General features: G+C 34.2%; 1 protein-coding gene across 4 annotated transcripts; it reads right to left on the reverse strand.

Annotated features, from left to right (window-relative positions):
• Window positions 1-431: 431 nt before the first annotated feature.
• Window positions 432-63599, reverse strand: TFPI (tissue factor pathway inhibitor). Of its 4 annotated transcripts, none has more exons than XM_047770459.1 (9): window positions 63332-63599; window positions 54597-54740; window positions 34352-34474; window positions 28930-29127; window positions 22841-22885; window positions 18641-18817; window positions 17899-17994; window positions 1427-1606; window positions 544-658 (listed from the first exon to the last, which is right to left on the reverse strand). In XM_047770459.1, exons 3-9 carry the CDS (start codon window positions 34458-34460, stop codon window positions 552-554), a joined length of 912 nt encoding a protein of 303 aa, XP_047626415.1. In that variant the 5' UTR covers window positions 34461-34474; window positions 54597-54740; window positions 63332-63599; the 3' UTR covers window positions 544-551. The 4 variants fall into 4 exon arrangements, with proteins under 4 accessions (XP_047626416.1, XP_047626415.1, XP_047626418.1 ...); XM_047770462.1 differs by lacking the exon at window positions 54597-54740 and adding an exon at window positions 5073-5097 and having other exon boundaries at window positions 598-658; XM_047770460.1 differs by lacking the exon at window positions 54597-54740 and having other exon boundaries at window positions 432-658.
• Window positions 63600-144179: the final 80580 nt, after the last annotated feature.

Genomic DNA, 144179 nt, shown 5'->3' on the forward strand with positions numbered 1-144179 from the left:
ATATGTCTAAGTAGGAAAACACATGATAGAATCTAGTTATTACCAGTTCTTTCCAAAAGCACAACTGAGTAATCTTTATCAGAAGACAGTGCTTGTAACCATTTTAAATGTGAAATCCCCAATCCACTTGATCTTTAATAGCTGTATTTCTTAATTTGGATATATGCTATTAAGAATATCATTGTATACAATATCAAAACAAATAAGTAACAATATATTCTCAAATAGATAAATCACCAAATGGTAAAAACAGACTGATTTGATATTGCCAGTAGTAATGATAATTTGTGATTAAATGGCAGATAGTTAGAAAGGGATCCAGAGAATAAGTAAATTAATAGTAGACAATTAATAAATTATAGCCCTAGCATAAGTAATTTGACTAGATTAGAAAAGGAACTCTGATTTAAATGTATTAAGAGCAGGTAATATATGCATAGATAATCCATGAAAATGTTTATTAAAAGATTTCAGGAGAGAAAACTATAGGAATCATAATGAAAAGTTTTATTCAAAATATTTAGTAGAAATAATGTTGAACTGTAATAAATTTATATCTTTTTAACAAAAATTTCTTCATATACTATTTTCACTGGCTGCTTCTTTCTTTTTCTTTTGGTTTTAATTAATCCGTCTTTTGATATTCTTTGGACAAAACCTACAAAAGGAAGATAAATTTATGCATGATAAGGTAAACAATAAAACATTTAATCTGAAATGTATTCAGCTTTTAATATTTAAACCCCCAAAAATATGTAATTGGTTTAAAACCCTTTAGTTTGTCTATGTCATTGTATAGAACCATCTCTTTCTAAGGAAGTCACTTTGCACACATGAGTTAGCAAAAATGGGTAAATGTTATTGATTTTTATTATTCCTCTTCAGTTAAAAATTAATGCTCATTTTATTAAAGAGGATATATGGCTATATATAGTTAGTAGAATTTTAGATGATTTTTATTTACATATTAATACTCTATAAATAGGCATCATTTTTATATTCGGAAGAAAATAAATACATTAAAGTTTTATGCATTAGAATGCTTAAAGATATTTTTGTGTAATCCTTTAAAATGAAAACAGTATATGGGATTGGCAGTGTCTTGGAAATGCTGGGATGCAGGTTTGATCCTCTGCCCAGCACAGTGGGTTAAGGATCTGACGTTGCCACAGCCTGGGAACTCCATATGCCATAGAGTGGCCAAAAAAGAAAAAAATTAAAAATTAAAAAAAGGAATTGCAGTTAACATACCTGGGAATATTATCAAAATATAGTTGGAAGGGGAATATTTATTTTAGTTAATTCATAATACTGTTTCTTATAAATAGAACTAATTTCATATCTTCATAGATTAAAATTCATTCTTAATTTCAATACAATTGTTACCTTAAACACCACTGATTAATAGGAATCATGTCCTCTATACCTTTTTTACAAGTCTTAAGACATGCTTTTTTAGAAGTAAAATTATTTTCATTCCCTCCACATCCACTGTACTTAAAGGGGCGGCATTTCCCAATGACTGAATTGTAGTAGAATCTGCGTTCATTGGCTTGACATAATCCTCTGTCTGCAGGGGTCAGACACCAGGAGGGGCCGTAAAATTCTAAGAATATCAAGAAAACATGGTAAGCCATATATGATAGTTCATCTGAAACTTAAAATATTGTTTATAGTTTAGTCTTGTGGCATGTTTATATACAACAAAAATCTGAATAAATTAAAGTATTACTTAGTGAAATTCATGTATTTCAAATCCAGGAAAATGCCTAACCAGTCTCCAAGTGTCCAATATACTGAGACTTTCTCCAATAAATATAAATGTACATACATTTGTTAAAGTATTGTGATTACTCCCTATATAACAAAACTAGTTGTACATAATATAAGCAATTGCTATTTAATAATTTAATTCATGAAAGTGTATTAACCGTATCCACTTAAAAAAATCATTAATGTTTACATGTCATTTGTTCATGAGTATTCAACTTTGGGGAAAAGTCCTGATTAGCAAAATCCTTATTCATTGCATGATACAAACTGAAGCAGAGGAAGCGTTCTGTCCCTGACTTAAGTTCTGAATGCTATAAAAACATATCACACTTTAAAGTGCAGGCAATCTGGGTACAGTAAATTTTAACCTTAAGCTTTGAAAACGGAGCCCAGAAGAGATGATTCGGCTTAGTGCTAAAGTTTTCTTATAAATTGAACCATCAGTTCTAGATGAGCTAGATATTTTTGCAAAGGAAGGAATGTTACTAAAACCAGTAATATCATTTACAGGTTTTAACCAGACAGACAGACTGTTAAATGCAACACACCACTTTCAAAAAGAGAGGGGAAAAAGTGCAGCTAGAATAATGAAAGGATCATTCATTTCCTTAAGGCAAAGTAGAAAAATGGTTTCAGCCTAATGGTAGTTTTTAGCCCCTTCTGGAATTCCTATTAGTGAGGGGAAGCCGGTACTTTAGTAGCAGAGCTAAACTGCTTGATATAAGTAAACCAATATGTTAGGAAAGTTGGTGGATGGTCAGGAATCAGTAAAAGAGAACTTTGATGGCTTTGCCAAATAGTGAGTTGTAGTACAGCAAATGCGAAAAAGATTTGCTAAGTATACAATATTGGCATAAAATAGCATTTTGAGGAATCCAGTAGCAATGAAGGAAAATGGATTGGGCAAAAAGCAAGAAGTGGTTTCATAGCAAGTGAAGCCCAGGTGAATAGACTACAAAAGAAATAAACAATTTGAGAAAAAAAGAAAAATTTTAAATTGATAAACACAATTTTATATCCTCTTGCCTTCTATATATTTAAAAATTAGAGTGTCTTGATATAATGTCTCATGTAGTAGAGGAAGTCTAGAAAATGTAAGAGAAGGAGTGGGAATGCTATGGGAAGAATTTATGATAAAACATTTTAGAAAGATGATATTCTGTGTCAAAATTCAAGAACTAAAATCACATTAAAATTTTTTGTATTAGTCTTTGACTGGGTCTACAGACACTGTGATTTTAAAAGAAACTCCTATGATCTATACTAAAACATCATTCAAAAATCATGTAGTCTAACTTATGTTTTACATCACCCCATTAGGGTTATGATGTATGATTATTGCCATCATAAATCAAAACTGAAATGTATTTGGTGAGAATGTGTGCTTAATTTTCTATCAAATGTTGATGTTTCCTATTGCCAGCAATGGTTTATGTGAGAGGAATTTTCCAACAATCTAGGAGAGATATATTATAATTGAGTCCTCCTATTGTATAAGATTTTCTAGTATATATGTTATGGATTCTCATCAATCCATAGCCAAGAATATGATATGGTTATCAATTGCCATCAGTTTAGTTCTAATTCCATAAGCTTCCAAAGTCATCACTTATGTTCAGAAACAAATGAGAGATCCCATAAGCAAGTAGCCTGATTTGAGAAACAGAGAAAACAGAGGAAATTGCTATTCTTTTAAAAATTATTCTCAGAAAGCAACCACGTATGCTTTATAGCAGATGTGTAAGTAGATGTTATGATTTGTGCATCAGTTTCACTTTAGCATTTTGTACACAAGATGAATTAGCTCACAGTAAGTTGAAGATAATATGGATGTACTTGTTAGTTGCACACTTCTTTACAAATATTAGTTGTTATGTCTTAATAGCAATGCCCTACCTAAAGTTCCTTATTCCAGGACAGAATTTTCTGATGACAGGAAGAAAAAAAAATCATCCTTCTTTTGCCTAACACACAACCTACAGTAAAAGTGGCCCCATTAAAAAAATCAGTGCTATTTCAAGATGAGAACAAGCTGGCTTGGTATATCTGCAAGCACAGTCCCTAGACTAAAGGTACAAGGAATGTGGTTATCATAGGCCATGATCCTGGAATATCAAGTGAAAGCTAGAACCAAAATTGACTCTCCAGTGGGATCTGAAACCATGGAGCATATACCACAGTTTTGGGGAGGATATAAGCTATAGCTTCTGTCTACCTTTGGCTACCAGTGTTGCAACAGGTTGCCACTCACCAAATCTACTCAGAAACCAAAGGATAGAACAAGAAGAAGGCAGAGGATTGGTTTGAAAGCAAAGAGACAGTTAATAGCACAGATTCATCAGAGTTTCACTACCTGTGAAATTGTTCCAGACATCAGATTGCCTCTAACTGAAACTCTCCATAACTTTTGAATCAGAAGATGTCTGGAATGTTGCTTTTTGATCGCCTGGGATCCGGTGTGCAGACTTCTTACCAAATATCAGCTTGTATTCAGAAAGTGTCTATGTTTGACCTGATGACAGTTGCTTGTCTCTCTCATTTGTTTGTCCTATTTTAATCACTAGCTACACAGATCATCAAACAGAACTCATATTTGATCCAGATCAATATATAGAAATAAGAATTTTTTTTAATCTTTTTAGGCCTGCACCCATGGCATATGGAAGTTCCCAAGCTAGGGGTTGAACTGGAGCTGCACCTGCTGGCCTATGTCACAGCCACAGCAACAACGCAGGATCTGAGTCGCGTCTGTGACTTACACCACAGCTCACGGCAATGCAGGATCCTTAACCCATTGAGCAAGGCCAGGGATTGAACCCATATCTTCATAGATACTAGTTGGGTTCATTACTGTTGAGCCACAATGGGAACTCCAAGAATATTTTAATACTGAGTTAAAGCTTGAAATTAATCACTAAGAATGTTGTATTTTAAAGTTCTTTTAATTTTATGTTTTTAATAATGCAATAACTTAGCAGCAATTGGGCAGTCTTTCTAAGGCCATTACTCTTCAGAAACATGAATTATACCTTCTTACATACACTAATCTATTTCTCCTAAAATCATTTTAATTCTAAGCATTTAAGACAATCATTGGATTACTCTAGAATAAACATCAGAATTAAAATGATGAAGTAGATGGTTTCTCAAGAACATTTTAGCTCCAGATTTTTTGAGTCCTTGATTATTACTTGATCAATCTCCAGAGGTGAAAAATTGAAAATTTTTGCACCCCATGAGGAGATAAATTCAACTATTTTCAATTAACATATTTATTCTAGATAGACATAGGCACTCACCTATTCAAAATCCAGACTTTGATATCTACAATGAAAGAAAATATAAAGGTTTTGAAGTAGGTGCACAATGCATTTTTTTTTTTGGTCTAGATTAAAATGTCCACAGAAATTTAAGATAGAATAAAAAGACACTAACCTGACTTCTGTTCATTTCCAAAGGGAATTTAATAACCAAATGCATTCTGTCTTGATCTCACCATTAATAACAAATTGGACAGCTTCCATTTAGAAGGTCTATGATAGGTTTCAGAATTCAGGATCCACTTACATTCTGACACAAACTGACGTTGTCTAGTATGACTGCTAAACTATGAGGTCATGCTCCCAAGACAGTTTTATATGTAAATTGTCTTATGTAAATTTGCTTTGAAACTTATACAGTAAACTTCAAATTTTGTACCCACTTTGATCTTTATTGTGGCATTTTTCTTACTGTCCCATTTTATCTGCCTGTATTTGGGCTTTTACTTTACCTACCAATATAGGTTTTATGAACCACCTCATCATTTGTTGAGAAAATTATTTTTTGTCTTTTGAGAGTGTTTCAGGGAATTGAATGACAAATCTTTGAATAACAATTTTTTTCCCATAATTTTATAATGAAGGAAAATATGAAGGTTTTTATTTTCTGATTATACTTTTCATTGTAAAATGTTGAAATAATATAAAAGTATGACAGTATGAAACAAATGTTCTCCATAATTTGACCCTTACCCTTTCCTGTGGTGTGAGAATATCTTCCCCCCAATTTTTCACATACGCAAGCACATATTAGTAAACTGCTTCATGTCTTATTATATTTAATAATATTTGGGGACCATGTTTTCCACATTTCTTCAGGTATATACCTCATTCTTTTTAATATAGGCATAGTACTTACTTTTTTGAATTGACTATAGCATATTTAATCAGTTTATACTCAAGTATACATAGATTACTTAGTTTTTTCAATTCCAGAAAATGGCGCATGAATATCCTCATATACTGGTTCAGCTATTTCTAGAGGAGATATTTCTAGAATTAGAATTATGCAAAAGCTATATTAAATTTATAATTTGGTAGATGCTGTTAAATATCCACTAAAAGTTTATATAAATTTATACTTTTACAATAGTGCTTAAAAGTGCCTAAATAATTTAATGAAAATAAAAGTGCCTAAAATTTTTTAACAAAATGTGCACCTTCATTGCATTTATTTACCATTCACTGCTCTTATTTTCTCTTCATATTCACAAAAGTGGAAGTAATTCCTCATTACTCAAATGTTCTGCAAAATGTAGTTTGCATAGAATCTAAGATGACATTGATTTTAAGATGCACCATTATTTTATGCATTGCTTATAAAGAAAAAAACAATTACATGATTATATGTCATCAGTTATAAGTTTCATTATGATTCGCACCATGTTAAAATGTGGAAAAATATGTATGTTAGAATCAACAAAATACAATAATTTATCATTTTGTGTAAACATACCAAAATTAAGCACATATATACATATATAAATACACACAAAAACTGAAAGTGTGTGCAATCGATGGGAAAAATGATCAGTGTAGAGATGTTTTTATCAGGTAAAGAGCTTACATTTCTACAAAATAGATTCTTTTTTGCTGAATTATTTTATACAATTGGGATCCTCCACAAGCTACCTTTCCAGTGTTTTGTTTATTTCATGACAAGTTGGAAAACAAAAATTGCAAAGAAATAGTAGAAGGAAATATGTTAGAATCTGGACAGTGAGTGTGTTTCTGTAGTATAAGTACGGCTGATTTTTTTTCTTCCACTTTTGTGTTTTTTTTGCAAGTTGTCTGCGAATTATATAATGAAATATAATGTCAGAAATAATGTTATATAATAAAAATACTTTTAGTGGGATCCCAGTGTTCTGGGGTCATAAAGAAGAGCTAGAGATCAGAATCTGTTTCTGATGGAAAAGAACAAACCCGTCTCCTATACATTTACTATTTACGGATAGTAAGTCTGTTTTACAGGGAACGCATACATCTCCATTCACCAGGTAGAACTGGTATTAAATGGACAGAAACTGATGTGCCTGATAGAAAAGAGGGCAGGGAATAGGAAAACAAGCACAGTGGAACTTGGGTTCTACTGGTAGGCCATTTAGCTGAGGCTGAAATGTGAAAGGTAGACTGCTAGAGCATCTGAAACTGAAAGATTGTGAAGGGAGATGGTGTAAGGAGCTTTGCTTGGACAAGGAAGCACCCATAGATAAAAATAAAAAAAAAAGAGGAAGAGAAATTAGGAAGATATGTATCAGGTTGGATTTCCTTGCCTAAATACCGTCTAATCCATTGAAAAAGTTCAAAATTACCTTCATCCAAGGATTTTTCTAAATAAAGCCACAAAGAAAGAAAGCCATGGTAAACTTACAATTTATGAAACTGTTATGAGTAAATTTATACTAAGATATTTATACCTTAATAATACATTAGAAAAACTTTTCTTCATGACATATCTGCAACTTTGAAAACTCTAGTAAAAGGTGAAAATTAATGCTTATTTAGTCTTTTGATCAGCTTTCAAAGAATGAATTTTAACAAGCAAAGGAGGTAGAGGAGAATATAGGTAAAGGAAAGCACAAAAGTCAGAATATTCCCAGTTTGTTTGAGGTTCTTCGTCAACTCCAGGGTCCCTGGAGAAAAGTGTGCTTGCAGATTTATAGCAGAATGCAAAGCTAGAAGAGTAATTTAGACCAAATTAAGAAGGTCTTTGAATACTGATATATTTGGTTTCCATGATGTAGAAGACATTAATAAGTTACTGAAAGTGTGGAAGGATGAAAGAGACAATTTCTGATTCACCTTTATACATGAAACAAACTCAAAACAGGTATGTTAAGGCTGAATCCAGTAGGAGGCTTGCAACAGAGGAGAATGTAAGGTGACCCTAACTAAAACAGAGTGCTAATGGCTAAAATTAAGCACCAGAGTGAATGTGGGTAAAGAGAGAGCTAGAGAGAAGGTAATTCTAGTATTTCCAGATGAATTTACTTAGCAGATGGAATATTTCTTTGTTGGTGGGGGCAGAGGGCATACCCGTGGCACAATAGAAGTTTCCCAAGCCAGGGGTTGAAATGGAGCTGCAGCACACAGCACAGCCACAGCAACACAGAATCTTTAATCCACTGAGCAGGACAAGGGATTGAACCTATATCCTCATGGATACTAGTGGGTTTGTTACCACTGAGCCCCAGCAAGAACTCCCAAATATTTCTAATGTATTATGAAATGTAATCACTGTATTAAATATAGTCAGTAGCTTCATAATTTGTAATTTCACCATGGCTTTCAATGTGGCTTCACTTAGAAGATTCCCTGAATGAAGATGGAATTGTGATTTATGCCTATGGATTAGGTGCCATTAGCCAAACAGGTCCAAGATATTAGATAGAAGACATTTGAATTTTTACATTCTTCAATGGAAGTACAACACGACTATCTTCCCTTAACATTTGTGTAGGTCTCTGTCTTAGTATATAGCAGGCATTGAAGTTGCCTACATATCTATCTCCTTCCCCTATTTCCCAGGCATGCCTATAAAGGACAAAACCACCTTCTTAATTATTATTAGACTGCCAGACTGCATGCCAAATCCTGTCGTAGAGAAGGCACTCAATATTTGCTGAACTGAATAGACATTAAGAAGTATATCAGATCTGTACCTCAGGTCATAAGATAAAGTTGGAAACACAGGGTTGCAAGTCCTCTGTTCAGAAATAAGATCCAAAGACACAAAACATGTATTGGTATTTTATAATTATGTTTGAATTTTAAAAGTATTGTATGTTCAGATAATCATAGTATTAAATATATTAAATGAAGGTTCTATAGATCAAGATTAGAGGCTTCAGTTATATTAAACAATTGTCACTATAAAATGTATACAAATGATACCCCTAATTGTTTTATTTTTTTTTCCTGCTATAAACCTCTGTTAATACTGGGTAAGCATCATTATCATCATCATAAAAACCTCAAATATTAATACTTTTGAGCTCTTGTTTTTGCTAAACACAGTTTAGCACAAATCTTCACAAAATTTTTATAAGGTATTACTCTTCACATATACCAAAAGAGGAACCTGAGGCTCAGAGTTGTGTAATTATTTTCAAGGCCACAGAGAAAATCTGCAAATAGAAGAACTGGAATTTAAACCCACATCTTTCTGCCCACAAATCCAACACTCTTAACCACTCTGATATGTTATCTGAAAACTAACTAGAAAATAAAAATAACTGAAAAAAAGATATTTGAGTAATTATCATGTAAAACAAAAGTTGTCACAACTTCCCCTTCATATTTGATTCTCCAAGTCACTCTTCTTTGAAGCTTAGGTTCAGAATGTCTTAGACACTTCTTCCCCTTTGTTACATAAGTGGAGTTGGAGATGATCAAGTTTGAACAGGAGAAAAATATCTAATCAAAATAGGTCATCAAACAAGGAGTCAGAAAACAAGTTTAGGGAGTAACAGTGCTGAGGCAAACAGTAGTCAGGGAGCTCAAACATTTCAGGGCAAGAATTATTGGGTTGGCAAGTTTTATAGAAATAGACTAAAGCTCTAGGATCTTATGCCCTCTCTGATCACATTTTCACTGGCCAGTCAGATCCATTTAATAGCATTAAGATGTGATAGAAAACTAGAAACCCATTCTGCTGTGTCCTTAGGAAAGATAGAGTTGGAATATTCCTAATCAACACATTTTATATCAGTGATTCTCAAATTCATTCCTGCAAAGATTGTCCAGCATTCAAATAGAAAAAGGACAGAGAATTACACACAGCCAGAGTAACACAGGCTTTTGTAACCTATTCCTGTCATTCCTAATCTGTCCTGTAGCAGTCCTTACCAAAATCATATTATCATAGGTATTTTTTGCTTTCAGCAAAAAAAAAGCCTTAAAATAAATCAAAGAATGAGTATTATTAATTTTTAGTTTGCAGTTTGTATTGTATTCATCTGTGAATAAGTTTTGATTTATAGTTGTATAATAGTCACATAGATAAGGACTTTATCCCTGCCATTTTACTTGTTCATATAAAATTAATATCATTCAAAATAATTTGGTTTTCAAAATGGAAGTCTGTGAATTTTCTCTTTTAAAGATTTCATATATTTAGAAAAACTTATCTGAAGGAATCTTATGACTGGGGCAAAAATTTATCCTTGTTAAAACCAGAGATGGTCCAGGAAGAAAAGGATTAGTAAAATTAGTGGTCACCTAGGGTAACTCTATTTGGATGGCAGCAGTCTTGGCAGAGATGAAGTGCTACATTTTTGTTTCTCACCAGCTCTCCTGCCAGGAAGTAGATGGTCTGAAGGATCCTTGTCAAAGCTTGTTATCTATTTTTATAAATCCAGCTTGAAGGCTCCAGATTCATGCAGGCATATTTAGATTATAAGGGAAGTTTCTGTGCTTCTTGGTCTGCTTCTTGGTCTGAGAACAGTATGTAAAACAGGATACTGCTTTGGGACTATGGAAGTGTGTTGTTGAAGTGGAGTGTTTTAGAATTGTTGACAGTGCTAGTGATTAACTGTGGTATACAACTAAGTGTGTAACTATTTAGCTGATGGGGGATGTTTTCCTTCCAAAACATCTCCATTTGGAGATTTTGTTGTGATATTTTTCTATATATAATTACATCTTCAACAAGAAGCCAAATAGGTGACAGCATTCTCTTGCAAATATGTTAATTGATGGTATTTGGTGACAATCAGGTAATTTGTGAGAATAATACCTTTTCCAGAAGGCTAATGATAACCAAACATTTTTTTAAAAGATGTATATGTGTGAGTGTGTGTATGTATGTTCTTATTTTCTACCCATTTATTTTCATATATATATGGAATCTGACCACTAGGTCATACAGGAAATATAGTCAGGAGAGAAACAGAGTTATAAGTACCCAAATGGTCTTCAGAACAACATCTAAATGTTTCCCTTGACGTGGAGGCAGCCAGGAAACAACACGGGACTAGATCAAATATATAGACATTCCCTTTCTTAGTCAAAGAGCAAGTACCAGATTGGGTAGACAGTAGGCTTTAGAAGTCTATTCAAAGTTTTTTTTTTTTTTTATGTTATATAGCTAATGTAGTCCCAAAGCAGCTAGTAAGAGGTGTTATATAGGAGTTCCTACTGTGGTGCAGTGGGTTAAAGGATCCAGTGGAGGTTGTAGCTGCAGCTGGCATTCAATCCCTGGCCCAGGAAAGTTCCACATGCTACAGGTGTGGCCATTAAAAAAAAAGATAGAGTTGGTATATAGAAGTAAAAGGAACTATGAGAATCAGAAGGATAACTCAAAATAACTTGATTTTTTTCATACATGTGTCAGGGCCACTCAAAAGGCCCAAAACCAGTATGAGCACTTGAGAACATTAGTTTTTCTTTACTAGTTAGACATTTATCAATGAGTTATATTGAGAAGAATATATTAACTCTATGCATGCAATTAACATTTTATTAATAGTATACTATGGAAGACATCGCATTTACTATATAAATATTAAAGAAATGTCAAAAACACAATTATTAACACATGCATAAAATGCTATGTAATCTTAAAATGAACATTGATGCATGAATGCAGAAGATGTTCAGAAAGACTTGGTAAGTATGATCAGCATTCTTCCAACCATCATTTGTTCTTTCTGTTGTAACTGTGGATTACAAAATTAATAAATAAAAATTATGAGTCATCTGTCCTGAGCCTAACAGTAGGATAAACACTGGGGGGGAGGGTTTACAAAATATATAATCCATGGACTGCTTCTTCAAAAAACTTGTAATCTAGTCATCAAGGCGGAGCTAACACAACATCAAACAATATAAGTATTAAATGAATCAAAATAAAAAGCCCCGGCAAAGAGAGAGGAAAAAGCCTCCTTTGTGGTGGCGAAAAGGCAGCTTAGATACTACGGGGAAGGCCTTGAATTAAAACATCATATGAAATGAGAATGGATAGTTCGGACTTAAAAATAATGGAGAGAGTGTTTAATGGCAATGTCTATTCTGAATGGACAGATAAATTTCATGTATATAAGATAGTGTGACAAAATCTGGAATTTTGTCAAACTGAAATAATTGGAAAATAGTGACAGAACAGGTAGAGGGCTAACAGATAACACAGATAATTTAAGCCAAATAAATGAGGTGAGATTATCACAGTTAATTTTTTAAGTGTTAGCTTTTTTTTCTATAAAGCAAGACAAATACATAAATTTGCTTGATTAGTCTGATGCTACCATGATGGATGTATGGAATTAGGATAGTCATGTCCAAAAGGTTCTATCTAGTGCATTATGTATATTTCTCTAATTCTCTGTGTCTCCGTTTTTATACATACACATACACAAATGCATAAAATGTTCTATTTGACTTACACCTGATATGAATATACTAATAATATATGTATATAGTATATTGAGTTATATCTGGCCACTGGGATATCTATTTATGTATCTCTATCTATCTATACATCATATGGTTTGCCGGAGCTAGTATTATTTCATGGGTTTTTTTTTTTTTTGGTATATCATGTTCAATATATATGTGATTTTTTAAAAATCAAAATATTTAATAATATAAAACTAGTTTACTTATCCACCAAAATGACAAACCCAATTTTCTGTCTATACATGTATATTTTAAATAAATAATTTTTTTACTGTCCTCCTTTCATTTTCATTAACATTCCAGTTTGGATGACATATGATTGTTGAGGTAATCAAACACAAAGGATTGATAGTCTGAACAGAACAGGTAAGACTGAAAATGGAGAAGATGGAATGGATATTTTATCAGAAAAATAGCAATAGAATTTAATGACTGACTAGAACAGAAGTGATCAAAAGAGATTACCAGATGCTCAAACTGAAATAACTGGAAAATAGTGACAGACAGAAGTCTGAAAACTTGGAATGCTGGAAATGTTGAAAAATATAAAGAAAAAATATACAAATAAAACTCTATAGCCACATGATACTTCTACATGCCAATATTCTCAGCTTCTTTCTAGTAAATATAATTGAACTATTTGTTTCCATATATGTATTAATTTCTATTACAAATTTTCTTTTAGAGGTTAATTATAATTTTATTACTATGTGTGAAGCACTTAACTGAATAATTAGAGATTTAATAAGTGGCTGAAATATCACCCTTTCCTGCAAATGGGAACTTATTAAGAGTTGTTTTACAAGTGTGGGAACTAAGTCTTGCATTGCTCTGAATCACATGGGTGATAATGATGAATCATAATGATGTAGCCCTGAATAGGTATATGGACTGATTTCACCTCACAATAAAACCTCTGTAGTAAGTAGGATATTATTACCACCCTCATTTTTCAATGGGCTAAATGAGATTCAGAGAGTTGAGAATTATCTTACAGTTCCATAGCTAGTAAGTAGAAGAAATGGGATTTGAGCCCAAGTCTTCAGGCTCAAAGTCATTTCTCTTATCTAATATATTAATGTGCCAGTCACAACAGGAAAGAAAGAAGCACCAATTGTGACAGCTTTTCATTCTGAAGATCATACACCAGAACTGCATATACTTGGAGATTCTATGTTAGATTATTTCTCTCCCACGTGTATTGAGAACAGACATTTATTATAACTACATGAATACCATCATGAATTATTTCAGGACAATAAAAACAACTCAAATACATTGCTCTCTTTTGTGCACAGGGACATGCTTACACAATGTTAAAAAAAATCTAAGGAAGAGCAAGTTTCAATCTTTAAGAGCACCTCTGTAGCCTATTAATATTGAAATACGGAAATAAAAGGAGAAAATTAAACATCTGTTGTTAATAAATATTCAAAAATCTTGAGACGATTCATTTGAAAAAAATATCCTCAAGCTAATTTGAAATATTGTGATAGAGAATAAATAGCAATTTAAAAAACAGAAATTCCTGCTGTGGCTCGTGGGTTATGAACCCAACCAGAAATCACGAGAATGCAGTTTCGATCCCTGGCCTTGCTCAGTGGGTTAAGGATCTGGTGTTGCAGTGAGCTGTGGTGTAGTTTGGAGACAGCTCTCATCCAGAGTCGCTGTGGCTGTGGCATGGGCCAGCAGCTCAAATTTGATCCCTAGCTTGGGAGCTTTCAATGCCACAGATGCAGCCCTAAAAAAGCTAATAGTAACAATAATAATAATAACAACAACCAATGTTATTATTCTAAAATTTTTTTCTATTATCATCAGAAAGAGAAACACTAAAATTATATTTACAAATATTTCACTTAATAGTACACTCTAGCTATATTTTTAGAAGACTCAAATATCTAAGGATTGTTTTTAATGGAAAGAATTTTATACAAATGCTATTCTATTTTTGTTATGGGACATGTTATTATTCCTATACACTGAATGAAAACCTTAAAGGATATACATTTTTTCAAAAGAAACTAATAGCCACAGAAAACCTCACACATTTGCTAAAACCTTGAACAAGTTTTTATGTAAAAAAATAGAATTATTTTCTTAAATTATGGTAAACTATATTAATATAATTGCAAGAAGCAACAGATGTAATACTTTTTGAGATAGAATATCAAGAATATCCTTCACCTCACACCAGTCAGAATGGCCATCATTAATAAATCCACAAATAACAAGTGCTGGAGGGGCTGTGGAGAAAAGGGAACCCTCCTACACTGTTGGTGGGAATGTAAACTGGTACAGCCACTATGGAGAACAGTTTGGAGATACCTTTGAAATCTATACATAGAACTTCCATACGACCCCGCAATCCCACTCTTGGGCATCTATCCAGACAAAACTCGACTTAAAAGAGACACATGCACCCGCATGTTCATTGCAGCACTGTTCACAATAGCCAAGACATGGAAACAACCCAAATGTCCATCGACAGAGGATTGGATTCGGAAGAGGTGGTATATATACACAATGGAATACTACTCAGCCATAAAAAAGAATGACATAATGCCATTTGCAGCAACATGGATGGAGCTAGAGAATCTCATACTGAGAGAAATGAGCCAGAAAGACAAAGGCAAATACCATATGATATCACTTATAACTGGAATCTAATATCCAGCGCAAATGAACATCTCCTTAGAAAAGAAAATCATGGACTTGGAGAAGAGACTTGTGGCTGCCTGATGGGAGGGGGAGGGAGTGGGAGGGATGGGGAGCTTGGGCTTATCAGACACAACTTAGAATAGATTTACAAGGAGATCCTGCTGAATAGCATTGAGAACTTTGTCTAGATACTCATGTTGCAACAGAAGAAAGGGTGGGAGAAAAATGTAATTGTAATGTATACATGTAAGGATAACCTGACCCCCTTGCTGTACAGTGGGAAAAAAAAAATTAAAAAGAATATAAGCCTCAGCAAAGCCCTTTGACAGAATTGGGGAGGGATAATCTAGGTATTGGAAGGGTGGGGGGCACAATTGACTTTTACATTCTGGCACTTGGATGGGAAGGGATCATCTAGTCCTTGGATGATGGAGAGGAACAGAAGCACTTCCACCTTCACCTTGGATGTGGGCACACAGGGGATCATGTAGGTCTTAGGAAGAGTGGAGGCAGAGCTTCAGCTATTAAGCCACTCTTCACATCAAACTTCTCAGAGAAGTTATTGCAACATTGTTTCATATTTTAAATTAGAAATGTTAGAAAAGAGCAAGAAGAGAATGCTCCTAGAAAAGGGAAAGAGTATCAAATTGCCTAGGAATTTAGATTTTGAGGTAAATACACACAAAAAAAATAGGTCTCTAGACAAATAAAGGAGCCCATTTACCCTCATTTTAAATGCCATTAATATGAAAGAATTACCCTGAATGTCTATTATTTGAAATAAAAAACTCAATACTGTTTCCCTTTAAATTTATGTTGTGAATTTTACTGCTTCCTTAGTTAATGATTTGCTCTTATAACAATTAATTTGATAGTTATACTTTTTAGTGTATGTCTATATAAAAACTTAGGATATTTATCAGACAATATTTAAAACATTTATTTTCCCATACTTATTTTGTTTCTCCCTTCTATTTTGATTGTATGCCTGCCAAAAATCATACTTTTATACGTAATAACACTTTAAGACAAAACCGTGTCCTTACTCTAGTCATTTTAATGAAAAATGATTGAAGATCTCTATTTGAATTAGTAAAGTAATCCAAACAAAAAATGTTGAAACACATTGAAAATTGATTTCATACACTCATTTGTGGATATATTGTATCACATGTATCTTTAATTCAGAATTTAAATTCAGAAGTAAAAAGATACTTATCATTATAACAAAATAGCATTTAAAATTATACTCAAATTCATCTGATACTGAATTCACTGCTCTATTTATGAAGGCATTTTGGATATACCTTATTTCCCTCTGAAATTTTGCATGCCCTTTATGACATCTCAAGTGCTATTGGAACACTGCTTGAATGCCTACAATTTAGGGAATTTAATCCATGAGACATCTATTTATTTTTGAAGACCTCACAGTCAAAATAAACAGTTTACAGAAAGAAAATTGTACTTTAGATTTCACTCATTAATCCTCATTCTTAAGCTGGGTTGAGGGAAATAAAGACCAGAAGGATATGAGCAGGGAAAATTGAAATGGAGAGGACTGACAATGAGGCAGGTACAGAATTTAACTCTTTCACTTGATAGTGTTTCAAGTACTAAGAGCATATATGATGTTTTCTTAGATTTCACATCTTACACTTTCCAGTCCTTCTGGAAACACATTTCTGGTTGTTCTCTTTGTGATTTCTAAGGTATGGCATTGAGGCCCGAAGCAAGTCCACAGATATTATCAGGTCAAGGCAGGACTATATTCGTCAAGCTAGATAAATCACCATCAATATTTGCAGTGCCTTAAATCCATTTGTTTGTTGTAAAGAAAGATGCTCAAAGACACTCTGGTTCCTAAACCTACCTGATTCTGCTACATGGCTGGGGTTGGAGAACCCCTCCCTGCCCCAGACACTGTCTTTCTTTACCCTGAGGCTGCAGTTTTAATAGAGGCAGAACTCTTCTCAACTCATGGCAACTTTACATTTAGCACTTTAACATGGACTGCTTCTAGGCAGAATCTCCAGTTTCTGAATGAGCACATGTGATTTTTTTTTTTTTAATTTAGAAATGACTTTACATTCATCCCATTAACATTCAGCTTTTTAGGCTGTTTCTAGTTGCCTAGGTATTTGTGGTACCTGTGTTTTCCAGTATTTTCACTATTTTCCAGCTCTGCATTTTTGTGAACATATTTCCTGTATATTTATTTAAATTTGATAAATATGTTGACAAGATACAGGAAAGAGTTAAGTGTACATCCAAAAGAAAATTCCCTCAGAGTGACATAAATCAGGAATGACTATTCAGTGAATTCCTAATCTGTCCTGTGACTAACACCAGAGACCTTGCCCAATACCATCAATTTAAAAGCTTTAGACTGCCTTTGACACACTGCTGCCGTTACAATGATATACTAGTAGACACTGAGGCTGATAATTTCTAGCATCATTTTATATGATAAATTTTGCATAGAGTTAAATATCGCATAAAATTTTTCTTGTGATATGTAATCAAAAGCCTATTTAAAAGCATATTTTAAAGCAGATTAGGAAAATTAATCACTTTTCTGGTATTAAAGGTCATAAGCACTTTTGAATCTAAGTATTTCAATACACCTATTATTAAATAACAAAAGAGGTATAATTTTCTAAAAAGCATAGTTCTAATACATATTCTTCTATTGTTACTATGATAATATTTTTCTGGCAGCAATTAAAATAAAAGAAAGTCTTACCAAAGAAGCTGGGTGCTTTGGTAGGCTGGAGAGTCAAGGAGTCATTATTCAAAGCCTCAAGAGGGGTTCTATAATCATCCACCTGGAGATCATTCACTGGAAAAAAATACAGCCAATTAAAATAGAAGACAGCAGCACCAAGCTCATAATTGTACATGTAAAGCGAAGCACAGAAGTTGTGTTAAGAAAAGTTAATGTCTAGAAATTTTATTCCCATTGCTATGCTAAATTTTATTCACAGTGATATGTTATTGCTATGTTATATATCTTATAGGATAACATTTTCATGAGTAACTTTGTGGTTCTTTGTCAAAAAAAAAAGATAACAGTTAATGTTTAAGTCGCTTTAATTAGTTTTATGATCAGATGGAACTGATTGGTTTTAGGCAGTAGATTCCAATTTGCCCTCAAATTGCTAGAACCACAAGAGATTTCAGCAGTCTTACTCTTGTGCCTAAATTGTACTACAGTACTCTCAGGAAGGAAAATTAAATAATGTAACCTTAAAAGAAACCAGTTTCTATGGAGATAATCTCCACTATATATTTCTTAATTCTTTGTTTCTAAAAAACAAACAAACAAAACATTGTGACTAATTTCTATGAGATTTAGAGTGGATACAAATGGACCTTCATTGCATAGCTGAAACAAAATCTAAAATCTAGGTAAACCTGAACATCCTCTAAGATGCCTTGCTTTAAGAATGCCTATAAAATGAAGTAAAATGAGATAAGAAACATACATGCATCCTCACAGGTGTTCTTGCATTCTTCCAGTGATTCAAAGTTGTTTAGATTGCCAAGGCAGCCACCATACTTGAAGCGTTCACACTGCTTTGACTGATTGTTATAAAAATACCTAGTAATATAACCTCGACAGATTCCAGCATCTTCTTCCAAAAAGCAGAAGTCTGGCTTTTCTAGAAATTATAAAAATGTCAAAAAGCAATATTCCTTTTTGTGAGTACTTTATTTTATTTATTTATTTTTGTCTTTTTGCTTTTTCTAGGGCCGTACCCACGGCATATGGAGGTTCCCAGGCTAGGGGTCCAATTGGAGCTGTAGCCACTGGCCTAAGCCAGAGCCACAGCAACGTGGGATCTGAGCCGCGTCTGCAACCTGCAACACAGCTCACGGCAATGCTGGATCCTTAACCCACTGAGCAAGGCCAGGGATCGAACCCGCAACCTCATGGTTCCTAGTTGGGTTCGTTAACCACTGAGCCTCGACAGGAACTCCTAATTATTTTAATTAAACATATAAATAACTGGTTAAGTTGAAGTTATTTAGGGAATAAATATGAAAAGTTCAAGATAAAAAGTAAAAATATAATTTTATCCACAGCTTACAGTATTAAAATTACTATATCTACTGTGGCATTTAGAATAAGGAAGATACAATTATTGTCATACCTTGTCTTTGGAATTTCAAGTTCTAGATTTCTCATAGTAAATTAATAAGTCATTGACTATTGGCTCTTTCATGAATTGAGGGAATAAAAGATATTGGGTTATTTTACCCTTGGTTTGGAATTGCAAAATATTATGTCAAATATTTGGTTTAATAACTTGTATTGAGCTTATGTGCATCAACATTTAGGAAAGATCTATTACTATTTCACATTTTTCAGGTGTGCAGTCTCATTAAGGAAATAAGTGTTTTTTTCATTAGGAAAGGTTTCTTCATTAGGAATAGTTTCAAACTTTTAAAAATAGAGAAGTTTTGAGGGGTATGGAAGCTTTCAGGGCTATATGTAGAAGTTCTTGAATTCCTAGGGTGAAATTAATATCTGTGTTAGGTATGACATCCTGCACACTGTGTCTCTTAATTTTCTTCTCTTACTGGAATAATTCCAACAGTGCAGAGGCAGAAAGGAAATACATGATCAGGGGTTGGAGAGGCTTTTGAAAAAGTCTAATACCCATTCTTTGGTAGTGCTCCAAACCAGGCTAAACACAGTTGTCACAAAAGTTGTGCCACTGTGATCTACATTACAAGCCTTGTTTACATGCAATGTCTGTAAAGAAGAGCATTAAATTATTTTCAAAATTATTATGACATTGGGCTTGAATTTTTTAGGGCAAAGTTCCAATTTCCTAATTTTCTCCTACAACTGTATATTACCATGGTGGTGAAAGTGAACTGTTATCTTGTCATGCCTCAAAGCATCTTGCATTTATCTCAGGAAAGCAATATTTATGAGTGTTTTACTATAAAAAGAGCATGTATTTAATAATGTTAGTGATTTTTGCAATAGTTGCAGATATGCAGAAAAAACAGTCCCCTATGGAAACTTGTTTTATTAAATAAAACATCTTATTTTAATATAGAGTAAAATATTTATTTTGTATAACTTCTCAGAGTACCAGTTTGAAAGTTATAATTTAAAATTGTTTACTGCTTCTTTTTTCTCAAGGTAAATGTCACTAGTATTCCCATTGTAACAATTTGTCGTTAAGTTTAGTATATAGAACAAGAAAAATTGAAATTTTTATAATATTTTATTTAAGAGAAAGAGAAAAATACATTGGAATACTAATTTGATTTATTTTGGTCTTAGTATGTACTTCTTATGAAATTAAAATCATATTAACAGATAATTTAAGAATTCTATATTTAACAAAAGTGAGTAGGAAACAAATATTCCAAATGAAAAACAGAAAACTAACAAATTCTGCTGAAAATATAACTAAGAAATTTTACGCCTAGAAGTTGTTATTATTTATATGAGGACCTATTCTAGAACAGAAATTTATTTTGAGTTGAAATTGCACACTTATAAAATAATTCTGCTTAAGCCTACAGTTTGAAATACATTGTAAATTAAATTCATGCCCAATATTTCTCAGATAAATAAAGCAACATTTTTATTGACTCTGAATACACAATCCCTGCATTAAATGGATGCTCAATTAAAACACAGAATGACAACTATAAGTTATATACCAACTTCTACCAGCCACATGGTTTTCACCTTTAACTTTTGTTTGAGGCTACATACTTGGCAATTGTCTTAAAACTTTCTTCCAAATGGGTTGTAAAGAATCTCCATTGTCTTTATCATGTTCTGATGCTAATGCTAAGAAGCGTATCACAAAATTAACTTCAAGCTGATATGCTTAGAGCCTTCACTATGTATTGGTTATAACATCTGAACATTTCTGTACACATATGAATAGGATTAATAGCTTTATTCTCTAACTTTCATACATATTATCAAATAAGAATAACTGAATTCTGAATCATTAAATATAAATTACATAGCCTAATTTTCTAGTATTTTTCCCCTGCATACAGTTTTCTCCTGATTCTATATTTTTGAAAAAATACCCAACTTTTAAATGTTGAAGATATCATATTTTACTTGATGGACAAAAAATCTTATTTATAAATATACTCTATTCTTTGATATTACAGATGATGAGAATTTCATTCAATTGAAATTTTGAACACTTATTAAAGATTAATTCAATATTTATAGAATGTTATTTTAAAACTCATACATTTAATTATGTTCTTTGTACAAGTTTTGCTAATGAATTTATTTCATAAATTTTGACTGCAATTCTGGACACTAGGAGTTCTCCTAGTGGCTCAGCAGAAACAAATCCAACTAGGCCAGGGATCCTCACTCAGTGGGTTAAGGATTCGGCATTGCCGTGAACTGTGGTGTAGATCACAGATGTGGCTCGGATCCTGTGTTACTGTGGCTGTGCCATACGCTGGTGGCTGTAGCTCTGATTTAACCCCTAGCCTGGGAACTTCCATATGCCATGCCATGGGTGCAACCCCAAAAATCAAAAAAATATTAAAGAAAGAAATTCTGGACAGCTTATCAGTGGGTCACAGGATTTTTCACCTCTTTCCCACATTATTAAGTCAAAGTCAATAAAATTAAAATTAACTTTGAATTATGCACTCTTTCATAGCCTGAGTTAAATAATTTGATCTTTTTGTTCAGTATTTTCTCCTTCAAATATAAATGCCGTAAATTGTAACTGGGCCAAGTCAGTTTCTAGACCTTTATAAAAAGGAGCATATCTTTCTTGTTCTCTTAGAAGTTTTTCTTGTGCTGATATAATATATTCACCAAAAAGTACTTATTTTTTAGTTAAAAACTATAAATAAAATAATTTAAATCACAAAATCAAAAACATGTAAACATACTCTAAATAATACTGACAGAAGCAATTATTTATTTTTAAGTATCACCCCTTACTTTTGCGTATAGACTGTTGACCACTCAAAGGCATATAAACATTCACAGGAATATTGGATGAAAATGCTAAAGCCACACAATGCTAAGATTATCAAAGGATTAGAGATCTGAAAACTAAAGTAAGAACAGCAACACTATTTGGAAGATGTTAAAATACCAAGTCCAGGGGTTCCCATCGTTGCTCAGTGGGTTAATGAACCTGACTAGTAACCATGAGGTTGCAGGTTCAATCCCTGGCCTTTCTCAGTGGGTTAATGATCCGGCATTGCCGTGAGCTGTGGTGTAGGTGGGTTAAGGATCCGGCATTGCCGTGAGTTGTGGTGTAGGTCGCAGACGTGACTCAGATCCCACATTGCTGTGGCTGTGGTGTAGGCTGGCAGCTACAGCTCTGATTAGACCCCTAGCCTGGGAACTTCCATATGCCACAGGTGCGGCCCTAAAAAGACAAAGAAAAAAAAAAAATAGCAAGTCTATGGCTCTGGATTTTTACTGATCTAATGCTAGATATTATGCTGCATTAGAACCAGTAAATATAGTGTTTGAAGTCTTCCCTTACCAAATATCAGGTATGTTATCTCTAATTTTTCATTATACTCACTGAAACAAAATACCATTTCAAAGATTACATGGATTTATGATGAATCTCCTATCAGAGAAAACTAAGAATTGAGTTTCCAAGTGCCTTATGTAAATGTTACTAATTAGCACACAAACAAACATTCACCTTTTTGCAATGTTGTGTTTAATCTTCTAGTCTTCTTTGGATAATCTGTAAGAAAAATAATGTATATCAAGTACCATAATTTATAATATAATGTCATGATTTTCAGTTTAACGAACTATGATGATATATTATTATTATTAAAATTATTCTTATACAGAATGCCAATAATTTTATTATTTTCTTTAAAGATTAAATTATTTAAATTACTGTAACCATAAAGTCATTTACATTTTAAAATAATAATGTCTCAAAAACCATGTTGAAACTTTCTAATGCATTCACAAAAAAATGCAATAATGGTGAACAAAGCTTGCTGTTCAAAATATCTATGATTAAAATATTTATTAAAATAATGAGAAATATAAAATTAATTCAAACAACCTACTGTGTCTATGAAAACAGATTATTTCTATAGAGAAGTGAGAATAGGAGTTAAGGAATCAGAATCATCTGCTTTCCTGATTTCTTCCTTGGCCTCGTTATCTCAATCCAATAATAAGTGTCATTATTATTTCCAAGTACAGAGGAGAAGTGAACCAAAAATGTATCTGTGACATATTTTTTTGGTTAAATCTCATAGAATTATTAGAACTACTCCGCTCAAGAACTAAAATGCTACTTATCTTTGATGAACTGTATTTCAAGTATGGATTCTAAATTCTAATTTAAATGATAATGAAATTCAAGTTGATATAATATATAAAATTTTAATATGTTCCTGTAAACGTTAGAAAAACTGAGTGATATTTATTTTGTGAATAATCATTTGTTTTACAGAGAAAAGCTTTGGTCAAAGCAGTTTAGTATTGGGAGTTCCCATCATGGCTCAGCAGTTAACAAACAAGTATCCACGAAGACATAGGTTTGATCCCTGGCCTCACTCAGTTGGTTAAAGATCTAGCATTGCTGTGGCTAGGGCATAGGCTGGTGACTGCAGCTCCAATTCGACTTGTAGCCTGGGAACTTCCATATGCCATGAGTGTGGCCCTAAAAAGACCCCCCCAAAAAAAATTAACTTAGTATTAGTAATACCGCCAGAGAGACAGAAAGGGAGGGAGAGAGAGGAGAGACAGAGAGAGAAAGAGAGAGAGAAAGAACGTGGATATGAGTTGGCTTACATGCCCCTTTCAGCCAATGATCAGGCAGATTATACTTTGGATAGTAAGGTGATGGGTGTCTTCTTTTTGAATTTTACTATGTTTTATTTTAATAGTTTTTTAAAAAGGTGTGTGTGTGTGTGTAATTCTAGTTGTATTTTAAATGTTAAGGAAATCTGATTTTTCATTGTAAATAGCTAACCCCAATTAATTAGTGTATTGTCAAAATAAACTTACATTAAATTATTTTAATGTACAACTAATATGTTAGTTTCAATTTAAGAAGGGAGGAAAAGAATGTATACATATAAACAGTATATAAGACTAGAGTGCTAAGTACTCACTTTAACTCTGTTTTACTTAGTGATGAGTGCCATAGATGGGAACATAGAGATGTTTAATTTCAATGTATATGCAATATTAAAAGAGTTCATTTCTGATTTCATCCCAAATCAGATGAGTTCACGTGGTATACCTTCAAACTTACTCAATGGGTTTCTTGCACATTTTAATTTTAAGTGCATATATATTACCAATGAGTAACTTTGAGGAGTCTGAAAATAACAAGCATAAACACCTTATTTAACTGATGCTTATGCTAATTATAGTCTGAAAAAATAAGGTTTACAACAAATTATCTAAATTATCCTGTTTTCCTACATTTATGCAAAACATCGTATTTATTAATGATGTCTTAAATAGTCATCAATATTTTACTAATTTACTTTAGTAATTCCTTAAACTTCAACACATATGAATTAACATTTTAAATATTTCATTATGAACATTAAAATTAATATCCCCAAATCAATTATCTGATACATTTTAGCAATTATAATTTTTTTACTCTATTCTTTCTTTTTATGTTCCTCACTTTTTTCAATTGCGATTAAAAAAATGCATAACATAAAAATCATCATAAAATACCATCTTAATCATTTTTATGTGTACAGTCTCTTTGAACCCTGCTTTCAATTCTTCTGAATATATTCCAGAAATTAAATTGCTGGATCACATAGTAATTGTGTAATATTTTGAGGAACCATCATATTATTATCCATAATAGCTACATCATTTTACATTCCCATCAGCAATGCATAAGGGTTCCCTTTTCTCTACATCTCTTTTTCTTTTTTGGTTAGGGGAAGGAAGGGTAAAATCTGAATGCTAACTTTTAGTATTTCTCCTTCATTGAAGTCAGCTTAGAAAATTTTCTAAGCAGGTGGGAAAATGGCTCTATGGGCAGAATATTCTTAATATAAATAAGTCTTTGCTATTCCAAACAAATAAAACATGACATAACAAATTTAAAAATAAAGAGAACAGGGAATTCCCTGGTGACTCAGTGCATTAAGAATCCAGCATTGTCACTGCTATGGCGTGGGTCGCTGCTGTGGTACAAGTTCAATCCCTGGCCTGGGAACTTTTACATGCAGCAGGCACAGCCAAAAATAAATAAATAAAATGGAAAATCTACGTACTCTTTAGTTCCCCGTGGAGAAAATTCTCATGTAAATACCCAGGAAAGGCCACGCGTCACAATTGGCTCAACCAGTAAATCAGTAATTAATATAAACAGCATATTTTCTACAGCTATTAAAGATGTTTGAGGAATTGATGCTCCACTATTTAATGTAGCAGGAGTTCCCATCATGGCTCAGTGGTTAACCAATTCAACTAGGAACCACGAGGTTGCAGGTTTGATCCCTGGCCTCACTCAGTGGGTTAGGGATCCATCGTTGATGTGAGCTGTGTCTAGGTGAAAGAGGCGGCTCGGATCCCACATTGCTGTGGCTCTGGCTCAGGCCAGCAGCTACAGCTCCAATTAGACCCCTAGCTTGGGAACCTCCATATGCAGTGGGTGCAGTCCTGGAAAAGACAAAAAAATTAAAAAAAAATTCATGTAACACACTTAAGCTTCCTATAGAAGCTGATTGGCTAAAAAGCTAAGTGGGAATTTGATCTCTTTCATCTAATTCTTTAATTTCCACATTACATACACCTATTTTTCAAAAAAGAATACATTCACATATTTCTTCTGGCCCAATTTCCAGGACTCCAATTATAAATTTCATGGGTTTCTTGATATTGGGTCATGAGATATTGGGATATATTCTTTTTTGTTCACTTCTTTAATCATTTTTTTCTCCCCTACTGTTCTTCATTTTGAACAGTTTGTATTGCTCAGTCTTTTAAGTTTACAGACCTTTTCTTCTGTAATATCTAATCTGCTTGAAGTACATCTGGTGAATTTATTTATATTTTATATTTTTGGGGTTTAGAAATTCCATTTAGTTATCTTTTAAATACTCCATTTTTCTCCTTATTGTGTTCATGTTTTCTTTAAATCCTTTAGCTTATTTATAATAGCTATTTTGAAGATCTTTTTTACTAATTCTGTTGCCTTGGTCATTTCTCTGTTTGAATTGAGTATTTATTTCCTAAATATGGATCACAATTTGCTGCTTCTTTGAATATTTTAGTATTGGGAGCAAGGGAGAATTATAGATATTTTTGAATATTATACTATTGGCTGCTATATTTTATTGTCTTCCTTTAAAGAATGTTGAAGTGCTTTTTGTCAGGTTGTTAAATTACTTATGGATAATCTGGAATTTTTAAAGCTTGTTTTAAGCTTCATTATGGCAAGCCTAGAGTAGCTTCTACTCTTAATTTAGTAGTAGCAGTAGTACTAGTAGGGTAGAAGCTACTTTAGGCTTGCCATAATGTAGTAAATTAAATGCAACTTTTCTCTTAGCCATGTGTGAGCTCTAGGAATTATTCCATTTACAAATCCCTAGAATTATTTTCTCAAACTCACAGAATTTCACCAAATGCATGCAATTTTCTTATTCAGTGACAAACTCAAATGGACCCTTATCCAGAATTTTTTTAGCATTTTCTCTATAGATATCCATTCTTTTGCATATACTGTCCCTCAAAGTCCAGGTACCTCAGTCTACAAGTCTCCAATCTCCATACCCTTTACGGGGGAGACCACTGTGCTTTGCTTGGATTTCTCTCCTTTAACTATGGTCAAGAGTATCTTCATGCAGAATGATGGGGAGATGGGAGGGCTAGCCTCATGTGTTTCCCTTCTCACAGAGATCATAATCCTGCACTGCCTTTTGATCAATGTCTGTAAATAGCTGCTTCATATATTTTATTCACTTTTCTAGCTATTTACATTAGGAGAGAAAGGTCAGTTACAGTTATCCCATTACAGCTAAAGATGGAATTTTCTCCTTAGGTGATTTTTTAAAAACTTAGTAATACTTTTTCTATATGTCAGCTATATCCTTAACAGTAGCTTACTATATAAAACACTCAAATATTCAAACAATAATATAAAATGGCTTTTGAAGAGATAATGAAAATTCATATAGTTATGGTAAGTGTAATGATGTTTGAGAATACACCATATGTAACTGGACACTCACTGAAAAACAAAATGATTATGGTTGGTTAGTTTCTAAAGAAAAAGGTAACTTTACACAGCGGTGAAATAAAAGCTTGTAGATTATAAAAGCAAAAGAGGTATGTATTTCAGGAAAAAGGCCAATTGATAAAAATAAATAGGCTGCCACATGAAAAAGTGAGGATTAGAAAGAATGAGGCAACTAGGCTTCTAGCCAAGGTGCTGAACCCAAGTGAGCCTCTACTCAACACAAAAGGATGCTTGGCCCAGTATGGAAGACAACAGGGTATAGAACTGTGATGAATGGAAAATGACCAGGCAATCACAAAAAACCAAAGGTACCACAGAGAACCACTGAACTGGCTAATCTGTGTGTAGTAACATTTATAACACATCTATGGAGAGGAAAGAGGGGTAAAGTGCTCAAAGATAAAGAAATACATTCACATCAGTTCTTTTCTGTCAGCCCTGGAGCATACAACAAAGCATCTCAGAGTCACAGGGGGAGAAAATTTTCTCTTTTTACCACATTGAGCTTTTTCCCCAAGCCAAGAACATGATGATGCCAGGGCTGTTTTGTAAAAGCTGTGTAGGAAAGCATTATCAGAGTGAGCATACAGAGCTCCCTGCTTTGCAAGAAAAAAACCCAAGACACTGACATTAAAAGTTACCACCTCTGTAGCCCTGCAATTACATTCAACTGGCTCTAAGAACATGCAATGGGGAAATATGGGGTTAGAAACTGGGGAAATAAAGACAACTCAGTGTCTTCTATCTCTCAAGTAGCTCACAATTCAGAAGAATAAAACAGATAAAGATGCTCAAAATTTTGACCAGTAGTTATTTGGAATTTCATCTCAGTCTGAAGAGAGAAAGTCACATAAAACATTGTAATTTGTAATATTTGCAAAAAAAGTTTTAATATGATTATAACAGAATAAAACTGTTCAATAAAGTTTAATAACAATATAATGTGATATGCTCTTAAACCTATAACTTAGTAAAAATATGAAAGGAAGATTGGGATCAGTAAAGTCAGCAGGGATGATATTTTCTTTTCCATATTAGTCCAAGGTTCAAAAGAGGATGACTTAAGTATCATATATATATTTCTCTAATTTTCTAATTAGTAGCTATTGAAAGCCTCAAAATGGTTTATCAGATTCATTATCTTGACAGAGGGCAGCTATGAGATAATTGTACTGATAAAGGAAAGTCTAAGTCATTGTGAATAACAATATCTTTCCTGCCAACTCATAGCTGCCCAGGGAGGCTGAATTACACTTAATTTGTTGAAGATATAAAACCCGTTCTGTGAATTTAAGTGTTTTCTTCATTTTTTTTAATCAGGTAGAGAGTATAGAACAAGGAGATTAATATATTTAATAATGACTGACACAAAACATGAAAAATGGTAGTTGAACATTAAATCTGAAGTAAAAAAAAATTCCTTGAAATCTTGAAAATTAATATTGTTAAAATTGTTTTCTTTTTAACCTAAAATTATCAAATATATGATTTGATTTAATATAACCCTAAATGCTCCTGGGTGATAAGCATCTCCAGACATCTACCTCTTGTGCATTTTTCTTTGCATTCTTCCAGACTTTCAAATCGATTTTGATTTCCTTCACATCCCCCATATATAAATTCTTCACACTGTTGCGTGTTAATATTGAAAAAAAATCTCTTCATCATTGCTTTGCATGGGCCATCATCTGCTTTCATTGCACAAAATGAATGTATAGGTTTCATTGGTGGCAACATTGCATCTACAAGATAAAAATAAAAGAATAACACATAATCCTTCATCAGCACTCTATCAATTATTAAACAACTATTAAAGGAAAATGTTGACTATTTTTCTAGACTTTTGTCTAGAAAGCAATATTGTCTAGAAAGCAATATAGATATTGCTTAAACTTGTACCTATTGATCTATCTATTGATGGAATTGAGTAGTAGCTGTAAGGTAACTGATGAGTTGACATTACAAATAAGTAGAGACCTCTCCCTAATCCACAGTTGTATTGTGTCATTTTTTTACACATAAAGTGACTCTTTAAAAGCAACAGATTAGGGCTCATACATGATCACAATATTCATGAAAAAAAAAAAAAAACAACAGTTGGGAGTTCCCCGTCATCGCTCAGGGGAAACAAATCTGACTAGTATCCATGAGGACTCAGGTTCAATCCCTGGTCTCTCTCAGTGGGTTAAGGATACAGCATTGCTGTAAGCTGTGATGTAGGTCACAGATGCAGCTTGGATCCTGCATTGCTGTTGCTGTGGCCAGCGGCTACAGCTCTTATTAGACCCCTAGTCAGGGAACTTCCATATGCTGCAGTTGTGGCCCTAAAAGTCAAACAAACAAAAAAGCAACAGTATGTTTATATTCATATATGTATGCATATATCATATAATATTAAACCATTCCCTAATTATGAAAGTTTGTGTTTAATATTACAAATTATAAGTACTTTTCTTAAATTATACACACAAGTATTTTTCTATAGAAATTCATAACATATTTTAGAATAGTTGTGAAAATATTTTTCATAGGTAAATATCTGTACATAAATTAAAAAATAACTTATGGAAAATATGTTTTTCCCTTTATCACTGAAGTTATATTTGAAAATTTGAATTCAAAAATAACTGAAAGCATTTCTAAGTAGTACACTTATGTGTACTTGTAACTACTGTTTATATTTCCTTCTTAAAGATTGAGTATTCTATAACTGATATTTTGAGTTGTAAAAAAGTTGGGAGAAGCTAGAACGCTTTGCCTCAAGGAACTAAATGGTGCATCTGACTAAGCATACAGTGTATCACTGAATTAGCACTTTATGTTTATCTGGTGGAGATACATTTTTGTAGGACCAACAAAAATTTGGCCTATTAAATATCTGATCTTAGAATCATATCTCAGAATTTCAGAGGTCACATAAATATTTCTGAGAAATGACCTGGGCATAAAGATATTCTGACATTTTGAATCTTTTGGTCATATACTATTACTTCAGAAATTTCCATAGTACTTCTCATATAATGATGGCACTGACTCCCAAATTAATGTTACTTTAGAGCTTTACAGGCACCAAATCATTGAAGCAGTGTTTCAGACAGGCATCTTTAATATAGATCTCTACCTGTAGAAAGCAGAAAGCTTTACCTGATACCTCAGTTACCATATACTGTATATTCAGGGAAACTCTTTATTATAAGTTAATAACTTAGATTCTTTCTCATTGATGATTCCCTTCCTTTTGACTTTCATATATTTGACATTTCCTATTATCATGCCAAAGTTTTTATTTTACATTTCCTGGATTATGAAGATAAACTACCCCCCACACAACCTGCTATTTAGTAATTGTGTCACCAGGCGGTGGCATTGCACCACAAATAGAAAGATAGGTGCCCATAATTGTAGCCCATGGTTCCGGTAGTAACGACTAATGTTTACTGAATACTGTGCTCTAGACATTTTTTAATTATTTAATGACCACAATAATTTTCTCAATTAGGCATTATTTTATCCATATTTATAAAATAGCACTGGAAAAATTAATAGCTCAGTTCACACCATAAACAATAGCTTTAGAATTGACCCCCACAGTTTTACAGAAGATATCTACCTTCTTAATAACTGAGTGATACTGCCACAGGACTGTGTGACTGAGATTCCTAAATTGGCATTTAGGTGAAGCACATAAATTTAATTATGCAGTTTCCACTCAATTTTTTTTCTAAACCACTAAAAACTAAAAAAAAAGCAGTTTTGATAATGAAAGATGGTGATGATTTTACAGCAGTTTCCTAAAGAAAACACTAAGCATTAACTTTGATTAATGCATTTTATTAGTTATTATCTAATTATTCATCTTTAACATTCACATTTAAATGTATTTCTTACATGAATCCTGTATTAGAATATCCTTTTATTCAGTGCACTTGCAACCTCCCCTCTTGCACAGCATTCCTGAATTCAGGGAGTGGTTAGTGGCCCCCAGACACAGACCCAGGTCACTCCACTCAAAATATGCCTTGTTTTTATTTCTTAATTTGGATAAACCTTTTTAAAAGTTAAGAATCATGTGTGTCAAGCACTGTGCTGTCATGACAGATATGATAGTAAATTAAGTGGCAGTAATCACCCCATCCCCTTTCATGGAGCATGCAGACCCTAAAGACTAACTTATATAAATATTCAAGAAGTCAGGGATGCTGTGCAAGTATGTAAAGAGGTACCTAAGCTTGTCTGAGGGGGTCAGGGGTAACTTTCCTGAGATTTAAAGAAAGTGTTGACAGTGACAAGGATCCACCTAAGGCCATAAAACTGGAAAGCACATACAGGGCAATATAAGAGGAATTTAATATGATGTAGTGAGGTAAATGTTTTATATTTAATCTTTCATGATTAACTTACTGTATTTTATGTTTCACAGTTTGAGGATTACAGTCTCACTCTCCCTTCCCTCTGTACTGAGATGTTGAATAGAAGGTTCATGATCATATTTGGGGATATGGCATATCCTTGTCAGTTAGAATCCTCATTCTCCTGGAATTTGTTTGAGAATCTAGAGCTTTAAAGTTACCTGCTATCAGGAAACTGCATGCCACTTGAATCTCTGACTCGAAGATTTCATTTCTCTAGAATAGAAGAACAGAGGCATGTACTCTGCCTTCCCTGTGCTAGAAAAATGCGTCAGATGCTTTTATGCAGTTTATATCATAACTGTTTCCATGTAGTTATTTACAGGACTTATTTATAGATTAGGATACTGGGAGTCAGAGAATCTACATAAACTTCTCTAATTTTGCAAAGCTGCTATGTAGCAAACCACACATGCAAACTTAGTTCTGTCTGATTCTAAATTTTCTAAAAGATACTTTCCTTTCTCTAAATGCTCCCTGCTAATCTTCCCTCTCCTGGTCCAAAGGAATTTTTTTTTAAAGCTTATCACTGCTATTTGTTATTATTATTTTTGTATTATCAAGAAGTTTCTTCTATTTCATCCTCCCTAGCTAGTGGGACTAATTTTAAAAAGTCTACTACTGACTTGTGAGAGAAACCTTAAAATATTTTATGTTTTTCAATAAAATAATGCATTATTTCAATGAAATGGTATACTTCTGTAAGATGATGGCATGGCTGTGGCATAATTTGATAAATGCTATCTCCAAAATTGAGTTGATTCAGATGCAGAATCATGTCATTGCAAGATTAATTAAAAACAAAATAAAAGCAACTCTGGATAAGACTGCAGCAAGTCAGCTAAGTGGTCTTCAAGTCTAGCCTTATAATCAACATTTTTCCTTATCCAGCAGGTTTGGTCTGGATTTAAAACTCTGGCTTAATTATTGATGGGTTTTATTCTGGTTTCTTGGCCAACTGTGGCAGCAGCAACTACTTCAGGAACGTCCCGCTTAACTGCCATGCATTTCTCAGCCTAATTGAGGGGACTTGGACTAGGTGAATACTGGGAACACTTGAACACTTTTTCCTCTCACTCTTCAAGATGGGATTGCTGGCATTTTCCCTATCAGGACTTACTTTAAACTCTACATCCCTTGTCTACTCAACATCCAAAATATTAGAACTTCAGCTGTCCCTTTTAAGAAATGAGCTGAATGAAAGATTCAAGTTAATCTCATAGTGTCCAATTCTTTTTTTCATAAAACACATAATGGTTTTGACTTTATCAAATAACATTCCATCTTTAGGAAATTTTCCTAACAATGTATCTATTTCTCTCATGCATATAATAATAAGCATTTATTTTTCACTCATGAGTAGGATGTCAGTGGCTGTTCTGATCCTAGCTGGGTTTGCTTCTCATCTACCCGTCAGCTGGGGCTGATGTAGGCTGGGTCTGCCTGGGCAGGTAGACTTCAAGCTGTGGGTCTGGTTGGTGCAGATCTTTAGATCTGCTCCCAGTGTCTCATTCTTGGGTGCGGGCTGAAGTGATGCAGCATGTACCACTTGGCCGCTTTCCTATGCCAAGTTCTCAGACTGCCAGGCTTAAATGAGTCCCTTTCCTTGTATTATAGCAGCACCCTATGCATGCCTATGCATATCCTTTCATTTACTATACTATGTTGAAATAATGTCTTCACTTCAGTATGAAAATCTTTTTTATATCATAACCATACATACAAGTAGAAGCTATCGCTTTTTGTTGCTCATTATTAAGAATGACTTGAGATTTCTATTGGTAATTTACAAATTTGCCACAAAATATTACTTTTGAGAAAGAAATAAATCTATAATAATGATCACTACACAGTCTCCTCCTTGTTCTTTTGTTTTATTGTTAATACAGTTGACCCTTAAACAACATGAGTTTGAACCATATGGGTTCACTTATACTTGAATTTTTTTCAGTGGTAAATACTACAGTACGACATGATCTGTGGTTGGTTGAATCTATTCAGAACCCCAGACATAGGGGAATTAAAGATACAGAGAGCTGGCTGTAAGTTATAGGCAGATTTCTGACTTCACAAATGGTTGGGGCCCCTAACCTCTGCATTGCCAAGAGTCAATTGTATTTTACTTTTAGACACAGAACTGTATGGGATTAGAACGGACTTCTGTTATCCAAATCTCTTGGTGTCTGGCTTGACTAGATACTCCCATTGGATTCATCTGGTAAGGGCAAGAAGAGAGTGGCTAAAACCTCAGATGTCTGTAGCTTCCTTTTCCTTCTCACACTTTTCCTAGCCTAGTAACATCAAGGTTCATAGAGAGTTATGTCTACATTATTTTGCTCCTTGCAATTTTCCAGAGATACTTCAATATTTAATATGTGGTTTGAAAAAAAAGAGACCTTCCTTGCTAAGCTAACAGTTTTAGACTAAGGTTTGGAAAAAAAAAGTCACTTCAATAAAAACTGATTTTTCTACAAGATGGAGAAAAATATATTAAATTTTTAGATTAAAATTGAGAGCTTTGACTAGCTTAAAAAGAGGAATGCTTCTAACATTTTACCTGTAATATTTGCATATTCTTCACCTTCCTCAGGAATAGCAGTAAGAGGTCCAAAGGCACAACTAAGCAGCAGACATACAGAAGCCCCAAAAATCTGTCCTTCCTTCATTGTTTCAATGATCTCTGAAATATAGAACCCAAATATATCTAATAAATATAGTGGTAATAGGAAATTATGTATAGACTAGTAGGAATCTTATGCATACCTCCACATGTAAATTTCTTTGACAGTTAAGGTGTATTCTCATACCTCTCTGTCCACAAATTCCGTAAGTCATATTTAAAACATACAATATTTTAGACATGTATACTTTTGGTGCATATATCTAATAATATTCAACTACACAGGTCACAATTTCAATCTTGAACTTTCAAATTAAAATGGCAATAACTGAGAGACATGGGTAAATGCTGATCAACATGTCTAAGTATGTATTAAGATCCATTTTCATAGGCACTTCTTGTGTGCCATATCTTTCTCATAGCTACTCTTTTTTGAGTCAGAAGTAATTATATTGTAATTTTTCTTCCATTTTTCTATTATTTAATGCAATTTTCAAATTCTGATATCCCTTTCCACCTCCCCCTTGTGTTTAAAAAAGAAACAGGAGTTCCCGTCGTGGCGCAGTGGTTAACGAATCCGACTAGGAACCATGAGGTTGCGGGTTCGGTCTCTGCCCTTGCTCAGTGGGTTAACCATCTGGCGTTGCCATGAGTTGTGGTGTAGGTTGCAGATGCGGCTCGGATCCCGCGTTGCTGTGGTTCTGGCATAGGCCAGCGGCTACAGCTCAGATTCGACCCCTAGCCTGGGAACCTCCATATGCCGTGGGAGCGGCCCAAAGAAATAGCAAAAAAGACAAAAAAAAAATTAAAAAAGAAACACATTTCCAAATTTTCATGTTGGTTTCCTTTAAAATATATTTCTGTTTTTATAACCAATTTCCTAATCAGGTTTTCTATGAGATTGCAAACAGAACAGTTGAAAAAAAGAAATGTCTAAACTTATAGACAGCCCTTTACTCCAGTTCTTCCGCCTCTACTTAGGGAGTTATATGATTCAAAGGAGTTTCGCAGGAAAGTGACTTTAAGTGATAAATCAACACATTTACACCCTATGGAAAACAGATTTCGCAAGAGAGTGAGACTTCCTGTTTCAAAATTATTTAAAGATCCCTAGCAAAAAGCAATGGAAAAGCACCTGTAATTTTTTTTTCTTTAAGGCTATTTATCTTTTGAATTCAAAAGCGGAAGGAAATGTGTGATGTTCACACAGCACAGGAAGAGAAAAAGAAGGGAATGCATGCACATGGTTCAGCCGCTGATGCTATCAGAATCAGGAAGGAGAGGGCAATCTTACCAGGAAACATTCACAAATGCTGGAACAGATATTTCATCAAAAATAATTTAGAGAATACTATCTTTAAATCTATGCTGGATCAAGGTGCAATATATATCATTAAAGTGTATCCTTATAATAAATAATAAAGTAAAACATGGAATTTTGCTTTAAACTTCATTAAAATCACTGGTGAAGTGTATAACCTATTTTCTTACAACACTTTGGAAATGTTAACATATTTTGGAATTTTAGTAGTAGTGTTATATACCTTCTAGACCATATCATAAATTATATGAATCCACAAGTATATATGTATTTAAATATATGCTTACATTTACATATATACTGTGGTTGGATTAAAGATTCAACAGACACTTTTCAAAAGAGTATATATAAGCCAATAAACATGTTAAAAGATGCTCAACATCATTATTTATCAAGAAAATACAAATTAGCACTATTGTGAGATACTACAACTAAAGTTAATAAAAAATAACAATACAAAATGTTGGGGAAGGGTTCCCACCATGGTGCAGTGGGTTAAGGGTCCTACTGTAGTGGTTCAGGTTGCTGCAAGAGGTGCAGATTCATTTCCCAGTCTGGGAATTTCCATATGCCATGGGTGCAGCCATAAAATTAAAATTAAAAAATGTTAGTGAGAATGTGGACCTCCAACATTGTTGGTGGGAATATACTATTGTCCTGAATGTTTATTTTCCTTCACATCCTTATGTAGAATTCCAACTCCCAAAGATGATTGTATTAGGAAGCAGGGCCTTTCAGAGGTGATCAGGTCATGAGGGAGGGAATAGTGTTCTTAGAAAAAGAGATTCCACAGAGGTCTCTTGTCCCTTCCATCATGTAAGGACACAGTGAGAAGGCACCAGCTATGAACCAGGAAGAGAGCCTTCACTCTTGCTAAATTCCTTTAATTTCTAATCTGTCATCAGAAGTTATTTAAGCAAGAATATATTATATAAATGTGTCACATTTTGTTAGTGACTAGTTGTGCCAAAGAATATTAGACACTAAGGGAGATTTAAAAATCTAGAGAACAACTTGACCCTTAAGGAATTTTTTTTTTTTTTTGTCTTTTTGCTTTCTCTAGGGCCGCTCCCACGGCATATGGAGAGTCCCAGGCTAGGGGTCGAATCAGAGCTGTAGCCACTGGCCTATGCCAGAGCCACAGCAATGAGGGATCCGAGCTGCATCTGCAACCTACACCATAGCTCACAGAAATGCCGGATCGTTAACCCACTGAGCAAGGCCAGGGATCGAACCCTCAACCTCATGGTTCCTAGTTGGATTCGTTAACCACTGCGCCATGACAGGAATTCCAAGGAATTTATGCTCAACCCACTGAGTTAAATAAAAATGAAATGTTAGGTGCCAAGATGAATTGTGAGAATATTTTTGCATGTACCAGGCACATAGTTGTGGAAAAAAAACATATGTTAAATTATTTACCTTGAATTTAAAAAGTATTTGTACATTGGGGCAATAAACTAAAAATTCTAAGCTCTCCTATGTCAGCAACCTAAGCAGCCTTCAAAAATAAATTTGTTTCTAACCCTGATTCATAAAAGGCATGACTTGGGCTAGATTGTCCTTAAATACATTCGGTTCTAAAAATTTATGCATTTGAACTAACACATTTTACTCCCTTTGCAGAATAACTTATAATTACATTGTATAACTTACATTTTATATTCACTTTAATGGTAATTTGCACCTTCAATTTTATCCTTTTAGGTCAAGGTATGTTCTTAGAATACTAATTCAGCAAGATGTTACTAATTGTTACATTAAAATGTGTTCATAGGTTAATATACATTTATATCTGAGTTAAAAAATTTATATAGGTTTCTCAATAATAGGACTTTTAAAGTATCCTTAATATGGTAATGTGCAATAGTATCTTCCATGGGAGATACAGTAATTGCATTTCCAAATTTATATGTCAAGAAACTATTTTCCCATAAATTTTTAGAAAACATCTTGAGAAATAATGTTATAGATAAGGAAAAGACAGTAGATTTTTCTGAGCCAGAAAAATGTTAAAAAGCATAATGTGCTTTGAGCTTTAATAAAATCCAGCATGTGCAGAAAGATGTGGATAGGGCAAACATCAGTAGAGTAACTGGAATTATAATTATTTATCAGACTGAAATTATGAACAGGGGATTATCAGTGGAAATACAGAGAAAGAAGAAGTAGATATATTTGAGTTAGTATTCATAAAACTGAGTCACTGAGTAGATATAGGATGTGAAGGACAGAAGATTTACATATATCCTGAGTGAATTGCTGCACTCACCATACAATTTGGTAAATTAATGTAAGTATTGATTGGTTTGCATATTAGGGATAAATTCAGTCAGGAGAGATTACATTTGAGGTTATATTTTCTAAATGAACAGTATGGGGCAGTTAAAGACACAAGGCAGGAGCTGGGAAATCTTTTGCTGTGTCATCATCATCATCATCATCATCACGTAAGATCTTTTCAGCAAGGAAACGATGTCCAATAAGTCATTCCCAGCTCCCCCTTCAACTTTATTTCCTATCAGTCTTTTCTGTAATTACTTGGCTTTATGGGACACTGCCTACTAATATCCTGGTTCCACTGAAACTGTTGATTCTTGAAGAAACACTACTCAATCCAGGCTTAGTACTTTAAAATTCTTTCTTCCTATTGGGGAATACTCTTCTACAAGATCCTGGAATGACAGACTCCCTTCTTATAGTCAGGACACCTGTCAAATATCCTCGCCTCCAAAAGATCTTATTTGAGTGCCATATATACAAGGTAACAACCACCAGTTCTTCTGTTAATCTCGAGCCCAATAACTGGGGTTTTTAAAAAAATTATTTGTCTTTTCATTACTGTATCAGAGTTCTTTATATATTATGGATATAAGTTCTTTGCCAAAGAATATATTTATATATATTATAAGTATATATCAAAACAATATATAAGTATTTTATCTTGGCCTATGGCTTATCTCTTCAATTTTATGTGTTTTTTAATGAGTATAAATTTTTAATTTTGATATATTTGATTTTTAAAAATATTTGAGACCTATAAGTATACCCACAGAGTTATAAAACATCACCACAGTTTCAGAAAATTCTCACTACCCTGTAAGGAAATTCCCTAATCTTTAGGCATTATCCCCCACCAGCTTTCCCATCCCCCAGATCCTTAGGAAATCATTAATATGATTTCTGTTTCTATATATCACCTAATTCTAGACATTTCATAACAATGTCTTCGTGTCTGGCTTCTTTCATTTAGCATAATATTTTTGAGGTTCACCCATACTGTAGCATATATTAATACTTAATTTCTTTATATTGCTAAAAATATTCTACAGGTATACCACAATTTATTTATCCATTCATCGTTTAATGAACATTTGTGCTGTTTCCACTTTAGGGATATTATGAATAATGCTATTATGAACATCTGTGTGTAAATTTTTCTGTGGACATATGTTTTTATTCCTTTGGAGTGGAATGATATGAATGAATATGATAATTCTGCTTAATCATTTGAGGAACTAACTGCCAGATGGTTTTCCAAAGCAGCTGCACCATTTTACAGTCCTAAAAAGAATGACTTACTTTGTTTTTTGAGTATCACTTATCACCACTTATACATTTATTTGCATACATAGTCACTATCTCTCCATTGCTAAAGCATTTTCCATTCTTAGCATAACATTCACAATTCTATATTTAATGCCCATAATAATGACTGACATAAGGATGAACAAATGAATTAGGATAAACTTTGTGAATTAAAATTTGGTTACAATATGGATCTTTTGATAAATTTGTGCAGTTTTAGTTATTTCTACCAATCCCACCAAAAAATAAAGAGATTGGAAATAATGTGATGGAATGCCCATCAATTCATATTTATTTTCCTAATTGTGTCTTAGATATTACTTATTCCACTTTTCTGGAAGTATAAAATGTTTTAATTCAAAAAATTGGTTTAAAAATAAATTTGTCAAAGAAAATATAACATGAATAGTGTACATTTTATATTTATAAAATTTTGCCTAAGCAATAGGTAATTTCCAAATAAAAGGAGAAGACAGGGTTATTGGTTAAATCCAATAAAAATAAATGGTAAATGTGTAGGAAAGGTCACTAAAGAAAGATGTGCTTAGAAAAGAGGTAATTAGATGAAAGAAATGTATTATTTGTTACTTCACCATTTATGATATTAATATTCTTGAGAGAGTATATGAAAGAAAGACAAGTGGTCTCTGTGAATCTAGTAAGTGAGAAGCCAAAATGGAAAGGAAAAAGGACTTTGAGATTTTCACTTTTGGAGGAGATGCGCTCTTCTATGAACATCACGTTAACTGTAATCCTTTTCAAAAACCTATCCTACATGAATATATTATACCAATGTTAAGAAAACTGAAGGTCAGAAAGGAAGTATAATTTTACAAAAAGAATGAAGCTGAGCTAATGTTTGCACCTATGTCCATGTAACTCTAGAGCTCATGGTCACATCACCATACCGACCTGCCATCCCAAGATTTGGTGAATCTGTCTCCAGTATTGTCTAGTAAGCACCCTACCTCCTGCTGCCTACAAAGTTATTCTAGTTTGCTTGACAAGTATATCACTGTGGTAGAGATGGTTATATCTCCTATGGAAACCAAGAGCCACTGATTCAACCCAAGTAGTGCCATATGGCACCATCCCAAGTAACATCTTTCTTCTTCCCTTCCTCCTTCTCTCTCCTCTTATTACTTCTTCCTTCATCCCTTTCTCCCTCCCTCTTCTTTCTTCTTCCTTCCTTCCTTTTCTTTCTCTCTCTCTTTCTCTTTTAGGTAAATTTAGTGGTTAAGAGGAAGGGTCTGGAATAATACTGTGATATGAGCTGAATCATGTATTTTCCAAATTCACATGTTAAAGTCTTAACCCCAAGTACCTCAGAATGCAACTGTCTTTGGAGATAAGGACTTTGAAGAGGTAATTAAGGCTAAATAAGGCCATTGGAGTAGGTACTAATCCAATATGAGTAGTCACAGATACACACAGAGGAAAAACGAAGCTCAGGAGAGAGGCCTTAGAAAAAAACAACCTGTTAACATCTTGATCTCAAACTCTAACCTTCAGAACTGTGAGGAAATACAGTTTTCTTGTGTAAGCCACCCAGTCTGTGATACTTCATTATGGAAGCCCTAGTAAAATAGTACAAACTGTAAAACTTTAAATACCAATTGTGTAGCTTACTAATTATGTGAATTTGACAATATATTTATCCTCTTTGCCTCTCTTTACTCATTTATAGAATGAGTATTTTACCAAAACCTATTTCATAGGGCGTGAGGACTAAATGGAAAAGTCATTAGAATAATGACTAATTCCATAAATGTTAGCTATTATAATTAAGTAATCCTTGATATCATTTTGGGTGCACTGCAAAAAATAGAAGTGTAGGAGTTCCCACTGTTGCACAGTGGGTTAAGGCATTGCCTCTGCAGCAGCCTGGCTTGATGCTAAGGTGTGGGTTCAATCCCCATCCTGGTGTACGGAGTTAAGGATCCAGTGTTGCCACAGCTGCAGTGCAGGTCAAAGCTTCAATTCAGATTTGATCTCTGGCTTGACAACTTCCAAATGCCACTGGGTGTGGCCATAAAAAATAACAATACAGAAACGAAATATTCATGGAGATTACTTTGTTAGGAATGTCATCTCAGACTCTTAGAAAGTCTAAAAAATTGAAAATATAAATTTGGAAAGCCTTAGGCCCAAACTGAGAGAACTTTTTGTTCTAATTTGGTTAGGCATGGAGGGTTTGCTATACTCTAAGTTGTAAGGTGAGGCAGTACAGGTCTTAATGTAAAGAAATGTTTTTCTGGAGTTCCGGTCATGGCTCAGTGGTTAACAAATCCGACTAGGAACAATGAGGTTGCGGGTTTGATCCCTGGCCATGCTCAGTGGGTTAAGGATCCAGCGTTGCCATGAGCTGTGGTGTAGGTCGCAGACTCGGTTCGGATCCATCATTGCTGTGGCTCTGGCGTAGGCCGGTAGCTACAGCTCTGATTAGACCCCTAGCTTGGGAACCTCCATGTGCCACAGGAGTGGCCCAAGAAATCACACACACACACACACACACACACACACACACACACACAAAATGTTTTTCTAGGAATCCAAGTCACTTGGAGCTAGAAACATCTTGGCATTTGGGTTTGGTTAACTGGAGGAGAACAATCAAAGAAAATGGTAGTGGATGTTGATATGATGAAACTTGTGGCAGGATTCGAAGAGCAAAAAAGCTCACAGAGAATAGAAGAGACTAATTATAGGCTGGAAAGATAGTGTTAGATTTCTAGTACATCATTTTGGGAAAGGCGGTTATCATTCGATTGTTAATGGGGGTACACTCTTGTTTTGTAACTTATAAATTTGTCTGAAAAAATTGCATATTGTGTTTCTGTGTATATTATCATCATGGTACTTATATGTTAAACTTCCCAGTTCAGATTTTCTTTATCACTTATCATTGAACTTTTTCTTTTTTAAAATTTTAATATTAATCTCTAAACTCAATGAGTAGTTTGCCATGACTAAAAGAAATTTTATTTTGGCTGCTTATTATTTGTGGGGTACCACTGAAAAAGGAAAGACAAGTCTGAGAGCCAAAAAAAAAAAGAAAAACATATAACTTGAAAGATAATTCCAATTTTCTGCTCAGCAGTGGCTAATGTTGTTATCCTCTCGGTGTTTAATACTTCCCTCCACTCAATTTGGCTGGTCCCTGGGGGTGCTGCCCACTAGAACCTAGAGCTTGTTTTTATCTCTAACCTTTGTGCTTTCTTGGCTATTTCTCATTTTGGTGAGTTTGCAGCACTATAATACTAAGGATAATGAATGAAGAAAGGAAACATTAGAGTAAATCTGTAGTGGAGGGAGGGAGATAAAAAGCCCTACTGAGGATTCTTATAGTTTTCTATTTTCTTTTTGTGTTTTGAAGTTCATTTCTTATAAGTAGTATTTTCAATTGAAAATTCCCAGAATATTTATAACAAGTTGGGTTTGGAAATGGATTTTTGATAAATACAGTTCTTATTAGACTTCCACCTCTTGTTCCTGAATAGAGATTTGCTGAACTTGCATTATCTCAGTGAGAGGTTTGAGAGCCAGATTTTTCTCAGGAGAAAAGTATTTTCTAAATAAATACATTGTGGAAATGCAAATGTTTGGGCAGTTTCCCAAGAGGGATCTGAGGCTGTATAACTGCACATTTGCCACATACCAAATTCTAGCAAGTCAATACAGAGCCTTCTTTATCTTTTTATTTACTTCCCCCCTGGATCCCACATTCCTGAGACAGCAAGTCATCACTATAAGCATTATTTTGGCATCAGGATTATTTATCTATGATATATGATTAAAATTAAGATAAAGTTTCATGAGGCTCTGGCTGTATGCTGTATATACCACATTTATTTTAAGAATGATGATAGAAGTACAAGGATATCATCATAAAACATTTGTATTTTATAATCATTTATTATTTTTTGAAGTGGTTTCCTAGATCTTGACAATGATGCTGGGTGGCCAATGAGCAGGTAAACTGAATTTATACTAGAGATACGCAATTTATTTTCCAGCAGTATATGTCTCAATGACTAGTAAGTGACAGAGGCAGACCAGGATCCTAAAGCACACTTAAAATAAACAAGATTTGTGGGAGTTCAATAAACAAGATTTGTGGGCGTTCTCATTGTGGCTCAGTGGAAATGAATCCGACTAGTATCCATGAGGACACAGGTTTGATCCCAGGCCTCAGTCAGTGGGTTAAGGATCCAGCATGGCCATGAGCTATAGTGTAGGTCGCAGACACAGCTCAGATCCCATGTTGCTGTGGCTATGGTGTAGGCCAGCAGCTGCAGGTCCGATTCAACCCCTAGCCTGGAAACCTCCATATGCCATGGGTGCGGCCCTAAAATGACAAAATAATAATAATAATAATTTTTTTAAAAATTTAAAAATAAGATTTGTGGAATAGAGACAAATCCAATTCAGAAAAGTATAATTAAATATATTAATTAGTCTCTCTGTATTTATTCATTAGAAATATTACCTTTATTGTGATGTGAAGAAGATAATTAGGCAATATCTCCAAGGGAACTACAGGATAAAAATCAATTTCTCAAAAAAAAAATGATTTCTCTGGTTTGCTAACCCTACAAGTACACTTAATTAACAAATATAAATTTTCATTGTGATCATTATTGTAATTTTTGATTCAGTTAGTTGCCTAAATGTTTTCTCTTCTGGCTTTAACTCTATACTTCATTAGTGATTATACTATTACTATGTAAATATTTTCATATCACTCTATCCATAAATCTGGGTAGTTGGTTTTTGGCCCATGCCTTAGTGAGCCATAGGAGAAGCCATAGGGTTATAATACATCATAAGCCTTAGAAAACTTAGGGGTTTGCCTCTCATACCAGGGAAAAGCACACAGAAGTTCACCCAGCAGTCAAAGCCTGAATGAACAGAGTAGAACAACCCTACACAAGGGAACACCTAAAGGAGGTACTTAAAAAATCTGTGAAGTATCATATTTTCTCTTTTCCCCAAAACTTTAGAATAGAAACCACATATACACACACTTTAAAAAATCTTGGCTGAAGACCAGAATTGAAAGGAGCAAATTCCTATTTTTATTTAGGCCCCATTTCAAACAAGTAATTATAGTCAGCTCTTGAATTATCTTGGATTTTCATATTGTAGATTAAGTCTTTGTTTAGATTTTCTAGATCCTTGATTTTAAGCCACTTTTTTTTTTTTTTTTTAACCATAGGTGGCTAAATTACAGTTCGTCACTTTTTTTTCTAATCTTCTTTTAAGGGTCACACCCATGGCATATGGAGGTTCCCAGGCTAGGGGTTGAATTGGAGCTGTAGCTGCTGGCCTACACCACAGCCACAGGAACATGGGATCCAAGCTGCATCTGCAACCCACACCATAGCTCACAGCCACGCCAGATCCTTACCCCACTGAGCAAGGCCAGGGATCAAACCTACGTCCTCATGAATGCTAGTCAGATTCGTTTACGCTGAGCCATGATGGAAACTCCCAATTTGTCACCTTAATAATAATAAATCATAATATGATAGTAGCTTCCAATAATGAACCTTAATTATTAATTCTTTCTTATTTATATTTCACGCTCACTTAAGAGAATGTTACTAATATATCCTCATTTGATAGAGAAAATAAACAGTGATTCAAAATGACAAAATAACTTTTTCAAGAAAACAGCTTAAATGGTTGTATAGATGTAGTCATTCTAAAGCAAATACCTTAATTATAGATTTATACTGTTGGATTAAAGTTTAGGTAAAAGAAAATAAATATTAGTAAAAATTATATTTACACATTCTTCTGTGGATTGATTAGTGAGATTTGTTGTAATAAAAATGGTAAGTAAAGGAAAAAACCCTACAGATTTGATTTAGACAATTACCATCTTACAGTGGAATTACGCTCCAAACTGTGTGGCAGGGTAAGTGTTTTGGAACTCTGAGCATACAACATTATAAATGAAGTTTATGTTGATAGGCCAACTGGTACAAAATGAATAAAAGAGCCTCAATGCTTCAAGCTCTTTTTTAGATCAATCATCAAAGACCTAGTCCAGGTTTGAGGTCTGACAAGAATGCCGAATTAGACCTAGTTCAAGGTAGTTTTTCTTTTCTATTACTTCAAACCAGCCAACAAGGCTCAAAATGGATCTTTATTAGGTAAGGATACAAGGGACTTGGTGGATAAAGCTCACAGGAGCTGTCTTAGTCTACTAGGGCTGCCATAGGAGATACCATGAACTGGATGGCTTAAATGACCGAAACAAATTTCTCATAATTTTGGAGGCTTGGAAGTCCAAGACCAGGCATTGGCAGAACCAGGCTCCTGGAGAGGCCTCTCTTCTTGGCTTGCAGACACTGCCTTCTCTCCATGTCCTCACGTGGATTTTCCTCTGAGCCTGCATGTAGAGAGAGAAGGATCTCTCTCTCTCTTTCTCTCTCTTTTCTTCTCATAAGGCCACCAGTCCTTTAAGATTAGGATACTATGTGTATGATCTCATTTAACATTTATTATCCCCTAAAAGGCCTATGTCCATATACAATCACATTGGGGGTTATGGCTTCAATGTATGAATTTGGGGTCAGGGGACATTTACTTCATAGCAGGAAACCCTCCTAATGTCTTTAAAAAAAAAAGTGTCTCTAAATTTGGTTAGTAAATTTGTTTCAGAAGCGAAGGTCACTTACCCTGCCACACAGTTTGGAGCGTAATTCCACTATAAGATGGTAACTGTCTAAATCAAATCTGTAGGGGTTTTTCCTTTACTTACCATTTTTATTACAACAAATCTCACTAATCAATCCACAGAAGAATGTGTAAATATAATAATATAATATTAGTAAAAATTAGGATGTAAGAAGAGATTCATCAGCACTAGAATTTGCTTTTTAATGTGTAAGCCAATTCTTTCCTTTCTGCACCTCTACATACTATCATGTTCTTTCTATTTCTAGCTGCTTATTAAGCCTGAGGCAGGACTGGCTGTGGCCTGCCACATTCCTATAAGAAATGTAGAAATCACCACATAAGAAGAATACTTAGTATGCAGTTCTCCCAAATGACACGTTTTGTTGTTTTCTAAGAGGGGACATGTGTTGTGAAAAAATAGTTGTTCCCTGTAATCTCCTCTCTGGAGGAAGTATCTTTTAAAATTCACAACAAGAAGGAAAAACTTGGCAGGTAAAACAGACCCTCACTGCCTAATCCTTTCTCTGCTTCATTCCTCAACTGTAATCGCAAATCATATGTTCCTGAGGAGAAAGAACTGCGCTGTATGCCAGTTCTTATAACTTGAAATTGGAGAATAATTTTCATTCAGTCAGTTACCTTTGTGGGCTAACTGGAATTACTGAGAAATTTTAAGATTGATTTTTTTTCATAATTTTGCATAATAAAGTTTATTTAAAAAATTTCCTAAGGGCCTGAAAGCTAAGTATGTAATATTCACCACAAGGTTTTAGGAAAATGAGAATTCATTATTACTATTATGGAAAAAGATGTAGAGCCATTCCCAACTATAGCAGAGAGGAAATTCTGTGATAAACTTCTACTTGCAGGGTCTTCTTTACTTCTCCATCCCTAGAATCATGCTCTGACACAATCTCATAAATGCTATGGATAGGAGTTCCCTTCGTGGCTCAGTGGGTTAAGAACCCAACTAGTATTCATGAAGATGCAGGTTCAATTCCTGGCCTCTCTTAGTGGGTTAAGGATCCGGCATTGCCACAAGTTGTGGCGTAGGTTACAGATGCAGTTTGGATCTGGTGTTGCTGTAGTTATGGCATGGGCCAGCAGCTGAAGTTCCTATTTGATCCCTAACCTGGGAACTTCCATATGCTGTAGGTGTACCCCCCACCAAAAAAAGACAGACAGATAAATAGATAGAGAAATACTATGGGTATATTTCTTCTGTATCAAATCTCTGCTCAAATGGTGTCTTCTCAAAATCCTGCCTTGAACCCCAAAGACAAAATACCTCCATGATTATGTTCCATTCTCTCTCATGTTTGTTTTTTTTTTCAAATCTCTGTCCCCATTCCCATGTCAGACACTATATAGTTATTTGTTTACTTTTTTATTTCTCTGTCCTTAAAAGCAGAAATTATGTCTGTTCTGTCTGGTACTTAATAGGAGCTCAATAAATGTTTATGGAGCAAATCAATGAATTAAAGGATCTGTAAAAAAATATCTTACAGAAAGTAAAATGTCACCAGAGATATTTAAACCAAATGTATGAAGTTATTTAAAACTGTATGAATAAAAGTGAATGTAATGGACCTCGGTTATAACTTAATTCCTATTAGACAAGGCAGTAAGGATTCAACTAATTATTTCTTCCTTCTCTCCACCCTTTCTTCTAAGAAAACCTGCCTATATTCTCTACTCATAAAAGTCTGCTTCCCAAACGCTTACCGAATGGATAATAATGGAATCACACTAACATCTGGCCACTGCTAACCTGCCAGTGGTAGACATCTATATGGAGTCAGATGATTTGCTGGTCTGTAGAGAGAGGTGTGGTGCAGACTTCCAGATAGAGCCAAATTAACAGGAGTTCACCAGAGAGACTACAATGCAATCTTGGCTATTTATATTCCAGTCTCTGGCTTAGGTCAAGACTGTATTTCCTCCAACATGCTCCATAGTCTACCAAGGAATTCCAAATTATCCTTGAGATCTTATTACATGTGTTATTTCTTTCCTCTAAATGAATCCTATTTCATGAAACATAATTGAAATGTGATATATTTTATCATCATGTTAATTGATAAAATAGTTTCTTTTTACATTAATTACCAAAAAGTCAATAACAGAAAAGTAAATGTGTTTACAGAATTTTTTCTATGTCTACTTTGCAATGATTCAATTATAATTTTCATAACATGAATTTTTCCATTCAAAATTATCTAATTATATTCTTCTTTTAATATAACTTCTTACCCTATAATAAGCTTGTAAGTTCTAGGTACCCAGAAATTTTATTTTTCCCCAACTCTACAGTGAAAACAAAACAAAATTTTTTAGCAATAAGACCATACAGAAACTAATTTGTGTTTGATGTCATTAATAAAAAGTATATAGTTTAGTTTTCATCTAAGTGATATATTTGTATAAATATAAAGCAAACCTATAGAATATAAGTTACCAGAGGCTGGAGGATAGGAAAATTTGGAAGATATTTAAGGGCACAAACTTGCAGTCTGTAGATAAATAAATCATGGAGATACTCATCAAAGTGATTATAGACAACAGTACTGTATTACAAACATCACAGTTGCTAAGAGAGATCTGAATTGTTCCTATCACAAAAAAGACATGATAATTATGTGACATGATAAAGGTATTAGCCAATGCTATGGTAATAATAACATTGTAACATATAAATGTATCAGATCAACACATCATGAATTTTAAGCTTACACAGAGTTATATGTCAAGTATACCTCAATAAAAATAAAGTATGCATTCTATTTGGTATTACTGAAATATTACTAATCATAGGGAAAATTTTACTATGACTATGCATTACTAATTATTATAGATTTAAACAAATACTTTCATCCAAAGCAGGAGAGTTTGAAGTATTTGTGAAACATTCGTTGGAGCCATGAAATAAGAAGCTCATCACGTACACATGGAGCTCATGGTGACAGCTCTAATAGAGATAGAAATGGGAAAATCAATATATAAATGATAATTACTTATGTGAAGTGGATGTCATTGTTCTGTTTAACAAGTACTCATGTAGCATTTGATATGAAGCAGGTATTCTTCTAGGTGCTTTTACAAATATTAATTCACATAATCCTCATAGTGACTCTATAAAATGAGTGTGAAGATAGGGAAGACACACCCTAGAAGTGAACTCTGGAGAACAAAGATGATGCTAAGAGATCTGAAAAGAAGAATGAGAAATAGCCAGGAAAGCAGGAGGAAATTTGTAAGGCTGTAGTGACGCAAATGCTTAGGAAGCAAATATCTCATTAAAAAGCCACAAGTTGATAATGTCTAGAGCACAGAGGGTTCAAGAACAAGAGCTAAGAAACATGCATGGGGTTTAGGAACAATGGTATTGTCAGTACCATTGCAAAACTGCAAAAAAAAATTTGGTACAGTGCTGGCGGCAGCAGCCAGTGACCTGAGCAAGGAACAGCAATTAAGGATAGCATTTTATAACTCTATGCTGAAAAGTAAGAGAGGGCATTTAAGGGGAAACTTTTGTGGAGGGCATAGTTTAACATGTTTCTGCTATCAGAGGAACAAGCTAAAATAAAAATAAAATAAATAGAGGATGAGATTCTGGACAAAAGTGAAGAGGGTCTAACTCTGGCCTGAAGAAAAGAGTATATTCCATTAAAATAAGTGGTTTTCTTTGTGGGGAAAGGAATAGGTTTCCTTTTCAGGTATGTGTGCACTTATGTTTTGTAATGGAGTTATTGAAGAACAGATAGAAAGTTGAAGATTTTCTTGCTGTGATTCAATTTTCTATGTGACAGAAGTTGAGATTTTCTCTTGAAAATGTGAAGTATTGGGCTTTTTAAATGTAGCGGTTTGTCATTTTCTCTAGGTAAAATAAAACAGAGTATTGAAAATCTTAAAGGGTTTCTGGACTGCAGGTATCCCCAACTGAATATTCATAGTAATTTGTGCCTTCAAAATTCACCACCCCTTCCCTTCTGATTGAGGAATTAAACTTTCCAAGGATTCAGATTAAGAGCTTATCAATTAGACAGAGATAAAGGACAAAATAGACTGGCCTTTGAGGAGTGTTGGCAAGAGGAAGTATAAAGTGGCTTATTATTTAATCAACTAATAATTTTTCCTATATGTGTACATTTTTTGTTAAAAATGTAGATGGCACTTTAAGGTAGTGATATCGCATGTGGATTCTTAAAAATATGAAAATGACTAAAGGTACATTTATGTTTATTTCACATAGAAAATAATGTTACATTTTTAAACAATGTAGATATGCAACATTAGGACATATTAGTTATGACAGCATGTCCATCTACCACATGTAATACTACACAAAGTTAAATTGGTAAGGATAATGACTAGAAGATAAAGTGGTAATATGAATTTTAAAAGCTGTATACAAAAATTCATGTATAATTTAAGATCAACTAAATGAAAATTGATATTTATGCAGAAAACAAAATGCCTTAGTAAGGGAGAATACATTAGGTAAGTGAGATTACGAATGCATTTTAGTCTTTTTTTTTTAATTTTTAGAATGTTGTTTCAGTGATCTTGTTTGTTTGCTTATGCCACAATCATTCTCAGCCACTTTTCACTCATAGCAGATGAGCTGAGTATGTTCATAAGTCCAGCTCTCAGGGAAGGATAGCCTATGCCCACCTAAGGAATAAATGTAGAAATAACAAACTTTGATTATAATCTGCATTAATCATGGTGATTCCATTTCCTTTACCGTGATGGGTTTAGATCTCTATATGATAAACCTCTGAGATGAAAGAAAGAAGTATGCTATCTTCCAGGGCTAAGAAGGAGGTACTTTAGACAAAGTTTCTTGTTCTGAATGGAGCTGCATAGAAAGGACCCCATGATGTTTCCTTCCACTGGTTTTATCTGTATGTGATGCCTGCGACTGAAACAGTGATCTTGAAATGTTAAGGAGAACTACCCCAAGATAGAGACAACCTGTTGTTAATTATGAAATAAGATGATAGAAAGAACCTAGATCTGTGTTGAGGTAATGTATCTTGTAACATCCGCTGTACTTTGTGTAATGTGAGCTAGTAAATGGCCTCATTTTAAAACTACTTATCCTATGGATTCTTCCTTTTAGCAGCCAAATGTAGCATAACGGACAGCTTTTGCTTTCACAAATCAGCTATTAACCAGTTTTTTTCCAGTATTTTTGATGGAGGATGCTTGGAGATTGGGAAAATAATATCATCACTACAAAGCTCAGATCGGAATCCCCTTTTCTTATTATTAAAATTATTTTGCTATAAAAATAATGCCTGAGGTTTTTCTATAAAAAGCCAAATTTTTAGATTATAATTTAAAAATGTATCCAGACTAATAATAAAATATGGGAAACAATGAAGCAAAACATCCTGAACCTGGTAGGTAAATGAATATTAGAAACAAAACAATATCAAAACAAAAAAACAAGCCTCCCCAAATAGTTGCAAACCACGAACTCTAATCATGTTTACTAAAAGATTAGCCAGTCCATTAGGAAATGTCTATTGGATTTGGCTTATGTTAAAAAAGTCGTATCTCTGGGGAATTGCTTAATGTGGAATTCCTTAATGTTAGCTAATAGCCAAACTACAACATCTATCTGTATTTTAGATAGTGACAATTTCACTGATAAAAAAAGTTTGTTACTCTCTCTTTTAGATACAGAAGTAGTTAAGTATGACAGCAGCTAAGTTTCTTCTAGGAATGATATGCTAAAAGTTGTTTACTATGTAGGTTTAATTTCTTGTCATTTCATAAATAGGAGAAATTAAGAAAAAAAATCCTAGAGAAATAGCAAATGCCAGGAGAAAAAAATGAGTGTCTTCATTTCACAACCAAATAGCATACATCATGTGTAAACTAAGCTTATTTTAAAAATTAACAAAGCTGAAATGAAGGGCATGGTCATAGAATTATATACTACTAGAGTAAAAGAAACTACAGGGACAAGTATCTGGAATATCCTGGGTTTTTTAATAAGGAAACTGAAGCCCAGAAACTATTTCCACCCCCTAAACTCATATTTGTATATTGGCAGAGCTTCAACTCAAATGTAGGAATTGTGACCATCCCAAAAAAGGGAAACTGCAAGCCTAAAAAAGACCCACTGTTCTCATAAATACCTTCCTCTTATTTTACCTAAATGAAGTTCAGATTATTTACATTTCTCTAGAAATTAGAAGTTCATCAAATCATAATTAGAGGATTTTTATTCTCTGTTTTGGGCAAGTCCTATAAGTAAAATAAGTCAAGAAATTCACCAATTAAAACAATTATCTTTTTAAAAAATTTGTTTTTATTTTTTAGGAGAAAATAATCCCCCTCTGAATAATAGTAGGGAATATTAATTCTTACTACTAGTTAAGAGAGAATAGTTAAAGACCTGGGATGTGGAAAAGGAAAATTGAGAGGCAATAAGAGAGAACAGGAAAGTAAAGGGATAATTAGAAAGTTAAGAACAGGAAAAATGTAAATATATAAATATATTTCTGAAATTTCTAAGTAAAGTCCAAAGAAAATACTATGTATTTTACTAATGAAAATACAATGAACAAATGGAAGTAAAATAGAAACACACAATAAAGGAAATAATGCCAAAGTTTCTTCCATATGTGGTTGCCCATAACTACTAAAACTCTTAGCAAAAAAATGTGTGGAATTATTTTGTCTAGATATTACAGTTAATTTTGTAAGACATTTCACCAAAAAAAAAAAAAAAGGTGGCATTCACTTCTTTGAATGAGTTCATCTTGCCTCATCACAGTGACTATTATCTTTTTTTTTTTTTTTTTTTAGAGCAGCACTTGCAGCATGTAGAAGTTCCCAAGCTAGGGGTTGAATTGGAGCTGCAGCTGCCAGCCTATGCCACAGTCACAGCAACTTAGGACTCAAGCCACATCTGTAGCTCTGGATCCTTAACCCACTGAGTGGGGCCAAGGATTGAACCCACATCCTCATGTATACTAGTTGGGTTCATTACCACTGAGCCATAACAGGAACTCAGTGACTATTAGCCTTAATCTAATTCAGTTTGTTTAATAGCAAAGCTCTTCAAAGTATGCTGTTTTAATTTCTTTCCTTTAAGCAGGAAAATAAGTAAATACATACATAAATAAAACTTGGTATTATATATCTAAACCAAAATGGAGATTTCTGAGAATACAGTTTTGCTCAACTATAATACAGGTAGTTCCAAATGGAAGGAAATTTTAAAAATGCAAAAAAAAAAATACAATGAATTTGGGTATGACAAAAAAATTGAATATTTTAACTATGTCTTTCTCTGTTATCATTATTGTTAAGAAAGAAAATTATATAGAAAAACCTATGGCTACTTCTGTTTATTTATTCTGCTGATTATATCTGCTCTTCTAGGTAGGTACCCATTATTTAGTAAGATAAGAAAAGTGTATTTCAGGAGTTCCCGTCATGGCTCAGTGGTTAATGAATCCAACTAGGAACCATGAGGTTGTGTGTTCAATCCCTGGCCTCGCTCTGTGGGTTAAGGATCCAGCGTTCCCAGGAGCTGTGGTGTAGGTCGCAGATGGTGGCTCGGATCTGGCATTGCTGTGGCTGTGGCATAGGCTGGCAGCTACAGCTCTGATTAGACCCCTAGCCTGGGAACCTCCATATGCCGTGGGTGAGGCCCTAAAAAGACAAAGACAAAAAAAAAGGGGGGTATGTCAGGAGCATTACTTCTCTAATTATATGTCAATCAACTGATCTCTTGAATACATAATTTATTAATTCTAATTAATATGTTAACTAATATTGAGTGTGACATCTTAGGCAGGAGCTATATGTATTTTGAAAATGATAGGGACAGAGTAAAGGGACAAAGTAGGTGATTAGTTAAGGAGTTGTTAAGTAGGAGAAAAGTACAGGAGACCCTTGTAAGTCAATGATCACTCAAAGCAGGTTTGCTTAGCAACAAAAGCATGAGACTTCCCCCAAAACAATAAAACAATGGAGGAATGAGACCCACATCCTGCCCTGTGAGATTAGTGAGTTAATTATTCATAGGGACATGCTTCTCTGCACACACTGAAAACAAAAATATAGGGAAAGGTGACATACTGAAACCTAAGATGATGTATCATATTTTAGTATATGTTACTGCCTTTTTGCTCATTTCCATTGCACCATGACAATCCCAGTTTGACCATGTAGGAATAAGAAAACTCACCTGCCCACATGGAGGAGGAGCTGACGATGGAAACTTGAAGTCTCCTCAAGAATGGGGAAGGTGTGTCCTTCCTCTCCCCTTTCTTCCTTTGATTATAAAATGGTAGCCCACTAGGTTCTTGGCCTGTGGCACTCCCTTGCCTGCCTACTTGTGGTTCTTGCAAGCATATTATAGTAATAAACTCCTTCTTTACCCATCATTTTGCCTCTTGCCAAATTCTTTCTGCATGGAGACAGAAGAACCTACACTTTACTAAGACCCCATGTTCTGCCAGTTTCAGAAAGACATGGAAAGACAGTTGATACCTTCCTAATAGTGTTCTAATTAAAACTTTGATTCAGAACTTATATAATTCAGGTTGATAGTACCTTTTTTTAATTTTAAAGATCAATGGTTAAAGTCAGGTCTGTTTCCTCAGTTCCCCTCAAATTCAGTTGCCATGTTAGATTTTTGTCTCTGCTCAGACATATTGGAGACCTCTCAACCTTCAGCTTTCAATAGTCTCAGTTGTACTATGAGAAAAGGAGAACAAAATGTTAGCCTGTGTGAGAATTTTCCACAAAATATTCCTATACTATCACTTCCTTGAAAGAAAGAGAATCAAAATTTATACTCAGTATACCTGAAGCTAGACATTTAGAATATTTTGATTTCAGATAAATGATCAGGTGACTTTCTATGAAAGTGTTATAATTCTAAGTATTAGCTAAATGTTTTCATACTTAAGTATAATAAACATGTTGAACCTGGTAATAACCAATTTTCTCCCTCCTCAGTGACAGCAATTCTATGGGTGAAATAAGTCCTAATGTGAAAAACCCAAGAATTTGTGATTGTGCTCTAATGAAAAGTACCTGAGCTTAGTTCAGGATTGGAACTGCAGCTGTTGGTGACTACATCCACATGTACAGATGACATCCTGAGTTCAACATTCTGAATTATAATTGTAAAGGAACAGAGAGCTGCAGGCAACTGAGTCAAGGTCCTCCAGGAACCATTAACATGTTGATCTTCAGCCACATTCATTCAGAGGGTAAAATGTCAGACCCAGGAAAGAATGAACTGTAGACTCAGAGAATGAAAGGAAATTGGTTCTACTTCCCTTTTTATTCTTAGCATCCAGTAAATAGTTCTTTTTTTTATCTTGGTTCCTCACATTGAATGCTCATTATTTAATGTTTTTACAAAAACCAGCTAGTTTCTCTAAATTGCCATTCCTGTTTCTCCCATTCAAATTCTACCTACATAATCATATAATCAGGAATCATGTAGTATGTTATTGATAAATGTCCTACTTCATTCCCCTGATTGTAATTTCCTAAGAATGAACACCAGAGTTTTGAGTTTTTGTTAAGTTACTTTAAATCCTAACAATTAGATTCATTTATAAATGATTAAAATTTATCACATTGTACATTTTTTGTATGCTGCAAAGAATCATATTAGATTCTTTTATATATTAATAAAAAGCATATCATAATGTTCAGCTTTGATGATATTAAAAGTTGAATCTATTATTCAAGTGTAACAGTAGAACTGAAGATCCTAATTTAATCTCTCCTAGGTTTCTTGAAAAGATCTTTCCTTACAGCTTTCTTATCCATAGGACAACTATCCATCCCTTCCCAACTCCTACATATCCTATATTATGTTTATCTGCCTTCGAAATCTTTATCTTGCCTTCTTCAGGATATATTATTACGTGACACTCTTTCCTTTTTTTATTTTTATTTTTTGTCTTTTAGAGCAGCACCAGTGGCATATGGAAGTTCCCAGGCTAGGGGTCGAATTGGAGTTGTAGTTTCCGACCTACAGCACAGCCACAGCAACACAGGATCCAAGACGAGTTTGCAACCTATACAGCAGCTCATGACAACAATGGATAGTTAATCCACTGAGTGAGGCCAAGGATGGAACCTGCATCCTAATGGATACTAGTTGAGTTCATTGTTACAGCTGAGCCACTACAGGAACTCCTGCCACTCTGATCTGAGTGCTATATACTCTTTTCCTTGGGTTTAGTCATGTCTCAGACACATTTTCTGTGGTGATCTATAGTTTTACTGAGAGAGCTGAGGAAAACTATAGATTTCCTTTTAAAGTGCAAATATACATATGCTCAGATATTTTTTTCACGCACATTTTTGAGGACAATCCATAAATGCCCACTCATTCCTATCTTTTCAGATGAGTCTTCCAGTACCCATTAGGAAGGATAGGTGGTCACTTGTATCTCTGGCTTCTGAATTAGTAGATAATATGGAATGCAGATAAGTAGTGGTAGGAGGGCAGTGTTGAGTATTAGGGCAAACACTAACACAAAAGATAACTTTTACTTTCTTTCTTTCTTCCTTTCTTTTTTTTTTTTTCTGGTCTTTTTGCCTTTTCTAGGGCCACTCCCACGGCATATGGAGGATCCCAGGCTAGGGGTCTAATCGGAGCTGTAGCCGCTAGTCTACACCAGAGCCACAGCAACACAGGATCCAAGCCGCGTCTGCAACCTACACCACAGCTCACAGCAATGCCGGATCGTTAACCCACTGAGCAAGGCCAGGGATCAAACCCGCAACCTCATGGTTCCTAGTTGGATTCGTTAACCACTGAGCCACAACAGGAACTCCAACTTTTACTTTCTTAAGTGCTGTAATTAATAAATGAAAATGGCTTTAAAGAAGTTTCATCCAGAGATTACCACAAATGGTGGGTGCACAGAGGTGGACCCTTCTTGCTATGTGAATTGAGTCTAATCTAAATTCTTCCTAATTAGACATTTTCCTTCTGTTGACAAATTCTTCAGCAGTCCTTAAGAGAAAAACATGCAAAAAGAGGTTAATCCTGGGAAATCTGGAGCTCAAAAAAAAAAAATTACTGGCACTGAAAGGAGAGCTTGAGTATTTCTAAGATAAATTGCTTATCTCATAATTTTTAAAATAAACCCGCATTCATGCCAGGATATAGATGCCATGATGATTTCTTTATTATGTACCTGTTTCCTTTTCTCATAACTGTGGTAAAGGTGACTAAAACTACATAACTCAAATAAGATGCAGAGAAATTTGAATAACATACATATTCTTATATAACTATAAAAACAAATTCTAATGCTATTTATAATTTTTTCTACCATATTTGTCATTTGAGCTGATCTATTTACCTCAATCAGTGTATATAACTAGGGAGGAAACACCTGAAATCAAGCTTCTTTTCATAAAAAGAGAAAGTTTTAATTTGTGCTATCAATGAATTTCCCCAGCTTTCAATATGTAGAAGTATCCAGGAAGTAGGGGAGGAAAGATAATGAGAAATTGTGATAGGAAACTATCAGGAGAGGCAATCTTTAATCCGTTATAAAACTCCGGAGGATCTAGATAACATTCAGCACTCAGAGTTTTGGAATGCCTGTTGAACAAGTGACAACTTGATTGTGTTTAAGCTTGTAGAATTCCTTTGTCATCTAAAACAGAAGAGAGTAAAATATTAGCTGCCCAAACAGCTACTGTCATCAGAAAAACATAATGAAACAAATAAAGTGCTTATGAGATGAATATTTGTAGAAATAGTAAATTTAATTTTCTTATTGTACAAACTAATTAATCTAACATAGTTGCTGAGCTATAGCAGGCAAAGGACGTATTTATCTTATTCAGACCAATAGGTGAATTACACTTTATATGCCCTTAAAGTTTTTATTTCCATTTATGTTTATTTTTAGTTTTTTATATCATTAAAATATAATTTAAGAAATAGCCTTCCACTTCCAGTCACAGTGGATTCACATTGTGTTTATCTTCCTACCTGAAACAACTTAAAAACATAAAATAGTAAAAATAATAAATATTTGAAATGATGTTTTTTAACTAATTAAACATTAGTGATAAGCAGTGATCCCATAAGAATGGGAAATAAGAGCTCAGCCCTACATTCCAGTTTGCTCCAGCACACTGACCAAAGGAGTTTCCATATTCAAGTAAGGAAGAGGAGGCTCTGGAATTGCACAGTAGTCTCCCCAAGTTTAAGAGACAAAATACAACTTCTAGAGAGGCCAAGTGACTGGAGTATGCAGTAGAGTAACAGAGAGGAGAGAGCTATACAGAGAGAGATACAGAAAGAGAGATCCAGACATCTTCAGATGGTCTTTAAGTCTTCAGCTCAATATCAATCAGTGCATGCAAAAGAGAAAAGTACCAAGCTTGGGGGAAGAACCATCTTAAAGGACTGGAAGGGATAACACTTAGAAAACATATAAAGCCACAAATATTTCTCATCCCTAAGCTGCAAAAACCTCAATTCATGGTGCATCAAGTAGAGCAGTCAAAAAGCTTTTCCTCAACACTGGGGGAAATTGATCACAGAATAAACTTTTCTCTGATTCTGCCTAACAAAGCTTGACAGTAAGATAATAAAATACCAAACTGTTTCCAAATAATTAAACTGCTTCCCAAAACAGTGCTCAATATTATTTAGAAGAAATAACATATCTAGCACCCAAGAAGGTAAAATTCATAATATCAGGAATTTAAATAAAAATTACAAGGGATGCAAAGAATAGTAAAATATAATGAGAAGATTCAAAATGACATAGAAATTACATAGAAAATAGAATTAATGGACAAGGATGTTAAAATTACAATTTTAACTGTATTCTTATGTTCAAGAAGCTAGAGAAAATACTGAATATGTTAAACAGGGAAGGAAGATACTCAAACAGAATTTATAGAGATGAAAACAATATTTGAGATGAAAAGTATACTAGATGGGATTATAACTAGATTAGACATAGAAGAAAAGATAAGTAAATTTGAAGCCATAATGATAGAAACTATATTAATTGAAATAGAACATCTAAAAAATAAAATATTTTTCTTTTACTAATTTTTTTTTTCATTCTCAAAAGTTTATTTATTTTGTCTGTACCTGAGTTATATGGGAAGTTCCTGGGCCATGGATCAAATCTGAGCTGCAGCTGTGACCTATGCCACAGCTGCAATAACACCAGATGAAGCTGGATTTTAACCTGCTGACCCACAGCAGAAATGCCTCAAGTTTTATTGAAGTATCGTTGATTTACAGTATTGTGATAATTTCTGCTGTACAACAAAGTGATTCAGTTATACATTTTTATTCGGTTATACAGTTACACATCCTTTATTATTTCTGATTGTGGTAAAATAGATATACAATGAAATTTGCAATTTCAACCAAATTTAAGTGTACAATTCAGTGGCATTAATTATACATATATTTTCGTGCAGTCATCACCACTATCTATTTCCAAAATTTTTCATTACACCAAATAGAAATTCCGTATTCATTAAGCAATAACTCACCATTCATCCCTTCCTCCAGAATCTGGTAACCTCTCTTCTACTTTCTTTTTCTATGAATTTGTGTATTGTGATATTCTGTATAAATGAGATTATACACTATTTTTTCTTTCATGTCTAACAGTATAATGTTTTCAAATTCATTCGTGTAGCATGAATTAGAAATTCATTTTATAGTCATGTACATTTGAAATCAGTTGCACATAAAAAAGCAAGAGTAGGCATATGATATTTTGATATAATCATTTTGAATCATTTTCTGGGATACTCTGAAGTGTCTACCTAAATGAACTTTAAGGATATTACCAATATCTTGCACAAACATTATTATTTTGGAGATTCACCCAATTTCTGAGATTTACTTCATTTCTAATCCTTACAAAATGAGGAATGACGCGATGCTTAGAGATGGGTTACTCTAGGATTCAAGGATAGGATAGATGTTGCTCTTGCAGCATTAATAGGAGAGACAGAATGAGGTTGGCAGCAACGTGGTAGTGGCAGCACTGCAGGTATTGTACAGTTGAAGGATATCTGTGGCACTCTATGCTTGGAAATAAAAACACCACATTTTATCAGTGCTATCTTAATGGATACTTTCACATTCCTGATGTTGAAATAGCCTAATCAACAACATGTAATATTTAGTCAGTCTAGAGAGAATGCTACCATCACATTTAGATTGGGGAATTCTTTGTAGTAAGTCTTTGTCTCCCCAGGGACCTGTGGTCTAACAGATGGAACAACTGAGATAGAAATATTGCAGCCCTGGGGCTTCTATGAGGGACGATGGGATTCTTTTGTTTTTTAAAATAATTTAAAAACAGCGGTTGTTCCAACTAAAAAAGAACATAGAATCCCAAAGGAAGGCATGTAGAGAGGTGAACATTTGACATTTATCCAGTGCTTTTTATTATTGGTTCTGAAAAGAAGAAAAGTGGAAATGACTAGGTTGCCCTCATCCTATTGATTAGTTGAATCTCAGGCTCTGATTCTACACAGCACCTGCCACTTGGAGAAGTGAAGACAGGAAAAAGAATAGGAAGACTGGGCTCCTGAAAATGATACATCACACCAAGAAAGCAGTCACTGACCATCTCAAGAAATCCACAAGATATGGTCTAGCATAAAAATAACTCTCTGGAATAATTTGCATTCTTTATTCATTTTGATATTCATTTAATATCCAGAAACAAGGACTTCAATAGTCATTCCATATCTTGAATTCTGATATCTCCTAATACACATGGTAACAATGAGAAATAATTATAGTATTGGTATATTTCTATAAAAATGTAATGTGTTTAAAAATATTTGTTTTTAAAAGACAGCTACAAAATAAATTCCCAAGTTAAGTGTCTTTAGTAACCAACGAAAAGGGCAACAAGAGACAGCCTTTACTGAGAATCGACGAGTTAGATTATAGTACAATTCTTAGATCATTTCAACACAGCAAAAACAAACTTGAAATAATTAACCCATAATCAATAGTATTTGTCATTGAATTTATAACAAATGAGATTTTTTGAAAACCTTATTTCAAAAAGGAGTACTTTCCTTCCCTTTTCAAATTGTTTCTCCTGCCTCCTCCTTTTTTTTTCCTTCTATTAAGTAGAGATGTCAGAGTTGAAATCTGTATTACAAGTTTGTGACACCAAATTTAATAAACCAACCATTCCTAAAGAATCTATAGCACATCTACTATTTGGTTAGATTGCTGGGTACTCTAGGAATAAATAAAGCCTTTTGAGCTTCCTTTTTCCTCTAGAGGTTTGTCATTTGTCCAATTATGTTTTGAATTTGAATAATGTAGGTAACTAAGATCCAAAAATTAATTCTTAGGAAGGAGTAAATTAGTGTTATGAAAATTACAGTTTAATGAAAAAAACAATTTTTGGAATTTCCCTGTGGTACAGTGGGTTAAGCATCTAGAGCTGTCACTGCAGTGGCTTGGGTCACTGCTGTGGTGTGGGTTCAATCTCTGGTCCAGGAACTTCCATATGCCATGGGCACAGCCAATAAATAAATGAATAAAATTTAAAAACAGTTTTACATTCCATTGATTATTATCATTATGTCTTAAATTTAGTTATATATATATATATATATATACACATATATATACATATAATAGAATATTCTAGGCAAAATAGTTGTATAACCAGTAACCAAATAAAGCCTAGAGTTATGGACAGTCAATCAAACCAGCTGATGGCAAAATCCATTTTTTGCCATGTTTCTCAAGGAGGTTTTGATCTACTCATTGGAGGTAAACCAAACACTCAAAGATATCTGACTATACTTTTAAAAACAAAACCCAAAACTTATCCAATTCAGCATACCTAGTAGAGAAAGGAACCAAATAGTAGTATATATGTCTTTGAAGTTCTCCAACAAGATTGTAGAGTCACCTGAAGAAGACAAATTAGGCTTCCCAATGAAACCATTCTAATTGTTTAAAGTAAATATTTTAAAGTTTTACTCTTTCATCTATAATGCTAATTATGTACATTACATTACATTGCCTCTTAATCAAAGGGAATTTCAGTAGCCTCCTTATAGGCTAATACTCTAATATAATACTCTAATTCATACTCCAATGCATTTCCAAAAATATTACCCTTTAGTTTAAGGATTAGATAAGATATAGATTATGCATCTTGAAATAGTTATGCACTAGAATGATGAATATAAAAAAATCCTAAACATGTATTATGAACGATTTTGCTGGGGTGAAAAACTGCAATATTTCTGAATTGATGCAACTGTTCCCCTCTGATGTAAATATTCTGCTTTTACGCATAAAATATGACTCTCTGGGCTGTATGTTTCCTGCTTGGGTTCTGCCCTTTGTGTTTATGTTATCACAATTATACAAAGTCATTTTGTGACTAATTTCCAGAGCACTGAGTCACAGTGTGACTGTTGCTTATCTTTTCTTCTTTTCTGCACAGCACTGTTCCTGGCCCTCATTTTTTTTTCATAATACTCTTATACAAATGAACTCTTTCCATAATTAAATAACTTGGTCTCATTATAGTTCTGTAGTTGTTCTATATTATGGGCTTTCCTTTACTACCAGAGGCTAAGTTTAATATCATTTTATAAGCAAAAAGAACATGACAGTACATCATATAGGTATGTAATTATTGCTTTAAAATTTGCAAATTTGTACTATATATAGTGCAATCCTATCTATTCTTACTCAAGTACCTTAAAATATAAACTTTTATTTTCAGAGACTTGTAAAATATTTCCTTAAATTAGTTAAAGCTGATATGAAAAATTTATTTCAGATTGCAAAAATTCTAAGTTTATACCTCATTTTAATATCACCAATTAAAGGCAATTGAAGAAGTTTCTTTAAACGTAAATTGACAGTCTCTTTATTATATTTCTTTATAGGTTACCAAATACTGTTTATAGGTTAAAAAAAACTTCAGAATATTTCAATTAAAGATAGTAAATAATTGCAGCTTACAATTATAAACAAGGCTACATCTCACCAACTTAAAAATGTTCATAATCTTAAAAGTATAAGCATATATAAGCATATATTGCATGTATATTTGCTTAAGAACTAAATACAGAATTGCTGAGAATTTAATTTTGCATTGCAATATGAGTTTGTTTACAGAGAAGGTTGGATTTTCGTTGTAGGGTTACAGACAACGGTCCCCCCTTAAAAGTCTCTGCCTCCCAGTACCCTGCTTTTCCCCCAACAAAAAGAAATAAAGGTTATTTCTCTTGGACTAGAAAGTATATTGCCAAGTACTCACGAGTGAAATCTCTGAAGAAAGTTCTTGGAAAGATTTTTTCAAAGTGGAGTTGAGATCATTTTGTTTTCTCTTCTAGGCATTAAAGAGAGGAATTATCTTTTCTATTTCTTCTTTTAAACAGATCAAAAACCTGGGGAGTGGAGAATAATGAAAGAAATGCAATCTGATCCTGCCAGCGGTGAAAGGGGTGAGGTAAGAATTTGAATTTGACGTTTATCCAGCCCAAAGTTGCTCCCTTCTATTGGAGCAAAGAAGAGCCTCAGAGGCAGTTAAAGAGATCACTGGCAGTTGGGAATAGCCAGGCTTCCTGTTTAGGTCACTCCAGCTCTTTTAAGGCTAATTTCGCCAAACTCTTCAAAAGTGTTTTCTATTACGGAGGAAACAGACAGAGGAATCAGCTTACACTAAGATTTCAGAATTACTATTTTTGAATAACTATTTCTTTCACTTTCCAGGATTGTTTTTGTAATAAAAAAAAACAAAAACAAAAACAAAACGCACACACGCTTTTTTCCCCACAGGGCTATATATTTTTTAAACGTTATATATTTGTCATCATACTGTTACTTAATAAAGTGAACTTTTTTGCAGTTTATTTCTTATTTTCTTCAAATTATTTAATCCACATTGTCAGTATATTTACGAGAAAAAAAATCTGAGAGCTGTTGAAAATCCCTTTGATTAAAGGGGCAATGTAATGAATTGCCTATTGCTGAATGTCAGGCTGTAAATGCTGCCTCAGCTACTTGCTATCTTTGCAACTTTGGTCAATTATTTAAACTCTCTGTGCCTCAGTTTCTTTTTCCCTAAAATGATTATAGAATTTCCTAGGTTTGATATAAGTAGTAAATGGATTAATACACATATATTTATAAAACATATAAAGCACTTAAGACAGGTCTCCACATAGAGCAGACCATCAATAAATATTAATTATCATGTTTGTTTATTGCTGTTGTTTATATCATAATTATTATTTTACATGATATGTAAATATTTAAAGGCATTACTCAGTTTGTTCCGTTGTAGGTCACTATCACCAAAGTTAACCCTTAGAATTTTCATAATAGAGTTATTTACGATGGTATCAGACTAAGATTACTAGAGATTTCATAAAATGGCAGAATTTACTTTGCCATGAAGGCTGAAGTCAAGTCATTTGTTTCTTGTTTTTTCCATCTCTGATTGTCTTTGTGCCTTCAACTTTTCTTGCTTCTTTGACTTCTGTCTAAGAGATAAATTTCCCCTTGTGTGTTTTTAATATTTACCAAATAAAATTCCTGGGAATCTGACCCATAAATTACCTCATTTACTTCTCACAACTAGCTTATGAAGAAGGCCCTCTCTTCGTGAACATTTCATGGGTTTAAGAAGGTTGAGTATAGTTTGTGGAGCTCTGATTCAAGGTACATAATCTGACTTTGGAGCACAGATACTTAAACACTCTTCTATGCTTCTTATTCACCCATGTTCTGGATTTCATACCACAATAAAATTTTGCTGTGTGATGAAATTTTATTTTTAACAAATAGACCTTTGCTACATAATTATTACCTCTTATTACCTGTGGCAATTTAAGCACATTCAATATTCCCTTCTTGCTCAGACTGTTGAAGAAAGTTGCCTGTTTTTGGACTGGAGTGGACATCAATTCTTTTTTTGGCCAACTTACAGGCTGTACTTAAGTAGATATAAGCTTAGCCAACTGGATTTACTTTTTGGAAACTTGTACTAAGAGCTATAGGAAAAAAGTGTACAGTGCCAGGCTCCTAAATAAAAAGCTGAGACACAGGAAGTGTTGGCAACCATGGTGTATGCAAAAATTATATGGAAAAAGCTAGTTGAGAGTCAATGGTGAAGGCAATAAATGAAAGAGGATGTGTAATTTCTGAGAGATAAATAGGGAAAGAATGAAAGCAAGAGCGAGACTGAGAACAGAAGAGATGAATGTGATGCCTAAATTCTACAGTGACAGTTGTTTCCCAGGCCTCCTTCACTATATACCTTGTAATAAATGCCTTTCCCCTAACTAAGGTCATTTAAGAAATCTCTTTTTCTTTTTTTCTCTTTTGAGGGCCCCACCTGCAGCATATGGAAGTTCCCAGGCTAAGGGTCAAATTGGAGATGTAGCTGCAGGCCTACACCACAGCCACAGCAATGCAGTATCCAAGTCACATCTGCGACCTAGGCCTCAGTTTGTGGCAATGCTGGATCCTTAACCCACTGAGTGAGGCCAGGGATCAAATCCATATCCTTATGGATACTAGTTGGGTTCTTAACCCACTGAGCCACAAGGAGAACTCCATAAATCTCTCTCTCTCTGTCTTTTTTTTTTTTAATATGTGAAGAACCCTATCTGAAAGAGCCATAGCTGAGCTGAAATTATTTTTCCAAAGGTCATTTATTTCATAATTAAATTGCACTTGACATTAATGAAGTTTTTTACCATTTTATGTCCATGTACCTTATACACACTTGGGTATTCTTTCCTGAAGAGAACATGTAAACTTTACATAAATTGTTGTTAAGATATAATAGCCTTGGAGTTCTCCTGTGGTGCAGGTTGCAAGTGTGGTGCTGATTTGATCCCTAGCCTGGAACTTTTGCGTGACTTGGGTGCTGCCAGAAAAAAAAAAGGTAGGATAGCCTGACATTGTCCCTCAAGGGCTCTGTAGATTTAGCCTTTTCCTCCCCAAGGCTTGCGGTGTTCCCTTTTGAGGTTTTATAACTAGTTTCCATTGTGTATAACTAAATCATTTGCATAAAAAGATATCCTCACCAACAACTTGATCATGTGCCATTGTATCTTAAAGTTCATTGTATTCAATTATCATATGTATGTTCCAGGTACCCGCCTAATACTAAATACTCACCTTTTCATTTCTCACTCTACTCCATTATTTTTTCCTTTCCAAATCTCACACAATTAAAATAACATACAGGCTTTTCCTGTGAGCTTATTTATTTCTTATCCAGGACATAGTCTTTTTAAAATATATTTGACCTATGGCTCAGAAAACATTTCCTACTTTTATCCATTAAGAATTTGGTCTATTCAAATATATTGACTGTTTCAACAAGTTCAGGTAACTTGGAATGAGGCAAATCTGGAAAGCAGTTGATTCCTTAATGTCACTGTGAAACATGTTGCAGGATGGGGTACGTGTTGCAGGATGGGGAACATCAAAATTAGAAAAAAAAAAGATGTTAAAAACAAAATTAGACACATTTCTTGGCAAACATGCAAAACAAAATTAAGTTTTATCACATTGAACACTCATTTCATGCATTTCTATATACTCTCAAGTGTGTGAAAGATTATATATTCCATTATTTCATGTTTCAGCCAATTACTTTCATATAAAGGTACCTGCAAAGATCTTTAATTGGATTAGGTGAAGGGATGAGTCCTTGAACTTCACCCTTTGTCTCAGTTTTCATCTTTATCCAGAATCTAAACCATCTACAGCTTGTGGTTTGCTTTTCCTGAAAGTGCATTTCTGAAAACTGATTTAAAAAATGAGAACAATACACATTTTCAGATTTCAGATGTAAAAAAAGAAAGTTATTCTAGGTTTTGTTAAATTGTATTCATTCGAATTCTGTATAATAGGCATGACACACATAAACATGGGTGCCTAATTGTTTCTGAATTTATTCTGTCACTAAATAATTAATTTAGCTTTTAGTTCCCTATTTTTGCTGATGTGCAAAGTAAAACTTTGCCTATTCTAGATAGTTTACCACTAATTTAATTACTAATTAAAATTTGGCCACTTTCAGATTAACCCAGGCAATATAGATGTTCCCTGCCCCTGACTCCTTCCCTTATCCCTAGGGCTCCTGAATCCTTAGGATAGGATGTGCTCTGTCCTAATTGCCCTCTACTGAGAACCAGCATATTGTCTTGTTATGTCTACTAAAGTTTGGCCAAGATTTTGAAATCAAAATGTTTCTTTTCTTTTCTTTTTTTGTCTCTTGTCCTTTTAGCGCCCCACACGAGGCATATGGGGGTTCCCAGGCTAGGGGTTGAATCAGAGTTGTAGCTGCTGGCCTATGCCACAGCCACAGCAATGCAGGATCCGAGCTGCATCTGTGACCTACACCATAGCTCACTGCAACGCCAGATCCTTAACCCACTGAGAGAGGCCAGGGATCGAACCCACATCCTTCATGGATACTAGTTGGGTTTGTTTACCACTGAGCCGTCATGGGAACTCCAAAGTGTTTCTTGCCTTAGATTCTATTCTTACAATTTAAAGCCACAGCTTCCAAGAATATCTTTTCTCCTGTGGGTTGAAATATCAATTCAGCAAGCCACAGGAAGCCTCGGGCCTTTGCTCTTAGCTTTTTCTGCCCAGGGTAAAAAATGAGGACAAAAGCAAATGGAAAAATACATCATGTAGTTGTAAATTGAGATACTTCCAGCCACTGTCCAGTTGTCTCATATTTAGCCAAATTCAGTATCGTGCTCATGTTAACCACAGTTGAGATGGTGTGAAGTATGAGTTGGAAGTACCTGCAGGATCAATTTATCTTTGGATTTTTTTTTTTTTTCAAGCATCTCAGTTTTCTTATTTTCTAAGTGGAGATTTCCAAAAACAATCTCTCTCATAGGGAAGCAGGGACAATTGGATCTACATCATGGAGAAAGGGAATATTTAGCTTCTTTTCCCACTCCTCTCTGTGGTAGATTATATCATCTGTTCAGATATATTTCCTACTTCTTCCTCTGTGTGAGAAGATTATATTTTGCTCCATGTTGATGTCAAGTTTTTGCTACATTACTAGCTTTACCTAACAGGAGGAGCAGATAAAATATAAGCAACAAATAAGTATATTTTTATGAGCTTTATGAAAAATGTATGAATTCTATGATTCTATAATTATTTTTCATTTTCTCTGCCAGATGATACTCATGTCCCACATAAAGGTTACTCTTTAAAACTGTATCACAATAAAGAAGAAATGTAGAACCAACATAGATGACCCACAAAGGGGACTGAAAATAAATCCTTTCTTGATAAAAACCCTGTAGATTTTAGGATAGTTTGTTATCATGCATAACTTAGGCAGAGATTAAAAAAAACTTCTTACCCCCTTACCTTCTTCACTTAAAGATTTGTTATTTTTTATTTTTATTTATTTATTTATTTTTTTGTCTTTTTGCCTTTTCTAGGGCCGCTCCCGCGGCACACAAAGGTTCCCAGGCTAGGGGTCAAATCGGAGCCACAGCCGCCGGCCTACGCCTGAGCCACAGCAACGCGGAATCCAAGCCTCGTTTGCAACCTTCACCACAGCTCATGGCAACGCCGGATCCTTAACCCACTGAGCAAGGCCAGGGATCAAACCCGCAACCTCATGGTTCCTAGTTGGATTCATTAACCATTGTGCCACGACGGGAACTCCCAGATTTGTTATCTTAATAGCATATTGTTAGGTTATGTAACCTTGGACTCTGGACTACATTGGAGCCTTGGACCCCATGAGCTCAGTCTCCTTGGCATCCTGTCTTCTTTTTCATCCTATGCACTTCATTGCAGGATATGAAGTAATTTGGGGGGAATACTTTCTGTAAGTTTACTGATGCTAAGCAGCAGTATTATCAAAATTAAACAACAATTTGAAATATTTTGCAGATTAAAGTTAATTCTTGTTAAGTAATACAGTAATAACAAAAGGGTTTTCAGAAATTTTATTATCACAAGCAAACTGACTCCATCTGTAGGAAAACAAGTTTTTCTCAAATTACATTTTCCCATGGAACTCAAAATAAATTTACATATGCAAACATGAGTACTGGAAGCATTGTTATTTTTGTTGTATCTAATTCATGTTTCTTATTAATAAGATATTCCTTGCCCAGTTTAGAATGATTATGGAGAAGTAGTGGTAACATGTGAGATCACAAAGTCATGAATGAAGGTTACTCAACCCTCTCAGGAGAGTCTCCACTGGCGTCCCAGTGATAATTGGCATTATTAACAGGTGGATATCTTGACTAAGTTATTTTCCTTCATTGGGCAAAACATATTAAGAGAGTTTGGAAGGCTCATCTTTGTATCGTCTGTGTTTTGGCACTACATTTCACGGTAAATTTTACTACTTAATTGGAATACTTTCTGGTTACTTCCTAAGAAAGAAAAAAGCCCAAATAGAAAAGGTAATCTCCTGTCAGATATAGTTTGATGAGCAGTGAGAAAAGTCCAGTGTCTTATGCCAGGTCCTGCCATGTGTGAAATGCCAATAATGCCAATAATGAAGAATGCATTTGTCTGCTCACGATATTGTCTTTTAAAATTCAGATTTTGTTAGAATGGTAAAGCCATTCTGTACCAAAAACTATTCTGTTATTTAAAAAGTTTAAACAAATGAATTCCTTTGATGTTTGTAACAACTCTGTTATAACAGACAATGTTTAAATAAATAGTAAGTTCAATTCCAAAATCCTTGAGTTTAACAATTATGTCATTCAGTCATTTGTAGTTGACTCACTACAATTTTTTTTTGTCTTTTTGCCTTTTTTAGGGCCGCTCCCATGGCATATGGAGGGTCCCAGGCTAGGGGCTTAAACAGAGCTGTAGCTACAGGCCTACACCACAGTCATAGCAAGGTGGGATCTGAGCCGCGTCTGTGATCTATGCCACATTTCATGGCAATGCTGGATTCTTAACCCACTGAGCAAGGCCAGGGATCAAACCCGAAGCCTCATGGCTCCTAGTCGGATTCGTTAACCACTGAGCCAGGATGGGAACTCCTCACTACAATTTTTAAGACCAGGTGAATCCCTTTTTCATTACAGTGTGGAGGGGATCGTTATAGATGTATATAACTTGGTTGGGTAAACACAAACAAGAGAGAAAAGGCCATGGAAAACAAGCAAAACTGCAGAGAATAAATTCACAGCCCTAGTGCTAAGGGAGATTAACCCCAGCTGAGTTCACTTGAGTTTCAGTAAATACTCTTTCTAGGCTATCTGCCTGCAGATCTCCTTCAAAGAAAGTCAAAGCAAAGGACAATGGAAAGGCTTAATCTTGACTTCTCTGGTTTCTATCTTGCTTTCTTCCGCATTGGAATGTTAAGCTTTGAAGTTTATACTTTTAAAAATTTTGTCTTTTATTCTTTAATCTTCAAGACTTTAATTGCTTTGCTTATATTTATTTTCTGTATGTAAAATTGGTTTTAGGCTCTTAGTTTTCTGGTTCTTTTAATTATTTTATGATTCTATTAATCATTCTAATTTATATTACTTATACTATTAATCCCATCTATCATATTTTAAATAGTTTTATGTTTAACTCTCATTTTTATGAGTGTCTACTTTAGGTATTAGTAGTAGTACTATATTGATGAAGATATAATATATGATGTCCATGTGAGCAAATATAGCATGGTGTAAACCAGGAAATGTGGATCTTTATTTCTTTCAAGCCCTTAACTCCCTAAGATAGACTATCCTTCCCATAACCAAAGTGGGACTCAGTGACTGTAAGATCACCATACTGGATAATTTGATAGTTTCACAGAAGAAAATTATTCTCAACCATTGGCTTACTTATATTGCCAGGACAGACACTGACAAACTGCATGAAAGTCTGTCTTCTCACAGCACAAACTTTCATTCTGAACTCTTGGAAAGAACGTGTATAGGGAGAGGCAAGTTTTATTCCAGTCTCCGCTACCAACATACACACATTAATTTACATCTCTTTATTGACTGGGTTTGAGGGGTAATTACTTATACCATTAATCATCTCTTTTATTGATTAAGAGTGCTGAGAAAAGTCTGGCCTCAGAGAGGATTATCCTTATATCCCCATTCCTATTGTTTTAGACTCAGGGAGCTAATCTCTTGATAGATCCTGACTTCAGAGAGGATTGCTGACTGACTAGATAATGTGATCCTGCCCAGAATTTCAAAGTACAAGAGACCAACTACCATCTTATTCTCTCCTATATTGTAATCTCAGCTGGGTTTGGATAATAATTTTCCATTCAAAATATTCGTTTTATTTTTATATCTCTTTCTTAGATATATATTTGTAGTTTCACTATTCTTTTCTAAGATGATCCAGAAAACAATATTATACAGTGTCATTTGGAATTCTGAAAAAAAAAGAGGCTCACTACATTGGTAGTTTTATTATTATCTGTCTCCCTTTGTCTAATGATATAAGACACAGCTACAAAAAACAAGATTGATTGGTAGACAGAGCTGAGTAGGTTTTTGGTAAGAGTCATAGAAATACTGCTAACAGATAAATTATATTTTAGAAATTTTAAAATGTTGTTTCTCATAAGTTTCTACATTTTTATTAAACTATTTTTACTTATAAATTTCTTAGGAAAAATTTCTAAGTGTAAGATAAAATAACATATAAATATACCACACTGACATATTTATTGGGCACCAACTGTATGACAAACACCGTTCTAGGATTTAAGGAGACAGACAACAAAGAGCAAGACAGATAAAACTCTGTCTCCTTGGAACTATAATCTTAGTACCATAAACTGAATGCTACTAATGATCACAATTATTATTCACAGAACAAGGGTTATAGCAAACAAAAGAATGTCTCACCTTTTAAAATATCTTCTTTTAGGGAGCACCCTGATGGCCTAGTGGATAAAGGATCGACTATGGTCATTGCTGTGGCTCAGGTTGTTGCTGTGGCACAGGTTTGATCCCTGGCCCAGGAATGGAATTTTATATGCTGTGGACATAACCAAGAAGATTAAAATAAAATAAAATATCTCTTTAAGCTGCTTAGAAAGCAGTTATTCCAGGAGCTGCATGGAGAGTTTATTTCTAACTTATAAAAAAATATATGAAGTTTATTTGTGAAGTTTTTCATTGATTATTCAATATTTGAAATGTAAAGACAAATTTCTATTTATTTCATATCTTGATTAACATCTTTAAATTTTAAGAATAGAATTTCATGTTTAAAAATTATACTTTTATATAAATCTCTAACCACTTAAACTTCACAGTCTTTGATAGTACCTACATACCAGCTCCCTCAATAACACAGTTAAAAGCTTTTACTCAGTTTTATAGGCAAAACATGGCAAAAATTTTAATTTGCAGTACATTGAGTAACAGTGAAGTTAAATGTTCATTTTCTCATTAGACATTTTTTCTTTTTTTAATGAATTGCTATTTATGGTCTTTGCTCTTTTTTAGTTTGATATGTGTGTTTTTTATAGACTTGTAAGAGTTCTTATTTAGTATCCCAGATTCTTCTCTTTTAAAAAGCTTAGAATTGAGATAAAAAACTAAATTGATGTATATTTTTATTAAAACATGTATAAAATATCCAGTATTTAGTTCAAGAAAACAAGTCATTTTTATTAAAGGAATATATACAGATTATGTATATCTATGCATATACATGCATATGTACAAATATGTGTTTAAGGATAAAATGCAATATTTCTTCTATCATTAAACTCTATTGTACTAAAACAAGGAAATATGTTTGATACTAGTAACAGTAATAATAATGATAGTAGTTAACACTATTGAGTACTTATTTATATTCCTGCTATTGACATACCTTTTACAAATAATCATTTTGGTCCTTCAATAATTCACTCAAGTAGCTATTGTTACTATTTTAACTTTGAAGGAAACTGAACAGTGGAAAGCTTAATTTGATTGGCCAGAGGTTAGCACTTAACAAACAGAAAGTTGCTGAGCACAGTGTAAAACCCAAATCTGTAGCAGTGCTTTTCTATAATCTTTCCATGGGTGCTACTGCATTAACATTTGCGATGCAAGTGATGAGAAGGAAAAGAGGAAATGATTCTGATTCTCTCCTCTGTCATCACAAAACTCATTTTATATTCTCTGTTTTCTCATACATTTTCTTCCTAGTGCAAAGAACTGAAGTTGTTTGAGAAGTTGCTGAAGTGTTTGTTTAAATGGGAGGAAACTGGAATGTGATCCAAAATTTCAGAACAGCAAGAAAAACAGTGGTGCTCTGAATACTATCTTCCTTCAGATTCTATGAAAATTATTCATTTCTTATAGAGGACATGGAACAATTTGTGGTTAATTACTGCCCTCTGTTGACAACCTGTTATATGTCTCTCTCTCTCTCTCTCTTTTTTTTTTTCCTTTTTGGCCTTGCCTGTGGCATGTGGAAGTTCCTGGGCAGGGGACTGAACTCCTGCCACAGTAATGAGGACACCAAGTCTTTAACCCCTAGGCTACCAGGGAACTTCTGTAAGTCTTAATTTATATTTTAATAGTATTTAAGGTTAGTGTTGTAACAAATCTTATCAATAAGATGAGTAATTAAATCCCAGAGAATGGAAATGCCTTGCCCTAACAGCCACAGCTGCTTAATAACAAAGACAGGATGAGACATGAGGTGTCTTCTGTTAACTAAATTAAACACAGTAAATTTTTGGAGTTCCCTCGTGGTTCAGCACACTAAGGATACAGTGTTGTTACTGTTGTAGCTCTGGTTATGGCTGTCCCATGGGTTCGATCCCTGGCCTGGGAGCTTCCACATGCCATGGTCATGGCCCCCAAAAAACAAAACAAAAAACAGTAATTTTTTTTTTTTACTTGAGAATTATTTTCCATTTTCTAAAGCAAAAACAAAGTTTACAATAGTTAAATTAAATAAATTATCTTATTTTAAAAATTCAAATAAGGAGTTCCTGTCGTGGCTCCGTGGTTAACAAATCCGACTAGGAACCATGAGGTTGCAGGTTTGATACCTGGCCTCGCTCAGTGGGTTAAGGATCCAGCATTGCCGTGAGCTGTGGTATAGGTCGCAGATGCAGCTCGTATCCCATGTTGCTGTGGCCCTGGCATAGGCCAGCAGCTACAGCTCTGATTGGACCCCTAGCCTGGGAACCTCCATATGCCACAGGTGTGGTCCTAGAAAAGACAAAAAAAAAATTCAAATAAAATGTTTAGGTTAAAAAAAAATCATACAAAAAATTAAAATGAGAAGAGATAACACATCTTTCTCTCACTCTCCAACTGATTCCACTCTCAGAGGTTTCCACTATTAACTATTTCTTTGTCATTCTAGAAATTATATGTGTATATGGAGTCCCTATAGTGGCTTAGTGGGTTAAGAACCCAACATAGTGTCAGTGAGGATGCAAGTTTGATCCCTGGCCTTGCTCAGTGGGTTAAGGATTTAGTGTTGCCACAAGCTGTGGTATAGGTCATGAATGTGGCTTGGATCCAGTGTTGCTGTGGCTGTGGCAAAGTCCTACAGTTGCAGCTCCAATTAGACCCCTATCCTGGATACATCCACATGCTGCAAGTGCAGCCCTGAAAAGAGAAAGGAAAAAAAAATTATGTGTGTGTATACAAATGTAAATCATGTTTTAGAATTTATTCCATATTACCTCACAGAGGTATAATTTATTTACAAATGTAAAACATGTTTTAGAATTTATTCCATATTACCTCACAGAGGTATAATTTATTTTTTCTATGACTTCCTTTTATTGACACTTCTGAGGATTATAAGAAAATTTAGAATGTCTTTATTGATGATTGCCTCATATTTCTCATAATTAGTTTAGGTTGTGCGTCTCTTGGACTACTACAGAAGTAGGGCTGTTTTGTTCTCATTTTAGTTCATCAGGGGACACTTGATTTGGGCTTATCTCATTACTGATGACAGATGTTAACTTTGATCATTTGATCAAAGTGTTGTATGTAGGTTTCTCCATTGTAAACTACCCAGTTTTTCTGTTTCTGTGCACAGATAGGGTTTGAGTGACAGAAATGGTCAGCTAAAATAAAAAATCAAAATAATCACCTTGTCATATCCTTTGAGATATCTCATATCTTAGGTAGCAAGAAGAGATCTTAAACGCTAAGTATTATTTTGCCAATAGTATTGAGTGTCCATTTCCTGGATTCTCATTTAATTCTAATTCCTCTTTCTGGAAGAACACACAAATTAGTGAGGCATCTGAAGTAGTTGCTCTTGGAGTGCAAGGAATGGATTATTATATTAAAAAATTCCTGTAACTCTGGAAGTTTTGTATGTATGTGTATATATAATATGTGAAATGGAATAATAATTCTTTCCATTGGCAACTAGAGGAACACTGATCACCAGAACTGCTGACAGTTTTATTTTTCTTAAAACATTCAATAATACAGTCAAGTTTTCAAAATTTACATTAAAATTTCAGTCATGTGAATTTTTATTTTAAATTGTGATATTCATTTAAAAATTGCACTTTGCATTTGTATTTTAATAAATAATTTTGAATGCTTTCCAAGAAAAAACTTTTTTAAAAAATGACAAATTTTAATTTATTTAATTTACATTTTTGAAAAAATATTTCAAAGTGCAGTAGATAAAATTATGTGATGATCTCACATAATTATTAATTTTGCTGAAATGAAAGCAAGAAAGATCAATGATATGTAAGATATATATAAATACTCATAAATTATATATATATATTTTTTTTAGTTTATAATTCATCCAAGCATCACTGGCCAGTTAACCCAATATCCAAATATGCACAATAACAATTCTATTGGATGTCTTACAAGTTTGTCAGCTTTCAGCCATATAAATATTATAACTTTAGAGCATATCTTAACAATTTCATCTTTATGAAATATATTTGTCTAGGTAGAATAAAAAATATTTTATGTAGTAATTTTCTAACTTGATTAATAATTTTTTTTTGGTCTTTTTAGAGCTGTACCCACAGCATGTGGAAGTTCCCAGGCTAGGGGTCAAATAGGAACTGCACCTGCTGCCCTACACTACAGCAACAGCAATACAGGATCTGAGCTGCATCTGCAACCTACACCACAGCTCACAGCAATGCCAGACACTTAACACACTGAGCAAGGCCAGGGATTGAACCATGTCCTCTTGGATACTAGTCAGGTTCGTTACTGCTGAGCCACGACGGGAACTCCTTGATGAATATCTTTTAATATTTAGCGTATGTTCATCCTAATGCCTTGCTACCTCCCACTTCACTATAATGCAAGCAGAGCATTTTTCTGAATTTTTCCAACTGCTTATTGACCACCTACTACATGCCACCACTACTGGGACTATTGTAGTAAACAAACCAGACAGACATTCCTATTTTATTGGAACCTACATTTTTGTACATTTTTCATCAAAGAGGTCAAGGGACATATTCAAGCATATATAACTTTTGCCCTCTTAAAAATGGCACAGACAAACTTTCTCAATTTTCCTCAGAGGTATGACAAATTTTGCTGAATTAACATGTGGTTTGGATAGGATGAAGTCATTACTGCAGAAGGATTTATCAGAAGGCTTGGAGGTAAGGTCTGTCCTTGGGGAAAATGTTTAGGGGGCAAAAGAAAGCAGAAGAATGATGGGAAAATGTCAGTGCAGTCAACAGTCCTCAACATTTAATGAGCAAAATTGAAAGAAACAGAAAAGAAGAAAAATATAAATTTCAATTGAGTTTTGTTTCAGATTAGAGAGATATTTTAGAAAATAAGCAGATTCAGCTTGATTAATTGGTGCTGTAACATGTAATAAGCAATAACAAACCATATCCTCTGTATCCCCATGGAGACATAGTGATAAACAAGCTGTGGCCCACTGTGCACACACAGAAAAGGAAGGTTAATTAAAAATACTGTGGTTGAAAATTCATTTCCATTAACAGGAAAACCAAGTCAGGAAAAGGTATTTTCATGGCAAGATATGTTTTTTATGAGTTCTATTAAGATTGTGTTATATCCATATATTAAGATTCATTAGCTGGTTTAAAAACTGGGGTGGCTGCCAAAAACCCACCTGAACTGAGAAGAATATCTATTTCTATGTCTTTGGCAACAGTCATTTTTCTCTCTTTTGATGTGGAAGTCATTCAGAACCCAGGTGACATTCATTATAATCAAAGTCAGACTAAACAATGAAGGCATAAAGACAATACTTGGTTTTCATTTTCTCACAAAAACTGAAGTAATGAAATGCATGAAGGACAAGATCCATCTAGATTTTCATGTTTCTCTTAAAGTCAGGGAGTGTACCTTTCCTTTCACAAAAGTGGATTACAACTGAGTAATGCATTTACTTTAATGGTGCTTCAGGCTCAATTACTTATATGTCACTAAACATGGAAATAATCTTTAGTGAGTATTAACATTCCTTCATGGCACACAGTCAGGGGGCTGTTTTCCATGTTAGAACATTTTTGGTGATACTTGTTCTACTCACGCTTTGTGGGCAGTTTTACAGCCCATAATAGGACCCAAATTTGCTTTACTCTGAAACAGTCTTAATGCTAGTCCATTCTACAGTCTCTCTTCCTCTTTAGAAATAGTTAATATTCTGAAGTTGGGTGAATTTTTTTCATTTATGATGCTGTACATTGCTGTATTTGATATTTGCACAAATAATTTATACAATGGCTTCTTTTTTAATGTGCAATGTGGGTAAATATACTCAACTTATTCTTTTGCAAGTTTCTTTTTCACGTATCATTCTATTTCTGAAATGTATATATGGCTGTATGTGTGATTCTACTTCTTTCACTTTAGCTATGGAATAGAATTCCATTTATTAACTACACAATTAATTTTTCCATGTCTCTACTGAGAAGCAGATCAATTAGCCTACTTGCACTTGTTTTACTTGCACTTGTTTTTGCTTCAAAGAACATTCTTACACATGACACCTTGTTTAAAAGTAAAGCATATCTTTGAGACAGATATACAAGACTAATTGCTGAGTTGTAGAATAAGCAGCATTTAAATTACAAAATTCTTGTTAAATTGTTCTAAAAAGTAGTCTCACCACAGAACTATATGAGTACTTATTTCCCCAAATGCTTGCCAAAAAGTATTGTCAGAATGTTTAATTTCTGCCTAACTGATATGTAAGAAGATGTCTTATAAATTTGATTTTATTTCTTAGATTTCTTGTGAAGAATTGTTCATGTTTATTGGTTTACTTTTCTGAGAAATGCCTGTTCATTATCCTTTGCCCATTTAAAATATTTGATTTTCTGTTCTGTCTTATTCATGTTTAACAATAGATATTTTTTATATAGTCTGGAAAAAAATCATCTATTGGTTATATGGACTGGATATTCCTTTTCCACATATGTGTCTTGTCTTTTTAGTTTGTTGAGAGTATTCTTGTCATATAAGAATTAATATTGACAGGGAGAAACGAACCTGAAGAGTATCCACAAGGACGTGGGTTCGATATAATAATATTACATTATTATTAATATAATAATAATATTGACATAGTTAAATATATCAAATTTTTCCTTAATGGCTTATGCTTTTGAAATTTTATGTAAACAATTCTACCATAATATGTTGAATATATTATTCTATATTTTCTTCTAAATTTTTACTTTTAGATATTTAAAATTTTTTTATTAAAGTATAGTTGATTTACAATGTTCTTCCAATTTCTGCTCCACAGCAGAGAAACCCAATAATACATATATATATATATGTGTATATATATACATGTATATATACACACACACACACACACATACATATACATTCCCTTTCTTATATTATCTTCCATCATGGTCTATCCCAAGAGACTGAATATAGTTCCCTGTGCTGTACAGTAGGACCTCATTGCTTATCCATTCTAAATGTAATAGTTTGCATCTACTAACCCCAAACTTCCATTCCATCCCACTCTCTCCTCCCTCCCCCTTGGCAGCCACAAGTCTATTCTCTATGTCTGTGAGTCTGTTTCTGTTTTGTAGACGGAGTCATTTGTGCCCTATTTTAGATTCCACACATAAATGGTATCATATGGTATTTGTCTTTATCATTCTGACTTATTTCATTTAGAATGAGAATCTAGCTGAATCCATATTGCTGCAAATGACATTATTTTGTTCCTTTTTATGGCTAAGAAGTATTTCATTATATATGTACCATGTATTTCTTTATTTTATTTTTTCCTTCTTAGGGCCACATTTGTAGCATGTAGAAGTTCCATCAGAACTCTAGCTACAGCAATGCTGAATCCAAGCCTTATCTATAACCTAAACCATAGCTCACAGCAACACCAGATCCTTAACCCACTGAGCCAGGTCAGGGATCAAACCTGCATCCTCACGGATACTAGTTGGGTTTGTAACCCACTGAGCCACAACGGGAACTCCCTATGTTCCACATCTTCTTAATCCACATCATCTGGTGATGGACATTTAGGTTGTTTCGTTGTCTTGGCTATTGTGAATAGTGCTTCTATGAGCATATAGGTGCATACTTTTAAATATTTATATTTGTTATCATCACTTTTATCTTCTGTTTCAAACATTTCCAAGTTCTTTTGGCTATTTTTGCCCTTTACTTCTTCCATATAGAGTTTAATATTTGATGTGCCAATTTCTTTGAAAAAGATATTATTGACTAAATATTAGTGGTATTGCACAAAATTAATAAATTAATTTGAAAAGAATAAGCTCGAACAGTAAAGGGAGCTGGAATTGAGTGATCTGGTGGATGTACTGACCTTAGCTAGGAGACAGGCAACTCACCCACTGAAATAGAAGTAAAAGGTAATTAAAGGCTGGCTTTTTCGATGTATGACTGTTGCAATCCCACAGGGCATAGTGCCGAGAAGGGTCTTGTGCTTAGCTTGATACTTTGCTGACACCACCTTTAAATTGATAAAGTGGTCCATATTTTCATTTTCTACTGGGCCCACCAAATATGTAGCTGGTCCTGGAGAGTATATGGGTATGGTCACAAAGTGTGAGTAGATAGGGTGGTGGGTGTATGTGGAAGCTGTCTTCTGTTGGCTTTTACTTTCTTATGAAATAGGAGGTAAAGGTCATTTATCTCCCTGTGCTGCCTTCTGGGTTATATCTTAAGGTTTCATATTCAATTCATTAATTCTCTCTGTGCCTAACATGCTTTTGGCTGATTCAATAATTTTTTTAAGGCCAAATCTGCATCATATGGATGTTCCTGGACTAGGGGTTGAATCAGAGCTGCAGCTGGGGCCCACGCCACAGCCACAGCAACACTGGATCCCAGCAACATGTACGACCTACTCCATAGCTTGTGGCAATACTGGATCCTTAATCCACTGAGTGAGGCCAGGGATCAAACTCACATCCTCATGGACACTTATGTTAGATTCTTAACCCGCTGAGCCACAAAGGGACTACTGATTCAATAATTTTTTATTGGCAGTGGTTATATTTTATTTTTATAAGTTCCACTTGATTTTCTTTCAGTTCTACCTTTTTTCACAATGTGTTATTTTTGATTTATGTTCTTAATTCCTCATCTGTCTTTAAAAACTTCATACATAAGTATTTCTGATCTTTCTTAACCTTTTGTATGTTTTTTCTACTTTTTGAAGTTTTTACGATGCTAATCATCCTTGTGGCTATGTTTGTTAGTGATCACTTATAATGCTAATATTTTTGGAATATGCTCACTTTCACAGTGAGGTTACTTGTGAGAATCTTGTCTTGGAGTGTGTATCTTTTCAGAAAATTGTGCATTTGCATATACTGGGCATCCCAAATGACTGCTATTAGACCACCTGGCAGCTTTTGCCGTCTTTGTTAGATGAATTTTATTCCATAAAACTGTTATAATGCATTCAGTTTGTCAACTTAAAAATATGTACAGTTTAAAAATTGAAAGTTAAGAGTTATTTGGGGCAAAATTGGGACTATAGCCCGGGAGGTAGCACTTCAGATAGCTCTGAAATACTGCTCCAAAGAGGTAGGGGAAATGGCAATATATATGTGATTTTGGTGAAGGGGGAGGTATATGCAACCATGCATACATTTTGCAGAAGTTTTCTGCAAATCTTGTGAAGGTTACTACTTGTGATGAGGAGCAGATGTCACCATGAAGGATTTTAGTGCTCTTACAGATATGATGAGACGCAAGAACTGGGTTTATAAAATCTTCTGAAAATATCTAGCTCTCTGAAGACCTGTTCTGCCAGTTTTCCCATAGCACAGAGTTCCTCACTCCTGATCTCCACCCTGAGCTCCTTTCAGGGGGTGTTTAGGGTCAGCAGCTGCAGTGGCTCATGATTCAATCCATGTAGAAGCAGATGGCAAGTGCCAGTCTCCAGTTCACAAATTTATTAGAACGGCACAGCTTACTGCCATTACTGGAGCATTGCTGGAAAATTATTATATAAAATGTACAATTTATGATGTGAAGGATATGACTCTCCTTGAAGGTGGTAACACTGTGCAGTGCAAAGCTTGCAAAAAATAAAAATAAAAAAATCCATGGTGGTGCTAGTTTCATCTATTTTGATGCTTTTTTTTTTTCATTTCTACTGGCATTTCAAAACCATTAGAGTTGTGCAAATTTGATCTCAAACTCACTTAAGAAGCATGCTCACTGATTTAAGTAATCAAGGGAAGCTTGTTTTCCTGCTCCAATCCCAGCAAAATGTTTTTATGATCTACCTGTGCAGGTAGATAGGTATTTCCATAGTCTTCCTTTTCAGTAACTATGTAATTCTTTGCATAATCTCAGTTCTTTGTAGGTGCCTCAGTTCTAACCTCCTGTTTTATATAGACTCAAAACTTATCTCTTGTCCCCAAGGGTATGTAAAACCAAACTCAGTGCCCAGCCGCAGCCCCCAGATCAGCTTAGTATCTCCACTGCCTTCCTTGTCTCCCCTACCCCCAGCAATTCTCATTCTGTCCTATAAACACAATAATACATTTTATCAGAAAAGTTATATTTTTATTCAGCACTTGAGGCATTTCTAGCCAAAAAATTTTTGTGTTATTTTTATTACATTGCCGAAATCAGAATACTGTAATTGAATTCCATTAATTCAGAAATTGACATTTTCCCTTCAAGACAAGAGGCCAACTACAAGGACAACTACCAAGATAAAGGCGAGTTTTTGAACACCAACACAAAGTAAAATATTTATAATATTCCTCAAGTCCTTTCTCTAACACTTTATTCTTTACTCTCAATAGAAAATTTTATTTTGCTTGTGGAGAAGAAGGAGACTGAGTTGTCAAATTTCCTCTTCCCCACTAGTAGTCTTTTCTCTATTCATACCTTTTATCTAAGTTGTATGGGTCATGATTGAGTTAAAGCAAACAGAATCTAAGGTTTTTCTACAGCCTAGTGACTATAGTGAATACTGTATTGTATACTGAAATTTTGCGGAAGGGAGATCTTAAGTGTTCTCACTACATAAAAGAGAAATAATAATAGTAATAAAGAAGGTAAAAGAAAACTTCTGGAGATGACAGATATGTTTGTGGCCTAGATTGTGGTGATTGTTTCAAAGATGCAAAATTAAATATGTACAGATTTTTGTATGTCAGTCATGTCACAATGAAGTGGTTTAAAAAATAAATATATTTGCTACAGTGTTCTAAATGGGTTATAAATCATTGAGAGAGCTGTCAAAAGATATGTTAATGTAAATTACCAATAGCAGAACTGCTGCCAAAGCAGCAGCAGCTCTTTCCATAATGAGAACTTGTCTACTGAATTGATAAGTTGTCTTTATAGTTGCTGTTTCCAGACAAATGCCAACACGCATTTGGTGCCATTATACCTGCTCATTTCAGAACTGTGCTGCCTATTCCACAAGATGTGCCAACAATTAGAGAACTATCTCCTCTGCTTCCCTCATCAGTAACCTCAGTTCTGATTCAAGTCTTATGTGGATGCATTTGATTATGGAGTCTAAAATACATTTGGAATTCTAGCCATGAGATTATCTGGGATCTGTTTTAAGCTTACCTGTCTCCATGGTACGGGAAGCAATCCTAAAAGGAAGTTGGAATAAATATTGAATGAGTAAATCATTAATAGTGTGTCCAGAAGATTATTGTTTGGTGTTTATTTCCTCTTATACCCTTAAGTATCTCCATCAATTATTCCTATCACTTTCTTTCCACATTGGTTCTTTCTGTACATCAATAACATAATCAAGTTTCATCCTTCTTAAAAAGGAAATAAAACTCTTCCTTAAACCTGCATTCTGTTTAGTATTTTATATTCTTTCTTGGCATTTAGAATAAAGACTCACTTCTGCATCTTCCAGTCTGTACTCTGGTCATAGCAAATGTTTACCCACACTGTTGTGATGAAGGCCCTCCTAAGGATTGCAATAACTCCCTATTTGCTAAGTCAAATAGACACTTTTCAGTGACTGTCTTGATCTCTTTACACACCTTGACAGGAGTCACTGTTTCTTTTTAGAAATTTCCAAATGGTTTTCTAAGTCTTTGTCTCATTTTTATTCTGTAGCTCCTCTTTCTCTGCCCATCCACAAATTCCTGATTTTTCACCAAGATTTTATACATTTCTTTCTTCTAATCTAAAGGCTGAACTTCAGTTATCACCCCCATATCCTTGGTATAAGTATGCCACATATGTATTGACTCTCCTATATTTTTCTCTAATATTTCTCTTCTAAACAAAAATGTTTTATCTACTGATATATCCTCTTGGATATTCAAGAGACATTTCTAGGACATCATGTATAAAGCTGAATTATATCACTGACTTCCTAAATCTATCATTCTTCTTGATACTCTCGAACTTTCCCTTAACTCCTCCTTCTCCCTTATGACCTGTGGATAATAGCCCTAAATAGTATTTTCCAAACCCACCTTGCTTCTTCATTTTTTGTTCAAAAATTGTCATATTCGTCTTCCTGACTGCACTCTTATCCTCCTCTAATTTAGTGTCCAAATTGATATCAGTGTGATTCTTTACAAATAAAACTCTGACTATTTCACTCCCTATGTAAATATTTGATGCATTAACTTTATAAATATCTATTACATACTCACTAAGTTCTAAGTATAATAGGCCTAGTTTCAGTAGTCTCAGAGTATATACTCTAAAATTATAATTCCAGTGGTCTACCTAACATATGACAACAGAGTGAATTATTTTTTAACAACTCCCTCCACTATATGACAAAATTATTCTTTAATGACCATGAAGTTGAAGTATGGAGACACTGGATATTCCAAAATAGATGCAGACATTGCTGTAATTGCTTTTTAGTATATTTTTCTGGTTGTTGTTTGTTTTTTGTTTTTGTTGTTGTTTTCCATATTGAGCTCCACTGGATTGACAAGAGGAGAGGAGTTTGGTAATAGTATTAACTATGAGGAAAATAGTTGGTAATAGTATTAACTATGAGGAAAATAGCAAAGTGCTGAAAAGAAGGGTGGCTGGACTGTCCTCATAATATTCCCCATAGATGAGAGGACTGAAAAAGGAGGAGCTAGTCACTTAAGACTTAATCTATAGAGAATAAAGAAATGATAGAACTGAAATAATATAAATTTTGTTTCTTTTTTATAATCATCATGTTCTCATAGATTTTTTGAATCTGTTCTTTAAATGCAGGAATATCTGGTTCCTCAGGATCAGAGAACCAAATGGCACAAGAAGGGAGTTGGAATTATTCTGGACAGCTGTAAATTGGGTGGTCTGTATTATGGGAGTTATCAGTATTAACATCCACATAAAAGCAAAGGGTTATTAGCAAAATTGTGCTAATTTGAGGATTATTAATCAAGTTATGTGGTGATGCATAGCAAACCATCCTAAATGGCTTAAAAAAAATTAAGCCATCCTCAGTGGCTTAAAAAAACAATAGTCATTTATTTAGCTTGCATATCTGTAATATGGGTAGGCTAAGTAAAGACAGTTTGTATCTGTTCCATGTGGCACCAGCTGAGGCAGCTAGGAAGACAGCTGGGTGCTGGAATTTTAAGATTCATTTACTCAAATGTTGAAAGGTTGATGAGACCTCACCAGAGAGTGAATCAAAGAAAAAAAAAATGCATTGGAAGGAGTTAAACAGGCAAGAACACTATTCAAGGATATTGCAATAGGGATATAGACTATTGCAATAGGAAGATTGATTGAAGAGTTTTTAAGTGCTTGAGTGAGTCAGTGGAAAAGTACTGGGTGACATAGGGGGGAGTCTGGTCTGTGGGATTAGGTCATCTGTGTTGCCTAATCTACATTTATTAAAGTCAGGCTCCCACCCTCCTTCAGACACTGGGAAATAGGGGTCCTATCTTTCTGAATGGTTGCATTTCAAATGAATGGCTCTTTGGTCGTCAAGAAGGACTTCCCTGGGTTTTAAAACTAGCAGGAGGCCAAGAGATTTAGATTTCAAAAAGGCAAAAGAAAGAATAGACAATTCCAAGTTTTCTAAAGTAAACATTCTAACGAGAATGTCAGGAAGAGAGGAGGAAACCTGTGTAGAGTTTAGTCAGCTGAGGGGAACATTAAGCCCTCTTGTTCAAGTGTTTTCCAGAACATCTCCATATAACTTCTGCAAGTAACTACTTGGATTCCTCACAGTAATGGTGACTGAGTTCTAAAACAAGCGTTGCAAGATAGAGCTACTTATTACCAAAACTCACTTCTGGTGCTATACTCGACAAAGCAGTTATGGACGCCCACACAAAGGCAAACAAAAGGGAGAAGTTTTCCACCTCCAGGCGGAAGAGTGACAAAATTCCGGATGATCATATGGGACTAGAAATATCATTGCAGCTTTTTTCAAAAAATAATATCTACCCTACTGGCACATATAATATTAAAATTCAGCAATAACTGCAGAAATTTTTTAGAATTAGAGAAACTAAATATTTTTTCAGGGAGGTGTGTTTTATCATTGACTGTTTAAATCTGCTGATGCATTAAAAAAAAAAGACTAAGTAAGTTGACTTTATTATTAGCTTTAGGTTTTCTAAAGAAAATGTATTAAATTACTGCCTATACTCATGCAGTTCCTTCACACTACCCTGAACTTGTTATTATCTAAATTCCCTCAGTATAAGATACATATTCCCAATATTGCCTTAAAATGTACTTCATAAACTAAGAATTGCCTTTCCTTTAGAAGTGTTATCTCATAATCCCCAATTGAGCCTTATATTCTAGTTATGCTGGGTATCTTGCAGTTCTTGGGGGGGGGAAGAAGTGACTTACTGCTCTTTTTTGTATGTACTTTCCTTCTGCCTAAAGTGAAAACTGCCTCAGATCTACCTATCAATTCAGGTTTCACTCTTCAGGGAGCTTTCTTAGACCATCTCTGAGACCTTGGACCATTTGGCCCCAGACATAGTTATCTCTCATCTGTTAGGGTGCTTTGCTTTGCAATGGCTCAATTTTTTCTATTCAAAGTCTAAACCCAAGCTCCTACTCACAATGCAGCCTTATCACTTTTCTAATGACAGAATTTACACCAGAATGATAGAATTGTATTGTTTCCTTGGCCCAGCCCTACTACAGCAAAACATTGAAATGGCAGGCATGTTACAAATTTTCAGAGAAAGAAAGAGAAAGATTGAGAGCACACATGGGTCACCACGGAAGTAAAAAAGAGGGCCTGCCTCGCTTTACAATTGTTTTTATATCCCCATGCTGTGGACCTTAGTTGGACCTGATTCTTGCCCCGCCAACCTCTCTCCACTTCCCCTCCACCTCACACCCTACCCCCAACCCCAGCCCACTCTGCATGCATAAGGGCTGAGGGTTGACTGGTCTTTGTATGGGGTGTGTTTTGATTCTCAGATTGGTTCTGGGCAGGACACCTCATCTGGGTGGGGACCAGGTGAAATAGAGGAGAGGTGAGGAGTCTACACACCTTTTCTAGTAAGGAGTAGGAAGGAGCAGGCCAGGTACTCTAGGTGGGGGAAGGATCTGTTACAATGAGACATGGCTAGAGGCTTTTGGGTTTAACCTCCTTGAAGGGGATTTGAAGCCTGTAACACTAGGACTCAGGTCACCCCAAGATAAAAATCTGGAATTAGATTCCCACTAAACTAAAATCCACATTAGGGCCAAGAGTTCTTGACTTGTATATGAGCTAACCTGTGTATTTGCTCCATAGCAATTGCATCAATTGCATCAATTGGAGACATACAACTGTATAATTCACACTTTATCACTAGGCCAAATGTATTAAGCTACTTTAATACAGAAGCCTATTTGCAGAATGGCTGTGAGCAAGCGGAAATCTACAGTTTCTATCACCAGTGTTTTCTTATGTTAATCATTTTTGCCCAGAAAGCACTCCTTAAATTTGACATAAATCCTTTGCCCTATTTGGAAAAATATTTGGAAAAAGCTTTCATGTACTTTAGTCCATATCCAATCTCATTCAGGGTCTTTAACAGAGAAAATAAATCCAGATCACTTAATGTTCCATAACAGGTCTAATTATCTGTGTTTTAGATGCTATTTAATCCATTTGCTTCATGGAACTTCCAACTGATTATCTTCTTTTTCATCTTTTTCACAGACCATAAATGTACACAGAACCCATACTTCATAGATTAGAATGATTATTTCATGCTTTCTATAGGCAATAGTTTTGGGTATACATTTAAGTAATGTACTTACTTGTGAAATTCCTGTGATGGATCACAGAATGAATCTTTCTTTTTATTTGCTGTTGCCTGCATTGTCTCTTCCTGTTCTTGCACATAACTAGAAATACACCATCTGTGACTTATACAGTTTGTTATTTAAGTTATTACTAAATTTCCTTTTCTGTTTCTTGTTTCTGAATCAGTGAACCAAAATGATTGTAGTGTAAATCCTGACATCTTTTTTCTTTTTTGTAATGCAAGTGCCTAACTTTGATTGCTGAGACGTCTACTTCAAAGAGGCATCCACTTCAAAGAGGCATCTACTTCAAAGATGGCTGTCTTGAATAAACACATTTTATTAATCTAGTCATTGGCTAGACTAGATTAAAAACCAGGTGGCCTTCCCCCACTGAGGCTCCTTTGTTTGAGTGATCTTGGTTGATTTCCACAACTGACCATTTGGGCTACCTGCCTTTTCTCTTCCTTGCTTTAAAATCCCACTCATATTTTAAATTCAGTAATAAGTAGTGAGTCTACAAAACCCTAGGCTTCCATCTTCAACCTCAATAAAAGCAGAAACCCAGGTCAGTACTCTCTCCACTAAGACCTTGCTATGTAACCCCAGGTGTGCTAAGTAATATCCAGATCTTGTAAGTAATACATTTTTTTTTAAGTTTCCTGATGGTTATTGCCACAGGGCATCTTGCAATCATAATAAGAATCCTAAGGATCCATCCAGCCACAACATTTGTTTTGATAGGCTGAGACCAGCACAAAAAATTGGCGTAGTCAACAAGACTGCAAGATTGCCTTTTCATTTAACCAAAAGGAAGGCCTTTTACCTGCAACTTACTAACAACCTAACTCAGATGGGTAACACCATCTGGGGAAGTAACACTGCTTGCTGAGGTTCTGTGCTGATGCTCTGTGCTTTCAGATATCATCTTTGTCACATGCTATATGTAGTATCCAATTCAAAATATTGGGGCTGCCATAATGATCCGAAGATCTTCCCAGAGCAGTGTGATCAAGGCCATATGGTCTAATGAGATGATCAGACCATTATTTATAAAAGTCTATTTTAAAATAGCTAATAACTTATAAAAATTATTAACTATTAATATATACGAGAGTCTTCTATGCCTCAAGATCAAGGAGAGGTAAGGAGGGTGGATTGAATTGAAAGGCTGTAGTCACTGCCTGAAGAAACCGTCTCATCAAAAGGCATGAGGAGGAGTTCCTGTTGTGGCTCAGTGGTTAATAAATCTGACTAGGAACCATGAGGTTGTGGGTTCGATCCCTGGCCTCGCTCAGTGGGTTAAGGATCCAGGGTTGTCATGAGCTGTGATGTAGGTTGCAGACATGGCTCAGATACGCACTGCTGTGGCTCTGGCGTAGGCTGGTGTCTACAGCTCTGATTCGACCCCTAGCCTGGGAACCTCCATATGCCACAGGTGTGGCCCTCGAAAAGACACACACACACACACACACACACACACACACACACAGCATGAGGAAAGAATTCTCATAGGTGAGGAGGATGGGAGACCTCCATCTGTGAACCCTGAGTTGGTGGGTCATTTCTGGACTAGTCCTAACTCAGAAAAACTAAACAGCCTTGAAATGGAAATGAATAGCATCATCAGTGGGAAAATACAACAGAAGCCTATGCTCATTTCACTCAGTATCGTGGGTGTTCATTCCCTGATCCAATGGGATAGTGTAGGCTCAACCACTGGCAAGATGTTGCTAAAAGAAAAAAACAAAAAAGAACAAATACAAATGTTTTAAATATCTGGCGCCAGCACCTCCAAAAGAACCCTGAGGAGGTATTGCAACTCCATGTGTAAATGCAAAGCCCCATGGACGCTCTCTAGGCTTTGCTCAGTGTTATGCATACCATCAAGCCAAGGCTCTGGAATTACACTCCAGAAACCTAGGGACTTTCCCTAGAGACTATGTGTGATAGTGCAAGTGGAAGCAGACTCCAATTCCACACAAGTAGATTGGGACCCTCTGAAAAGGAAAGTTACCACCCAGCAAGAGGGGTCACAGTGATGCTATCCAAACTTTTCCAGTAATAACACAAAAGACAACAGGAGAAAATCAAGTAGAAACTGAGATCAAAAAAAGTTACCTGAAATTCTAACCTTTCTTAAAGATTTTATGCAGCAGGAAGGAAAGAGAGGAGCTAAACGGCCATCATGGAGTTTTTCTTTGTTTGAAAAAGGTTCTCGGTTGTTAATCATGGCTGCCAAAATGCTTTAACTGGCCTGCATCTCTGAAGACCTTAAAATCTATAGCTTTCTTAAAGATTCACCCAGGCCATATGCTTGCTTCGTGATTTACCACAGATCCTGAGTCCCCTTGGCCTTTCCCCTAATGGGGCATATGAGTCCTATCTTCCTCTCTAAAAATGTACTTTGCTTTAATAAATTTGTAAAATGTCGGCTGTTCCAATGCTTTGTTACAGTGAGACAGGGACTGAGGAAACTGTGACAATATCATGTCTGCATGTTTACAAATGTTTATGTATGTACATTAGGTATATACAATTATTTTTCTTCTCTACCTCCAAATGGTATTGGCAAAATTAATTCATAAAAGAACTCTGTTTGTCTTAAAAATAGGCTCTTATAAATTAACTATTCCTTAAACTCAGAAATATAAAAACTAATCCAAATGTTTTTCAAGTTTACATGACCTAGGATAAGTTTTGGTAAATAAAATCTAGTTTTTGTTTACTTTAATTAAAATAGGTATATTTTCAGAGTTACCAGCATTGAATATAATGTACAAACTACTTATAGTTTACCTGAGTTTTCTAGCCAAATAAATTCATGTTATCTCTATTATAAAAATCTATTATCAAGAAAAGTTCTTTGGAATGATGACTGACTTTTTCTATTATCTAATGAAGTTTTCACAGGTAATCTAAACAGAATTATTGGAAGCAAATGATATCAATAGATGTAAGTAGGAAGAGTTTTTAGGTGAACTTTTTGGCAATTTTATATTATAGTATATGTATTTAAAAATAGTTTTCCAAATCTTTGTAACTTCCAGGTTTAGACCTGCTGATTTGAAATAAATGATGGCACTTCATTGAATATCTAGATCACTTCCAAATAAGATAAACTACTAAAATTTTAATTGCTAAATGTCTAAGTTTACCTACTTTTAACCTTTTATTAAAAAGGAACTGAATAATAGGAAGTCTATTAGTAAACACGGAACTAAAAATCTGAAATGTTATAAATCACAATTCCAGTTATCATCTTGAAATGTCATATGTCAGAAATAACAATTCTTTTATCAACATGGTCATTTTTAGGTCGTCATTTATAGAAAGTTTTTTTTTTTGTTTTTCATTTATTTCTTAAATCTAATGCTTTTGCAAAGGTGCTTCATCTTCAGGGCGATTCATGGAAAGGACTCTAACAAGTACATATTTCTGCTAACTTTCAGATCATACCACTGAACCAGGTAAGAACTTACAGAACTCTAAGAAAAAAAATGGATTCATTAAACGGCTAACAAAAGATCAAGAATTAATTACACAGGACTGAATAAACTGAGGAGCATAATTATAATATTTTATAACTTTTTTTGAAAACTTGCTAGTTTTTTAATCTTTTGTTTTCCAGATTTAAGGAAACATTTTCTCTTAAGCTAACTATGATTTATAGCAATTTGTTAAAATACACCTTTGTGAACAAAAATGACCATGATCGCTCATGTATGGACAATATTTGTGCCTGTTGCTATATGGCCACTCAGAAAGATTATCAGAGACATTCAAACTGCTAACCAAGAAAATCTACCAGATTACTGCTGCCTGTCCTCACTCCATCTGAAGATGCTTTGAACTTGACATCTAGAAATCTCTACTGGCTACCCTTTAGACTCAGATTGGGTCTACAGTCTGCTCCAACCATTAACCATTCAATGCTCTGCCCTTGAATTTTAGCATATCAAGGATCATATCAGTTCTTTCACCATGGACTCTGAGGACTTTAGTATTAATTCTGGGTCATATTGTTTTCCATATTTAGTTTGTGAGGTACCTCCGTAATGTTTTCCATAGTGGCTGTACCAATTTGCATTACTACTAACAGTGTATGAGGGTACCCTTTTCTCCACACCCTCTCCAGCATTTGTTATTTGTTGACTTGTTTTTGTTTTGTTTTGTTTTGTCTTTTTGCCATTTCTTGGGCCGCTCCTGTGGCATATGGAGGTTCCCAGGCTAGGGGTCGAATCGCAGCTATAGCCACCGGCCTATGCCAGAGCCACAGCAACACGGGATCCAAGCCGCGTCTGCAACCTACACCACAGCTCACGGCAACGCTGGATCGTTAACCCACTGAGCAAGGGCAGGGATCGAACCCGCAACCTCATGGTTCCTAGTAGGATTCATTAACCACTGCGCCACGATGGGAACTCCAATGTTGACTTGTTAATGATGGCCATTCTGACAGGTGTGAGGTGGTACGTCACAGTAGCTTTGATCTGCATTTTTTTTAATAATTATGTGCAGCATTTTTCATGTGCCTGTTAACCATCTGTGTGTTTTCGTGTTTTTTTTTTTTTTGCTGTTGACTATATAAGTTGTTTGTATATTTTCTTGTATATTTTAGAGATTAAACCCTTGTAAATTGCACCATTTGAAACTGTTTCTTTCATTCTGTAGGTTGTCTTTTTGTTTTTTTATGGTTCCTTTGCTCTGCAAATGCTTGTCAGTTTGATTAGGTCCCATTGGTTTATTTTTGCTTTTATTTCTGTTGCCTTGGGAATCTGACCTAAGAAAATAGCAGTCCCACTCTTTGACATATATCTGGACAAAACTTTCCTTTAAAAAGACACATGCACCCATATTTTCATTGCAGCACTATTCACAATAACCAAGACAAGGAAACAATCTAAATGTCCATCAAAAGATGAATGGATTAAGAAGATATGGCATATATACATGATGGAATACCACTCAGCCATAAAAAAGAACAAAATAATGCCATTTGCAGCAACATGGATGAAACTAGAGACTCTCATACTGAATGAAGTCAGAAAGAGAAAGACAAATTCCATATGATATCACTTATATCTGGAATCTAATATATGGTACAGATGATTCTTTCCACAGAAAAAAACCTCATGGACTTGGAGAACTGACTTGTGGGGTTAATAGATGCAAACTATTGCCTTTGAAATGGATAAGCAATGAGATCCTGCTGTATAGCACTGGGAACTATATCTAGTCATTTATGATGGAGAATGATGGAGGTTAATGTGAGAAAAAGAATGTACATATGCATATGCGACAGGGTCATTTTGCTATACAGTAGAAAATTGACAGAATACTGTAAACCAACTATAATGGAAAAAATAAAAATCATTTTTAAAAAATTACAAGGACCCCAATTAAAAAAACAAAAAGATTAATTCTGCTTACCTCTAGTTCCTTATCTGCCTAGTCCTACAACAGGCCAGGCATAAAATACAGGACCCTCCAGGACTATTTCACCTTAACATTAATGCAGGCTGAGGGCAAGAGGGGGCAGGAAGTAGCCATCTTTGGGTATCTCTATAATGAAATGTTGTGACTTTCCTTGCTGGAAGTTTCAAGCCATCCCATGGAGCAACATTAAGATCAAAACCAGTGGTTATCCTTTTTAAAGATTACCTTGCTTTTCCTAGTTATGCTAATAAAAACAAAAATCTAGTTTTTGTCTTAGGAAAAAAAAGTTCCTGTAAGTAAATATTTTCCCTATATTTTACTTGAGTAGAGGGAAGAAGAGGCAGAAAAAATGAAAAAAAAGAATAAATTGAGATTTGTGTGGAGCCTAAGTAACTTGAACTATGAACACAGAAGTGGATCTTTTACCATTAATAATTATGTTGCTATCTTGGGGAGAGGAAAGATGAAGTTAGAGTTGAAAACAACTCAGGATTGACCAGAGATGAAAGTGCTAATTCCAATGAGTTTGGACAATAAGATGCAGAAATACTTGAAAGCTTCGTTTTCCTTATGCTGTGTCTTGGGACTCTCAGATCAGAAGCCAGCATCTCTGGATTAAACATCATAACAGCTGGGACAAAGAAACTCCTCACAGAAGGGCCACCCTAAAAATCAGGAATGAAAAAATGCTAGAGGAATAAACACAACAATATTCCTCAGGAAAATATATCTTGCCAATAGGTGGGAATTGGCCTTGTGTCATACTTGGTATATTTTTTCTTCCATTGAAATAAAGACATTTTTTCTTTTAAAAAAATAAAGCAAAATTGTTGAGATAAAAGAGAAAATGGGACTTTTTTTTTTAGGGCCGCTCCCACAGCATATGGAGACTAGGGGTCGAATTGGAACTACAGCTGCCAGCCTACACCACAGCCACAGCAACGTGGGATCTGAGCCACGTCTGTGACCTACATCACAGCTCACAGCAACGCCAGATCCTTAACCCACTGAGTGAGGCCAAGGATTGAACCCGCAACCTCATGGTTTCTAGTTGGATGCATTTCTGCTGGACCACGATGGGAAGGCCTTAAAATTTTTTTTAATTAGAAGAATTTATTATAAGACTAGTGTAATGCAGCTAGTGCAGATTTAAGAAGATAATAAGAAAGACTGATGAAGGATCCCAATTGAAACATTAGAAAAAGAACTAAAATGAAGCTAAAGAAATGGAATGTAGATCCATAAATATTGAAATAATTTAATAGAAAACAGTACAATGTAGTCTAAACCAATTGGCCAAAAACTTCTTTAGAAATGCTAATTAGACATATGCATACTGAGGTATATGGAATGACTGGCCAATGGGGACCTGCCGTATAGCACAGAGAACTCTACCCAATATTCTGTGATAATCTGTGGGGGAAAAAACCTAAAGAGAATGGATGTGTGTACATGTATAACTAAATCACTGCTGTACAGCAGAAATTATCACCACATTGTAAATCAACCATACTTTGATAAAACTTTAAAAAATGAATGAAGGGGAGTTCCCGTCGTGGCGCAGTGGTTAATGAATCCGACTAGGAACCATGAGGTTGCAGGTTCGGTCCCTGCCCTTGCTCAGTGGGTTAACGATCTGGCATTGCCGTGAGCTGTGGTGTAGGTTGCAGACGCGGCTCGGATCCCGTGTTGCTGTGGCTCTGGCGTAGGCCAGTGGCTACAGCTCCGATTCAACCCCTAGCCTGGGAACCTCCATATGCCGCGGGAGTGGCCCAAGAAATAGCAACAACAACAATAACAACAATAACAACAACAACAAAAGACAAAAAAAAAAGAATGAAAAAAAAAAACTCAGAAGAAAAAGAAACACCAATTAGATGGTCTCAACAAATCTGACAAAAGAACTGAGATAGCAAAATTATGTAATATTTATTTGACAAAATAGATATAACTCCAGAAAAAGAAGATAAAAGAATAAAGGAATTATAAAAATTATGAGCAAAACTATGGCAATAAGTTAGAAAACCTAGAAAAAATAGATTATTTCCTATCAAATTATAAATTATCAAGAATGACTTCAAAAACAAAGTAATCGCTGAATAATAATAATTACAGAAAACAATCAGAAAGATATTTAGAAATCTCCCATTAAGAGAGCCATAAGACTCTTACTGTTTTATAATTGAACTCTTTAAAATTTAAAGCTCTATGTAATATGAAGTATTCTGTCATAGAGAAACTGAATGTTTCTCATGTCATTTTATATATTTACCATAACTTTCATATTATAACATGTTAAGAAATTCTAGAATAATTCACTTAGTGCTATTAACATTCTAAATACATTATATAAAAAAATAAATTCCCATGATGTGAAAAGAATAACAAAAAATAGAATTTAGACAAAAATATGTTTGGTTCAAAGTTAGGACATCAATCTTAAGTATTTACATATATACATTAAAAAAGAAAAACTATATGCCAAAAAGTATTTGCTATAATTCTGTTTCCAATTTCAGTTAAATTTCTAAACTTCATTAAGAAAATAGAAATGGAAGGAAACTAGTCAAAAATAATGAAGAATTTTGGGAGTTCCTGTTGTGGTTCACTGGGTTAAGAACTCAACTAGCATCCATGAGTATGTGATTTTGATCCCTGGCCTCACTCAGTGGGTTAAGGATCCAGCATTGCCACAAGCTGTGCGGTAAGTTGCAGATGCAGCTCAGATCCCATGTTGCTGTGGCTGTGGCAAAGGCTGGCAGCTGCAGCTCAGATTTGACCCTAGCCCAGGAACTTCCATATGCCACAGGTATGGTTATAAAAAATAAAAAATAATGAAAAAATAATAAAAATAATTATTTGACCGTAGCCCAGGAACTTCCATATGTCACAGGTATGGTTGTAAAAAGGAAAAAATAATTAAAAAATAATGAAGAGTATTCACTAACACTTGTAAATAATCCAGCACACAACATAAAAAATAGTGAAATGCTGAGATAATTAAAATAATAAGAATATGGGATGTCTATTATCATGATATTTTTCAAGATTATTTTTGGTGTTTTAGATATGCACTGTCCAGTATAGTAGTAGCTGCTGTTTATATGTGACCATTTATTTTTTATTTATTTAATTTTTATCTTTTCTAGGGCCGCACCTGTGGCATATGAAGGTTCCCAGGCTATGGGTCCAATCAGAGCTGTAGCTGCCGACCTACGCTAGGGCCATGGCTACGCAGGATCTGAGCCTTGTCTGCAACCTATACTACAGCTCACGGTAACACTGGATCCTTAACCCACTGAGCAAGGCCAGGGATCAAACCCACAACCTCATAGTTCCTAGTCAGATTCATTAACCACTGAGCCATGACGGGAACTCCTATGCGTGACCATTTAAATTTAAATTAATTAAAATCAAATGAAACTAAAAAGTCAGTTCTACAGTCATACTAGCTGTATGTGCCTAGTAACTACCTATTGCCAGTGAAGGTTTAAAACGTTTACATTACTGCAGAAAGTCCTTTTGGTTTTGTTCTAGATAATGTGACAAAACAATAAAAAATAAAACAAGTGTATACATTAAAAAAGGGAAAGAAACTTACTCTTAGATCTAGATAACTTGAATGTATACTTAGAAAATTAAAGAAACCGTGAGTATACCAATGAGAAAATTTATTGATTATTTAAACTAATACATAAAAGTCAGTATAGCTTTTTATCTCTACTAACAATTGCCATCAATAAATGGAAATAAAAATACCCTCTTATGGAACAAATAATCAATATATAAATAGTAAATGATAAAATGTCTATAAATAAATTTTATGGAAAAAATGGAAAGCCTATATAATTTCTTTTTTACAATCTGCCCCAAGTGGAGAAACCATGTAGCCAAATAAAAGTAATTATAAAATTAATAATTTCAAGCAAGCCCATAATAACATGACTTTACCTTACATTTTATATAGATTTTTTTTTCTTTTTCTTTTTTTTTTTAAGGCTCTACCTGTAGCATATGGAAGTTCCTGGGCCAAGGTTGAATCCTAGCTACAGCTGTTGCCTCTGCCATAGCCATGGCAATGCCAATCTGAGCTGCATCTGCAACCTACACCACAGCCACAGCAATACCAGATACTTACTCCACTGAGCCAGGCCAGGGATTAAACCTGCCTCCTCACAGAGACAACATTGGATCCTTAACCCACAACTCTTAAGTAGGTGTTTATGGTTCAGAAAAATTACACCTAGTAAAATTCTGAAGAATAATTGGAAGAGGACGTTTTACTCTTATGTATTAGATATTAAATTTTAGTATGAAAACATTGTATGCAAAAGAAAATGTATTGTTATATCAAGGCACACAGTAACTAGTGGAAAATATACAAAGCAGTTCTTGACCAGATATAAATCCTACTAAGGAACCTAATATAGTATTATAAAGGAAATATTTAATTCACTGGGAAATAGATTATTTAATAAATGGATGAGGTTGATAATCAGCTAACAGAAGAAAAGCCAGATACCTACTTCATTATTTAAAAATCAATGTCAATGAAGTAAACATTTAAATAAAGAAAATAAATATTCTATAAGCATAATAGTAGAAAAATGGAGGGTTTTTTGTTTTATGGCAAAAGATACCACAAAATAGCTAAAGACAAATAAATCATAGGCTAAAAGATTGTATCTTAATATAATCTATAAAAAGCTAGTATCTCATATAAATACTTCTGATAAATTGATGTAAGAAAAAACAAATATCAAGTTATAAAAATGGCAGTTTTAGACATGATTAGTAGACATGGTTAGTAGCCATCCAATATTCACCAAATACTGCTAGCTTGTATTTCCCAGCCCTACTGAAACTGAGATTGGTGCTATGGGACTAGTTAGTGTAAAAAGAACTGAAGGCTATTATTTGGAATCCAAGGCTGCTATGAGCTAATATGCCTCCTTTGGAAGCTCCCTTGGAACAAATATTGCAGGTGGTTCAAATACACCATCAAAGAACATTTTTTAGTCTGAGTCTCTTGAGTGACTGTGGATCTGGGCCTACTGCTAACCTACTTTGGACATGTAACATAATTGAGAAATAAAATTTTCCTGTGTTATGCCTTCAAAGTTTCTGAGTTAATATATTACCACAGCATATCCTAAATTATCCTAATACAATGGAAAATTTACTGAAGAAAAATATAACAACATCATAAAAAATGTTTTTAACTTCACTCAAGGGAATGCAAATTAAAGCAATAATTAAATAATATTTTTGCCTTCAGATTTACCAAACTTTACAATTTGGTAATATCCAGTGGTATAACACAATGGGGGAAGTGAAATTCTCTTTCATTTTCTTACCTGATTTGCTATAATTTTTTAAAAAAGTAATTTGTAGTATCTATTAAACAAAATAAATACACACAATCTTTAACCTAGCATTGCCACTTTTTTAAAAGGTCCTATAGAATATCATATAAAAATAAAAGCAATAGTAATTAAATGCAGACATAGACAAAGATGTTTGTTGTAAGCAACATGATTGCAATATAAAATTAAAAACTATAATAATGTGAATACCCATCAATTGAAGAAAGATTGAACAAAATTTCTCACCTAGGAATGGTCAATATATTTGTCAAGGGTTGTTGTTTTTTTTTATGTTACAGTGTACTATTTGGGATCCATATTTTTGTAAAAGAAAATAATAACCTTTACATGTGCATATACTTAATACATTCATATGAATGAAGTATGGAAGAATATACAAAAGACTCTTGAGGCTTACTAATTCAAGGTTGTGGGAAAGGAAATGTATGCATGGAGATGATTATCTTTACACATTTTTGCTTCTTTCACTTGAGACTATATGCCCATACTAGTATTTTGATGAAAGAAGAATACTAGTCAACTTAAAGATTACAAGAAGGAGAGTTTTTCACATAAAGAGACACTGATATAATTTATTATTTCATAATTGGTAATTAGCTGCAAAAATCTGTCTCAAGATTTCCATCATTTGATTTTACATATGTTGCACAAAAATAGAGATGGGTTCTAGTTATGTTTAAAATAAAATACATCAATAAGTAAAGTATCTTAATGTTATGTTAATATAATCAAATTCAGCATCAACAACTTAAGTGAAAATCATTGAACCAAAACTTGTTCCCTGTAATTTTTACCTATTGTTCAGTTTCCTTGTAAGAAGAGGGAAATATTATCTCCCAGAGGGAGCCTTCAATTATTTAAAGATAGCTGTTACTGATTATCTGCTTTTCTTTCTTAAACATTCTCAAGTTCAAGCCCTCTCTTCAGCCCTCAGATTACATGTTTCAACACTTATGTTTTCTCAAGATGCTTTCATTTGTCAATGGTCCCTTTCAGAATGAGGTAACAAGGACTGAACACAGTACTCCAGATGTAGCCTAACCAGCTGGAGTTCACGTTTGGCTTATTTCCTCCCTTTGTTTTCAAATAAAACAGAATAAAGACAGATTTTTTTTTTGTCTTTTTGTTGTTGTTGTTGTTGCTATTTCTTGGGCCGCTCCCGCGGCATATGGAGGTTCCCAGGCTAGGGGTTGAATCGGAGCTGTGGCCACCGGCCTATGCCAGAACCACAGCAACGCGGGATCCGAGCCGCGCGTCTGCAACCTACACCACAGCTCACACGCAATGCCGGATCGTTAACCCACTGAGCAAGGGCAGGGACCGAACCCGCAACCTCATGGTTCCTAGTCGGATATCGTTAACCACTGCGCCACGACGGGAACTCCTAAAGATAGATATTAAGGCAGACTAAGGCAGACTAAATAAAAACCTCTATCACAAACAGGTCATACTGTATTTGTGTTTAAGATTCTTTGTAACATTTATGCTTCAGTGTAAGCCATTATCAAATTACATCTCCATTATAGTATATTTTTGTGATTGATGTGCCATTTTGTATGTATCCTTGTTAGTTTCATACTAGGACAGTCCATTTTTTTCAGCCTATTATGACAGCATTAAATTGTGATTTTCTTTCTTTCTTTCTTTTTTCTTTTTTTTCTTTTTTTTTTTTTTTTTTGCTGTCCATTGTATTAACTTTTCCACTATGCTTTTAGAAATGGTGAGTTATAAGTGTTCAATATCAATGATACTAATGAAAATACTGAATAATGCAGACAGAGCAAAATAACATGATTGTTAAGTCCTCCTCATCCCAAACATATACAACACCCAATTTAACTTTTGCAATTAAAAGTCACATAGCTACCCAATCACTATATTACTCAAGATTCGTTGCTCCACATATTCAACAAGAATTACGGATAAGATTGTTCAATATTTTGGTGACAATCCACCATTCCATAAAAGACCATAATTCAGTGATAAAGATTAATCTCAGAATGATAATATTATTGATTGACTTTTTAAAATTAATAGACTTTACTTTTTAAGAGAGCAGATTTATAGAAAAAATGAGAAGGTAGATTCCATATAACCCCACACAAAGTTTCCATTATTATTAACATCATGCATTAGTGTGGTACAATTTTTGCAATTGATAAATCAATATTGTTGCATTATTATTAACCAAAGTCTATAGTTTACATTAAGGTTCACAATTGTACAGTTCTGTGGATTTTGACAAATGTATAATGCCATGAATCCACCATTACAGTATCCTATGGAATAGTTTCACTACCCTAAAACTCTTCTGTGTTTCAACTATTTATCCCATCTGCAACCGCCCTTTGATAACTGCTGAATTTTTTAAATCTCTCTTTAGTTTTTTTTCCCAGAATGTCATTATAATTAAAATCACACAATACATAGTCTTTTTAGACTGGCTTCATTTCATTGGAAATATGCATTTAGCTTTCCTCTGCTTTTTTGTGTCTTATTAGCTCATATTTTTATGGCTAAATACCACCCAGTTGTGTGGATATACCACAATTTGTTTATCTACTCACATATTTAAAGGCATTTTAATTTCTTCCAGTTTGGGGTAATTATGATTAAAACTGCTATAAATATTTGTGTGCACGTTTTTGTGTGGAGCTGTTTTCAACTTGTATGGGTAAATACCAAGGAACACAATTGCTGGATTATAAAGGCAGTGTTTAGCTTTGTAAGAAACTGCCAAATTTTGGCAGCAAAATGGCTGTAATGTTTTATATTCCAAACAGCAACAAATGAGAAATCCTATTGCTCTCTATCCTTGCCAACATTTGGTTTAATCACTTAAAAAAAAAAATCTTTTAGCCATTTTAGTAGGTGTATAGTAATATATCATTGTTTTAATTTGCAATTCCCTTTTTTACATATGTATTGAGTTCTTTGTGTATTTTAGATACAAGTCCCTTATCTGACACATTTTGCAAATATCTTCTCTCAGTCTATGGCTTATCTTTGCATTCTCTAAATCACTGGTTTTTTTAAAATTACTTGATGAATTTTATTACATTTATAGCTGTACAATGATCATCACAACCAATTTTACAGCATTTCCATCTCAAACCCCCAGAACATCCCCCCACCCCCCAACACTGACTGGTTTTTATTTTAACTCAATGATATTTTTATGGACACTCTTAGAGTATCTAAAGCAAATGAAAAAGTGTGCAGATTAATATTTAATAACTTTTCCTTTGCTTGTATGGCAAATCTAAACAATATTCCTCGAATATATCTAAATTGTCACTGGATGTCACTGTTGCTTTACCAAATATGACTATTTTGTTCTTAAGAACAATGATTTAGAATATTTTCTAAATAAGCACTTTATTAAAAGAAGCAAATCCATATTTAAGTGCCTGCCAACTAGGTTTAGGTCCAAGTTGCATAGGTCATTAGAAATTTGGAAAACACTTTGTTTTTTAATATGCTTCCTACTAAACTTATAGACATACTTCAGATAATGCTATGAGTTCATTAGGAAGATAGCACAGAATCAAAAAACAATAATTTTACTTTTAAGATAGAGGATAAACATTTAGGCTACATGTGGTGCATGGCTAATTTATAATACATTAAACATTTTCAAAGTATTTCATTACTTATAAAATGTTTAAAAAACACATGCATATAAAATATATTTACATACACTTAAGTACTAAAACTCTATATGTTTAATACAAAATTAGAATAAATTCATCCTATATACATTTTTTCTTTTGTATTCTGATATATATGCAGAAATATTTCTTTGAATTTTTTTTTCACTAGGAAAGAAATGTCTGAAAGTAGTTTATCAAAACCTTGGTGTAAGAAAAGATACCATAACCACAGCTAAAACTGCCTGGATAGACCAGCTTCTCTTGCAAAGTGCCTTATGCTAAAACAGCTTCTAGCCATGTTCTTCCATGCTTTGAACATGTCCCACCCACTGCCCCACTGTCAGGCTAAACTATTTCACCTTAAGTGTCCTTTCCTCCTGTACTGGGTTAGAGCCTCTTATTTTACATTACCTTGGGACATTACTTTTATCTCTTTTTATTTTATTTTTTTGACATTCATTATTCATGTTGGTACTTGAATGCTTACCTGCTGAACTTGCTGAACTCAGCACAGTATCTGCTTTACTGATTACTAATATCTAGTAGCACATGGAAGATTATTCATAAAATGTGTTAAATTGTGAAAATTTCGTTAAGCAATAACTATAGCATCGTAAAATGTTACACTAAAAGTGATTTATAAGCATAAAGATATTACTAAAAATTTATGGGGAGATAAGAATAAAACTAAATCTAAACTATAGTTGATAAATAATCTACTTAACTCTTCCCTGGGTCAAAGGATATATGAAGACATGTGGCAGAACTTTTAGGAATTACACCATTTATACTTTGGAACATATAGGTATCATTATTGAGAAAATGATAATAAAACTATATATACTTAAAGATCAATATAAATATGATTTTTATGCACAGATTTTATAGTTTAAGTGTTCTATCTTCTTTTTCTTTGAACATTTACTGAATTTTAAGCGTAAGTTGTTCTAGGCTCACCTTATATCCCATAACTGGAATCATTTTTCCAAGGAATCTTACCAGTTTCTTTTAATTAGAATATGATATTTAGAGGAAACATCTCCTTTCCAGACCCTCTCAGTGGAGAGATCTAGGGACTGTATATATGTGTGTATATACACATGCATGTGCAACTTCACTATTTCTACATCTATCTATCTATCATCATCTGTCTATCTATCATCTCTCTCTCTAATCTAACCATATTGGAAAACCTGAGTTCACACCAGTATCTTTAATACCAAATCAACACCACTGAGTCTATTCTAGTTTTCTCATAGAATGATAGCATTAAATTGTAACACAAAGTATAAAATAAATAGATCTAAATCCATATGAATATAAGTAAATGATAGACTAGATAAACAGATTGATGTGGAAGAAGTGATGGATCTCTCTTACAGAAGGATTTCAAATAATGTAAAAAGAGCAAAAAAGATAAAAAATTTATCATTAAACACCAGAATGGATGAAACTTTAAGGAGAAACAGGATATGTGCTCAAAGTATCACCTCCAAAGTATGTATTTATTGATTGATTTTACAATCAATGTTGATTTTAACACATCTCTATACAGTCTTTGATACCCTTCTCACTAGGAGGTGGAGCTGAAATTCCCTTTCATATCCTTCCTTAATTCCCTTTTGTGTGGCCTAGAATTAGTGTCTCATTTATAACAAATAGATTAGAGAAAGAAAAAGATAGGAGTTTTATAGTAGAGAAACTTGAAAAATATCACTATAACCAGGTGATACATGTTACCATTACCAGTAAGAAATCATGTTTATATCATATACCTTCTGATATGTGATAAGAAGTCCACTGTACATTGTGGTAGTCTTTCCAGTACTCTTCAAAAGTGTCAAGTTTATGAGAGAAAAGAGAAGATGGATAAACTTGAGGAGACTAAGGAGCACCACAGTTAAATACCATATAGTATCCTGAATGGGATTCTGGAATAAGAAAAAGGACATTAATACAAAAACTGCTGAAGTCCAAATAAAATCTATAATTTAGTTGAGAGTATTGTATCTACCACTATTTCATAGCTTTGACAGATACCATGTTTATGTAAGACATTAACTTTAAGGACGTCTAGGTGATGAGTATAAGGAACTCATATGTACTATATTTGCAACTCTACTATAAACTTCAATTCAAACTATTTTATAAACAAGATACTGCATAGCTAAATACCCTGTTACATATCTATCCCTAAGTTTGAAATGGATAGAAATTCCAATGTGTGATATTAGTCACATGACATAATATGCCATAAACTTATAATTATACATGCAAATTACTATGTTTCCATAATAACAATCCCTTCATTTCCTCTATGCTGTGTTTTTATTTTATAGGCACACAAGCAGAAACAGTTTTCATGGGAAGCTGCAAGTACCTCAGCATGCAATTAATGCTAGGGTTCCACAGAACTTTCCAAGAGATACAAAATTGTCTTATGTATTTGCATTTTTATTTAGGAACCAGAGTATAACTTTAGATTTCTATACATAACAGAAATACAACATTCAAAGTAGAATTAGGACATAGGATTTCTGAACATCTAAAATTGATATGATAAAAAGAGCACAGAATCAAAGAATGCAAACAAACTCATTCCCCAAAATAAAATAATCAATATTCAATACATTCTCCTAATATACCATAAATGCTTTCCCACACATAATCCTTTCTTCTTGAAAAGATACTTTATACAACAAACTGTGGACCTAGTTTGTTGAGTGCACCACGGAGTGTCCATAGATGTACAAGACATTGTCCTATCTGTGCAATGCAATGTCCATCAGTAGCATTACTGGTCCTTGGAAGATGATTTTTAACAAAAGTCTTCTAAAATATAGACTGACAAAAACAATATTCTTCATCATAGCTCTAAAAACATATATGCAATAATGTATTTATGCACAGTGAATCAGAACTCTTACGACCTATGATGTTTTGGGGCCATAAATACTTGTGTCTTAAACTAAAAGAAAAAAATCACAATTTCTTAAGCAATTGCAGGTGTTTATGTACACGTGGCTGCGCTATGAAATTCACAGTACATTCTCAAGTCTATGTGATAGAGGTACATGAGAAATTTAAGTTCACTTTAAAGAATAAATATTTATAGTATCTGTCCTAAAATTTAGGTCTTTAATTCATTTTGAGTTTATTTTTATGTATGATGTTATAGAATGTTTTCATGTATGATGTTAGATGTTATTTTTATGTATGATGTTAGAGAATGTTATTTTTATGTATGATGTTAGAGAATACCTTCTTTTACATGTATCTGTCTAGCTTTCTCAGCACCAATTATTGAAGAGACTATCTTTTCTCCATTGCATATTCTTCCCTCCTTTGTCATAGAGTAGTTGGCCATGGGTGCATGGGTTTATTTCTGTGGTTTTCTATCCAGTTCCATCAATCTCTATGTCTGTTTTTGTGCCAGGGCCATACTGTTTTGATGATTATAGCTTTGCAGTATGGCATTGCAAATGGGAACCTTACTTGCCATGGTAAAATTGTGAATACATTTCAATGACATTAATAAAATAAATGGTAGTGAGAGTTTTTGTCCAGCAGCTGTCTATATTAAATTTATTATTAATGGAAAGAGTATTTCCATCAGTATAAATTATATAACATTCATTTAAAATATAAGAAGATCACATTTGAACTATAATAGTAAATACAAAAACTATAATAGTAGATACAAAGTTGACTACGTATCTGAGAAACAAGATGATGAAGAAAGGCAACTGGGAATTGAAACCACTTACCATGACAATGTTGGTCAAATCTAAGACTTATTGATCTGGTATTAAGGAAAACATTTTTAAAACATAGAACTATCTGTAGAAGAGATTGCTACTTTTCTTCTTATATTAAAGTAACCATATAATTTATTTTACAAATAAAAATTACAATCTAATTTTCTATCTAGTTTAAATAAAAAGAGACAATACAGATGTGGAGTTAAGTCAGTGGTAAAGGTGATATATTTAATTAATACTTTGCAATGTAAACACATGTTCCTATTACAATAAATTTCATAAAGAATATTTTCATTTGGAGAAAACTGGAATGCCACCACAAGTTTTCTAAAGGGGAGAAATTACAAGATAACAAAAAGTATAAAAATTGAATAATAATCCTGTTCTACATATGTACCTAATTAACTATTGTGAAGTTGATAATTAATATAAATTTCTAGTTTCTAAAGTAGACAGCATCTGAAACATCCCAGGTTCTTAAAAGAGCAGTACTTATATATGAAATATGTGATTGCTTAGCTTTCAAATATTTATAAGATTTTAGAAAATAATTTTGAGTATTGTTTATATAATTATTTTCTACTCAAAAATGAATAAGGTAAAGGCTTTACCTCCTTTTTTTCTCTGACTCTTCCTCAGAGGGTCCTCTAAAGTTTGAGGCCTCTAAGCTGATCATCTTCTCTTCCCCCTTTCTCTAATATTCTCTAAGTAATTTCGGCTAGACTACCAAACTACAATATGGCTTTGATTTAGAATCTTGAATCGTGTATTTTACTTAATAACAGTAACAGTAATCTGTTATAATTTAACTAAAAAGTAAGATTCTTATTTTAATTCTTTTAAAATTGATATTGCCTATTTTAGTTTGACATTTGAAGTCAATTTAGTTTTGAAATCTAGAATGTAAAAATTACAAAAAGTTTTAATTTAATTTTATGAAATCAATTAGCATATCAATAAGTAGCTGATATTAAAATTATATTTCTACATCTATATCTTTATCTGTATCCATATTTAGGTATATATCCCCATATATATTTTTATTTGATTATTACTCTTTTCACTGATATGACTTCAGGTCATATCATACCTTGCTTTTTCAATGCCATAATTATCATCTTACCATCTTCTTATTATGAGCTCCACTCTCCCAGAACAATCATATAATAAATGAAGATACTATAGGATTAATCATTTAGGGAAAGTTTATTCAATTAAAAAAAATAAATCCATCGTGTAATAGAACTGAATTTGAAGCTTCTTGCTATAAGAGAAGTAAGTCTGTAACTATTCCAAAGATATGATAAGGGAAAAACATTTTGGTTCAAGATAAAAATTTCACAAGCACTACTTTCAATAGGACAAACACTTATTTAAACAGAAAATAAATATACTTTGGTTTAAAAACTACAAAACACCACATTGATAAATAGAACTATATAACTTGTTTTATCTTATTGTTTTATGCATCCAGAAAGACAGAAAATGAAGTGCAATAGGACGTGAATATGGCCAAGAACTCTTAGAGCAATGTGATATTTCAATATTAGAGGAAAGCTCTTATCATTTAATAGAGTAGAGGAGGTAGTTTGCTTTTCCATAAATAGTATTTTGCCATTTATGAGTAGCTTGCAGCATACCTACACATTGGTACGTCTTAAGAAAATAAATTCTTCCTATGGCTCTATCAGTTCCCTTTCCAACTCCACTATAGAATACAACATCTTAAAATACAATATTGTCACGATCACTTAGTTCAGATGATAAATCTATTAACCTGTATACTATTTACTTATCTATTTACCCTATCCATCACAATATCTAAGTTTTTAATAATTTGGAACCCTACGAAAACAGAAAGAGGTATAAATAATCATAATACAGTTGATAATGTACATACATACCAGATAATATAACAGTATATAGTCATTTATAGTTTTGTCCACATTAAGAAACTGATGTATCTTTAGTCTAGTACAACTATGACAACAGTTGTACACTGTCCTGATGTGACGTCCTTTGCTTCAGATATTGATCATCTGTTGCTGACTTGTTTTTGTTAATTATGTATTACTCCTTACACATGCTGATTTTGGTTCTAATGTCTCTTTTTAAAATATGAATCATTATTTTCAGCAGAAAATTTCTATCACCTTATGTGTTATCTCACTGATTTTTTTAATTGTTCATCTATTGTTCCAATATACTATACAAGTGGCTGCCACAAATTATATGTTGTGTAATTAATATTTTCTACTTGTGAAGTATTGCGCTTGTGAGTCTGTCTCTCTGACTTAGTTTTCCTACTCCTATGTATACACTCTGCTTTCTGATTTTTTAATGTATGTATCTGTGTTTGTGTTTGTGGCCTGAATCTCCTCTATCTCCAGTGTTTCTACACTTAAGGTGAAACAAAGATAGACTAAGTTCCAACAGGAACTTTTTCACTTACATCTTTAAGAGAAGAAAAATCAATTTTATCTTTTTTACATATGCAATACTATGCAAAGGGAAAGGATATTCTATGGACGGTTATAGTAATGAAATGAAATAAAAACGACAATTTCTTGAACTCTAAATTTGTAGCAAGACTTGACCATATCTCCTAAGAATAGGCTAGTTATATTATGTAGGATTTTAAAGCTCAGAAAGTCTTAGTATAAAAATTAATATGGAGCACTTGGTTTAGATATTTCAGTGCTGTATGACATAATGGATGACTGGTAGATATAAAATTGTGTTGCAAATAAAGATCTAAAGATACCCGATTTAAAACATGTCAAAAATAACCTCTGCTAATGTGCCCTCATAAAATAGCAACTTCATATTTGAAATTAGCCTTACTTCCCTCAGGATCCAGGCTACCTCTCATTTGTTTGATTTTTTTGGATCAAAAAAAAAAAAACCCAAAAAATTCAATATCTTGTGCTAGAATTCTTCATAACCTGGCATCAAAGTGCAGAGAGTATGGACTTTAGAGTTTGACATATCTGGGTTTTAATCTTGCCTCTACCACTCAATAATTCTGTGGCCTCTGGCAGTTACATAAGCTCATTGAGACAGAGATTTCTCACCTATAAATTGAAAACACAATATTAAGCTTGATGCTTAGCTCTAAGATTCACCAGCTGGGTGATTTTGGTCAAGCTACCAACACTTGGTGTCTTATGTTTCTTATCTGTAATGTTATGATAATTATAATACTTCCTTTTAGAGGCAGTGTAACCAAGTGGCTAATAAAAAATCTTTCTAAGATCCTGTACCTAATTATGTATTCATAATTTTACATTATTTTTACCTTTCCATATTAAAATCTTCAAGTCCCAGAAAATCTGGATCCTCTTCTGCTTACTACCTACCTTGAGCAGTTCTGACTATTATTGCTTTTTATAATTACTATTATCTTTCAGATTAGATGGCATTATGCTGTATGTCTGGATTAAAATATGTGCTCGTTTAAAGGTAGCTTTAATAATAATACTAGCAATAATTAGGATTATTGTTATTATTGTTTTCCTACAAAGACAAAATCATCTTGTCTACCCTAATTGTACAAATTTTGCAACTTCTGATACTCCTTGTCTAGTTAGTTCTCATTTGCAAAACTATCCTTTTAATATTCCAGTGTATATTTTGTTGGTTAATAAAAACAATAATGGCTCTTCATATTTATAGAGAACCTAAAACTATAATGTGGTAGATGGAAGTAGTGATTTACTTTAGCTATAAAACGTCCGTTAATTTTTGCTATTTATCCTGTTCTGTATTCATTTCCCCATTCCTCAGCAGCCCTGATCTCTTTTTCAGGTGTTTTCATTTTCACTTTAGATGGTCTTAGTGGAACTGTGGATCAAGACATTCTGTCCTCCTTTAGGGTCCTAGAACCTCACAGAGCTGTGGGAACTTTCTCATGGGAAGGACTTCCTATCCACTTGAGTCTAAACCCTGCCTTTTAACTTTTAATAAAAGGTTTTCCTGTAGAGATAAGATTTGGAAACTCCATGATTGATTGGACATTTGACAATCACAAACAAGTTTTTATAATAGCTTTTAATAATAATAACAATAATAACTTAAAAGACAAATCATAATTTTCCTATGATGTTAAAGGTGGTGGAAAGTGAGAATAATATGACAACTATTTCTGCTAAATATTATCACTTAAGTATTATCTCTTCTGGATGAATGAAAAATGTCATGGTTTTCCCTTACGGTCAAAAACTCCAGAATAAGTTCCAAATTGAAAACAGAATCCATCTTATACTAAAGTAAAGGCTATTTTCTATGATGTCACAGAATTCATTAAATCAGTGCCATGTTTAGGGAGACCCATGCTCCTGTAAGTCCTCACATTAATATAGCAGATAGCACCAAAACTATACAATAATCTCTGACAGATAGTATACCCTACTGGAAATGCAGAATAAAAGAGAAAATTCCTCTAAGTACTCATAGAGAATTCTTATGTGATGTCTGGCTGATAATAATGAGGAGGGAAAGAATCTTTAATGAAACTGTGTGATGTGTGAGCTTGGTAATTGCTGTGGTCAAATTCTTTAAATACCTGCAAGGCTTCTAAAGGAAGATCCAAATGCCCTTGATTAAAGGAGGCATGCTTCAGCAGATCTGCAAGGAGTATCCAGCTGTGTGGCATTTCGTAACCACTCATGAGTTAGTTTACTGCACATTATGTAAAAGATTTAGATAGGATTCCTGTTAATAAAGGGAATTTAATTTGGTGGCATACAGTGTTGATTTGTGGAAAGGTATCAGCACTTTTCACCCTCTTTTTTTAAAAACATCCACTATATGAAAAACAATTTGCAGAGTATGTAAAGCAAAGCAATTAAAAAAATTTTTCATGTTCAACAGCCAGATTGCTCCTCAACATCATGTTCTAATAACTTAATGACCTGAGGAATGCTCAGAAGTAACTGATAGATAAACTGCTACATCAATGGCCAGTATGCCTGATGGAAGAGACATAACAGGCAAGTAGGAATCTCCTAACAAAGGCTTTTAGGGGAAGAAGAAAATCTATTTTATGTGTGGCCTCAAACACTTCCAGGGACTCTTGAGATTACTCTCTGCTTTTGTTAAATGGCATTTTAGGAATGGTTTTGGAGATATGAGACGCAATAGACAGACCGGAAATCAAATGCAAAATCATGGAGAATTAAAAATATTTTATCTTAATGTTTGCCTAAAAATATGCTGTAATGTATTTTTTCATCTTATTTGTGCCTTTTCTCTATCACTTATGAGAATATGAGCAATACACCTAACAGGCATATAATTAACTTTGGCTTGTGCAATAAATTTATGGATCAGCAGATTATCCATGTTAGTATATTCTTGAACATGATAATGACATAAAAATATGAATTCCCTAAGGTAACACTATATATATTGATATCTGCATATCAATATATATATTGGTATCAACATTATATTAACATTTGTCCAAATACATTACAAAAAAGAATAGGTGTTTACAATTTGAATATAATATTTTTGTAATTTCTTGGATAAAGATTTATTTTGTGAGTCTTAGTAAATACTACACAGGAAAATTTTCAAGACACATTTTATATTATATTACATATTGATAATTAATAATGTATTATGTTTCTAGTATCTCCAGTTGCTCTGGTGTCCTACATATAAAACAGCACTTATAAGTGGATGCAGTTTACATCTGTTTGTCATAGGTCCTTGAAGAACTCTTTTATGGATATTGTGTCAGTGTTAAGTTCTCTCAGTATGTAATGGTCTAAAAGGAAAAATAAAGAAAATTTTGTAACTACTGTGAGAGCATAAATATAGCCTGGATGGATCATTATGAAACAGAAGAGATTAAGTTGTTTTCCACAAATCCTCGGTATGAGCTGAGAGGACTAAGTTACAAGATTGTCTAAAGATTTATTTTTTTACTTAATCAGTAAATTCTGGCCAAATAGTCTCTAGAAATTATATAATTCAGAGTTTGATTTTTAATAGTATAGGCACCTCTAGGGTTACAAAAATATTAAGGAAACCAAAAGTTATTTACACAATTAAACAGAAAACAATTTATTTCTTCAATGTGTAAAATAAAACCTCATATGTCTTGCCTGATGGCAAGCTATTGATAGCTCAAAAAAAATAAGATTAAAAAAAGAGACTAGCTATATTTTGTAAGTTATTATTACACCAAAGTGAAAATTGAAATTTCTGAATATTATGAGGGACAGCAGTCAGAAGCTAAAAGGTTTCAGCAGTATTTATTCACACACAACAACCATAATACTTAAGAGTAATAACTCTTTTATTAGAAACATCCCTCCAGCTTCCTGATACAACTTATCAGAGTAGGTCAATTATCTCTTAGTTTTGAATTGAGGTAAGCACAAATATAGTGTCACATCAGTATGAATAACGACTGTTAGGAGAGTAATAAAATAAGCCAATAGAATATTTGTAAGAATTAAAGAGTGAAAAGTAGCCTTCATATTAATAATGACCTTTCTTTTCTCCTGTCAGGTATTCCTAATTTAGAACATTTATTCTCTTTTCCTATGTACGAAGTAGAATTTAAAAAAAAATTGTTTGTATGTCTTTTTGGGAAATATCCTTAAATTAAAATGGCAAAAACCCTGGTTTTCAAGTTTTTAGCAGACATTTTGGAAATAGCCAACAGCAAATTTTACTTTGGGGAGTAAATGAGCTCTTAAAACTATGTAGGCAAGTTAAGAAACTATTTGATTGCTTTGGAATTTTTATATCTAAGATCATCTGATGAGAGTACTTTAGGGATTTATAAGGTTGTAACATCACTGAGTTCAGAGACTATGCTTTCTCTCATAACTGATTCCTCAGCATGTTGCATAGTCCCTGGCACATACTGCGGCACCAAGTGAACACCTAATGTCTGTTGTCGTTATCCTATTGTCACTTTCCATAAATATAAAAGATGTAGAGAATTCCCATAACTTCAGAGATACTTTTTATTGTAATACTTTCTCTTTCCCCTCCAACCACTAGAACTTTCTAATATTCTTAGAAACATTCAGAGAAGAATAAATGTTATTTTATGTTTTCATTTGATTTACTCTTTCTTTTGAACTGCCGGGAAAACTCAAGAAAAAATTTAAGTTTTTGTTTATAAAGAATCTCTAAAATGACCAAAGTAATCCTTAATTTATAATGTAGGTGCAGGTTCTCAGGATACTAGAAAATATGGCCTCGCAACTCTGAGTGTATGCAGCAGAATAAGAAGAAAACTGTATGGTTTGAGGGAAAAATATTTTTTGTTGTCTGAATAGTGAAATTATTTTTGAAGATCAGTAATGTATTTCTATGGTAACAACTTCTGGGAATGCTATATTTTAATAAAAGTGCTAAGACAAAATTAAAATTTCTATATTGTAATATTTGTGATTTGGGAACTCCTGCCAGAGATTTATGATGTAGTCATAAGAATACAACACATGGAAATTTAATAAAAGCAAGACTTTTACAAGTTGAAGAAGTAGTCAGTTATAGCTTTTCTTCATTCTTTTGAAAATTTAGCTATTTATTGATTAATCACTGACTAATGTTCTGTCATATATTAGCATGTTCTGTTATCTAATGGCAAATGCACTTTGCCATTAAAAACACTTAAAGAAGGCCTAAATAGTTATGTGTTCAAAATCATAGGCATTAATTAAACTATAGAGACTAATTTTTGGTGTATGGATGGATTCTTTTCTTTATAGTTCTCCATACTACTTTTTGTTAGAATATTAAGTGAAATAGACTATATTGACTAAATCAGGAAGGATACTGTTTGAGGAAAGACTGCCTTGCCAAAGTAAATAGCTACTAACCAAGCATAACAAAGATAACTGAACAGTCCAAGTGATCAGAACAGCAAAAATAAAGGCAATAAAGTGTGAAATTAAAAGTTAAACTGAGTAGCTAAGATGGGCAGAAATGAACTTCTCTTTAAATCACAGAAAACCCAATAAAAGCCATCTCTTTGCTAACAATAAACACTTTTTGCATACTTCTGGAATTTCCTTCTAAAATCTGAGGGTAAAACTATGAAATTTTTTATCTATTCCTGGAGTAATATCCAAAAAGGAGAGTTTTACAATATAATGTAAATCAGTTTCCTCATTTTTTTACATTTTTAAATTGAAAAGTATATTTGATTTACAATGTTGTGCCAATTTATGCTGTATAGCAAAGTGACTTGGTCATATATACATATATATGTGTGTGTGTATATATAAAGACACATTCTTTTTTCAAAATCTATCATGATCTATCCCAGGAGAATGGATTTAGTTCTCTGTGCTATACAGTAGTATCTTGTTTACCTGTTCTAACAGTAACAGTTTGGATCTGCTAACCCAGACTCCCAGTCGATCCCACTCTCCCCCCACCTCTTGGCAACCACAAGTCTGTTCTCTATATCTGTGAGTTTGCTTTTAAGATAGGTTCATTTGTGCCATATCTCAGATTCCACATATAAGTGGTATAATATTGTATTTTTTTTCACTTTCTGACTTACTGCACTTAGTATGAGAATCTCTAGTTGCAACTATGTTGCTGCAAATGGCATTATTTCATTCTTTTTGATGGCTGAGTAGTATTCCATTGTATATATGTGCCACATCATCTTAAGCCACTGATCTGTCAATGGACATTTAGGTTGTATCCATGTCATGGTCATTTTGAATTATGTGTCTATGAACACATGGGTGCATGTAAACTTTTTAAATTTGTCTGGATATAGGCCCAGGAGAGGGGTTGCTGGATCATATGGTAGTTCTATTTAGCTTTCTGAGTGTTCTCCATAGTGCTTATATTCCCACCAACAGTGTAGGAGGGTTCCATTTTCTATACAACCTCTCCAACATTTGTTATGTGTAGACATTAATGATGGCCTTCTGACCAGTGTGAGGTGGTACCTCATTGTAGCTTTGGTTTGCCTTTCTCTAATAATTGGTGATGCTGAGTATCTTTTCATGTGCCTACTGGCCATCCGTATGTCTTCTTTGAAGAAATGTCTATTTAGGACTTCTGCCCATTTTTCAATTGGGTTTTTTTGTTGTTCTTGTTGTTGTTGAGTTGTATGAGTTATTTATATATTTTGGAGATTAGGCCCTTTTGATTGCATCATTTGCAAATATTTTCTTCTATTCTGTAAGTTGTCTTTTTTTTTTTTAATGGTTTATTTGCTGTGCAAAAGCTTGTAAGTTTAAGTCCCATTTGTTTATTTCTGTTTTTATTTCTATTGCCTTGGGAGACTGACCTAAGCCCACATTTGTTTGGCTTATGTCAGAAAATGTTTTGCCTATGTTCTCTTCTAGGAGTTTTATGGTATCATGTTTTATGTTTAAGTTTTTAAGCCATTTCAAGTTTATTTTTGTGCATGATGTGAGTTTGTGTTCTGGTTTCACTGATTTACATGCAGCTATCTGGTTTTCCCAGCACACTTGTTGAAGAGGCTGTCTTTTTCCATGTTATATTCTTGCCTCCTTTGTTGAGATTAATTGACTGTAGGTGTCTGGGTTTATTTCTGGGCTTTCTGTTCTGTTCTGTTGATCTATATGTTTGATTTTGTACCAATATCACACTGCTTTGATTTCTGTAACTTCATAATATTGTCAGAAGTGTGGAAGAGTTAGGTGTCCTTCCTTGCTTCCCCCCCCCACACACACACCTCAGGACTGCTTTGGTAATTATGGGTCTTTTATGGTTCCATATAAATTTTGGATTTTTTGTTTCAGTTCTGTGAAAAATGTCAGGGGTAATTTGATAGGGATCATATTAAGTCTGTAGACTGCTTTGGGTAGTATGGCCATTTTAACATTAACAATGTTAATTATTAAAGTCCAAGAGCATGGGGTATTTTTCCATTTCTTTGTATCCTCTCTAACTTGCTTTATTAATAAAGTTTTGTAGTTCTTAACATATAAGTCTTTTACCTCCTTGGTCAGGTTTATTCCTAGGTTGTTTTTGTTTTGTGTGTGGGGGGTGCGATTTTCATAGTTTCCCCCATTTTAATGGAAAGTAGATTCTCATGAAAGTGCCACAAAATCTTGAAGGTAGGGAGAGGCAAGAGTGACCACCTAGCCCTCTTTGCCTAGGTGTAGTGTAGTCACACATGCAAGGCTTCCAGGAGGGCAGAGTTGGAAGAGGAAGTTATACAAGCATAACACAATCATGCTAGAATAAGTGTAGTGACCAACTTTCTGTGAGACTTCTGTCATTCAGGTGTAACAGTCTGCTTCCTCTGGGAATTTTGTCATTCATGTTGCATGTGCTTCCAATGGCACCATTTTTCAGATTATGAAATGGCAGTGTTGGAGGTCATTAGTTAATTTTACATAAACCATTACTGACTAAGAAGCACAGTTGAGCATAGTGATTATAAGTACAATAAGTAGATGTTTCCTTATTAATTACCTTTTTACGTCTCCTTTTCCTTCTTATGGAAAGTGGGGTTCATAATACCTATGTCTAGGGGTTCTCTGTGGCTTACATTTTATGTAAAATGTAATATTCTTTATTGTGTCAGGCATTTGGAAGCCTTTGTTAAAGTACACATGTGCCTTGGGATCCACAAGATTTAGCTGCATTGAGGGTTGAACTTCTTCACATGTATTTTGAAAGAGATTCCTGGGAGATTTTGAGTATAAACTTAATGAAATAAAGCATAAAGGAGAGAGGAGTCACAAGTGTATATTCTTTTCACATGTTTTTTAGATGGTACATTACTAGGACTTTCGCATACCAAAGGGAAACATTGATTTTTTTTCTTTTCTTTTTTTTTTTAAATTTTATAATGACGTGGAATGATACAGTTCTAAAGTCAAGTCTCTCCAACAAAGCAGTCAACAAATTCTAGCTTCTATCCCTTCTGTTTCTTCATCTATAGAAAGGCTTTTTTCTTTTCTTTTTTTTTTTTTTTTTTGCCATTTCTCTGGGCCGCTTCTGTGGCATATGGAGGTTCCCAGGCTAGGGGTCGAATCGGAGCTGTAGCCACCGACCTACGCCAGAGCCACAGCAACGCGCGATCCAAGCCGCGTCTGCAACCTACACCACAGCTCATGGCAACGCCGGATCGTTAACCCACTATGCAAGGGCAGGGACCGAACCCGCAACCTCATGGTTCCTAGTCGGATTCGTTAACCACTGCGCCACGACGGGAACTCCGGAAACATTGATTTTGATCATGAAGCTTTTATATTTGAAGCTGTTTCATTTCCTTATAAGCTGTTGCTGGTATGACAATCCTTTTGACTTTGTTGCATTGCTCTGCAGTACTCTCAATTAATGACCATCTATCAACATGATGGTTATTGGTTCTAATTATTGGCTATTTGCCACTATCTATTTTCAGTCTTAACTCCAATTCCTTTTGTGCCCTTTAGCATTTGCCTAGCAGAAGAATGAATTCTGTAACATTGTACCACAAATTAATGAGTTATGCAACTCCTAATTAATGATCAACAGCAATATCCACATCTACAAAGAATTTTAATTTTAAAATTTATAAATAATGAGTAATTCTTAAATACTAAATCACATTTTTTTCTTTTTATAGCTTCACCTGTGGCATATGGAAGTTCCTAGGCTAGGGGTCAAATCTTAGCTGCAGCTGAGGCCTATGCCAAAGTTACTTTAAAGCACAATATTATTTAAATAAAGAGAACTACTGAAAATATGTTATATTTTACTTTATTTTTATTTACTTTTTTTGCCATGCCCCTGGCCTGTGGAAGTTCCAGGGTCAGTGGTCGAACCTGTGTCACAGCAGCAACATGAGCCACAACAGTGGCAAAGCTGGATCCTTAATCCTCTGAGTCACCAGGGAACTCCTATATAGCATATTTTAGAAGTAATACAAACAATAAAAATATGCCTACAGCTAGCTTAAGAAAATAATAGAGGAAATTAAGAGGTGAGTTTTAAAGGGGCAATGTGGTACAGTTCAGTTTTATGGCTCTCCAGTTTTAGTTATTAAAATATGAGGAGTTTTATATTTTATTAGTAATATTTGATAACTATGAACATTATAAACTTCTCTCAAACTGTTGCTTTTAAATTACAGTGAATAGGAGTTCCTGCTGTGGTTCAGTGGCAACAAACCCGACTAGTGTCCATGAGGATGTGGATTCGATTTCTAGCTTCACTCAGGGTTTAAGAATCTGGCTTTGCTGTGAGCTGTTGTGTAGGTCACAGATACAGCTCAGATCCTATATTTCTGTGGCTGTGGCATAGGCCAGAAGCTGCAGCTCTGATTTGATCCCTAGCCTGGGAACCCCATATGCCATAGGTATGGCGCTAAATAATACATACATACATACATACATACATACATACATACATACATACATAACAGTGAATAATATGAAATACAGAGAGGCAGTGGAAAACACCATATGTGATAGTAGAAATAAAGACTGAGTAGTAAGGGATATGCTCTAAAAACAAAAGTTACCAAGAATAAATCTAACAAACGTTATGCATCAGTTCTTGGCTGAAAACAATAAATGATGCTGAAAAAAATAAAATGGGCCTAAGTAAATGGAGAGATAAACCAAGTTCATGAATTAAAAGTATTTTTAAGATGTTAAATCTTCCCCAAATTGATGTATAGATTCAATGCAATACATATAAAATTATCAGCAGGCTTGTGTGTAGAAATTTGTAAACTAATTATAAAATGTTATGGAAAAGCTAAGGACCTAGAATAGCTGAAAGAGATTTGAAAAAGAATAAAGCTGGAGAACTTGCTTTGCCACATTTAAGTCTTAGTAAAAGCTACAGTAATCAAGACTGCTAAAGACTGGCAAAGATAAATAAATGAAACAGAGTAGAGACTCTAGAGACAGACGCATACATTATCAGTGGGAATACAATGAAGGTGCTAAGAAAATTTAATAAGAAAAGAAAACTATTTTCAACAAGTGATGTTTAGGATATAATAGTACCTACTTTCCAGAGTTAGCAACTTAAATACGAAAACATACATTATCTCACATAAATACTGAGTGTTAAGGATTCAGGAGTGGTTTAGCTGGGTCTTCCTTAGGGTTATCAACAAAGTTATAGTCAAATTATTGGGGCTACAATCATCTCATGGCTCAACAAGGCTTGGAAGTCCCATCTAGTATAACTCACATGGTTGTTGGCAGGCCACCACCTCTCTGGCTGTTGACTAGAGCTTTTAGTTTTTTCTTTGTAGGTTCTTCTATAGGGATGCTCACAACACTGAAACTTGCTTGTCCCAGAGTGAGTGACGAGAGAGAGTGAGCAAGAGAGAGAGAGGAGAAGCCCCAAATGGAAGCCCAGGCTTTTTATGATTTAAATGACATACCATCATTTCCTCTGCAATGCTCTTAGTCATACTGAACAAATTAGTACAATGTGAGAGGGTATTGAACAAAGGTGTTAATACCAGAGATGTGAGCACCATTGACAACTATCTTGGAGTCTGACTACCACAAGGAAATAAAGGAAATTAAATGCATAAAGCACCCAGGACACTTCCAGATACAGCAGAAGCACTACACAAATGTTACTTATTCCTATTATGAGTATACAAATTATTTTGGTTATTTGGTGACAATAACAAAATAACACATTCAGGATATTATTATTGTGCTTATGACATATTTATAATTATGAATTTTTCTTCTTATATCAGTTGAGTTATACTTAGTAGTTTGATATTGCTCCAAAATTTTAAGTTCACTGAATTGAAGTTATTAATGCAAAGAAATCATTTTAGTATTTTTCTTAGGGTATAGTTATTAAATGAATACAGAGACTGTCATTTTAGTGTTAATGCCAATTCTGAGAATTGTCCTCATAATTAAAGGCTGGTCCTGATTGCATTATATTCTATATTGAACATTTATCCTTCTAGACTTTGATAGATAATGCCAAGTTTCAGTTTTCAGTTTCAGTGTCAGCAAGTAGAGCCAATGTGCCAGGTTCAAGCTGAGATGATATTTCAACACATAGCATTTTGGATGCCAATGTTAGTGTTTTGCTTCCTCTAGGTCAGCTCATCTTTCTGACATTGAGCAGTTACTGGCTTAGTGCTCTGGTGATATGAGGTCAAAAATAGATGGAAGTCATTGTGGATGATTCTTGCTACACACATATCCTTGTACAAAAGTTGTTAATTTTATCGCTGCTTAATATCTTCATTTTTAAAGTCAGAATCATGACTGCTTGGAATTTTCATAGGTTGAATGACTGGATTTACAGCATCTCTGAACATAATAGATCTACTTATAAAATAAGAAATCCTAAAACTTCAGATTTGAAATAGACAACCGGTCTAAAGTTAAATGAAGTGTGTTCCTCAGAACTGCATTTCTATAGGATATTAATAGCTATTACATGATGTCAGTGGCATTTGTAATTTCTTGACCATCTGCAATTCACATTCCTTTCATAATAATCTCTTAAATTCTTTTCAGAAAATTACCTACTTTCAGGGTTCATTAGCCTAAATTCCCTGGAAAACAGAGCCTGAGATAAATTTTCATGCAAATGTTTTATTGGTGAATGTCCTTCAAATGAATAAAACATAGGAGAAAAGGAAATTAGGTGGAGAAGGAGGAAAAGCAAATACAAGCATTTCCAACTCCCAAGAAAACCTAGATGTTTGCTCAATCTCCAAAGAGGCAGTTTAAAACCCCTGCTCATTGAACAGTCCTATTTCCTGTCTCCAGTTAGATAAAGCCCATCCTATACAGTGTTATGTCCTCCATACTTCTGAATCGTGTTGACTATCTCCCAACAGCGTCTAGGGGAAGACAGAGTTTACACTGGTTTGGTCTCCTTGGCACTGGAGTTTCTATGACCTCTTTGGGGATGCTTTTAATGGAGGCCATGGGAGTCTGCTTCTCAGTCCTCAGTACAGACTAAGACAATGGTATGACTGTGGGGATGATGAAAACTACTGTGTGAGGGTATTGCCTGGGAAATAAGTCAATGAAGAGCAGCCCTAATGGCAGGTGGTGCTGAGCTAGTCTGTAGAAGGCATAAACCAGGTCCATACAGGACACATATTTTTGGAGAGAATGTGAAACTTCTACTGATATCAAAGTGACCCTATCATCCCATCCCCTTGTTCAGCCAGAAATAGTAAAATAAATGATGATGTGCTTTTCTACCTATCCAGATTTGCAAAAGACTTTTAAAAAACTGTATCTGGAGCTCTTGGCTTCTCAAACACTTGGCGATATAAAAGCTTAAGTTGAAATAGCTTTCAAGATAAAGTTATAAACTTGCTGTAAGGAGCTCATGCTTCCCCTTACCTCATATATAAGACTACTTGGAGAATTTGATAGATGTCACTGAAATTTGGAAGTTTGAGGGAAAAAAATGGACTTGTATTTTCCTGCTTAGGAAAAATTGGAGTTTGTGGCAATAAAGCGATCTGGGGTGGTTTGGAAAATACTACTAATGGCTGGCCAAAGAATTAGGTTCATCATAGACTATTAGAGAAGGAGAGAGAATGAGAAAGAGAAGGTCCCAATTAAGAGTTTATTTGGCCCAAAAGCCAAAGGAGAAATCATAAATATCCTTGTATCTCCTTTACATTGGAACTGCAGATGAAAGAACTTAAGAAAGATTTATCATTTACATCTCCCCAGTATCTCTCCAACTCTGAAGTGAGATGGAGAAGGAGGACAAGCTGGTCTAGCTGAACTATGGAAGAATTTCAACTTTGAATTTATCGAGAGTTTTAAGTATTATACCTGTTTGGGTATATTAACTACAAAGCAAGACTGTTTTTGCATTAAAGTGAATAGGGGAGCTTTGTTAACTAAGAGTGAATAGCTGTGCAACCTGGCCAAATTTTAACCTGATCAGAGACAAATGGCTTTCAGGGGCAGGTTTCTTTCTTTTTCTTTTTCTTTTTTGAAGGCTATACCTGTGGCTAGAGGTCTAATCAGAGCTGCAGCTATGACTTACGCCACAGCCTGTGGCAACACCAGATTCTGAACCCACTGAGTGAGGCCAGTGATTGAACCTGCATTGTCACAGACAATGTCGGGTGCTTAACCCGCTGAGCCATGGTGGGAACTCCTAGGGGCAGTTTTAAGTAAAAAAACCTAAGATTGTTTTATATGTTTTCTGATTGTGCCTTATGACTCCTGTTTTCTCAATGTGCTGGTAATGTAATACTTTCTTCTTTCCTGTTTGCAGAAATGCACTACAGAGTTTTCTTTAGTGTTAGCTTTTAATAGTAAACTATCATTCCTGTGGGTTATTTTTCATGATTTTTTGCTCCAATGTTTCCATTAAAGTCTCTTTTAAAATATCTATTTTTGATTTACAGTGTAATTTATTACTTATTATAAAGGAAGTTTAAAAACAAAGTCTATGAAAAGTATTTTAAAAATAAACCAGAAATGTACTACACAGCAAGAATCACTATTATCATCTTGTTTTATCTTTAAATAGATATATTTATACATAAATATGAATATTTCATACACACAGTATTTTTAAACTGATTTTAAACATCACTTGTGATCATTTCCCCTATCATCAGTTTTAAAGTTTCTCTTGTTTCACTGTATGGACATCTCAGTTTATTTAATATTTCCATATTTGGGGGCATCTTAGCTGCTTCCATTAAAAAAATACCTGACATGGATATTTTTGAAGAGAAAAATTACTTTTGTTTCTGTGTTTATACTTTTCTAAAAGTATATGTATATTACTTGTATTTGATGCTCATATTTTTTGTTTCATCCTTTGTTCATATCCTTGTGGCATATCCTCTAACTGGACCATTAGTTCAATACTTTTCTCCTTATTCCTTTTTGAATGAAGAGAACTCTGATATGGATAGATCTGTACTGGGCCCTATAAAACATTTATTTCAATGTTTTAAAATCAATTTGGGTCTTAAGCTTTAGGTATGCTCTTTCCCCCCCCCCCCCCCCTCCAGTAATCCAGCAAGAGTAGCTGCAAGGAAGAAGCTGAAGCTGGAATATTCCTAAAAGAAAATTTTGATCTATTTTTTTTTGCCTCTGAACTTTAGTATTATGGGCTAAAGGTCTAGAACTAATTTGCCCTTTCCTCTCCTGGAGATATATGTTTAGGACCTCTTTTTAACTATTATAAACAAAAACTGAAACAATTTTCTATTCTAATAATATATCTAAAATTAACAAGGAGAATCTCAAATAATGATTCAGTTGTTTGCTTATCTGATATCAAACTTTTGAATATTTAGAGACAACACTGCAAAATTTGTTTTTTAATCTTTCTTTCTTGCCGGTGCCTGTTCAAATACGCTATTTTGTTTGTTTTTTGTTTTGACTTTTCTAGGGCCGCTCCTGCAGCATATGGAGGTTCCCAGGCTAGGGGTCTAATCGGAGCTGTAGCCACTGGACTGCGCCAGAGCCACAGCAATGCGGAATCTGAGCCACGTTTGCGACCCACACAGCTTACAGCAACGCCAGATCCTTAACCCACTGAGCAAGGCCAGGGATCAAACCCCTCATGGTTCCTAGTCAGATTCGTTAACCACTGAGTCACGATGGGAACTCCCTCAAATATGCTATTTTAAACTAAGCTATCTACTCTTAAACTAATAAAGTACCTTAAATAAGTTTGACAAATGCTTTTTATATTACAAATATAATTTGATTACTTGCATTAACTGCATCATAATCTGGCTTTGTTTCTCATTTCTTCCTTTCCCAAAGATAATTTTTTGCTATGACATTGTGAATTACATAAACTTCAATCTTAATAACTATATAATTCTAGATTGAGATGCCTGTCAATCATAGATCTCAATTTCATATATAATATCTGAATTCAGTTCACACAGATCATGATTGCAAATTGCTTCTTGATGGGGAGATTCTGATCTCTGTAGTTCAAACACAGAAGCTATATATGGATCATGTGCCATGGTTCATAGACAAAATTTTGGCTTAAATTAATCATTTATGTTATATTTATAATAGACATATTTAATCAATATTTTGCAAAAGGAGGCTTTCTTGAAAAAAGAGAATAACAAATTTCAGCAACTAAAACAAGTTGTTTCATGAGAGCAAATTAAATCAAATGCATCAAATAAATGCATTAGAATGAAACATTATTGTTAAGTATCACATAGAAAAACATTTCTTACTGGACTTTTATAGACATCCAATTTAGTAACTTGATTTTTTTTATACAGTATCACTGGTATTATCATCTAAACAATTCATATGATAGAATACTAAATAATGTCTTTAAATATAAATCATGGTTTTGTAATTATCTCTTCCTGTTGAAAGACAGCATGAATAATAACCTTGAGAAAAATTAATATTCAAGAATAAAGAAGATTACATAGAAATTAATTGAAATCTTTGAGTTTCAGAGACAGAAAAGTTATTTTTGATAAATACAGGAGATAAACAAAGCATGGATGGCTTCATTGAAGCAAATGTTAGATGTCTTAAAGGGATATAATGAGCTAAGTCTTTATAACATAAAAGGTACAATTTTTTTTTGTCTTTTGTCTTGTTGTTGTTGTTGCTATTTCTTGGGCCGCTCCCGCCGCATATGGAGGTTCCCAGGCTAGGGGTCGAATCGGAGCTGTAGCCACCGGCCTACACCAGAGCCACAGCAACGCAGGATCCGAGCCGCGTCTGCAACCTACACCACAGCTCACACGCAATGCCGGATCGTTAACCCACTGAGCAAGGGCAGGGACCGAACCCGCAACCTCATGGTTCTTAGTCGGATTCGTTAACCACTGCGCCACGACGGGAACTCCCAATTTTTTTTTTTAATGGGATATCCAGATTTTGAAAAACATGTTGTCTTTCCTAAAAATAAAATTTACAGAAGTAGGAACATATAATGTGCTATGAAAAAAAATATGGAAAACATATACAAAGCTAAAATAATTAAAACATGTCAATAGCGTACCTATTCATTAAAGTATATATTAATTTTAAATGGTGTTTAACTTTGATTTGTAGTAAACATTAATAATAGAGATAAATAATTCACATCAGAAATTTTATATATTGCTATTTGTAGGCTATAACAACTGTTTTCTTTGCATGATATATAGAATAACTATTTCATAAATGAGCTACACTTTTCAAATCCCAGGAAATTCATGTTGCAAGGTGTCAAGATGCAATGGACTGTGATTCAAGTTTTATTGCTGATTTTGTACTAATTCTCTATGTAAAATAGTAACAACAGAAACAAAAACAATAACAAAATCTACTATGAGCTCTCTCTTTCTGATGTTCTATCTTCTACCCAATAGTCTGCAGTTTTATAATACTGGTATTATATGAATATATGTATTATAAACCTAATATAATATGGGTAGTCATTACCATAATAACTGAAACAGAGTTCAGTTACAAGTAGGTTAGAGACACTATATTCTGAGGACTCCTAAATGTTTGGGTTTTGACCCCTGACTAAGGGAAGTACAGTGGAATTTGTGATGATTTATTTAAACTAATAAATTACCCCTAGAAATCCCCCAGACCCAGACATAATTTCTTTACTGATGGTTTGCAATCAGCCTAACCAGTTAAGTCAGTCTGACTGATTATGTAGCCAGAGAGGTATTAAAACACTGCTGAGGACTTACGGTTTGAGGTCTCCCAAATTTAACATTCTTTGCACAGATCTTGGTGCTTTCAAGGTGGAGACAGAGCAAGGTCAGCATGTGTGAATTAAGACTCCTAGAGAGCTTGCTCATGGAATGTTTCTTGGAACACTAATGCTTGCCTATATTCTCTCTTTCATTTGCTTTTAAATAAAAACCTACATAAGCAGGCTATAGGGAATAGGGTGAGTCTTTTCAAATGTCTGAATTTGGGAAATCTTTGTAATATGAACTGGGAGATTGAATTAAACCCCCCCCCCCAGGATATTATCCTTACAGAGGAGAATTGGCCTGAAGAAGACTTAGAAATGATTAATGGTAGATTGATTGTTTTCTAAGTCATTTAGCAGATATATACAATAAAGTACAAAAAGCTGTATAGCAGGGAGGTAAAAAAATTACAGTTAGTACAAAAATATGAAAAATTTTATCCTAGTACTTAGATGGTTTAGCTGTAAAATTCCATACCAGAGCCAAACATTTGGTTATTACAAACATTTTGAATTTGTATGTAGCTTTTGATTATCTAATTATATGATTTTATAAAGCAAGTGTTGTTGACAAGCTAAGAATGGGCATTTTGTCATAAGAAGGCCTTGACAATCAGTTGGCAGGTTGCCTATGCTGTGAGGATTCATTTCAGGAGGTTGGAATTAGCCTTAACTCTCTTACTGAAATAGGAAGTACACATGGATGACATTGCCCTCTGGTCAAGATATGAAACATACTGATTAATAGCATTGCTTTGTGACCATGGATCTGAGGAGATTTGTAGGGGTTTGTACTAGCTTGTCAGCTTTGTTTATTGGTTATAGTGAGATTTATGACTTGAATTTGGGTTCAGTGAGATTCCTGGAGGGCTCTCTGCCTACTGAGGCTGGTTACTTGGGTGGAATATGCCTACAGGACTAGCACTGCTAGTATGTGTCAGGCTTTTTGGTTTTGAGGAATTTTGTGCTTATCTTCTCTTTATTGCCTGATGATGGTTCTCTTTTACTGCAGTGCTCTATAAACATGAAGCATACATTTAGCATTTACTATAGAACTTTCTTCATGCTAAATGCCTACCCACCTAGACACTTTTACTGTTGCTTTTCTAGATCCATCTAACCTTGCGATCTTAATTTCTACTAGATAAACTTTACTAGAGTGCATCCTATGCAAAATAAAACCATACCTCTCAAAAAACGAGTTCTTATAAAACAAAAAAAAACTTTGCCCCACTACTGTGCAATCTATAACTTCTTAAAGGTGCCGGATTCAATCACCTCTGCTATGCTAATATCAGAAACAAGAACTTACAATTTCTGGTTGGAGAACTATGTTGATTTGGAATTGTTAGTTAGGATAGGATAGGGACTTGTGGGTGATTCAAAAAGGGCCATTTATCATTACCAAAAACAGGAGGCCTGGGATCAAATAATGAAGACACATGCAATTACCAGAGGAATGGTCTTTGGAGCACCTCCTTATAACCTTTTTCCCATGCAAATAAGGTGTCCTCACCCAGAACCAATCAGAGCATCAAAATGCACCCCCCATACAGAGATTAAAACAACATTCAGCCTTACACACGTGCAGAGAGGCGGGACAGAAATTAGTGGGCCTGAGACAAGAGAATAAGGGTCCCCAAACAGGTCCACGATAGAGACATAAGGAAAGAGCCAGTTGCAGCTCAGCCAGTCCCTACCCCAGGGTGGCCCGCTTTCCTGGAGGGCATAAATAAAACTAGCTGTACACAGCTAATTGACTCTTGATTGTGATCATCATTGGGATCAAGATTTCAATCTCCGAGGCAACCAAAGGGAGCTCTAGATCCTTGTTGTGTGTAGGTAAGAAAAGAGAGAGAGAGCGAGAGGGCGAGCGAGCGAGCGAGAGAGAGAATGAGAGAGAGAGAGAGAGATAGCACAGAGCAGAGGAACTGACAGGATTATGGATCATATAACCTTAACACTTGAAGAGCCAGTTATACTAATGATTTCTAAAATAGCTCTTATAGTGAATTTATTCAGGGTATATTTAAAAACTCAGTCTAAAACTTTGTACCTCTTGGAGTTCCCGTCATGGAGCAGTGGTTAACAAATCTGACTAGGAACCATGAGGTTGTGGGTTTGATCCCTGGCCTTGGGTTAAGGATCTGGTGTTGCTGTGAGCTGTGGTTCCCGCATTTCTGTGGCTCGGGTATAGGCTGGTGACTACAGCTCCAATTAGACCCCTAGCCTGGGAACCTCCATATGCCACGGGAGCGGCCCTAGAAAAGGCAAAAAGAAAAAAAAAATAAAAAAATTATAAAAGTTTGTACCCTTGAACTGTCACTAAAAGAAAAGAAAGAGGGACTTCACAAAACTTTATCAAAAAGCTCTAATAACTGTTTGGCTTATTAATGAATTTGATAGGGAAATATCTAGTGCTGTATAGGTTCAAATCTGCTAAATTTAACTTAATCCTAACACCTGATTTATGTTTAGTTTAAATAGGTCTACGACAACTTGGGTGCATCATAATCCATGTGAGTAAGTTTTAAAATTGTTTTCATATCCTCAAAATATATTACACTTAAATTGATCACAATAAATTTATATAATAGTAAGAATATCTGAAAATAATTTGGGGAGTAAATTAATATAAATTTATTCAGAACAAAGGCGAGATTTAAAATTACTCCTAGCATTCTTAAACAGAATAAAGAGAATAAGTTCAGTATTGAGCAATTAGTTAAAAAAAAACGCTTAAAATCCACCTATAAATGATTTATTTCCTTTGAAATTATTTTTCTTTTATTAGTTAAAACTTTGAGTGGTTTGGAAAAAAGCAAAGAAATCTAATTTTTTTAAAATTGCATAATTTAAGTATATTTCTTTGATCAAACTTACAGATGCATATCAAATAGAAAAGGCTCTTACTGAGCTTTCAGAGGGAACTGATTCAAGAAATGAGGATTACAAAACTGTTTAGCTTTATTTCATGTCATTCTTAAGAACTAAATTATATTTTGGAAATGTCCATATTTTGCTACATTCCTCAGGCTATTCCAGTTTCTGAATCCTTAGTAAAACAAGACTTTTAAGGACAAATTTCTCAAAAACATCAAAGCACATAAAGATAACTGATGGTGCATACACGGATATGGACCAAATATCACAGGATCCTAAGTGACTTTTCAACTGTTGCATACCAAAAGCATATTAAGCACTCTTTAAAGAAATAGAAAAAGAAATGGATATAGAAAAAAAATATGTGAGTATAAGTGAAATTAAAGTTACAAGAAAGGATAATTTTTGAAATTATAGATGTCAATACAGGAAATTCCATTAAAACAGAATCCTATTATATTTGAACTTAAAATTTATTTCTTCTAAAAATTCCATGTCTAGTAATACCTATTTCAAATCCCAATTAGTCTGATTGCATGTTGCAGAAACAATACCAAGAATCTTCTAAAAGAGAAGACATTTTTTAAAAGTTATATTGAAGTATAGTTGATTTACAATGTTGTGATAATGTCTGCTGTACAACAAAATGATTTGCATCCATTCTTTTTCAGATTCCCATATAGATTACCACAGAACATTGCGCAGAGTTCCCTGTGCTATACAGCAGGTCCCCACTGGCCAGTCATTCCATATACCACAGTGTGCACATGCCAGTCCCAAACTCCGAGTCCATCTCTCCCACCCACCCCCACCTGTCCCCATTGGTAACAATAAGTTTTTCAGAGTCTGTGGGTCTGTTTCTCTTCTGTATATCAGTTCATTAGTATCCTTTTTTTTTTTTTTTGGATCCACATATACGATGTTTGTTTTTCACTGTCTGACTAACTTCACTTGGTGATGATAACCTCTAGGTCCATCCATGTTGCTGCAAATGGCATTCTTTTTTTTTATTTTTATTTTTTTTTATTTTCCCACTGTACAACAAGGGGGTCAGGTTATCCTTACATGTATACATTACAATTACATTTTTCCCCCAGCCTTTCTTCTGTTGCAACATGAGTATCTAGACAAAGTTCTCAATGCTATTCAGCAGGATCTCCTTGTAAATCTATTCTAAATTGTGTCTGATAAGCCCAAGCTCCCGATCCCTCCCACTCCCTCCCCCTCCCATCAGGCAGCCACTTATAACTGGAATCTAATATCCCGCACAAATGAACATCTCCTCAGAAAAGAAAATCATGGACTTGGAGAAGAGACTTGTGGCTGCAAATGGCATTCCTATTTCATTCTTTTTTTAAGGCTGAAACATAGTCTAGTGTATCTTTATCAATTCTTCATCTATTCTTTATTTACCTTTCTTTATTCTTTATCTATTCTTCTTTATGTATTCCTCTGTTGATGGACATTAGGTTGCTCCCATGTCTTGGCTATTGCAAATTGTGCTGCAATAAACATTGGAGTGCATGTATCTCTTCAAATTATGGTTTTCTCCAAATATATGCTGAGGACTGAGATTGCCAGACTGTATGGTGGTAGTTCTATTTTTAGTTTTTTGCAGTACCTCCATACTGTTTCCCATGGTAGTTGTACCAATTTTCATTCACACCATCAGTATAAGGGGGTTTACTTTTCTCCAAACCCTCTCCAGCATTCATTGTTTGCAGACTTTTTGATGATGACCATTTTGGGTGGTATAAAGTGGTGCCTCATAGTAGTTTTAATTTTCATTTCTCTAGTAATTAGTGATGTTGAACATCTTCTCATGTATTTTTGGCCATCTGTATGTCTTCTTTGGAGAAATGTTTATTTAGGACTTCTGCCCATTTTTTGACTGTGTTGTTTGTTTTTTGATATTGATCGGCATAGGGGCACTTCAATATATAAGGCAACTGTGAACAGCCATAAAAAGAAAAATTGACTTGTTAATGATGGCCATTCTGACAGGTATGAGGTGATACCTCATAGTAGTTTTGATTTGCATTTCTCTAATAATTAGTGATGTTGAGCATTTTTTCATGTGCCTGCTGGCCATCCTTCTTCTTCAACCTTTCGGGAAAGTTTAAGAGAGATGGGTATAAGTTCTTTGTATGTTTCGTAGAATTCGCCTGTGAAGCCATCTGATCCTGGACTTTTGTTCATAGAGAGTGTTTTTGTTACATACTCATTTTTATTTCTAGTTATCAGTCTGTTTAGTTGATCTATTTCTTCTTGATTCAGTTCTGATCGGCTTTAAGTCTCTAGAAAGTTGTCCATTTCTTCTAGGTCGTCAAATTTGTTGGCATATAATTGTTCATAGTATTGTCTTACATTTTTTTTTCTTTCTGCAGTTTCCATTGAGAGTACTCCTTTTTTATTTCTTATTTTATCTGGGTTTTTTCTCTCCTCTTTTTGTGAGTCTGGCCAGATGTTTGTCATTTTTGTTTACCCAGCTCTTAGGTTTATTGATTTTTTTCCTGTTGTTTTTCGAATCTTTATCTTATTGATTTCCTCTCTGACCTTTAAGATTCCTTCCTTCTGCTGAATTTAGGTTTTGTTTATTCTTCTTTTTCTAATTCATTTAAGTGGTGGGTTATGTTGTTGACTTGAGATTTTTATTCTTTTATGAGGAAGGCCTGTATCACTATGAACTTCCCCCTAAGCACTGCTTTTGTGGCATCCCATATAGATTTTGAATGGTTGCATCTTCATTATCATTTGTCTCAAGGTATTTTTCATTTCTTTTCCTGTGGTTGATTTCTAGTTTTGTGCCATTGTGGTCAGAGAAGATACTTGAAATAATTTCTATACTCTTAAATTTGTTGAGGTTAGTTTTGTGCCCCAGTATGTGGTCAATCCTTGAGAATATTCCATATGCACCTGAAAAGAATGTATGTTGATTTTTTGGGTATGTAGTGTCCTAAAAATATCAATGAAGTCTAAATTTTCTTTTGTGTCATTTAGGATCTCTGTTGCCTTATTGATTTTCTTCTGGAGGATCTGTCCAGTGATATGAGTGGGGCATTATTCTCTTACTGTTATTGTATTCCCATCAATTTTTCCTTTTATGTCTGTTAGTACTTGTTGTGGTATCTGGGTGTTCCTATATTAGGGGGATATGTATTGATGATTGTAATATTCCTTTCTCAAATGGATCCTTTTATCATTAAATAGTATTCTTCTTTGTCTTTCTTTATAGCCATCATTTTAAAGTCTATTTTGTCTGATATGAGTATTACATCTCCTGCTTTCCTGTCTTGTCCATTGGCATGAAATATCTTTTCCCATCCCCTCACTTTTAACTTATATGTGTCCTTTGTCCTAAGGTGAGTCTCAGCATATTGTAAGCTCTTGCTTTTTAATAAAATTGGCCACTCTATGTCTTTTGATTGGAGTGTTCAGTCCATTGACATTTAAGGTAATTATTAATAAATATTATTTATTGCCATTTTAAACCTTGTTTTCCAGTTGATTCTGTTTCTCCTTTGTTCCTTTCTTTCTTTGGTAGGATGATTTCCTTTTATTTTATGCCTGTGTCCTTTTCTTTTTAGTTTTTGCGAGTGTAATGTTTGGTTTTGATTTGTGGTTGCCCTCTTTTTCAAGTATGTTAAACCCTTCCTATATCTGCTTGCTTTAGCCTGATAGTCATATAGGCTCAAACATATAAAAAAAGAGAGTCTAGATTTTTTTACTTTCCTTCCCCACATTCTATGATTTTGAAGTCATTTTTTAACATCTTGATGTTTGTCCTTTTGCTGTTCCTTGTGCTTATCATCCCTTTTAAAATAGTTTCCCTTCCCCCCTCCACTTTTAGATTTGTATACTGGCTTAAGTGATTCCCTTCCAATTGTGATTTCCTCCACCGTATTTCTTCTTACTATCCTATCCCCAACAAGGGATTATTCTCCAAAATATTCCAGACATTTTTTTTTTTGGCCTTTTCAAGTTACCAACTGAGCATTTTGGATTTGACTTTCATTTGATTCCCCTAGAGAGAGAGGTCCAGCCTAGCTCCTTCCTGATAACACTTGCAGGCTAAAGGGAGATCTACCTACCCTTCAAGGACAAGTAGAGTCCTGAATGGCAATAAATGCATTCCCCTTTTTTCTGTATACTCCGCTAAAGTGTTTGGGTGAGCAATAACTGCTTTTACTTCTCCCCTTTCCTCCTCCTCCTTCTCTTCTTCTTTTCTTCTTTCTCCTCTTCCTTCTACTTATTGTTGTTATTGAATATAATTAACCATAATCAACATTACATATATTGATTAGTATTAAATTAGTTCTGAACTATAGATCCATGATAATTCACACATGAAAGAACTTGTCATCACTTTATCTGCTAAAAATTTTTAGAGCTATCAAATTACCATTAAGGAATTCAGCTTAATTGATTTGATAATCACCTGTTGAAAGATACTTGAGGGTTATATGCAAACTATGGACACTTACAGTCCATAACTAACTACATGACAAGGTGTAGAGACTTTCATCTACTTCAGTATGTATACTCTAGGATCTATAATAACTTGTGATTTCTCCTTCAGAGCCTTATGATTCTTTATAACCTGATACCACCTGGATAAACACTGTGGTGTGAGATGAGACTGTCACACACTGATCAAGAAAAGAGGAAATTGGAGGATATTGTTGATTGGCTTTAAGTTCTGTCTGGCATACTGCAGTTTATAAATTTATTAAATTTTAAATAAATTTAATCCTGTCACTTTTCAAAAATTCCACCCCTGAATTGAAATGAAACAAAATAAACAACACACCCCATGTTTCAAATAGAACTGTATATACATAATACACAAGGTTAAAAGTGCTGGAAGACTAAATCTTAGGATCTAGGATAATAATGTTGAAAGGGAAAAAATAAAAATTATAAATTTTCCTCAAAACTAGTTTTATAATTTACTATAAATTTATACTTAGTATAAATAAATGCAGCATAAATAAAATGAAATATACAGTTATCATTAGATGGAAATTTGTATTCTCGCTACCAAAAGTTTCTATCTATAATCTTGGTCTTGCTACTTAATTTTCTTGTATGAAAAATTCCTCCTAAATAAAAAAAAAATCATTATCATTTATGGCAATTGTCTTAGCATTCACTAAAATTGAAGCATATAAAATCAGTGAGTATGAAAATAAGCTATTTTAGGTAAAATAATTTATATACCTAATGTTACAACAAAGACAACTTTACAAATTTACAATTCATAAAAATTCAAATTTCATAAGAATAACTGTTTATGATCTATATTAATACGAAGCTGAGAGGCAGTTTTTGCAAATAATCCACCATACTCAGAATCTTTCCTTGATTTTGAAAAATGCTATAATTGAATTGCTCTTGAAATATTGCGATACAAGGCATTTTTCTACATGCAAAAGAAGTTGACTCACAGTCAAATCATTTATACTTAGCCATACAATCATGAGTAGCTTGCAGCTGACACTCGATTTTACATAACAATCAGAAAAGGCACATTTTCAAAACCCTCGACAGGAAATACTCATGATGCATCATATTTTTAATTGTGATATCTCCAAATCCATATTTAAGCTTTCATTGTGTTTCCAAATCCAAAAATATATGGGAAAAAATAAAGCTTTCTAAAGTTTTACCATTTATAACCCTCTCCCTTCTCAATCACTGCAGTAGATACCCCATGTTACTGCATTGTTTTCCTCATGTAATTATAAAGTATCATTTGAAATATATTAAATTGCTTTATTTTTTAATGCTCCTGCATTTGACAATTTTTTTGTTAATGTCATATATATGCTACAAGATAAAAACAGAATGAGAGGAGAGAACTAAAACTGTTGAAGTAGGAAATGCAAAGAATGAAAAAAAATAACAGCAAGAGTCAATGCTTAGCTTTGGTGCCCAATGAAAATAAATGTTTTGGGTGCTTTTTTTAAATACCCTATCAATATAATAGTGTCAAATTAGAAGGTTTTTCTAAATTTATTAGCCTCTTATTAATAAATGATGGGGTGTACTAGTACCATTGAATATCTGTTTCAGTATAAGCAAGAGATAAAGAGAACTCAGAATATCATGGGGGTATTTGGGGAAAATCCTATTCTCAGAAGAAGGCAGGGGGCATATTATCTAAAAATCTATGCCCTTACTTTTGGACTTTTATGTGAAGAAACTCAGTGTGTGCATATTTCTGGTTCTGGTGGATGGATACGATGATATTTCTGGAGATGCAGTAGAAACTTCCAGAAGTGTAAAAGGAAATATGAGAACCTTGGAACTAGTGACCCAATTCCCTGGATGAAATCCATGAAGGACTCCATTTGGCCTTTTGCCATATTCTACAATAGTACCTATGGGTTGAGGCAGTGGCTACAGAGAAGAATCTGAGGTGACATAATTGCCTCTTATGGGTTACACAGTTCCGTAGAGGATATAGATGCATTCTTTGCTTAGGGATGAACCATAGAGATGCTAAAAATATCCAAAGACCTAGAGAAAGCTGGAGTTGGAATAAGGAGCCACAATGTTTAGAGCTGTCTAACCAGAGTTGGATGAGCAATTTATAGCACAAGAGAACCATTTACATCTCAGTAGATAACTAGGTCAGGAAACTATGAGAAAAAACATTTTTTCACAGAGACCAGTAAGGGGAGAGAGAACCAAAGAATGCACTTCATCAGAAGAAATTGTTTTAACTGTTCTGTTTCATGTTTCTAAAATAAAGAAATAGTAGTACTATGTAACGATTTATTATCTTTTTACATTTTTTTCCTAGTGATTCTTTGCTTTAAAGCAGGCAATCTTTTTAAGTAACAAATCTACACATCACCTTCCCATTGAAAATGTTTATGGTTTTCCCAGTGCTCTTATGATAAATTTCAACATTCTTCATATGGCCTGCATGGCCCCACAAAATTCAATCCCTATTTTATGTCCAATCTCATCTTTCACACTGCTGTGTACCTTCAATTCAGCCACAATAGTCTTCTATTTTACCAAGCAATCCACATTTATGCCTGACATGAGATCTTTGCCCATGATATACCCTCACACTGAAATGCTCTTGATTCTTTGTCTGGTTATTCTTCCATCAAATCTTAATCCCTTTTTTTTTTTTTCTATTTCTTTTTATGGCCATGGCTGTGGCATATGGAAGTTCGCAGGCTAGGGGTCAAATCAGCGCTGCAGCTGCAGGCCTAAGCTACAGCCATAGCCACAGCCACAGTAACGCAGGATCCAAGCTGCATCTGCAACCTACACAGCAGCTTGCAGAATGAAGGATCCTTAATGCATTAAGTGAGACCAGGGATCAAACCCACACCCTCATGGACACTATGTTGGGTTCTTAACCCAATAACCCATAACAGGAATGCCTTGAATCTTAATCAGGTTAATTTCTCTGATCGGCAAATTTCATTCATTCTGGTGCCATCAACTTCATATTGAATATGACCATGTACTCCTGTATAACACTTTTATAATTTATTTTGCTGTATTTGTTGAACACATATTATTTGTACTTTAAAAATCTCCCCTTGGAGTTCCTGTGGTGCTCAGTGGTAACAAATCTGAATAGTATCCATGAGGATTCCATCCCTGGCCTTGCTCAGTGGGTTAAAGATCTGTCATTGCCATGAGCTGTGGTGTAAGTCGCAGACATGGCTTGAATTTGGCATTGCTGTGGCTGTGGTGTAGGCCAGCATCTGCAATTCTGATTCAGCCCCTAGCCTGGGAACTTCGATATGCCAGAGGTGTGGCTCTAAAAAGACAAAACAAACAAACAAACAAACAAAAAACCAAAAAACAAAACTCCCCTTTAAATTTCAAAAGAACTGTTCAGCTTTAATGCAAAAGAAAATTCATTTTCCATAAATACATATTTTCAAAATAATTTTAGAAATATTATTGCAACAAAACATTATAGGAAATTCCATGGAATGGGCTGAGAAGAAAGTAGCATCAATAATCTTCTCATAGATTTAGAAACAAAGTCTAAGTAATTCATCATAGTCTCAGGGTCCACAAATTTATTCAAGGCATTATATCCTCCTTATGATCTATCCTTTATCTGATGTTATACCATTTGGCTTTGCTTCACTTTTATGAAAATTATCACATGCAGATTATATTAATGTTATGCTGTTCTCCCTATTTTATTTATTTTATTTTTATTTTTTGTTTTTTAGGGCTCCATTTGTGGCATATGGAGGTTCCCCAGCTAGGGGTCAAATCAGAGCTATAGCCGCTGGCCTAGCCACAGCCACAGCAATGCAGAATATGAGCCACATCTGTGACCTACACTACAGGTCATGGCAACGCCAGATCCTTAACCCACTGAGCGCGGCCAGAGATTGAAACCGCAACCTCAGGATTCCTAGTCAGATTCATTTCTGCTGCGCCATGATGGGAATTCCATGTTCTATTTTATTATACTTTTATGAATCTAGTGCTATCCTTTATTTTATATCTCATATAGTGGTTGAGAACTGCAGATAATAGACACGAGAGATATTCAATTATTTCAAATTAAAAAATTAAAATTACTTTTAGGTCTTTTGAAGGGAAAAGGATAGAATTTTTTAGATTTAGAAAACACTCATATCTTAGCATCTCTCTGTCACCCTAAATAACCATCACTTACCATGTGTGGAAGATAGTTAAGCATTTGATAAATACATCCTTAATGAATTAATAGCAATTCATTCCTTACTTAAATAGGAAATTTATGTGGTGGTTGTTAAGATGACCAAAACAATTTCATGATAATAAGTCATGTCATTCTCACAAAGTGCATATTAAAAGGAGAAATGATTATTTTGTGTAGGTCATTATAACCATGACAATACTGATCCTACTGATTATTCCAAGTTCAGTTGTCTAGGTTTCTCACTAGAATTCTTCCAGTGAAAAATTAGCTTATATTTCACACAGAATATGCACAATTTTATTAATCAGGCAAAATTCTTATTTACAATAAAGTAAATATATAGCTAGAGTACCATTTGGAGAAATTTCACAATTACTTTATGAGGAATTAATGATCTGTCTGTAAAATCTGATAAATATAAATATCTTGCTTTTATCAGATAAGCCAAAGTATTTTAGTAATATGCAGTGTAGTCTACTCACTTTTCTCTCAATTTGTGCAATAAAAATGTAAAATAAAATCCACCTTTGATGAAACCACAATACGTCAAATGTAGTTTCTGAAAATACACAAATATTGTGATTATAATTAAATATACATCCTCAGAAATAGTTTATTAAATATGATAGCACAGTCTTTCAGGCACTGTTTATGTTTTTCTCTTGCATGATATTAAGTTATATTATTATATAAATATGAGTTTATGAGCATATTTAATAAGTGCAATGAATTTCTAGAACCTAAAGCAAAAGACCAAAAAGATTATTTTTAAATATATTCATGCATAGTAACAAAGGTAGGAAGTGCAATGACAAGTAAACACCAATTCTTTCATTTAAGTCTGAAAAAAGAGCTGATTCTGAAATACTAAGTCGATCCAGTTATAACTCTAGAACAGATCATTTATATAAACTTTCCCTTTAAAGAAGCCAAATTGGAAATCAATAAGTTTTTTAAATGATTAAAAAGTAAAATCACCTCAACGCAGATTTCCACTGTAAATTCTAGAATTAAAAAAATGATCTTAAACTTACAGAAAAGTTGTCCATACAATAAAAGGACTCTATTCCCTTTAAACCACTTGAGATTAAATTGAAGTTCTGAAGCCCTATCAGCCTGAAATGCTTTACTGCAAATAAGGACATTCTCATAAATAACAATATTACAACCACCAGAAGCAGGAAATTAATATTGATACATTACTATCATCTAAAAAATCATCCTAGTCAGGTTTCACCAAACAGCACAATAATTTTTTTATAGCAAAAACTTCAGTTCAGAATCACAAATGGATTTTTAGGTCTCATGTCTCATAATTTCTTTTGGTCTCTTGATTCTCAATCTTTGATTTCTTTGAACTTGACACACTTGGAGATTACAGGGCACTTCCTTTGTAGAAGTTCCCTCTGTTGGTGTTTCACTGATTGTCCTCATATTAGATTAGGCTATTTATCTTGTCAAGAACATTGCTAAAGTCAGAGTTCCCCTTATGGCTTAGCAGGTTAAAAATCTGACTAATATCCACGAGGATATAGGGTCAATCCCTGGCCTTGCTCAGTGGGTTAAAGGATCTGGGGTTGCTGTAGTGTAGGTCGGATCTGGGGTTGCTATGGTTGTCATGTAAGCCAGGAGCTGCAGCTCCGATTCAATCCCCCTAGCCTGGGTACTTCCATATACCCTGTTTGTGGCCCTAAAAAATACAAAAAAAAAAAAAGTTACAAAACTGATGCTGTGTTCTCACTGCATCCTATTAGTTCATACATGATTTTATTTTTTCCTGCTATTAATGATTCTGTTTTGATGACAGCAAGCCCTCTTTATTAATTTCCAAATTTACAGGGAACATTTTCAACATTTCGCCACTATATATGGAATTTGCTCTAGCATATTTGGACCTATATAATTTGAAACCTTTAAAAGATTATGAAATATTCATTCAGTTTATAACCTGCTAGGCATTTTACACAAGGTTATTGCCTTTTTCAAATACTTATTTTGCATGTATTTAAATCATTGTATGATTTTTCCCCTTCATTTTGTTGATATGGTGAATGGTATTGATGGAGTTTTCAAATACTTAACTGTATTATAGTATTGCAATGATCCCAAAGGTTTATGATCCATTGTCCTCTCTCATGTATTACTGGATTCAGTGAGCTAATTTGTTCCTTAGAATTTTAGGTCTGTATTTGTGAGAGAGCTTGGCCAGATTTTTTTTTTAATCAAAGTTATTTTTTTTATGTCAAAGTTATGCTTGCCTTATAATGCTTGATAGTTTTCCTTTTCCTTTTCTCTGGGAGAATTTGTATATGATTAGTAGCATTCACTTAGGAAACCATATGGCCTGGAATTTTTGTGAGGAGTTTTTAATTACAGATTCAACTTACTTGAAATCATATTGGACTGTCTTCCCCTGTCTTGAAAAAAAAAATGCAGATCCTGAGACAAAGACTCATTAATTTAATTAGTAAGGTATGCCATAAAACTAAAGAAATTGAGAAAGAGGAAAGTCAAAGCAGATTTACATAACCAAACTGTTAGTTATTCTGAGTATTGGAGGGTATTGATTTCCTGAAACCTGTTAATAGGTGTGAAGACTGCACCTCAGAATTGTCTGCCTTAGTCCTGGAAATGAGAAATGTTCTTTATTAGCTCTTCTGCAACATTGGTCAGGCATTGGCCCGAGAGATATTAACTTCCTCAAACCTGCATTTCCAAGTTATATATAGAAACCTTAAAAAAAAAAAAAAACAACTAAGTGGAAGTGATGCAGGGCAAAAGAATTTAAAGTGAACATTATTTAGGTTTTCTATCTTGAACCATCTTCCTATAGTACAACCAAAATAATAAATTTTAGATATTGTTAATTTTGTCTGTTGTGTATTTATTCAGCATTTCATTAATTTCTGCCTTTATTTTTTTCCACTTTTTAAAGTTTTATTGAAGTAGAGTTGATTCACAATGTTGTGATAATTTCTGCTGCACAACAAAGTGATTCAGCTATACATGTACACATATCCATTCTTTTTCATATTCTTTTCCCATATAGGTTATCACAGAAGATTGAGTAGAGTTCCCTCTGCTATATAGCAGGTCTACATTGATCAATTTCATAAACAATAGTGTGCACATGCCAATCCCAACCCCTCTAGTTCATCTCTTCCGCCCACCAAACCTACCCCTTTGGTAACCATAAGTTTGATATGGAAGTCTGTAAGTCTTTTCTCTTCTGCAAATAAGTTCATTTGTATTTTTTTTTAAAAAAAGATTCCACATGTAAGTGACATGTGATGTTTGTTTTTTTCTAACTTCATTTATTATGATAATATCTAGGCCCATCTATGTTACTACAAATGGCATAATTTCATTATTTTTATGGGTAATGTTCCATTGTATATATGTACCACATCTTTATCCATCCATTCCTCTGTTGATATACATTTAGGTTGCCTCTATGTCTTGTCTATTGCAAACAGTGCTGCAGTCAACATTGGGGTGTGTGTATGTTTTTTTTTATTGTTATTTCCCCAATACAATTTTTTTTTCTACCTTACAGCATAATGATCCAGTTACACACGCATGTATACATTCTTTTTTCTCCTATTATGCTCCGTCATAAGTGATTAGGCATAGTTCTCAGTGCTAAACAGCAGGATCTTATTGCTAATCCATTCCAAAAGCAATAGTTTGCATCCATTAACCCCAATCTCCCAATCCATCCCACTCCGTCCCCCTTCCCAGGCAACCACAAGTCTATTCTCCAAGCCCATGATTTCCTGTTCTGTGGAAAGGCTCATTTGTACTGTATATTAGATTCCAGATATAAGTGATATCATATGATATTTGTCTTTCTCTTTCTGACTTACCTCACTCAGTATGAGAGTCTCTAGTTCCATCCATGTTGCTGAAAATGGCATTTTTTTTCCTTTTTACGGCTGAGTGGTATTCCATTGTGTATATATACCACATCTTCCCAATCCAATCATCTGTTAATGGACATTTGGCTTGTTTCCATGTCTTGGCTATTGTGAATAGTGCTTCAGTGAACATGCTGGGTGCATGTGTTTTTTTCAAGGAAAGTTTTGTCCGGATATACACCCAAGAGTGGGGTTGCTGGGTCATATGGTAGTTCTATGTGTAGTTTTCTAAGGTACCTCCATACTGTTTTCCATAGTGGCTGTACCAACTTACATTCCCAATAGTGCAGGAGGGTTCCCTTGTCTCCACACCCCATCTAGCATTTGTTATTTGTGGACTTATTAATTATGGCCAATCTGACTGCTGTGAGGTAGTATCTCATGGTAGTTTTCATTTGTATTTCTCTAATAATCAGGTATGTTGAGCATTTTTTCATGTGCTTGTTGGCCATCTGTATATATTCCTTGGAGAATTGTCTATTCAGGTCTTTTGCCCATTTTTCCATTGGGTTGTTAGCTTTTTTGCTGTTGAGTCATATAAGTTGTTTGTATATTTTAGAGATTAAGCCCTTGCTGGTTGCATCCTTTGAAATGATTTTCTCTCATTCTGTAAGTTGTCTTTTTGTTTTCTTTTTGGTTTCCTTTGCTGTGCAAAAGCTTTTCAGTTTGATTAGGGCCCATTTGTTTATTTTTGAAATTATGGTTTTCTCTGGATATATGCCCAGATGTGGGACTATTGGATAATACGGTAATTCTATTTTTAGTTTTCTGAGAAATTTCCATACTGTTTTCCATATGATTTACATTTTACATTTACATTTACATTTTACAATTACAATTTACATTCCCACCAACAGTAAAAGAGGGCTCCCTTTCCTCCAAACCTTCCTCAGCATCTCTTTTTTTTTGGAGACTTTTTTTATGATAGCCATTCTGACTGATGAGAGGTGATACCTAATTGTAGTTCTGATTTGCATTTCTCTAATAATTAGTGATGTTGAGCATCTTTTATTTTTTTGGCCATCTATATGTCTTCTTTGGAGAAATGTTTATTTAGGTCTTCTGCCCATTTTTTGATTGGGTTGTTTGTTGTTTTTTTTTTTCTTTTATATTAAGTTGCATAAGTTTTTAGTTTATTTTGCAGATTAATTCCCACTTGGTTCCTTTGTTTGCAAATATCTTCTTGCATTCTGTGGGCTGTCTTTTGCATTTATTGCCATTCAGGATTATACTTGTCCTTGAAGGGTAGGTAGATCTCCCTTTGGCCTGCAAATGTTATCATGAAGGAAATAGGCTGGGCCTCTCTCTCTTGAGGAAGCAAATGAGAGTCCAATCCACAATGCTCAGTTGGTAACTTGAAAAGGCAAAAAAAAAAATCTTGTATATTTTGGAGAATAAATCCTTCTTGGTCATTTCATGTGCAAATATTTTCTGTCATTCTGTGGGCTGACTTTTCATTTTGTTTATGGTTTCCTTTGCTGTGCAAAAACATTTAAGTTTAATTAGGTCCATTTGTTTTTTTTTATTTTCATTACTCTAGGAGCTGGGTCAAAAAAGTTATTGCTGCTATTTATGTCAGAAGGTGTTCTGCCCATGTCTTCCTCTAAGCTTTCCATAATATCTGGTCTTACATTTAGGTCTTTAATCCATTTTGAGTTTACTGAGTTTCTATATGTGTTAGAGAGTGTTCTAATTTTATTCTTTTACATGTAGCTTCCCAGTTTTCCTAGCACCACCTATCAAAGAGACCATCTTTTCTCCATTGTATGTTCTTGCCTCCTTTGTCATAGAGTAGTTGACCATATATGCATGGGTTTATTTATGTGGCTTTCTATCCCATTCCATTGATCTCTATGTCTGTTTTTTCACCAGTACCATACTGTTTTGATGGCTGTAGCTTTGCAGTATGGTCTGAAGACAGGGAGCCCGATTCCTCCAGCTCACATTTTATTTTCTCAGGATGCTTTGGCTATTTGGGGTATTATGTGTTTCCACACAAATTAAAAAACACTTATTTTTGTTCTAGTTCTGTGAAAAATGCCATTGGTGGTTTGATAAGGATTCCCTACTGAATCTGTAGATTGCCTTGAACCATACCATCATTTTAACAATGTTGTTTCTTCCAGTCCAAGAGCATGGTATATATTTCTATGTATTGGTGTCATCTTTGATTTCTTTCATCAATGTCTTACAGTTTTCAGAGTACATGTCTTTGTCTCTTTAGGTAGGTTTACTCCTAGGTATTTTATTCTTCTTGATGCAATGGTAAATGGGATTGTTTCCCTAATTTCTTTTTGATCTTTCATTGTTAGTATATAGAAAGGCAATCTATTTCTGTGTATTAATTTTGTATCCTGCAACTTTACTGAATTCATTGATGAGCTCTAGTAGTATTCTGATTGAAATTTTATTTTATATGTATAGTATCATGTCCTCTGCAAAGAGCAAATTGCTTCTTTTCCAATTTGGATTTCTTTTATTTCTTTTTCTTCTCTGATTGTCGTGGCCATGACTTCCAAAACTGTTGAACAGTAGTTGTAAAAGTGGACATCCTTGTCTTTTCCTGATCTTAGCAGGAATTCTTTCAGCTTTTCACCATTGAGAATGATGTTAGCTGTGGGTTTGTCATATAAGGCTTTTATTATGTTAATGTATGTTCCCTCTATGACCACCTTCTGGAGGGTTTTTATCAGAACTGGGTGTTGGATTTTTGTCAAAAGCTTTTCTTGCATCTATTGAGATGATCATGTGGTTTTTATTCTTCAATTTGTTAATGTGGTGCATCACAGTGATTGATTTGTGGATACCAAAAAAATCTTTGCATACCTGGGATAAATCCCACCTGATCATGGTGTACAATCCTTGCAGTGTATTGTTGGATTCAGTTTGCTAGTATTTTGTTGAGGATTTTTGCATCTATATTCATCAGTGATACTGGCCTGCAATTTCATTTTTTTCTGGTTTTGGTATTGGGGTGATGATGGCCTCATAGAATTAGTTTGGGAGTGTGTCTTCCTTTGCAATTTTTGGAAGAGTTTCAGAAGGATTGGTGTTAACTGTACTCTAAATATTTAACAGAATTTGCCTGTGAAGCTATCTGGTCCTGGACTT

The sequence above is a fragment of the Phacochoerus africanus genome, chromosome 3, assembly GCF_016906955.1.
Source record: "Phacochoerus africanus isolate WHEZ1 chromosome 3, ROS_Pafr_v1, whole genome shotgun sequence".
NCBI lineage: Eukaryota > Metazoa > Chordata > Mammalia > Artiodactyla > Suidae > Phacochoerus > Phacochoerus africanus.

Coding starts and splice junctions, on each gene's coding strand:
- TFPI (XM_047770460.1), bottom strand. CDS start 34,460: ATGAAGGAAGGACAGATTTTTGGGGCTTCTGTATGTCTGCTGCTTAGT. Junction 22,886..28,929: donor CAAAGAAAAATGCACAAGAG/GTAGATGTCTGG, acceptor TTTTTCTTACAG/ATTATCCAAAGAAGACTAGA. Junction 18,818..22,840: donor AAACACAACATTGCAAAAAG/GTGAATGTTTGT, acceptor TATAATTTCTAG/AAAAGCCAGACTTCTGCTTT.